General features: G+C 39.6%; 2 protein-coding genes across 10 annotated transcripts; both read left to right on the top strand.

The window, feature by feature from the left end:
• The first annotated feature begins 38415 nt into the window (after positions 1-38415).
• Positions 38416-51178, top strand: slc39a6 (solute carrier family 39 member 6). Of its 8 annotated transcripts, none has more exons than XM_061256122.1 (12): positions 38417-38571; positions 40847-40926; positions 41033-41974; positions 42138-42291; positions 42538-42660; positions 43047-43216; positions 44430-44618; positions 44725-44815; positions 45179-45562; positions 46153-46233; positions 46835-47025; positions 49810-51178. In XM_061256122.1, the coding sequence occupies exons 3-12, from the start codon at positions 41036-41038 to the stop codon at positions 49960-49962; spliced, it is 2475 nt and encodes an 824-aa protein (XP_061112106.1). In that variant the 5' UTR covers positions 38417-38571; positions 40847-40926; positions 41033-41035; the 3' UTR covers positions 49963-51178. The 8 variants fall into 8 exon arrangements, with proteins under 8 accessions (XP_061112105.1, XP_061112106.1, XP_061112103.1 ...); XM_061256119.1 differs by having other exon boundaries at positions 40847-40931; XM_061256124.1 differs by lacking the exon at positions 38417-38571 and adding an exon at positions 38738-38804.
• Positions 51179-71924: 20746 nt separating this feature from the next.
• Positions 71925-142089, top strand: egfra (epidermal growth factor receptor a (erythroblastic leukemia viral (v-erb-b) oncogene homolog, avian)). 2 transcript variants are annotated; one of them, XM_061253576.1, is made up of 28 exons: positions 71925-72210; positions 116641-116792; positions 117500-117707; positions 119003-119137; positions 119694-119762; positions 120039-120157; positions 120692-120833; positions 121584-121700; positions 122636-122762; positions 123015-123088; positions 123680-123767; positions 125158-125357; positions 126282-126414; positions 128005-128095; positions 128368-128525; positions 128745-128783; positions 129336-129471; positions 129642-129764; positions 129975-130073; positions 131086-131271; positions 133246-133401; positions 133803-133878; positions 135535-135681; positions 136617-136714; positions 136987-137154; positions 139097-139135; positions 139293-139386; positions 140470-142089. In XM_061253576.1, the coding sequence occupies exons 1-28, from the start codon at positions 72111-72113 to the stop codon at positions 140832-140834; spliced, it is 3639 nt and encodes a 1212-aa protein (XP_061109560.1). In that variant the 5' UTR covers positions 71925-72110; the 3' UTR covers positions 140835-142089. The 2 variants fall into 2 exon arrangements, with proteins under 2 accessions (XP_061109560.1, XP_061109559.1); XM_061253575.1 differs by having other exon boundaries at positions 123680-123782.
• The last annotated feature ends 2090 nt before the right edge of the window (positions 142090-144179 follow it).

Raw genomic sequence — 144179 nt, 5'->3', positions numbered from 1 at the left:
AGACACACGAGCATAAATCGGATGGCAGAGGATTAGACAGATTCATACTGGGCTTTGGCAATCTAATGGAAACACCACATGAAAGAATAACTAACCTTTGAACTAATTAGATCACAAGTCAGCTACATAGTCATATTAGTGAGTCATATTAAGTTGAATGCCTATTAGCAGTATGCGTGAGTGATAAGAGGTCAAAGGGAAAAGTAATTGGTGGCTTAATTTAATCTGTAGCTACTGCAAAAGCTAAAATATGCCAAATAAGAATACACTGCATGAGCAAAAGAGCAACAGTGGTCCCAAGTCGAAGCTCTCCAACAGGGACAGATGGACACTGTCTCTTTCTCTCATGACAATTAAATTATTACTGCAGGCCAGGTTAGTGCCAATCCGCACTGCCAAACAAATGAGCCAACCCACTTTTCACCCATACAATTAAAGTCACAAATAAAAGGATAAAACTCCAGCACCACAATTATTTTTCACTATATGTGTTAAAAATACCTACACTGCCACAGCTGTTTTATGCCCTCGTTATGGGAGCACTGAGAATATTGCAGCCACTGAATTTGGTCACAGGCACTAAACATAAACCAAGCCAAAGTCGAACCTTACTGATAAACTGAGAGGCTTCAAGAATAGAATGAAAAGCTGTTGAGCGGTTCACGTGATATTGGGTCGCAGTACGTGGAGTGGCTGGTATCAAATCCAGGCTGGCAGGTAATATGCCAGCCAGACTCCATGTAAAGCATCTCCCAGTAACAATGTGTATTATTTTAATGCAATCATATAGAAGATGTTCATTAACTGGAAAGTTACATAACTGGAAAAGTCAACAGCTATGAGCAAAAGAAACCCTGTACTTTTGCTATAGCTTTATGCAATTGAATTTCAAATGCATTGTAGATTTATATTTGGGAGGGTGTTGAATGGTTGAGTGAAGAAGGGTGATTGAGGGTTATAGTACTGAATGCAGCTACATATTGTACACTGCTGAACATCCCACCATAGCAATAAGGAGACTGGATGACCATCTCAGAACTTGGACAAACACTGCTGAAACTTTAATTTAATCTCTTTTATGGGGATGACACTTTCCAAATCGTATGAGGCCAGCGATGCTTGGTCATGTGTTAAAATAACAAGAAAAACAAAACTGCAAGCCTTGAAGTTGTGCTGTAATGCTGCAGAACAAACAGGATAATCTTGGCAGAGGGAGGGAGAGTGTCAATCTTTGGCTTCCTGCTGGGAGAGCAGTCTCTGCCATGACTTCAGGATCTTTTGAAGCTCTATGACTCAAGGCGCTCTCTCTCTCTCCCGCTCGCTCTCCTGCTCCCTCTCCATTTCTCTCCTTCTACCTCTCCCCCTCTCCCCTGTCCTGCTCCCTCTCTTCCCCCTCTCCCTCCCTGCTCACTCTCCCTTTCTTTCCCAGAGAGCCATGAGGATGATTCTAAATTCCTTTGAAGAAGAAATTTATTCATTTCTCTTCCCTGCAATGCGTAACTACAGTGAATTATTAGCGTCCTCCGTCTAAATGAGTAATATGCTGAAAATACTGTATATTTCTTAAAATGCTAGATAAACTAATGATAGATGTATATTTCTCTATGTATGTATGCTTATTTTGGGTAGCCTATTGTTTGGCCTAGGCTGTTTCTAATTTTTCAGCCTCATAATGGCTTCCATGACTTTCATTGGCACAGCCCTGGTCTTCATGTTAACAAACACAAATAAAAGCCTTCATTGCCAGAGTCAAGCCTAGATACTGAAAGCTTTCTTATACCTGCACTAAGGGGGTGATTAGTGTGCATTAGTGTTCCGCAGTGGGTTGGTTGCATTTTCTCCTGGATTAGTTAAGTATTATTTGTTTGCTTGCTGATTCTAAATTCAGTTTAGTTGTCATTATAGTGTTCTGTTGTGTACTTGTTTGTTTGTTAGCTATTACAAGTGGTGTTTATTTAGATTCAGTGAAACTGGGTTAGGTGTTTGTTTCTCTCAGGTAAGCTAGGCTATTAAGTTAGGCTATTGTTTTACTGGCTGGCAGGCCACAGCTTTTGTTGTAGGAGGAGCCAATACTTTGCACCCTGCTCAGGGTATAATTACTGGCACACCTGAACTCACTTCAGTGTGCATTAGTGTTCTGCAGTGGGTTGGTTGCATTTTCTGTATTCAGCGTCAGTGTTATTTAAGCAGTTGTGTAGCGCACCAGCGGCAGCTGTGTGCGGCAGCCTCGGCTACTTGCCTCGGCGTACGAAGTCGCAGGTGTACAAAGTCGAGGGTGTCTATCTACGGGTGTCCATCCAGGCTGTCCGAGAGCCTGATGTTTGATTTTGTTTTTGCTGCCTGTCCTCATTCCACTGTGTAGTATTCCTCTTGTCCTCCCTAGTTCCCTCCATGTGTTTCCTTCCCATCCCTGTCCTCTCTCCTCTCCCCAGGTCCCAGTCAGGTAGGAGGTTCGCCTCCCGCCAACATGGGCAGAATATCTCTAACCTCATCTTCCCTCCCAGATCCCCTGGTATTGATCTCTGTGTGGCTGGTGGCCTCTGGAACTGCCAGTCCGCCGTCCAGAAAGCAGACTTCATATCTGCCTATGCCTCCCACCTCAACCTTGACTTTCTTGCTTTAACTGAAACGTGGCTCTCACCTGAGAACACGGCCACCCCGGCTGCCCTTTCCTCTGCCTTCTCTTTTTCCCACACACCCAGATCCTCACTATCCTCCACTGCCAGAACCTGCAGGTTCTTTCTGTTTAATATACGCCGCATCCGTCATCTCCTGACGGAGAAAGCCACCCAGCTCCTAGTCCAGGCGCTCGTCATTTCCCGCCTGGATTACTGCAACTCCCTCCTAGCCGGTCTCCCAGCGTGCGCCATCAAGCCCCTCCAGCTGGTCCAGAATGCTGCAGCCCGCTTGATCACCAGTCAGCCCAGGTCGGCTCATGTCACCCCGCTTCTCATTGGCCTCCACTGGCTTCCTATTGCCGCACGCATCCGATTCAAGGCCCTAGTGTTGGCATTTCAGGCTGCTAAGGGGACTGCCCCACATTACATACAATCCCTGATCACTCCCTACTCCCCAGCTAGACCACTCCGGTCTGCCAGCTCTGGTCGCCTTACGATTCCCTCTCTACGGGCACCTGGCGGTCGAGCTGCACGTTCACGCCTGTTTTCCGTTCTGGTTCCTCAGTGGTGGAATGACTTGCCTACCACTGTCAGGACAGCAGAATCCCTCCCCCTATTTCGACGCAGACTCAAAACACACCTCTTCAAACTCTACCTTAGTCCCCCCTCCTGATTTACCCCGCCCCCCCCTTCTGATACCCCTATCCCTGTCTAACCCCCCCCCCCCCCCCAAACAAAAAAAAAAAAAAAATATTGCACTTATGATGACGACTATATGTTTAGAACAGCAGTCCAGGTGTATTTTTCTAGTTCTGGATGTGATGCTTTGACTTGTGGTAGAACCTATGCACTTGTAAGTCGCTTTGGATTAAAAGCGTCTGCCAAATGACTAAAATGTAAATGTAAATGTAAATTGAACGTACCTGACTAATCAGTAACAATGAGAATCAATTTTTCCCAAATGGTATGGTGCCCTGAAATGGGGTGATCTGTGTAATTCCTACATACTGTAGATCACAAAAAAATACCTTCAAATTAAAGCTGACAGCCTACAATAACCTCATATTCATTATTTAATTTCAAATCCAATGTGCTGGAGTTTTCAATGCGTTGAATTTTCAGATGAGTTGATGAGAATTTCTAAGATTCGTTAGAAATTGCTAATACAACCTGGGCAATACGCATGGATATTAATGGTAATGAAAACAGTTCATTTGATTGGATATGAAGGAATCAAGGTGCACCACCACACTCACTGATAATATAGTGAGCATAATCCAGCCCATTTCCACCTGCCCACACATCAACTTCGCACGGCGCATTGGTGAAGTCACTGGTTGCGCCTCTCGCTTGACTTCAGCAAGTTCAGTAGCCACGCCTGGTAGACTACGCCACGGAGCTAGCCAAGTGAATGAGCCAATGCACTGTGCAAAGTTGATTCTGGAAAATATGGCCCCTACTGTCTGATTTCATATGAAAATATGATGTGATATGAAGAGGCTACATGAGGTTATAGTTATCAGTGCATAATGTTTGTAAGGCTTGAGAGCCTGTGGCCCTAATTATTTCTGTGGAAAACACTGAAACTTGAACATACCTTCAATATAAAATGCATTCTCTCTGATAGACTTGCTCACTGACCTCTATATAGCTTTCTCCAGCTTCCCCCATGTCTGCAGCTGCTCATTTATTTATAGTTCCCTCAAATGTCCTGAAGTTTGCTGACGGCCTGAGATAATGGTGAGTGGGATCAAAGGCAGAACACCTTTCATGTGTCTGGAACAGCAGGTTTAGACATCTTTGCTGTGGGAAGCTACTTCTGCCTTTGTTCTTTTTGGATACCAACTAAAAGCGCTGTTTAGCGCATGTGTGCACGTGCAGATAAACAGTATGCCACTGGTTAAGTCAGGCAATATAGGGGCGACCGGGGAACAACCAAACACTTTTAGGTTTTAACCAAATTAAAAAATAATAGATGGAAAGAAAGATGTCTTTGCTGTGACTATGGACCATCAGTGCAGTTCTAGGACATTCTTGGCGATTACAGCTCAGTCGAAAGCAGTGGGAGTGAAACTGATCAAACATTTAAACAGTTCCGGGGCAAGTTGAAACTGCATCCAAAATGTCGGATTGTTTTCATTCAAGTCAAGCTTGTGAATCCAACATTTCTTTCCATTTACATTTTTCATGTAAATTGTCTTGCAGAAATTATGTCTATAATGTTTTCTGTACTAACCGCATATGACACCATTTATATGAAATTTATGTCTTGGAAGAAATTGATAAGAGCGAGTGCTCAGTCAGAATGAATAAGTGCAACATGGAATATACAACGTTACATTAAAAGTTATTGTGGCTGATGCATTTATAACAGATGGGTGCCCCGGCTGTGCTAGTTGTACTCCAGCAAAGCTCACAGTTTCTGCTTGCTTATGACGTGTCAAATCTATAGATTCTCATAACCCACAAGACAGTGATTTAAATTACGTATCTATTTGGAGTCTGTGGCGGGTACATATCATCATTTTTTCAAAAAATACTTTGTTGAAAAAACATTACTTTCATGGTGCTGAAACACAGAATTGAATGAAGTTTTAAAATACCCATGTTTCAACATGCCCCATGTTTGTTTGTGCCCCGGTCTCCCCTGAAACACAGAAGTCATGAATAACTAAAACCTTGGCCACCCCTCCCTGCTGCCCCCAGCCTCCTTCCACCCATGCTCACAAAGATCTTTGAGCACTTACAATTATTCCACACTGAGTGACTGCTTGTCGATACCGAGGGATTGCTTAAAATTGTACAGCCATTGTAAAATCACTGCTCATACACTTTGTTGGCAGGTGAAAATGGGGCAGTAAGCAGAAGCTCAGTGGTTTTAGTCCCAGGCAGGGCTCGGCTGTCTTTGAAATGGATGACATGTCAAATAAAACACAAGCAAGTTATCTGGGGTACTGGCATCTGGTAAATAAATAAATAATGTAATGTTCCCTCAGATATTATGCCTGCTGCTATGAGGGATTCAAAACAATTGATGACTTCACAAAGTTTATTGATTGTTGTAAGTACATATCAAACAGGATCTAACAGACAGTCTGTCTGGCTCTTCAGTTAGTGTGCACTGACCAACTTTAAACTCTTTGTCTCCTATACCACTTCATCAAATTTGTCTGCTCTATCACTATCAGTGTGTTCTCACTGCTGCTGGATTATCACACAGTTTACAAGTCCATTAACTGTATTTCTGGGTTCCATATATTTTAAATATGAATTTATCAAGTAATATGTAATGCAGTTCAATGATTTGCAGTGCATTGTTTACACAGAATTGTATAAATGTGACAAGTTGTTTCACAATTCCAAGGAAACAGCATTATTGCACCTGCCCTTTCGTATCCAAAGTATAAGTAACTTAGTAACACAGCCTTCATAACACATAGAATCCATTTATGCAGCTATATACTTCCTGAAACAGTTAACTACCTAGCTCAAGGGTACACCAGCAGTGCCCCAACCTGGGAATCAAACCTACAGCCTCGGTGTTGCAAGCCCAGTTTCCTAACCTTTATGCTACATTTCCCCCTGTTCATTGCTGAGCACGAGCAGCAATTGTAACCGTGAACTTCAGATCAATTCACAATTGCAAGATGCACTTATGTCTAAAAATATTCAATGTTTTGCAAGTTGGAGAGTGAGTAATCACCATATTCTACAGCTAGTTAATGTACTGTAGTTTAGTCATGAAACTATGAACTGATAACTCTTATAAACAATTCATATACTTATTTGTTTTTACCAAAAAAAGTCTCCTGAATTGACAACCCTGAGATTACAAACACAAGCTTACAAATACAATTACCTTCAGAAACAGCTACCGCCTAAGGACACGGGCAGCAAGCAGCTGACTTGCGATTGAGACACGGCCATAGTAACCTTTATAATGTGCTGCCCTGAAACTTGCATCAAGCAGTGGAATACAATGGCCCTCCATATAATTGGTTGTATTTTGATACAGGTAGCAATGCCTTCTTTGTGGATGTTGGGCTGTGGTGAACCCTGGTTCAATTCCAACCAATCTTTCACAGTAAACATTACAGCAGACATATTGTTGGAAATTCTGGTTCACATTAAAGGCAAAGTGAGGCCTTAGCATGTGGACAATGGCCACTCAGTGACGATCTGTTTTGTGACTGGCATCCTTTCAGTTGTGACTGGCATCATTATAACCATTTTGTTATAATCTGATTCATATGGTACACTAGATGTTAGTCTTGATTTTGTGCATTTGGTTGTTCAGATACTTTTTGTTTTGATGCCTCATTGTAAGCAATTCAGGTGAAGTATCTTGCTCAAGAATACAATGGCAGCACTCCAGCTGGGAATCGAATACACTGACTTTGAGTTGCGAGCCCAGTTCTAAAACCATTGAACCTCCATTGCCACCCCAGTTGCATTGATCTCTGTTTCTCTCTTGACTGATTTTGGCCCCATGAACATTCTATCTAGTTCAGTGAACAAATGTCACAGCAGACGCAGAGAAGTGATCATGCACTCTCCAATTTGGTGAAAGCCAAAAAGGCCCACAGTTCCAGCTGTCCTGCATCTAAATGTTTCTTTGTGTGACTTTTACTTTGCAGTTTTCTTTGTTGTCTGAAATATACACAAAGAAAGAAGTGCTGCTTTCACAGGTTTTGTGAGGCAGTCTGGACAATTTGTATTTTTTCTTTTTTTTGTTGCGCACAATAAGAGCACACATTTTCGTGTTTAGGAATGACATGACTGAACTGGTGCTCGCACCCAGTCTGTCTCACTCCATAGTCATAATGTTCATGATGTCTATGCTGGTTCAGGTAATTACACTGCTCTAGCAAGGATACACAATGTGTTCGTTTGACAGATTGACTCCTCCAAAAACTCTAATTTATTGAAAATGTTATGATTCCTGTGTTCCTCAGTCTCTGTTGTAGAGGGCGACTAGAGAGGCAATTAACATCCATCTATGCAACCACTACCTCCAGAGAAATTCATATTTTCATAGAACGGCATCATGTAATTGAGTTGTGCTGCTGCCTCGGGGAACCGCGTGTAGTTTTCTTTCAGCTCACATAGAATCACAGACTTTAAGGACTGTTTTATAAAATGGCTGCTTCATTTACTGCAGCCAAATCTCCAGTTGCACAGGGAAGAGTTCCAGATAGCCAAAACATTGATCAACACTTGATGTGATCGACACTTTGTAGAGCTGTGTCCTTCTACAGCAGCCATGGAAAAGCATAGGATCAATCAGTGATGCTACCTCAGCTACATTTTTGTATGTATGGACATGGTCATGCAAACTAATCAAAGTTGTTCATTGGGTTGCTTCTGTATTGTGACTGGACTATGTGAAGCCCATTGGTTATTGTGATATTGTTTAAATAATCCATTGTCCTCCATCCATTTCCAGTATAATGGGGATATATAATTGATCTGAAGCTAAATCAAGTCTTTTTTAGGTTTAATTCATAGCCACAGCTTTAGTTCTTTATGGAAGGCAGATTTTTTAAATCACAATTATTCAAATTCCAAAACTAGGTTACACCACATTTAAAAGTGATATTTTATCCAGGACTAGGTTCAATCTGTATCCGGACCACTGCACCAGAAAGAACAGCAGAAAATATTAGTGGGTTGCAAAATCATCATATTTTATGACATAACAAAGATAACGATACTATTTCAGATATCATTTTCACTCATTGTAAGGCAGGAGTCCGATAATGAATGAACTTATATTTTAACCAGGTAATTCAATTTCTCGCAATTCCTCTCAATGTTGGCCTCAATATTAACCTCCCAAGGCCTATGTGATCATAAGGCTTTTATCACATTGTGTTTAAAACAAGGAAGCAGTGCACAGCTGTTTTATAGTGCTCAATGTACAATAACCTGTGGCAGCACATTTGGCATAGAATTAAAAGAGTGCCTGGTTGCTGATGCATTATGTTAATATATGCTGGCATCTGAATTTAGCTATTCAACTCCACAGTAAACACCCTTCTATTTCATTAAGTATGAAGTGGTATGAAAAGCACCCTTTTCTCTCTGTTAAGATTCTGGAATTCTATGCCAGATGAATGTGCCTGAATAATGCTGATACTGAACCAAACCATACCATGTAGTGAGCAAAAATATGTTATGGATGCTTGGAAAAAATATAACGGGTAATTTGAAAATTACCTTTTTAACAGACCCTGTTTTTTTCCTTCCCAATATGGAATCATATACAGTATTACTCTTTGACCCACTGCTGTGTCACTCCAAGGCACCAGTGACAACTGTACACATGACAGGCCACGTAGTACTACAGGAGAACTAGCCATTTGGAGAAGTGTCAATCAAGAAGCTCCTCCTTATAAGGCCATGTTTCAGCTTTTAGTCCCCATCCTCTGAGAATAGTTACTCAGTCACGGTTGCCTTGTTTTCTCCAGCACTTGATTATGATTCTGCAGGTTTCATGAACCCAGATCAAGCGTAAAGGAATTGCTTTAATGTCTGGGTGCATTGGCTCACTTGTGAAAGTTAGTGCGGCTGTCTGCACATTAAACCGTAGTTTAGTGAAATCTCTCAGCTCTTATTACGGATAGAGAGTGGATCTGCCCCAAGGCACATGGCACTGTAACTTTCTAAGTGTGTAACTAGTTTGGCACACATTAAAATCCACACCATTGTTTGACTTTGTCAGTGCCAGAAATGTGTGAACACTCAACAGAAAAAATAGTCTAAATTAAAGTAGCTGTCAAAAATGTAAAGGCTCATTTTCAGAGCTCAGAGATCATTTAGCTTAAACAAAGAATGCATTTCTGTTCAGTTTTAAGCAATTCTGGGGCCAGGAGAGGAATGCATTATTTCCCTAATGATTACAATAATGAAATGAGACATGTCCCGTTTATCCATGTCTTCAAAATTAAATGAATGAAGTCTAATCATTCTTGCCCCAGTTAATTATGAAGGATTTCTCCTGGCATCAGCTGGAGGTAAATTATTTATATATAGATACACAGACTTTACACTACCCTCGCAATGGAAGACCAATACAAAATAAATTACATAACCCAACAGTAGATTCCTGTTTGGCCACTAGTTTTGCAACAGGAAATAAAAATATTTTACCAATTAAAGAATTGTGCATTAAAGATATTGTGGCTTTTCTCGGAACTCCACCCAGTAATCAGGAATCAATTTTGCCTCCTAGGGGATGAGCACACCCAGGAAAATCCTCCACCATTACAGAACCACCAGAAACCATCCAAGTATAATTAAGTTTCTATTTTTCATCAACAATTATCCATCTACTCATACATTGATGTTATTACTGTTTATTAGTGTTGTATTGCTCCAATACACACATCTCCACCCTCTGCCAGGCCATTGGTTCACTCATTTAAATGTTACAGTAGCATATTTCTACTCTTTATCAGTGAATCTATTTAATATAATTACATTATATGATGCGCGACAGCTGTTTTTCGATTCCAAATAGCAATACGTTTCTCAGTTCACTCACTAACTTGCTGTTGCTTACAGTATGTAACTGCAACCAGAGTGACTGTGCATCTGATCATACTGAATTAGACAGCATGTAATTGTAAAAAATTCAGTTAATCAAGATGGCGCCTAGTGTTTTCCATCTGTAGCCCAGATATTCACAATAATGATTTTCTTACACTTTTTTTATACAGAATTGTTACCAAGAAGCACACAGCATGTCTGCATGTTCTCCGAAGTGTGACCTTCATGTTATTATTATTACTATTACTATTACTATATATACACTTTCCATAAACTCAGTCACACAATAAAGGGCCTATGAACACATACCATTTGTTTTCAATTATTTGTGGCAAAAGAGGTTTTCTTTGAAAAGGTACACGGGAAAGAAAAGGTCACTTCTCCATGCTCTGCCATTATTGATCCAGCCGTAGCGTGGGGGTTCATTCACTTTCTGTGCTGTGTCAGCGCCTAGCCTGCAGATAGTCACAGTTTCAATCTGATTCAATGCACAATAAATATGCATTTCTGTTGCAGTCTATTTGACAGATGCTTCACACAGAAACCTGCTCTAGCTGCTCCAGCTTTCGACTTTGTAGTTAATTGCTGTGTCACTGCCAAACAGAGTGCTGACTTATGTTGAGTATGTATGTTCATCATACAGTATATACATATATTTCTTAACATCTTCATTGTTCTGGCTGTCTGAAAAGACTCTATTCAAAGCATATTTCAAAGCATATAATGGCCTAATTGTAATACAACTCTTAAGAAATCAAAATAGTTTATGACTTTATGTGATACAAGATAAAAGCTTAAATGGGAAGTGAGCATGTGCACATTGAAATAAATAAATAAAGCTGAAAAAAAAAATTCACGAGTTAAACAAGAAGCCACTCCCATGGTGGTTCACGGACAAGGTTCAAGGTGAATGCTTCCTCGATGCCCTTCCTTATTAGATTATGTTCCTGGTTTTTTGTATCCCATGTTTCTTTTTGCTTTTTGTGTCGCTGCATTTGTTTCTGTCTCCCCAACAGGTGAAGATTACATCACATTACATTATTGGCATTTGGCAGACGCTCTTATCCAGAGCGACATACAGTTCATTAGACTAAGCAGGAGACAATCCTCCCCTGGAGCAATGCAGGGTTAAGGGCCTTGCTCAGGGGCCGGCTGAGCACACCAGCTACACTAGGGATCGAACCACCGACCTTGCGTGTCCCAATCATGTACCTTAATCACTACGCTACAGGCCGCCCCCACAATAAATGACAAGATAATGACGTCATGGTGCCATCCTGGTCAGAAAATGCACCGGGAGAGGAGATGCACACCATTGCCTGAAAACCTTATTCAGGAGGCACGCACAGTTGAGCGTCACCTGCCAATCAATCTGAGGGACATCTGTTGCTGAGGATGCAGAGGAACGTTGCAGAGCAGCATTATTAAAAAGATGCAGGATTATAAATACTTAATGTACTTCTTTTTGCATTAGTCTGCAGTCCGCTATCTGTCGATAGTCCGCTGTCTGCAATCTGCTGTCTGCTGATCTTGACAACACTGTCAAAAAAAGTGATTATATATCAAGCACTTGTTTTATTGGCAGCTGTAGCCTAGTGTTACTCCTCGGTATAGAAAAATATTTTGGACAAGAGCGCAGGTTGTGAGGACAGTCAAAGATTTCCCCAATTCCTACTTTGGAGCATCTACGAGGGAGTGGAGGATGGACAAAAGAAGACTATTATCAAGTCTGATTTGGGTTCTGTCTATGCACTGGCTGCTCAGTGAGACCCTGTAACCTACACTGAGCTTGGACATATGCTTATAGCATAAACCTGGTTATTGTAATGCAGGTGGACTTCTGGACATAACAGATTAGAAATTCACATATGAAATAATGATTTACATAATCCCATAAGTGAAGTCCACTTCTGTATCTGTTGTTTTTTGACATAATAATGGTAGATTTATGGAACTAGAACAAAGTTGCACACAGTCACCTAACTCTTCATTTTCAATACATTTGAAATTTACTTTAGTTTCCTATGGTTGTTCTGACAACCCAGGACAACATGTAATTCCGGTACTCCCAAAGCGTAGTCTTTGAAGAAATATTTAAAGTCTCTGCCTATTTTAAGACCTTCCTCAGGAGGCACAGTGATGGTTGATGTTATCTTCAATGCAAAATATAAAGTCTGTCTTGTGACTGAACTTGTGCTTATATGTGAGCTCAGGGGAAGACAACTCCATTCTTAAAGAAGTTTAACTATTATGAGGTAAACAATCTGAAGGATGCTCTTGCACAACACTTTTTTCTACATAGCCCTATATTAGGACATGCGTGTGTGTGTAGTAATAAGAAAGCTCGGTGAAAGAGAGTGCTGTTCGTGTTTAATGAAAAACAGATTAAAGGTTTTGTATGGAGATGACAGCTGGACTGAGAGGTTTGTACTTTAGGTGTTACAGACAAGCAAGTGATGCTTGTCTGATCATCAACCAATAGTTTCTCCAGGAAAGAAAATGTTGGAGAAACAGGGCGTCTGTCCTTTTAAAACAAGCCAGTTTGGGACATTGTGAGGATACAAAATTCTCTCTGGAATGCTGATGGGATTAACACTAGTCAGACAGCATAAAAAACCTTGGGTCCATCTCTTAGAGTGCGTTTATATAACAGTGCACTGTGAGTCACCTCGTTACTCAGCATCTGTCAAATGACAGAAAGTAAAACACAAAAAGTAAGCACCTTTGTTAGAAGCTGAGACTGAATTTTGTTACATGTCTCTTACATTATTCTGTTGTCTTCCTTAACATGTTCCTTTGCTTTGAGGATTTAATGTTTGCCTAATTTGCAAAAAAAAAAAAAAACATAAAAACATGACAACACTTTAAGAAATGCACAGGAATAAACCAAATGCAAACAGGGTTGTTAGGTATACTCACCAGCAGTCAGTTGTAACATCCATCCTCTGAACAAGGGCGGACTGGGGCAAAACTAAGCTTCAGCTTCAAAACCTAGTACAGCCACTTTATTATCAAATCAGCATCGTACACCACCTGCTTGCTCATGCTATGCTGATGTTTGCAGTTATGGTACACATTCTTATTAACAGCAGGTGCATGTATTCCAGTATCTTATTAGACACTACAATTAATCTCCCAACGCCTATCCCCCCTGCCTCCCACTCCCTTGCCCAACCAACCAACCCACTGTATTTGGGGGTAACATAATTGATGATACACGTGCGTGCATTGCGTTGCACACTTGCAGAAACCACTATATGGTCATTCCCCTAGTTGTGTGTACGTGCGGTTGTCTGTGTAAGGAACTTCTGTATAGACACATTAGGTAAGGGGTGGCTCCCACTTGCGTATTTTTAGTCAGAGTAGTCAGATAGACAATCTTTTGTTTGGTTGAATATTTAGTCAGTTAGTCAACCTATCTTTTGTTCTAGCTCTGTTTGGTTTTGTTTATTTCATGCCTTTGGCAACATCCATGTCCCTTGGCTTTGTGACCTAGCCGCATCTTTGTTTTTGTGCAAATACTTGTAAATATGTAAATAGCACTTCACTTGCTGACTTCAAGGTCTTCAAGGGCTGAACAACGCACCTTAGCTGTGATAAAATTTCTATGTACCACTGCCTTTGGTCAGTTATTTCTTGAAGATAATTCCTGTTAGAACATTATTTAATGGATAAGTTACTGATTAATACAATATATATACATGTGAATCACTGGATACCTTGTATTCTGTTCCAGTGGATTTCAGTAATACGTTTTTGCAGCTGTCATAAACCTAGCTACTGTTACAGCTTTGTCATTTGCTGCAGTATTTGCTTTGGCTAAATACTTTTGTCATGATTTGGAGGCAACGTGCCTTTTTTTGGAGATTTTTCTTCAGAGAGTCCAAGCAAAACGGAGCAGGAGTGTGCAGCGTTAATATCAATGGCAGATTTATACAGCTATGGTGTTCATTATGGTTTCCTAGCCAAAACAATCCATCATTGTTCTCCATGCAGCTTATTTGAAATTCCACTCTCTAAAACATCCTCATATAAATATTTTACATTTAATAATACTGTGGCTCTGCCTGTGGCATCCACGTCCCCAAATTCAGAAGAGAAATAAAAATAATTTCCTTACAATTCTGAATTTGGCAAATTACAATCTGTAACAATCAGTGTTTTGGAATTTTTGAAATAAAAGAGGCTGTTGTGTGGTCATTTGCATTACTGTCACCAGTCTAGCCCTTCTCCATTCACCTCTCATCAACAAGATGTTTCCGTCTGCAGAAATGCCGCTCACTGGATGCCTTTTGTTTTTCGCACCATTCTGAGTCAACTCTAGAGACTGTTGTGTGTGAAAATCCCAGGAGATCAGCAGTTACAGAAATACTCAAACCAGCTTGTCTGGCTCCCACAATCATGCCACAGTCGAAATCACTGAGATCACATTTTTTCCACATTCTGATGGTTGAAAATTAACTGAAGCTCCTGACTTGTACCTGCATGATTTTATACATTGCACTGCTGCCACATGATTGGCTAATTAGATAATCGCATGAATAAGTAGATGTACAGGTGTTCCTAATAAAGTGCTCGGTGAGTGTAGGTGTTTGATAACTTTCATTAAATACAATAATGTGTTTTGTATTTACTCTAATGTCTAATATTACATTTTGTTGTATGATCTGAAACCATTCAGCATGACAAATATGCATTAATAGTGGAAATCAGGAATGGGAGAAATAATTTTTCATGGCATTGCATTTGCCAGAAAACTAACTACCCTCCATTTTCAAAGGCTGGGAATGGGTGTAATGGGTGTATATTCTGTATGTAGGGGAGCTACCATAGAAGGAGAAGTATTTTCTCTTCACCATGGAGTTATAATGGAGTTCTGAATCAAACAAAGGCAGAAGAATTTTCAGGATAAGTTGGCACATACATTTTAACAATTCTTTGGATGCATGTGAAAGAGAGATAACGCCCTTTTCTCAAATTCTGATTTAGGGAAATAATCTACTGCTGTAGAACAGTGTTTTTGTTCCAAAGGTTAATTAAAAGAAAAACCATATTCACATACTTTGCATCTAGAGTCATCTCCTGGAACCCATTTTTCAAACCAAGATGAAATTCGGACAAATAGCTTTTGTAGTCGGTCTGTATTACTGCATGTTGTCTCTGATATGCCATAAGCTTTTAAAGACTTTGAAGATTGGGTTTTAAAAAATTTTGCACCTCAGGCAGGGCTGGTCTGTGGTGATATTTACATTTAGCATCACATTCAAGCCTCATGCTCTTTCCCTCCTTGAGTTTAAGTTACAGTAGGAAAACTCTTAGCAATTGCTGAAACATGTTTGAATAAATGTACTGGATGTGGACGAATATGAAAAAGGAGGAGGGAAGCAATTAGGAGGCCATGTTTTTCGGGGAAATCATAAAGCATGCACACAGGTAAGCACTTGTACATCCTATAATCGGACACAAAGACAACTACACAGTGGGGTTACAGAAATTAATAGAAGAACCCTGATAATTAATAATAATTAATGGAAGACAAAGTAGTAATGATGACGGTGACTATAGCAATGACAATAACATTTCTGGTGTGAGAGTGTGTGTGTGTGTGTGTGTGTGTGTGTGTGTGTGGGGAACACACTTTAGATAGCTGATCGGGTAAGGTGTGCTGAGGCATGCCTTTTTTATCATTTTATATGTCCCTGCCAACTACAATGCTTATGCACCCACCTACCCATAAGCACACAAATTTGGCTTACAAATTGTGTTTGAAATGTAGCCTTGACTGACAATTATGGAACCTCAGTTTGAGGTTCTAGTATAATGTACGGTCAGACAGCGAAGTGACAGAATGATTACTTCAGCTTCACGGTGAGACATTTGATGTGACGATTTACCACAGCACACAAGGAAGTTCTGATATGTGTCAGGGGCTGTACTTTACCATTTCAAAGCATTCTGCACACTGCTGAACACATTTGTGTTTTTCATCTGTTCCTGCACACTGGCTACAGTACTGCAATATGCTATATATTCTATGTCCAGTTTCCAATTACCATGACCTGACAACAGACTGAAAATCTGCCACATTGCAAAATTGTTTCCATTCAAGCACAATTTCAGGCTTAGAAATGATTTGATGTCTAACAACCACTTTTCTACATAGTATGTAATTGCACATCATGAATACATTGTGTATTGTCAATTCCATAAAGTCAAGTTAAGCATAAAAAAGCCCAAAACCCCAGGAGTGGCATAAGACTGAGCGAGCTTCACAAATGTAAGGTATTAAAGATATTTCCCATATGCATTCTGGATGCAGAGTTTGTATATGACTCATTACCCTCTCTCATGACAGGGCCTGCACGTCTCCCCAGCGTTTTGTGCAGGAAGGACCGTAAAGATTTAGAGCACCTCCAGGTCTCTCTGGGAGGTTTGCCGCTGATTTTCGCATTAGAACTTAAGTGCTTCAAAGTGACATTTTATGACTCGGCTGCACAGCCTGCAGGGGTAATTACACATCCCTGTCACTCAATGGAGATGTAAAGTAGTGTTTTCAATCCCCCAAATTGCCAGCGCTGCAAGACTGAAGCCCCCAGGCCCTCCAATGCTCCTTCACACCTGGCCTGGCGCGGGATCTGGCTGTCTGGAGGGCCACGGTAAGTCATTACCAAGGAAGTGCACTTCCATTGAACCCCTCGCTGGTACAGTCATTAGAGTGACTGATGCACTTGTTGACCAAGGACGGGCGTGGTCTGGCGTCGTAAGGGGCTCCCACAGCACCCTCTTTAATCAGAACCACCTTGCTCCTCCCTTCAGACTACTACTTGAAGGCTTTGTTTTCACGCTCACCCCCTCCCAACCCACACCCCCACCCACCCCGTAATGACGGTCCACCCAGTTGGGGCCTGAATGGTAATCGGATGCCATACTCCGGAAACTCGAGCAAGGGGTCAGGGGTCGCACAGCCCCCAAGGGAGAGATCCGTCAGCGCAATGGATGAAATGTGAAGCATGGTGGCCATTAAAAGCCAGTGGTGTGTTTAAAGCTGTGGCTTCTTCTTGGGTGTGGAGTGGCAATTTGGGGGCTGTCCTGAGCAGAGGAATGATTAATTATGTAACATGTGAGAGGCACAGGGCATTAACCTGCCCTGTTGCCGGGCAGAATGCAAGATTGCCAATCAAAACTCACATTCCAGTCCATGGCCTGAACATGGGTGGCCCACAAGTGCCTTCAACTGCAAGAGCTGTGCAGTGTAACTGCAGGTTCTAGCAGGGATTTGATTTGCTCAGCCCTTTTGGACATGTAACAATTAATAATGGCTGATTTAGTTTCTGCTTGACATACAGTAGAGAAGATTTGCTTATTAAATTGGTAATTATGGTGCCATTCCAAAGAAAAATGTACAGTGCGGTTTTTGCACAGTGACACATCTTTTCACATCTTTTCACTCTGTGCTCCAGCAAACAAACAGTTGAAATAAAACAGTCATTATGTGGTTAAAGTGCAGACTTTCTGCTTTAATTTTGTGGTCCCTCCTTTTTATACATAGTGCCCCCAATTTTAGAGGACCAAAGGTAATTGGAGAATTTAAAAACTCCACTTTTTGGCAGAAAAAAAACTCCTTGGCTGTTTTGGCTCATTGTTCTGCTGCACAATGAAGCCTCATCCAATCAATTTTGAGGCATTTGCTTGGATCCTTTTTTTCTCCACACTTTCCTCTTTCTATGACTGGTACGGGTTGATCTTTGTCTCATCTGTCCATAATACTTTGTTCTAGAATTAGGTTTTTAAATGTACGTGTTTGCAAACTGCGTCTTGAACTGTGTAGACAGTCAAGGACATTGGGCAGAGCAAGATGTCTGATATGCCTGTACAGCTGGTTTCTCCAAAACTCTTAATGATTCATGCCAGAAGTGTATCTATATGTAAGTGGCTTATAATCAATATATCACATGTACGCTGCTTGTTATCCAATCAAATGAACCTAGAACATTAATTACAGCTGAGCTTATGAAAACCCAAGAAACCACAGTGAAAACTGTTGAAATGAGAGCAAAGAATGCAACGTACATTTACTCACTTAGAAGAGAATATGAATCAAATGTTTAGTATGTATATTAGAAAAGAATATTAGAAGAGAATATTAATCCAATGTTTAGTATGTCTGTATATTTTTCAGTGATTTACTGCTGATAAGTTCGTGTTAGAAGTGCATAAGTGACCCATGTGTAATCTAAAGTTGAGTAAAAGAATTAATATGAAGTGGAAAGTACCAAAAATTATTATTATGCTGCGGAAAGTACCAGAAATGATCTATAGGTCGTAGGAAGTTCCGGAAAGCACCATATAATGAATAGCACCGTGTTTTACATGATTCCTATGTTAATGATTCCATTTTGTTAAAAAAAACAGCTTACAAAGCAAGATGTATTGTGTATAAAATGGGTGTAAAAATGACAGTCCAGGTACATGTCTTTGAAAAAACTGGTCCAGCTTTATGCACTTGTGCTAAATAAAGTCTGATTTTCCTGAAGAGCTTGCTGCCGTGGTGTCCTTTCCCTCGTGAAGATGTTTTTCGACAAATTGGAGATTTGGACTCTGTCGTTTCCTAGACACGACAACATCCTGGAGAGTGTTCTTGATCTGTCGAACAGTTACCATTTGAATGATTTTTCTGTCATCCACTACACTGGTCTTCTGTGGTCTACCAGGTTGTTTGCCATTGCTGAGCTCACCAGTGCGTTATTGCGTCTTAACAATGTACCAGTTGATTTTAACACACCGATTCTTTTGCCTATGTCTCCGATTTATTCTGATGGTATGATTTACTGCCATTGACACTTCTGTGCTCTTCGTGTTGAGAAACAACAACAACAGACTCTAAATGCAGATGGCACTCCTAGAATCAACTCTAGACCTTTTGCTAGCTCTTTTACGCATGAACTAACAATAAAACTAAAACAAACCTGTCCAAGAATCATTTGAGCGGCCAATTGTCCAAATACTTTTTGTCCCCTAAAATGAAGGGGACTTTGTATAAAAATGGATACAATTCCTACACTGCTCACCAAATATGGTTTTCAAAAAGTAAAGCTGAAAGCCTGCACTTTAACTTCATCATCATCATTTATTTAAAATTCAATGTGTCAGTGTCCAAATACTTAAAAACCGCACTGTATACACACATCATGCACATCGTGCACATCTACAATCACAATTAAAGGCAAGGATATGATCTATTCAGCAAATTTTGTGCTGGTCAACATTGATTCAACCTGTATATGTGAATAGAATGCAGTTGATACACATGGCAATAATTAGTCATCACTATGGCAGAGAAGGGGATTTAACCATGATCACTCTTTATCCAAGACAGTCCCCATAGAATGGATTTGATTTTAAAAAGTGCATTTTGAACCAAAGGTTCAGATTTACTGTTACACCGCAGAGATTCAGCAGCCAGCCACACAGCCCTGCTTCCCTTGACCCCTTTGTCTGGGTGTCGGCACCGACCCCCATCTCCTCCATTGGTCTTACCTTGACACTCGATCAAGTCCAGCTATCTGCATGCTAATGTCTGACCAGGTTTTCAAGAGGGTTGTTTGTTCAATTTACCTACATTTATTGCGTAGGCTGTTTTATCCATCATTACCCATGCTTTTACATCAGAGTAAGTACTTGTGAGAGAACACTGGGACCAAACTAAATGGAGCATGATTGGTGACAGATAATATACAATTATTTCCTACAGACTTTACTGTTAAATTGAGTAGATAATTATGAAATTGTATTTGTCGTCAGTGTGAAGCCAGCCATGACAAACTCATTTACTGTACTGTTCTTTATGCAATGTTTATTCATAGAATGCCAACAGCAAAGCTCTTAAGGCTTAAACATTTCCATCTATTTTTTTTTCAATTTCAGTATACCTAATATGTCATATACAGTAATATTATTCATCACCCAGTCAATTACAGAACATAGACAATTATGTGACAATAATAATGCATTTCCTGATGTGCATATCGACGCAGTTATGGGAAGGGAGTATTGTCACCCAGTAGTAGCTGTCTTTTTGGAATTATGCAGTCACATGGGTTTAATTGTAATAGTAGTAACTAGCTGCTCTATCAAGGAAAATAAAGTTTGAATTCTCAATGATTAATTATTATTTTCAGATTAAATTGGAAATACAATTAAGAAAGACATAAAATCTCTTCTCATATTCTAATTATCCCTGAATTACACTAAGTGTAAAAAAAAACTACTTGGTCTCATGCAACTGCTGGCCTCAGATGCTAAAGAGGAGAGGAGGGGTATGCCAGGCTAATCAAAATATCATATTTCTCCAGCTCTCTCCATGGTTGCCATAATCCCTTTCCCCACTGTACTTGGCACCTTGACAGAGAGCATTTCCCTAGTCTGTCTCGTGGCAAGCATCCATAAAAGTTTCATCCAACACAACAGCAACATTTCTGTTGTAAACCATATTTCTTTTCATGGGTTTGTATTTAAAAATGAATGCCTGAAACCTATTAATACCCAAGCCTATGAAGACAATATGCAAAATTTTATAGGATGTTAAAGTTTTAAGGACGTTTATTTTTTGAAATGTCATTCGTAAGGTACATGATCAAGAGTTGACCATCAGATCTACTGTATATAGTGTGCATTAGTGTGACAGATGAGTCACGTCTTGTAAACGCCTGCCCTCATGTGGTGTAATGGCACCATTGCATTCAGATTGTAGTTCAATATTCAACTTGTGACTGCAAATTTAAGGTTTATTTTATGATCATTGTAAAAGATGTCATGTTGCAATATGGGGCGGGCAGGATCAGCTGTTTTGGCGCAGTAGTCTTCAGCTCTAATACCTGGGGAAGTACACTCAAATTTAAATAGCACAACACCAAACTCCCTCATCAATGTTATTGATACTGCTCTGAAATTCAGCAGCCCATTAAATCTGAATGATTAAGCCTACCTGCCAATAAATATACATTACATTACCTGGCCTGGCATTAGCATTGTCAGGTCCAGGGACCATTCTTTACTGGCTACATTTATGGGTACTAATTAATGCACCTGCTGAGAGATTCTTACACCAATATTAATTAATTTGAATGTAAATTGCTCTTTTCCTTTTTCACTCTGTTTAACTTAAACTGACAAGGTGAAGACAAAGAGCATGTGAATTATGTCTGAGGACCCAAAAGTACATTACATTACATTATTGGCATTTGGCTGAAAGACCCTAGAGGTAAGTACAATTTCAACTGCTACCTGTACAACAAAGAAAAGGACAAGGGCCTTTTTTTTCTTTTTCTTTTTTTTTTTTTAACAAACAAACAAACAGAGCAAAAGTCACCAAAGTTAACTATCCAAACACTGCTTACCTAGCCAACTAAAAATACCGATACACAAAGCAAGTCACAGAGACAACAATTAAGGTTCACAGGGAGGTAGGGAGGGATGGGGAGAGGTGCTGCTTGAAGAGGTGCGTCTTCAGCTTGCGCTTGAAGGTGGGGAGAGATTCTATAGTTCTGACCTCAACGGGGAGTTCGTTCCACCACCGTGGAGCCAGAACAGACAGTAGTCGTGAGCGTGAGGTGGAGTTTCTGAGAGGGGGAGGTGCCAAGCGGCCTGTGGAGGCTGAACGAAGAGGTCTGGCAGGGGTGTAGGGTCTGATGATTTTTTGCAGATAAGCTGGTGAAGACCCTTTAACTGCTTGGAAGGCTAGCACCAATGTTTTGAATTTGATGCGAGCCATGACAGGCAGCCAGTGGAGGGAAGTAAGCAAAGTAAGCAAAAGTACCAATCAGTGCCATGATTTATAATATGCAGGTGAAAATGCAGTGTGGCATGCAGTGTGTTCATGCTGAAGAGTCTACTTCCACACCGTTTGTTTGCATGCATGCCACTCAAAGAGTAGGCTTTCTCTTCCAATTAATTTCACATCAATAGAGGCATTCATTTTTTTATTTTAGCATGTCTTCCTGAAAGATTCATCAACATCTAAAGGCCCAGACAGTCTTGATTACTTACTTTGGTAGCCAGGAATGAATGACTGTTAAGTTGCTCTCCTGGAAGAGTGAGGTGTGTTTTTAAATTGTGTTGTATTCAAGCTAGGGTTTCCTTTTAAAAATATTATGCTGAAATATTGATCCAAAATAAATAGCAGGAAAGAGCTGTATTTAAATAATCCATTTAGTTCTCATATGTGAAGGTCTCACTTGACATGACAATGAAGGCATGATGATGATGGCATTGTATGGGGAGATCACCAACGGCTGAGAAATGTTTATTATTCCTCTCGCTATTTCCTTACACCATCAGGTGGATTTCATGTGTTTATGAGTCATACAGCCAACCACTTCCTTTTTTTTTTCCATTAAAGGACCTCATTCTTTCTGCGAGATCAGGTCAAATGTCAGACATAAATGCAGAAGAATCATTTGGAGTGGCCAAAGATTGCACAAAAGAAGAAAAAGCTGAGGACTAATGGAGCAACGAGGTTTGTTGTTACGTGAGGTGATTATAGATCCATATGGACTTCAACCGCAACAGAAATGTGCACATAAGAATATTGACAACAAGCTCACTCTTTCCTTAAACAGTATTTTCATTGAAATAAAATGGTTCAAACCAACATCGAGTATATTTAATATTGTATCTGGGGTGAGAAGTTTTGAATTTTTCAAAACAGAGTACCTGAATATACATTTGAAAACCAGTTAATCATTATGTTATGACTAAAAACATGCGGTGCAGGGACATTATTATTATTAGTTATTTACTGTTATTTTACTGTATTATCACTTGACATAAGCATTTATGATGCATGTAACAAATGCCATCATGCATGGCAGGTCTATTTTCTTTGATAAGCTTTGGTTGTAGAATATACTGTATTTATAATGTTTCAGTTACTTTTCATTCTTGTGTTCTGGAATTGATCATTTAACACCTGCACAATACAAAAATATACTTGCAAAGTTACATTTAAGTGCCAATAACTGATAAATCTTTTGAAATTATATTTTTAAATATTTAATCTTTTAGCATTATATATTGATATTAATTATTCATCATTAAGGTAATAGGAATAGTCCTTAAAACATGCAGTTTTCATGACATGCAAATTCATGTACTGTAATGCAAACAATGACACTCCATATTAAATGGAAGAAAGCACCCATGTGTACTACCAACCATAATTCATCTACACAGCTTAGCTAATGGTTTGCCCCAGGGGTGTAACAGAACACTCTAATTATGATTATTAATTTCCATTTCATTAGATATGAATTATTGCAACTAATGTGTATGCATAGACCCTAGAGCATTTTGCAGCTCCAAATATTTCTCTGCAAACCATCCAGTCTAATGTTCTTCTGTAATCCTAGGCTTTCTGAAGGAAATATGCATGAGCTAGTATGAGAAAGGAAGCATGTTCAGTGGTCCAGACCACATCCATCAATTTAGTTGTAGTTTTCTTTGTCAGTTCATTATTGAAAGTGCATTGACAGATCAGGAGATGAGATGGCTACTAAACTCAATATTTGATTTCAAATATTCCAATTGGGGTTTTTTTCTGCCCAATGGGGAATAAGAAATTAGCCCTCTCAAGTCACTGTTTCCCACCCAAACCATGCCGTACGTACGTCTCACTGCTCACTGATAAACCTGATGTGTCTTTAGGAGCTTATGCAGTGGTAGCCTGAGGAATCCTAACCAATTTAAACCCACCCTGTCCCTATAAGAGGTCAAACATCTTACCAGTGTTTTAGATTTGGCTATAACTGGCTAATGAAATATCCCAGCAAGTTTGCTTCACTGAGCCCCTCAGAAGCCCATACACTATACCAACATTATGACAAGTTATACATACAGGGCATTATATTCTTAAATAATGATTACTGGGCTCACCTGTGCCTAACTTCATCTTTCCAAAGAGTAAGCATAAGGTATGGCCTACAGTATGTCTTTGAGAAAGCTGTTTCTTTTTGACCATTTTCAAATGAAAACTGAACTTTAGAAATGCCACTACTAGATAGTGTAGCAACTGAGGCATGTTTTAGCTTCAATAAACAGCACAATTGTTTTGCTGCTCTTAATAAAATTACTGTGCTTTCTCTAGTACCAAATTAGCATGATTATTTAAGGATGAGATACACAACACAAGCTTTGGACATCATCAATCACGTGGTAATGGCAAGTTGGGCAGATGAAGCACCCTCCTCGGGGAATGAGTTCAAACGTAAATTTGGAAATTAAAAGGTTTGGTGCGGTCATTGCCATTTTAGTATTTGTTTGCTGGTATAATTAACTGTTTATATTGTGGGGAACCTGATCTGCAACTGCACCATGCAGTGAGGAAAAGGTAAAAAACATGTGGACAAAGGAACAATAGGTAAGATTTTTGTGTTAAAACATTGTTACAAGACCATTGTAAATCCTATCCTATCTTGAAAAAGGCTCATGTTGACTCACCCTCTGCCTGTGTTTATAGTTAAATTCAGGTTTCAAAATATACAGTTGACGGCCCGACACTCTGTACCAAAACATTGTATAACTGTACAATAATTCAAGCTCATTGGTTGAAAATTGGTTCCAATTGCCACAGCCAATGGTGTTTCAACATCAGCGTGTTCACAGAGAAGGGGGTGGGATAAACAGTGTTGTGGTTTGAAGCTGTTTGTTGCTGCTATTCCTGTCTTGACCGTTAGAAGTCCAAAATTACCTATTGTACCTTTAAAACAAATGGTAATTTCACTGTACTTTATTACAGTCAAATATGAAGCTACAGAGTAAGAACAGCAAATTAATCATTAAATAGGCTACAAAATCAACTAAATCTCCCTGAAATTATGTGTAGGCTTCTCACCTGTTTCTCGTTGTCTCGTCATTGTATTTAAACCTACCTGTTTATTTGTCCTGTGCCAGATCGTCTTGTGCCCTGCATTTGTGCTTGTGTCCAGTACTTTCGAGCATTTATTCCTACCTGTTTCCCAGGTTCCTGTTTCCGAGTACAATGTCGTCTCGTCCTGCTCCAGTTTGTCTGCCTGCCTTATCTGTCTCCATCCAGCCCTGCTCCAGTCCTCCTGCCCGCCTTACACATCTCCGTCCAAGCCCTGCTCCAGCCTTTCACCCTCCTGTTATCCAGCCCCGCTTATTAATCATCTGGTTCTGACCTCTGCCTGTTCTTGTACATTGCCCTGCCTTCTCCACATTGCTCTGGTTGCTTGGACCTGACCACGTTTCTGCCTACCCTGTATTGTCCTGGACATTGTACATTGACCTGTTTCTGTGTACTTTGATTGCAGCCTGCTATTTACAACGTCTTGGTGTCAGTGTGTGGTCCCGATCGGTTTCCTAACAACGAATATGGAATGATCGTAATGAGACAGTTTCCACAACTACAACTACTAGAATATCTACACCTAGTTTGAAGCTTCAGACATCATCAATCACGTGGTAATGGAAAGTTGATACAAGCTTCAACATGCCATATTGATTCAGTATGCTTCGCAAGGGTGAAGCAAGCATCAAGGCTTCAAACATCCCATCTCTACCTGCATTAATCCATTAAAATTGTCTGAATTGTATAATGTGGTACACATTTTTTTCTTAATTACACTTTTAGTTAGTAACAGGTGAAATCACTGTGGCTTTAATACTTTAAACTGTGGAAATCTGGTCACTGTCATTAAAAACTCCACTGTAATGTAACTCCATTTACTACATTAAAAATTTTATATTTTATACTAGGTGACAAACACTATTAAAGACAAACAAACCCCTGGATGACATATATGTGATAAGATTAGCATGTATGCTACCACTGCGCTATTGGTTTCTCTGAGACCACAAAAATAAAAGTAGGCTCCCATAGTTTTTATTGTAAATGCAAAAACCACCAGGAACTCATTTGATAGTTTCAAGTCACATGTCTGGATGACCAATACGCTTCCTGGTAAAAATGAATGCATTAGTGCACAAACAAGTGGAGAGACCTCACCAGAGTATATCGCACACTAAACCATGAGTATTCTTAAGGTTATATGTGTCTGACTCATAAGACTGGCTGACAAAGGTTGGAAAGAACCAACATTTCCACCAAAATTTCTAAAAGAATAGCATTTACAGGCTGTTGAAATCCAATTATCATTAGGGCCCTTGCAGTGCATAAGAAGGATTAAATTGTCCTGAACAAATGCCCCCATCAGATGAACCCTGTTCTCTATCCAAGTTGAGAACAAAGGGAGTAACGTGCTCATCTGAAAGCTAATTCCAATGACATTGGCAGATCTTAAAAGGGATTACAGGACATTAAAGGTAATGGCTTTAAACTCTGTGAAATATTAAGTGATCAAATTACCATATTCTCAGCCATTGAGTGCCTACCTCTGTGATACAAGAATGACATCATTGAATTGAACCAACATGAGCTAACTCTGGTCCTATGGGAGCAAGATCCATGACCCATAACAGAAATTCACATGAGCTTCAAAATGTCATACATTATTCATATACTGCCACAGATCTTGCGATCATAGATCAGAAACTGTAAAAGAGGAGCTCATAGTCTGTGTCAGACCAATGATTTCTTTACGAGAAAAAAACTATTAAAAGCAATCAGACTTTAGGAAAATATGAGACTGTCTTTATTTATTTATTAGGCTCATAACCTGAGCACTATACCAGCCGTCAAGACATTTGTGATTTATTATGCTTATTACTGAGGGAAGTGGAAATTGAGGAAGAGGATCTTTTATTTCACTTTTGTCCTTATTGGATGCATAATATATATATATATATATATATATATATATATATATATATATATATATATATATATATATATATTTATTATGCCTGAATGCTAAACTTCCAGACAGTGTCTGTGCACCTGCCAGCCTCACTGACCTCCATCACTCCATGGCAGTTTTAGACATTGTACTTCATTTTACATTTTACACCTCATCTGACCCATAATATAATTTGAAGTCACCAAATGGCCTTTTAGAATCCTGCCTAGACATTGAATATTCTAAAATGAAATCCGGCTTTTTATTAGAACTAAACCTCATTCAAACCTCATTCAAATCTAGGCCAAATGTTTTAATGATTGGTTAAATAATAGGCTACTCAGTTGCATTCTTTTTAACCCTTGCTACCAGCAACTAGCGGCTCATAGTGGCAATAAAAACGTGTTGATTAAGCACGTCATATTGTTCGGTTTTGATTAGACTAACAAAAAAAGCAAATAAATGCTACAATGGCTATAGTCTACTGTTTATAGGGTATTCCTTGGCTACATTCTTTTATTTATTTTTAATTTTTAATTTTTAATTGTTTAATTCTTAACAATTACTGGCAATTAGGCTAGCAGGCCATATAACTGTTAATAAGAATAAGAACAATTTATGTACACATCACATTGCTTTTGATAAGACTAAAAAAAGGATATGTATATATCTTCAACAGTCTGCCAAGATTGTAAACACAGTCTATGGCTATATGGTTTCATCCACAACATACAAAGATTAAGAGACCAATCAGCAAATCTGCCTACAGCATAGCTAGAATACAGGACTGTGTCATGCCTGGTCAACCTGGTCTGAAGTGTCTGCTTCATTACATTACATTACATTACATTATTGGCATTTGGCAGACCCTCTTATCCAGAGCGACGTACAACAAAGTGCATACCCATAACCAGGGATAAGTTCGCTGAAAGACCCTAGAGGTAAGTACAATTTCAACTGCTACCTGTACAACAAAGATAAGGACAAGGGCCATTTTTTTTTTTTTTTTTTTTGAACAAACAAACAAACAGAGCAAAAGTCACCAAAGTTAACTATCCAAACACTATTTCAAATTATATTTGCTATAATGTCAAAACAATGCTGGGGGAAGAAGAAAGAGGATGCTATGGTAACAAGAACTACCGGAATGATGAAGAATGTTGGGTATAGATTTTGCATTTTTCACATTAGTGTTGGATTATGCAGGCTGACGCAGAGATTGACTCTAGGAATTCATTATCCCTATTGAAAATGGGAGATAGAATGGGGATTGTTGTTAAATCCATTTGAGGGCCTGTTCTGTTAAAAACTAATATACCTTAGTCAATTTGAGGTTTTCAGAAATGTTTCTAATACAACACCTTTCTAGGATTGGATAAGGTTATAGATTTGAATGTTACACATATGAAGTCGATGCAATGGCCATTCTGTAGGTCAGTGCAACTCCACTCCACTCCACTCCACTCCACGTCCCGCGGGCTGCAGTGTCTGCAGGTGTTTGCTTCAACCGTGCGCAACACCAGCTGATTTGACTAATTAGCTTATTATCTGAAGCAAGCAGGTAAAATAATTAGTGAAATCAGGTTGTGTTGCGCATGGTATGAGCCATTACCTGCAGACATGAGTTGAGTAGCACTGCTGCAGGGGCTAAGCCACATTGATCAACAGTCAAGACTTCGCTCTCTCTGGTGTTGGTTTTGGGCAATTATCAAGAACATCAATCCGAAACACCCAAATATTCCAGCCTCTCTCTTCACTCAAAGCTACTTGCTTTTGTTGGAGGCTAGTGTGGGAAACATTATAATGGTAACATTTTCCTGGAAGAAGAAAAAAGCTAGGAAAAGAAGAGCCAATAAGTTGGGGATGCAGGAGTTATGTTCCACTATGTTTGGAGTCCTGCAGGTGCAGCTAATTGACCTGATTGCTGCTGATAATTCACACCTGTGTTCGCCTTTTATTGTTTCCATTTTAAGTCTGTACTTTTAGCTTATTGAGCTACCATGTGCTGCTGCTTGTCGTTAGGTGGTTATTTACCTTTGTGTTTAAACTATTTTTCTGTTGTCCTGATGCAAGTGGTCAGGCATTTTTATTTTCTTTGCTTCTTTTGAACACTGTTTTCAGGATGGAAGCCAGTCTAATTCTGGCCTGTTTCCCTGGATGCCTATTTTGTGTAATGTTGTGTGTCTTATTTGAAATACATTTTGACCTCTGTTTTCATTCTGACTTTATTTTCTGTTTGATTGTTGTGTTACTGTCCATTGCGTTTCCTATGTTTAAACCTGGGTGGATTTCAGTTCATTTAAGACCCTGCTGAAGGCACAGGACTTACCTATGTTTAAGCATGCCAGAAAGTGAATTTCCCAAAAAGTTGCACCATCTGTTTAAACAAATGAGCCTTCCAGCAGCCCAGTCAAGCTCTGTTGTTCATGACTCTGTGGAGTCATGAAGCTCACAGGCTGGATGTACTGCTAATCACTAAAGCCACAATATGAAAGGCAATTTGGTGTCCTGGAATCAGATGCCTATAAATGCAAGCTTACAGAGAGCAATATTCAGTGTGATGGAAGAGAATCCACATGACTTCTGTCATTATTCCCCCTGGATGAAAAATGTTGGTTGTGCACAACCTATAATTGATCAGCCACCATTACATTATTATTTTTTATTTTTTTACTTTCTTAGAATGAAGGTAAATCATCAGAAAATAAATATTTTTGTATTTACCTTTATTTACATGGCAAATGTAAAAGGAATGATCCTCTTTCGCAATGACCCATTCCTTAGTTCTCAGTAATAAGCACAATAAATCACAAATGTATGACCTCTGTCACAGTGCTTGGGTTATGAGCCAAATAAATGAAGTCGTTAAGTAGTACAAAGCTCAAAGGGAAAGTTCTGGTCTCCAACTTGTGATTGACATCATTGCATATTTACCTTTATGAGGTAAAGAGAAGAAATAATTTTAATAGTTCTTGCTGGTAAAGCAGACACCTGTTCATAAACAAATACATAGAGTATACCCATTTACATCCACCCACAACATAGTCATTGGTCTAGCACAGACTCTGAAAGTTTTCTATTTATGATCACAATATCTGTGGTGTATACTATATGTAATATTGAAATTGTGTTATGAATCATTTATCTGGATCGCATAGGGCTTATATCATGTTGGTTCAATTCAATGATACCATTTTTATATCACATAGGCAGGCACTCAATGGCTGGGAATATGGTAATTTATTCAGCAAGCCCTTAATATTTTGCAGAGCTTAAACCCATTACCTATAATGTCCGGTAATCCCTTTTAAGATCTGCCAGGGTCATTGGAATTAGCTTTCAGATGAACAAGTTACTCCCTTTATTCTCCACTTTGAAGGAGAACTGGGTTCATCTGATGGGAGTGTTTGTTCAGGCCAATTTAATCCTTCACCCACTGTGCTCGATGGTGAACAACTCCTCTGCAAGGACCCTAATGATGATTGGATTTCAACAGCCTGTAATTGCACTTCAACCCTTTTCATTCTTAGCCAGCCAGTCTTATGAAATGCAAGACGCATATGGCAGTCACAATACAAATAGCTCAGTGTGTTTTCACACCGATGCATTACTTTTACCAAAAAAGTTATTGTTCACACAGAAATGTTCAACTGTCAGAATAATATACTAACTATAAACAGAGTGTCTGCCTGGTGGTTTTCCATGAACAGCAATATAAAACTTCAGAAGCCAAAGGTGATGGCAGCATTCATGCTTCCCAAAGTGTAACAAAGCATAACAGTAATTAATGTCTTTACTTACAGTCAGCAGAGTTTTTCTGACTTCCTACCAGAGTTGTCGGAGGATCATCTAGGACAGGGGTGTCCAATCTTATCCTAAAAGGGTGGGTGCAGGTTTTTGTTTTAACCCAGCAGTAACACACCTGATTATTCTAATGAACTAATCGTGGTCTTTAATCAAGACCTTGATGAGTAGAATCAGCTGTCTTAGTCCTGTGCTAAAACAACAACCTGCACACACACCAGCCCTTTCTGGATAAGATTGGACACCCCTGATCTAGGATCATATGATCTCGTGCTCGGACCAAGTTTGTCTTGGTCTCAAATTTCTCAACTTTGTTGGAGTATTTGGGAGAACCTGTGGCCAGTGCTCTTAGAGTTTAAGAAAGGCTTGTCTCCAGTTTTACGGAGCAAGCAACAAACATCCCTTTTATTGGTTTTGCTTTGAGTTTGGGCAATACAGCACTGCGTCACCATACTTTTCACACATCCACTCAACGACACTACTGATGAGACTGACTCTCACACCACATTTGTCTTGTCGTCGTGTTAATTTAGCAGAATTAACTTGGTCCGGGCAGATATCAGCCGGCTTGTCTGAACGTTCATTTACCTTCGAGACTTGGTGTCTTGAACGCTCTCAGGACCCCCTAGTGTGCCCTGTATCCGTAGTGCTCACCTTTGTGCAGAGCTTACGTGATAAGGGGTTATCATTGTCCACATTAAATGGGTATGTCTTCGCAATTTCTGCGTGCCATACTGGCTATAGTGGCTCTACGGTGGCTGCCCACCCCCTGGTAAAGCGTTTTATCCAGGGCATCCGGCATCTGAAACCCGTGGCCCCACCCCGAGTTCCGCAGTGGGACTTAACGGTGGTACTAAAAGCCTTGTGTAGCCCTCCTTTCGAACCGCTGGAGAGCGTTGAGTGGAGAGCTTTGTCCCTTAAGGTGGCGCTGCTTACTGCGCTAATTTCTGCTAAGCAAGGAAGCGATTTATGCGCCTTGTCTGTGCACCCGGACTGTCTCTTTTTTTCAGGATCTGACAGAGTTGTGCTGAGACCGATCCCTGCGTTTACCCTGAAGGTTATCACCACATCCTTTCGCTCATGGGTATTGGACCTGGTGGCTTTTAAGCCCCCTCCTCATGGTGATGAGGAGGATGCTATGCTTCACAAACTTTGCCCAGTGTGTGCTCTTTCGATGTACGTACAATGTTTGCAGCCTATTCGACAATCAGATCAGCTGTCTGTTATGGCGCTGCTGCCAGAGGAAAACCTGTTACGGCACAGAGAACCTGTTATGGCTTACTGATGCAATCAACTGGGTGTACGAGTGCATGGGCTTGCCCCCTCTGGCGGGGGTTCGCGCCCACTCTACTCGAGGCATGGCAGCTTCTTGGGCACGTTTTCAAGGGGTGAGAGTGCAGGACATTTGTACAGTGGCGTCATGGAGTTTGCTGTGCGCCTTTGTCCGTTTCTATCTGCTAGCTTGTGCAGGCTAACTGGAGATGCCTGATTAGATGCTGTTGGATGATGAGATCATTTTGCAAGTGCTTCCCTGTGCTGCTTGATTTTCACAACTAAATAAAACTGATAAAAGGGTATTCAAGCACATCATTTCTATAAACTTCCCACCAGCTTGTCTCATTTTGTTTTTTGATATTTTTCTCAAGTTTCTTCTGAGCCTTTTCCTCTGCTTTCTCTGCCTTCATCCTCTTTTTCTCCTTCTTTTTCTCAGCCTTATTCACTGTTTTCTCAGCTTTCTTCTGAATTTCCCCCAATTTTTTCTGGGCTTTTTCCTCCTCTTTCTCATTCCACTTCCTCCATTTCTCCAGTCTTGCCTGGCCCTTTTCCCCCTCTGCCATAATCTTTTTCTCTTTGCTTTCGTCCAGTCGACTCCAATTATTCAGAGGAAAAAACATTTTCTTAGTTAACGTTTTTTCATCTGCTTCTTCTGTCATCTCCTTCATCCATACGTATTCCTCGTCTGTATCTCTCTCCCATATTTCCTGCTCCATGACCTCTTCACTTGGTCCCTGTCTGCTCGGTCCTGCCTCCTCACTCTCTCTCTCCCATATTTCCTCCTCCATGTCCTCCTCTTCACTTTTTCCCTGTCTGCTCGGTCCTGCCTCCTCACTCTCTTTCTCCACTGGCTCATTATTCCCTGCCATCATAGTCTTTACTTCTTTAATGATGGTCTGCCATTCACAGAATAGCCTCCCCTCCATCATTTCTCTTTCCCTGTGGATGCCCATTTGAAACTCGCTCCTTATGTTTGCGAGCACAACTTCTGACCAGTCAGTCCAGTTGCTAAGCATTTCTTTTTCAAGGGAATCTTTGCATGGGTCCATTTTTGCCTGCATCTCAAACGACTCTGTTTTCTGGCCCTGAAAAAGAATAAATACAGCTGAAAACAAACATTATTTACAGATTATAAGACTATGCCCTGGACTCTCACTGCCTTGCATACAAAAACACTTTCATTTACATACACTGTAAATAAATATATACATTGTATAGTATTTACCGCAATATTCTCTTTTACACTTCTCTCTTCTTGTTGCTGTTCAATCATTTTATTATCCATCTCTTTTCTCTCATCCTCAATTTCTTTTGGTTTTCTCTCCTCTAATCTTTTCCTCCACATCCTTTCATCCTCACTCTTCCTTGCCATCATTTGCGACACCTCTCTCATGATGGATTGCTTTTCAAAGAGCACCCTTTTCTCCATCTCTGCTCTCTCTCGTGCGAAACTGATTTTCAATTCACACATCATAGTAGCGTAAATATTCTTACACCACTCATTCCAGTTTCTTCTCATTTCTACCTCCATGTACTCCCTCCACTCCTCCAGTTGTGCTTCAGAATGAAACTCCATGTTCCTGTTTAAAATGATTCAGAAGCATTAAAATAGTTCTACTTGCCAACAAAATCTGCTTGGTTCAGAATTATTTCACAAGAATTGTGATAAAGTATTTCTGCATACCAAATGTTTGTCTTGAAGCTATTGAGAAGCGACCAAAATGTGGTTTAACCCCTTACGTATGGCTCCTTTTTTATATAAGCTTAAAAATGACATACCCAAAATAAAATGGTTACTATAGGAGCCCTTTTGACTGCAGGCATAATCCTGGTCTCTACTGAAAGGTAACCCCTTTGGGGTTTGTTGTACTGCATTTTGCTGACGAAATTATAGAACACTTTTTATACTGAAGAAAGTGTTTGCACTTCCCCCCGCCTGTCCCCCTTCCCTACCACTCGGTCCCAAACGCAACAAGTCGAGAAGATAATAAAAAATAAGTTAAATAATCTGAATAATACTATCGTGTATACTAATATATTCAATGAAGTTCATTGATATACGTTTTTGTCAAATACCCAGCCCCCATCAACAAGTCAAACACATTCCATAATTTCACATGCTTTATTATTCAAGAGCAGGCTGGCTCCTTATTTATAAGCATACTGAATAATAATAAAATATTTGGGGAATGTATTTATTGTGCTGTCAACCTTGTTTCCACTGTCTTCCTCAGAAATATTTACTCAGATGAGAGATTCCTTGGAACACCTCAAAAGGAAGTCCTCTATTTGGATATAGGCATCATAAAATAAATTTTTTATTATAAAATCTCAATAACTGTTTTTGCCGATGCGCAACAGACATATTAAAAATGCTACAGATTTGTTACACAAATACTGGTCAGAGATGGTTGTACTTGGGCGCATCGTGTTCAAGAGAGCCTATACAAAATGCAGATAATAGCATTTCTATGTGCAAGTACTTTTGTATACAAAGTATACAAAGGCGAAACGGTCAACAATGACAATTGCTCCAGAGAAATTCTAAGTAAACAATGGACATTCTATCAACTTTTCAGAATGAGGAACTATTATGCAGAACACTTGTCGTGAAAAGGACAGAGACATTACCTTATTTCTAGTAGAAATGTGGATCTCTAAGGTGAGGTCTCCCCACACTTGTTTTACCACCCACAAGTTACAAAATGAGGAACTGTTGTTGCGAAAGCAACACCGTTAATAGGTTATACAGATAGAACCATGAGTTTTAACGCCTTCAAACGGTATATCCTGTTACCATAGTGATTGAAAATTGCACCCTGAAAAAAATGAATGAATGCACAAAAACCGTCGGTGAGACTTATCGGGGTTAATATAGCAATCGAATTATCTACGGCATTGTGACGTCACATCAGAACTCTCATGCCTCATTATAACATGTGCCAATATCAGTCACTGCAAAAAATCTCTCTTGACGGATGCAGTTGCAGTTGCAGTTGCAGACTTTCAAATAAGTTGGATGCCACAACAAAATTACGTGCTCAACTATGCGTTTTCATTGCAGAGGGTATTTTCTTCGGCGAACTGAATTAGTGTTAGTGTTAGTGGATGCTATTATTTCGAGAAACTTTCGCCGATTAAATTTCACACACAATCCCTTTATTCAGACGGATATTTTTTTCTAATGCAATTCAGTGATTTGCTAAGAAGTAGGTCTACAACAGCAGCACCCAAACTGGGAATAAAAAACAAAAACGTTCAGTTACAACTGAAATCACATAACCCAGTATGCTGCGACGTCTGCGTAATCACACTAATCGGGAATCGATTTGCTCACTGGGCCTACATCGCCGCGATGTCACTTTTAGAATGTATAGCATTTAGAGCCGCTGCTCGTTGGTTTTACGTCGCTGGGATGTCAGCGCTCCGTGCATTCCACAGCGGTAACCATTATACTACACTGACACTAAGCGCTAATGTTTCAGTTTAAACTCTTAATGCCTAACAGTTATCTGTGACTGTATAGAAATAAGTTAAATACTATTAGTACTGCTGTGATACGTTGCATGTGATCGAGGAAATTATAGCACTTTTGTCACGATATATTATCATATAGAATCCCGTATAATCTGACATAATAGTAAATACAAATAGTATTCGAATATGGTATTATATTTATAACATATTCGAATATTTATTTTATTTAATAAGGAGATGATGTAGTGACCTAACCAGGTAGGGAATGAACACAAAAGGCTTGAAGCTACAAAATACCATTACTCATTCAGATGACAGTTTAAATAGAAGACCTACAGAATTAAACATATACTAGCCTTGCTTTTTTATGAAGCCAAACAAAAAATAATAAAGAGGGTTAATGATTTGGGAGTATTTAGGAGTGACTGTGAAGTAGTTAAACTGGCACAGATAAAATAATGTTGATTTCTAGCTGTGATGTGACATGAAGAACTACAGATGGCAGCCTCACAAAGGCCACATGCTGAAGAAAATGTTACATATTCTGCACATGTATTATAGATTATGTCCCGATTCACAAAATATTATTTTCTTTTCTTGAAAAAAATATATAAAGTAAACTATAGGTCCATTGTGCATCATATGAAAAGGCAGACCTTACTCCCAGAACAAGATTTCTTTGTGCTGTGTATCTTTTAACTGTCAGAATTGTATTAAAAATATGAAAAAATAGTTAAATACGCTGCAATCATTTATCAAATATATTAATTTAATAAATCTACATTAATATGTAATTATATATCATTCACATTTTTCACAAACATGCATAAAGATGAGATACACACATTAATACATATAGAATAATGTAATACAGGTAGAAATTAAGCCTTGATACAGTTGTAAATCTATATGGCACAGAACTACTCACATACTATTGTTTTGTCTCTGTCCTGTTGTAGATTTATGACTCAGCATGAATATTATTCAGTTTCAGTGTTGTTATTACTCCTTCATTTGGCAGACAGCCTTCTCCAGAACACTTGGTCAGACCATCATGGCAAACATTAATAATGAATAAACATGATTAAATACACTGAAGAATGAGTTGGGGATGCTTCAGTTGATGGAGGAAGCAAACAGAGGAACAGAATAAAGAATATGTCCAAGAATATAAATGGAGAAATAACTGATATTTGAAAAACAAAATGCTGATATTTGTGAGGGAAAAGGAGATTCCATTTTCCCCCTACAAACACGTATATTTTCTAGGTCGCCCCAGTGTAAAATTCTTAATTGAATTTGGTCATTTTTGTTTTCTATTTGGATTAATAAAAAGTAGTTCATAAAATTACATTTTACAAGACCCATTAGTCTTGTTATCTGAAATGCACAATATGGGTTAATTCCATTTTTTTATGGTTGCTGTGCCAACATAGAAGGCTTGTCATCAGAGCTTAGAATTTGTAATCCACAGAACATTGAACCTTGAAGGTTGAGGAAAAAATGGCAGACACAGAAGCTGATTGGTTTTTGTATTGTATTGTTTTTTATTTTTTAAAGCATCAGTCAATGCTATCCTCTGTGTTTACATCTATGTGATGAGTAGAATAATGTTGCTGGAAATTAGGCAGCCATGTTGAAGTTTTATACATAGACAAACTGTACATATCTGACTGATTGACCAAAAGGAATTATCTGGGCCCAGTTTTACATAATTTTTAATCTAGATCAGGACTATCCAGATTTTGAAATCCTTTTTTTTTTTTTGCTATCCCAGATCAAATCGATCTTGTTGGTTTTGTCCAGGTTTTTCAAATAATTTTCAGATTGGATCAGAATGATCCAGATACCAAAAGATCAGGATTACCGAATTTAGATTTGCAGTCTTTGGATCTGTCTCTGTTGGTCAGAATAATGCAACATTTCATTAAGACAAACATTTTTCCAAACATGTTGGAAAATGTGTAATTGAGTTTGAATATTAAGTCATATTCATCTGCAGCAGTACATAATATACAGGTATGGGCCAAAGTTGGTCTAATTTCAAAATTAAATGTCTCACTGAACAATACAGATAATTAAAAATACCTAACTTTAAAAACAAATAAAAAAATTACTTCCAAACACAACTGTTTTGGGAGCATACTGTTTTTTTACTGATCAATCGACCCTAGTCAAACTAATGGTTCACTACAGTGTGTCTCTTTGACTGTCCAACTGGTTCATCTAGATTCTAGATCTAGAGGAAGAATTATGATATTGTTTTTGCGCCTACCCACTAGGCAATTATTTTAGAATTGATAGCAATATATTTTCAAATAATATCCCAAAGAATTTACCTTTTTTAAGGCTTTCTTTAGACGACTTTTAGTGTTGTGGGGTCTGGAAATATGTTATTGTCCATTTAGAATAGATATTGTTTTGGAATGCGTTAATGTGCTCACTGAATCACTAAAATCATAAAACTTGAAAAATGTATTAAAGATGTGCCATGTGTCCCACATGTCCTTACATCAACCTTGAATCTATCATTTCAGTGGAATCAATATTATTCTGATTTTCAGTATCAATCCTATCCAAAAACGTTTTGAAATACTGGGCCCTGTTGATACCCAACTGTATCCCATAGCCGCTTTAAAGTTTCAATCAGTGGCTACGCATCAGTCAGTAAATATTACATAATGTCAGTTATTCCTCACCCACGGTTAAAGGAAGGTGCATAGCAAATTGCCATTTTCATGCGCAGGTATTGCTGTAATCATACTATGTATAAACTAACACCTCCCCACGGTTTCCCTCTTTAAGTGTTCAGTTTTCAACTGTAACTGCATTTGCCGTTATTTCCACGGGATACTTCAGAAACGACGGTCACATGCCCTGCTCCCCCCAATCAGTATAGCTAGCATCTAGCTACATGTCTTCCTACATGTTAGGAACCTGAAGCCGCGTGAAAATCTTCGGAACGACGAGCTGGTGTTTCTAGCAATAATTTGACACTACCACGCCATATAAACGTCTATTGCGACAACAGCTACGTACGTATTAATTGTTGTTTATCAATATTTGACTTCGGTACTGAAACGTTCGAATTTGTTTGTAATAAAAATGATCTAGCGCATATCTTAATGATGCCGCCAGCCTTAACGCGCGTTGTCCTTTGTTGAAGGCGTTTGTGAGCTTCCGGAGCTTGACGTATTCTCTGCACACGGCACTAGTACGAGTGCGGAGCGCATAAAATCAACTTGTGGCGCTTTCTTTCGACAGCTTGGTGTGTATTCGAGCATTGCACACCATGGGAGCTTTACGGATGCAGCCACATGTGTTTTAAATTTTGGTGTTTATCTTGGTAAAAAAAATACGTTATTCTGCGTTTGTCAGCAAGGCCGCGTTTGGGCCTTAACGTTAGATGACATCCATTTTGTTCTTTGTTCATATCTTGCCAGCTAGCTATATTGGCGAAATAAAACGTATTTCTAAGCTTGCTTGCTAGCTAGATAATTGGTGTTAGCGAATGTTAGCCATATTACTTGACATATGCAAACGTACATATAGTTTACAAATATATAATTTATGTTCATTTGTATGTGCAGTAACATACCATTTTGCGGCTAGCAAGTAAAGCTACCAGCTATTGTTTTGCCACCGTGTATCAATTCGTAGTTAGCGGTCATGAACCAGCAATGTCGCCGTTTGTTTGAAGCTAGCGTTAATATAGATTTGTTCAATGACACAAAACTGACAGTATGTTCTGATCGCCGTGTTGATTTGTTTTAATCTAAACAATATTTACTGGCTTCACACAAACTACTAACATGCATTGCTCCATCTTAACGCTAGGCTAACACTAATGTAGCTAACGTTATAACTTGGTGATTTGGAGTACACAGACTTAATGCATGGTCATGCTTTAGCTAGCTTTTCTGGTGTCTGGTCTGCTGTCATTTTTTTTCACATTTCCTTACAATGAACTATTGTGCAAACAAAGTAGGAAGCATCTTGTGCATTAGTTATATTGACACTCGCTTTTGGGCGGCAGCGGTGGCTATTTTTACTATTAACTCATTTCACACTGCGAACGAAGTTAGTTGGCAAGAATAGTTATTACTCTTATCTTTATATCGCCGTGTTATCCACTTGGATTATCCAATCGCTGGCTTGCTACTCCTAAAATCATTTATCACAGCACGGGCATTCAAATATAAGCGAACAAAAACATGTTAGTTAAGTTGCATTCTTAATTTGCATTCCCCTTCTATGAATTTTGCAACAATAAAGATTTACTCAATTAAATGTTCATACTGGTAATACTATAATATATTATAAATTAAGTTAAAAGTTGCTAACGGCAAATATTTCCACTATTACTTGACACGAGTTCATTAAGAATAGGCTCCCTGTCTCCTTGTTGGATGGAGTCAACTTCATAACCGTGATCATAACAGATTGGACTCCCTTTTACAAATGGTGCATGTCTTGATATCTTTGGATAAAAAATGATTAATAAAGATATTAAAATATATGGGCTGGTTGGTTCCAACTAATAATGGCCTGCTCAGATTCATAATCGTTGATGGACAGTTGGGCACTGGACAGGGTATTCTCTGCATTCATATGGAATTCCATATAAAGCTATTGTGGTCAAAGTCTTATATTTGTCCATAATTTTGATTAGATTGGAGACACGACCAAGACGTATGCCTCTGTAAATACACATGTTGAATGCAAATTGGTGATCTATAAAATCTTTTTACAAAATCTCTGGCATTCTGTGTGCCTGCTACACTTGCCTTTAAATAAGGTATTTTCCTTTCCTCAGTTAAAAGTAAGTGAAAAATAAAGGTCTTGAATAGAGCATCGATTGCATCTGTATTGCATCTTTATTGCACCTGTCAGTCAAAGCCAATATTTATGAAGGTGCGATTCTCCACACTCACACGTACTGTATCATTGATTTTGTGCTGTGTAATTGTCACTGAATAGATTTTTAGGCTGTACGTGTTTGTGTTGTCTTCTGGAAAATACATTTCGAGAATACATTTTAAAAGCTAAAAAAAATGTAAAAGCTTTTTTAAGCAAATTTCATTAACTGCATATTTTTCTTTGGCTTGGTTGTACATATTTATATTACCTGATTGTACAAATGTATACAGTTAATATTATTTTTGAATATTTTCCTGCCAAATTGTGTTATCAAATCTAAGATTGCTCCTCTCAAGGAAGTAAATACTTGCATGATGTAATAAAGCTATGCAAGCTCTTTTATTTTTATTTTTGTATTTACTTTTTTAAAGGTGTATTTTCTTGCTTTAGGAAACCCCAAAGTGCCCTATTCCTGGCATTGTAAAGCTGGAACCTGCACATGAAAACTATATGGACCAATCAAAAACACAGTAAAGTAAAATGATAGGTTTAAAAAGACAGAAAGTGAACTAACCCTTTAAAGTTGCAAGATTGGTACAAATAATATATTTTTTAACTTGATTCATTGTATTCCAGAATATGGGAGAGGAGAGGTCGGTGAATCCTCTGGCAATGGTGTGTTTTGTCCTGTGCTGGGTACACACTCATGGGGAAGCAAGTACTGACTGCAGCCCGGTGGGAGAGACCGGGTCCCCAGATCTGGCTGAAGACCTGCGCACAGCTGAGCATGCTCAGAGGCGCCACCTGGAGGTGCTGTTCAGCAAATATGGGGAGAATGGAACCATATCCCTCGAGGGACTGAAGAGACTGCTTGAAAGTGTGGGACTGGACCGCATCCGGAAAGTGATGGTACAGCATCAGGAGGAGGCTGGCCACCCAGGGGAAGGGCATGTGGATGGAGGCACCCACCACCACACCCACCAGCACCACCACCATGTGCAACATCAGGGCCATCCCCATTGGCAAGACCTTCCTGCCACTAAGAAAACTGCTGAAGCCCCAAAGGTCCAGAGGAGCGAAGGGGCCCCGGCAAAGAAAATCGAGGATTCGAACGCCCACCACAACCTCTACGATAAGAGGGTGCAGCAGGAGATTAGCACCACCCCAGTATACACCACCAATGTCCTGCTGAAGTCTCAGGAGTTTCGCAGCCGGAGGAGTGCTGACTATAACCCGTCCCAGGACAGTGCCTCCACCTCCCAAGGTGACAACTCCACTCACGTTGATGTCCTGGGCACCACCACCAAGCTCATTGACAACCTGCTTGTTTCAGAGGAACAAACCATATCCCCTGACCCCCAACACCTGGATGACCAAGACCATGTGGGTAGAAACTCTCATGACCATGACCATGATCACGGCCACTCCCACAATGACGATCACACCCACAATCCAGACACAGCCCATGAGCCTATCCCTGATCCCAGTCACAATCAAGATCAAGATCCAGATCACAGTCATGACCCTGACAACCATGACCATGACCACAGCCATGATCACATAGATCACAAAGAAGAGGTAAATAGGACAGAGAAATCTTATAAAATGGTGTGATTCAAACAGAACTTTTCTTACGTTGTCTGTAAAGATGGTATGCTGTCGAAGCAAACCATTTGAAAATTCTCTAACTCAAACCTCATGCCCCTTAGTCCTTATAATGTTTTTCCTTGTCCTGTTTCAGTGTTTAAATGCCTCAAGCATCTTGTCTGCACATGGAATGACAAAGGTGGTCCTCTCTGTCAGTGACTTCAGCTATCTGTGTCCAGCTCTTCTCAATCAGATGGACACTAAGTCCTGCATCCTACATGCTGAGGATCGCCTCCAAATCAATACTGGTATTTACCCTCCTTTTTTAACAGCTATACCTCATATTGAGGTATACCTCAAGGTGAAGGAATCCATTTGAACAGGATAACGGCTATATATAAATGATTTATGTGCTGATTTTAAAAAAGGCTTAATCTCAGGTCTAAGTTACACATTTTGGTGGCATTTCAAACCGGGTCTTTAAATTAAGTTTAAACTTTGTGAACTGTTTGCCAGTTTTTAAATTCCTGCTTAAATAGGCTCCTTCTTTTCAGACCGAGATCATCACAGTCATCATGGTCACGGTCATCATGATCATGATCATGATCATGACAATGAGCATGATCATGATCACCAGCTTAATGACAACAACCAGAATGGTTCTTCAATCAAAGCAGGTAAATACAGTCTCTTCATATTTTGTTGCCGTATTGCTGATGCCCCTTGGTGCATTTTTGTCTTTGAAAGTGTAGATTAAAAGCAGAGCTTTGTTAAAGCCTTCCTGTCCACATCTCTTCATACTGAACAATAATGACACATCTGCACACGTCGTAGCTCCTGAAGCCATTTTTCGCCCCTTCACTGGTTTAGTACATTAGGCCAAATTAATTTTATTTATTGATCAGGTTTGGTGTCAGGAAATGTTCTGCATTGCTTTATATTATGCTATGGATATTCATGGTAGAACTTGCAGAAGGAATGCAGATGGCACCAGAGCCTCTCCTAAGCAAAATAATCTAGTCTGTAAAAATGCTCTCTAACTTCTGATGGCCTCATCCTCCAGCTTGGATTGGGGGATTTGTCTCTATCACCATCATCAGCTTGCTGTCCCTCTTGGGCGTGGTCCTGATCCCGCTGATGAACCGCGTCTTCTTCAAGTTTCTGCTCAGCTTCCTCGTAGCCCTGGCAGTAGGAACCCTCAGTGGAGATGCCTTCCTACACCTCATTCCACATGTGAGTCAATGCTGTGTAACAGACAGAGGCCTTGATGCCACCCCCTCTGAATGTTTGATAATGGAATGTAAGGGAAAAAAAGGATTGCTTGCCTGGGGTAATTTTTTTTGTGTCTGAACAGAAAGAATTCTAGAAGTACAAAACTGGACTTCAACCAGTAAGGATTATTTTAAATAGATTTAAGAGGTATTTCAGTGTTATTCACAGATTACTTTTATGTTTCTCATGAACAGAGCAGGTTGATAAATATGGTCAAAGAGATTTTGTGGTGGGAATTTTAATTTATTCCTGTAAGAAAACACTCAGAGACAGTAAATAAAATCCAATCTTTACTATGCGCATAGGGTCCAAGTTACATGCAAAAACAAGGACAAAGGTTCCAGGACCTATGTCTGGATATATGTATGCGCAGAGCGCAACAAATGTACGCCCCTTCATTAGTATTCATTAGTATTTCCAATAATCAATATTCAAAGACAATCCACCCCTCTTCTCCTTGCAACAGATATTTCTTAACTTTCTCCTCCCTTAAGGTATCTGTCCACGTGAATGTATGTTTTGGGAACATTCCGAAAGGCCCTCGCTTATGTTGTTTAAGCCCCCTGCCTCCAGGGAGAGATACTCCCAGTCTCCAGGGAGAGATACTCCCTAGATCAACATTCTGTCAACGCTGAATGTTGATGATCTGTGAGATTCACAGGCACCCGCTCCTTCTCAAATAAACAGATACCATGCTGTTTCTATGCCTCGCGGTGCCTTGTGGCCTTCAAAGCCCCGCAGGGCAGAGAAGGAAAAGAGACATCTCAACTCACACAGTTTACAGAAAATAGTTTCCATTAATACAAAGCAAGTTATGATACTTTAATAAGTGTGTATGCTCTGGATCACTTCAGCATAAGCAACCAATAATAGTATAAGCAATTAGTAAAGGATAAGCAATTAATAATATGATATATTAATAATGAAATAATCACATGAATATATAATTTCAACAACAGATTTCTCCTTTAGTTACTCTGAAAGCAAAAGTAAAATGCTCAAAATTCAAGGTTTGTGCAACTTGCAATTTTGTACTGAAGCCCAGAAATTAGAACTTAATTTACCTGCTGAAGGTAGGCTCACAAGACAAGCAGTTCTTACATAGGCACCGATTAAATCTGTTTTTCCCCTTTATTTTTATTTATTTATTTATTTATTTATTTGCATCAAAAAGTCCCAGGGGGGTCATAATCATCACTACCACTCAGCCAATGTGAGTGAGGGACAGCTTCACCATGGTGACGAGGAAGATAACTTGGATCCGGTGTGGAAAGGTCTGACGGCTTTAAGCGGCGTCTATTTCATGTTCTTGATTGAGCACTTCCTTACCCTGGGCAAGATGTACAAGGACAAGAAACAGAAGGTGAGGGTCTTTTTCTCTATTCAATTCATTTGATTTTTCACTATTTTTGCCACGGTGTTATAACCCCTTTAGCTCATCTACTGTAACTCGTCCGTGTCTCATACAGAATCAAAAGAAATGGGGCCAAAATGAAGATGGCGTCGAAGCTGACAAGCAGCCCGTGACAGAAGAAAATGACAATCTCAAACCATCTGAAGGTACAAAAATGTCCGTTCCAGTACACTTCCATCAAGCGATTGCCCAGAATGTACTACGCAATCACATTGGGTTCCTCTTTTTTTTCATTCCACTCAAGCTTCCTGTTCATTTTCTCTTCAGTTTAATTCAGATCTGGCTTGCATAGTTATTGTGCATTGAGTTATGCAGCTGTAACACTAGGAGTTCTGGTGTGAGACTAAATTGTAGCAAAGTGATGAGCCTGCATGGATTTGAAGGCCTATTTTCATCTCTTTAGTGAAAACAGATTGGCATGATTCACAGATTTGCATCACCCGGGGAGCAATAATACTAAATTTAGGTACAGTAAGGAACTTACAGAACGACCCGTTTGCTTGTTTAAGACGTTGAGACGAACGGGGCCGGGGTCTTCAAGGACCAGTCCACCTTCACATCGGAGCTGGCCAGACAGGGCCCGGCTGAGGAGGAGGAGGTGATGCTGGCGCCTGCAGCCGCCTCGGCCGGCTACGAGGGCTACATGGCCCAGGACTGCGAGAACAAGTGCCACTCGCACTTCCACGACACCGTGGGCCAGCCCGACGACCTCCACCACCACCACCACGACTACCACCACATCCTGCACCACCACCACTCCCAGAACCACCACCCCCACAGCCACTCACACTCCTACTCCCAGCAGCATTTCCAGGAGGCAGGCGTGGCCACTCTGGCCTGGATGGTCATCATGGGCGACGGGCTACACAACTTTAGCGACGGGCTGGCCATTGGTATGGGGCTGTCACTTTTGGGGTTTTGTGTAAATAATGTTGAGAAGAAGTGCATAACCCTTGCTGGGGAAAAAAACGACTGTTTAAAGAAAACTACAAAGCATTTACAGTACACATCTTGAAGTTACCATAAGAACTTTGACCCATATGATTCAGTCGCCCCAGCTAAAGCACAGTTCCAACACAGTGCTACCCCAACCCATCTCCATTTTTTTTACCTTGCTATTGTGAGGTTTCAAACAGTATGAATTGCATCAAACGGGAATGGTCTGCCTGGGACAGATACCCATTGGACTCCACATTCAGTATTCTTAGATTGTTCTTACACATTTTCTGTGCTCAGAATACATACTTGCAGCTTTTACACCGGTTTGTAGCTAATGCTGTTCCCTTTAGGAGCAAGGTAGCCCTTAGCTGTAGTTCTCGCCTTTCAGTCATAAACTTTGGTTGGTTTTGCAGTGGATGTTCACACTATTGTCGATTTATATAACAGCCATCGTAGTAGATTAAACTTTTAGCTAAATATTAACCTGAGTGCCTGAGTGTGTCTACGTAGTCATGTGACAGTTCCGTTCTCCTCTCCTCAACAGGGGCAGCTTTCACAGAAGGGCTGTCCAGTGGACTCAGCACTTCAGTAGCCGTGTTCTGTCACGAGCTGCCCCACGAGCTGGGTAAGACCACAACGTACTTCAAGGTCGCACATGGTCATGCCACGTGCAGCACATATTAAGATTTTTGACTTCAAGACCATCATTTCAGTTTCTCTTTATTGTGGATAGATTTGTCAGATAAATGCATCACCTGGTTGCTGAAGGAACAGGTTACAGAAAAAACTATTACTGACAACATCCAGATCGATTTATACATAATTTCTCAAAATTTTTTATCTGATATTGCTCTTGTAGTGTTCTTATGTCAAGCTAATATTATGCTGCTAAGGTTTGTTCACGGACAATATTGTGTAATCTAATTAGTCCCACACCCTACCCAGGTATGATGGTTGGTCTGACTTGCATGACTGGTATTAAATGTTGTAGAGCCAGTTAAAGGCTCACATGTAGTTTCACTGCATTGCTAAAGGATGTACCAAGATCCAAGATGGATATCCAGGGAAGGGTAATGAAGACTGGGGTATAAAAACAGCGCCATGTATATGGGCGTGTGTATATTTGAGTGTTTTCCCCATCAGTCATTCACAGTTTCAGCCTTAATTGGCATCTGAATGTGTCCCAGTTGTGTAATGGCGGAGGGTGACGTGTGACTCTTGTGCAGGGGACTTTGCAGTCCTGCTGAAGGCAGGCATGACGGTGAAGCAGGCCATCCTCTACAATGTGCTGTCAGCCATGATGGCGTACCTGGGCATGATCACAGGCATCCTCATTGGGCACTACGCCGAGAACATCGCCATGTGGATATTCGCCCTCACTGCCGGGCTGTTCATGTATGTGGCCCTGGTAGACATGGTAAGTCCTGTTTCCAGCTATACCAAATATGTTCACCTAAATCTAATTTTACGCATATATTTTCCCTATCCCTGGACTCTTTGGTTCTGTGTCAAAAAACGGAAATGAAGTGCTTTTTCATTTTAAGGTTTATTTGCATGCACTACTTATGTTTGTCCATCTATATATACACAATATATATATCTATATAGGGCCACAGTTTTTGTTATTTTAGCACTGTACTCCAGCACATTGGTTTTGAAATGAAACTGAGTATTAATTTAAAGTGCAGTGTGTCAGCTTTGATTCAAGGGTACTTGCATTCATATACTGCATGATGATCCTTGTTGGAAGCCCCTTTTATTACATAGTCTCTCCATTTTAGGTGTTTCTTTGGCAGCTGTGTGTCTTTGTATCATTAATTATTGTGCAGGAAAGCAAACCAAAGTTCTTGAGTTTGTTATTGTTTCTCGGCATGAAGTCCTGTAAGTGTCAATGGCAGTAGTGCAGGCCATACTGAGGCTGACAAATCCATCAGACATGGCAAAAAAAATTGGGCATACCAGAACCAACTAATACAGTGTTTGGAAGCAGGAATGCACTGGTGAGCTCAGTAATGGCACGACCTGGCAAACCACAGAAGACCACTGTAGTGGCTAACCACTGAATGCTTTACATTTCTTTTAAAGAAAACCCCCTTTATTCTGAAGTACATGTAAAATAATTAAGTTTTGAAAAAAGGTCATCCCAGACAGTCTGCCATCTGAACGTGGTCTGTTGAATGTGTCATTTTATATAATTATTTATAAACACTTCTTTGTCACATTTGATTTTAGGGAAAAAGTGTTTGGAAATCTCTCATTTTCTTTGATTTGAGAGTGGCTACTGAAGGCATTAGCATGATGAGCACATCATGTTGAGGCTGGAAAGGTAAACAGTGACATTGGCAGTGTTGCCAGAGAGCAAACCGCTATAAGATTTAATTTAAATAAATATGACTATGTGTCCTGATACAGTTCCATCCATGTATGTTGTATGGATCAGATCGTTCACCCTTGCAACCGATATATGGATCCAGTTTGATGTAGCCTAATGTTTGGTTACACCCAGCTATTAACCGATATCAAAATGTGGAGAAAGAACCAGACTGCTCATGCTCCAAAGCCCCCTTCTGTGAAACATGGTGGAGATATTGTTATGGCTGTTAAGACCACTGGAACTGGCTCACTTTTATTCATTGATTATGTGACTGCTCACTGCAGCAGCAGAATGAAATTTGATATGTGCAGAAACGTCTTACCCAGATCCATCCAAATGGCGCAACGCTCGGGACTCCATCTTGCAGCAGGACAAAATGGCCATGAGCATAGCAACCAATGGGTTTCTCAGGACTAAACATGGTGTGTTCTTCACTGGCCAAGTCGATCACACCTCCTGAGTCGAGTTGAGCATGTCTCACTTGCTTAAGGCAACACTGCAGGCAAACCAAAAGGAAGTTAACTAGTTACTGTGGGTGATGTAGTTATCTCAGAATACTCTGCGGTTTCTGTTGACTTGTCAGCGACACGCCTAAAAATATCAGAACCGGTGACTTACACTACCCCCTGGTGGCCATGCTCTGAAGTCAGTAAGACCATATTCGTATTTGGTATAGCTGGATTTAAAAAAATAAAAAATAATTTAAGATCTGGGAATATCAAAGTCTTTCACATGAAGAGGCATTATCGCGTTCCCTATTGCTCCTTTTTGAATGCAGGTATAACTTCAACATAGTCGTTACTTGTAACTGAGAGAATTAAGTCTACCTTACCTTGTATATGGTTGTAGCTGAGAGAATTAAGTCTACCTCAGCTTGTAGACAATAATGGCACTTATATAGTTATATGTATATATATTTTGTTTTTGTTTTAGCTATTGTATTGTTATACTCTGGGTATTCTAGCTGCCAACTGTGGTATGCTGGTTTGTAATTCGATGTATTCTTCAAGGGTTCCAATTGTATCTGTATGGTCACGCTAGGACTCGGAACCGTACTGTCCTCTCGGGTCCTCTTCACCCTTGTTCCTGTGTTTGATCTGCACTTCATTGTTCGTCGCTCTGGATAAGAATGCCTTGTAATGTAATGTAATGTATGTGGTTGAAACTGAGAGAATGAAGTGTTCCTCAGCTTGTATGTGATTGTCACTGAGAGAATGAAGTGTTCCTCAGCTTGTATGTGGTTGTCACAGAAAATTAAGTGTTCCTCAGCTTGTATGTGATTGTCACTGAGAGAATGAAGTGTTCCTCAGCTTGTATGTGGTTGTCACTGAGAGAATGAAGTCTACCTCAGCTTGTATGTGGTTGAAACTGAGAGAATGAAGTCTACCTCAGCTTGTATGTGGTTGAAACTGAGAGAATGAAGTGTTCCTCAGCTTGTATGTGGTTGAAACTGAGAGAATGAAGTGTTCCTCAGCTTGTATGTGGTTGTCACTGAGAGAATTAAGTGTTCCTCAGCTTGTATGTGGTTGTCACAGAAAATTAAGTGTTCCTCAGCTTGTATGTGATTGTCACTGAGAGAATGAAGTGTTCCTCAGCTTGTATGTGGTTGTCACTGAGAGAATGAAGTCTACCTCAGCTTGTATGTGGTTGAAACTGAGAGAATGAAGTCTACCTCAGCTTGTATGTGGTTGAAACTGAGAGAATGAAGTGTTCCTCAGCTTGTATGTGGTTGAAACTGAGAGAATGAAGTCTACCTCAGCTTGTATGTGGTTGTCACTGAGAGAATTAAGTGTTCCTCAGCTTGTATGTGGTCGTCACTGCACGCAGGTGCCTGAGATGCTGCACAACGACGCCGGGGATCAGGGCTTCAGCCACTGCGGCTACTTCCTCCTGCAGAACGCCGGCATCCTGATGGGCTTTGGGATCATGCTGCTCATTGCCATCTTCGAGCACAAAATCCAGCTGGACATCGGCCTCTAACAGTCCCGACCACTGCACCAGGATACAGCCATCTTCCGCAAGGGAGATTCATTTAAAGAAACGATTATTTATTTTTCCCCCAGAAAGACATTTTTTAGGCAGTGCTCCAATCGTGTCATTTGTCCCGATTGCATTTGTTTTGGAATGTGGCTTAACATAAATGGCTGTTACAAGGTTTGCTTCATGCAGAAATGACCCATTGACTTAAATAAGGAACAGTGTTCCTTCACATTTTAGTTGTACGCTTCATTGCTGCAATTGACTGTTGTGAAAGTACCACTTAATATTACATGAAAAATAAAAGACATGTAATTTTCTCACTGTGCTCAACGGATGAGAATTAACACGTGTCATCTGTTACTAGTAACGACAGTATTGTGATACATGGGTTACAATAGGATATCCCTGTCTATTTATTCGATTAGCCATTATTGTAAACCTATGTTCAAACCTATAATAAATGCCAAACCAAGGTCAACTCTAGTGTTCCACTGAAACTTCACAGCAATGACTTGTGTATATGCTGTGCTTAAATGGGGTAATTATGACTGATTATGATGTGTGACCAAAGTGGCGTAGCCGGCTAACCCAGTCTGAATGGGTTGGCATCCACCGTGTTGGAAGGGCTGCGTATTATTTTGAAGACCAAGCTGCATGTAGGCAGTTGAAATGAAGGTAACCCGTTTCTTTGTTTACCCTCTCCATGTAATGTGCAATCCATAACAAAAGCACTTTGTTAACATGACTTTGATTTACACAGATGCCCGTCTCTTAGACACAGATGTAGAAGGCCATATGGCACAAGGACAAGGTAGTCAAACGGTGCCACTTCAGTTCGCATTTGTTATCATAGCTGCTGTTTTTCCTGGTGCGGTTCCAGAGTGGCTTTGCCGGGACTCTCTACACGGCTGGATTTAAAGTATACTAACCAAGTCATTCCATGATGTGTGTCTGTAATGTTAGTCGAACCACCATTCATAAAACTAACGTCAGTGTCTTGCCAATGTCTTATCATTATGTGCCGAATAACACAAATGCCTTGGCCGCAATTTTAGTATGTTTTAGTTGCACTAAGTTTGTTAGAGCTAAATGAAGGGAACTACTGAAATGAATCAGTATGTGTGTTGTCTGTTGTTCATTGTGTATGTCAGGCAGCTTTAGATATACCTGTGTGCTCCCACATTCCAGGAAAATAAAGTACATTTAGAGATTACAACGCTTTCCTTTGTGCTTCTCTCATTTCTGCATTTACCTCGTACGCTACTGTCGTCAGCATCCACTCCATATTACATTGTGCTGTTGCTCAAATCATCTGTTCACAACTGCATCATGACTATCATCTTTATTTTAAAGAAACTATCGCTTTATGATCAAACCCATACATCAAACCCATTTAATGTAGTCCCGTTACCAAATTTCATTGGACCAATGTTTTCGTTGATTACTCCATTTACTGTAATTAATATAACCCTAGTAGAAATATATCAATACATAAATTTTACATATGGATAACTTCAATTAATTAACTTTCTAACATAGGTGCGATGTTGAATGACAAGCAGTAAATGCATCCATATAGGCTGAGCAGCCTAGTCTTTTTTGCCCTTGAGGGAGGGCCTCACCATGCAACGCTTGACAGCATGTCCCTGTGTAAATGGAACGCATGATCCCCAGCACAAGGATCTCTGTTAAACAGATGTGCAATGTACCTTCAACACATAAAAACATCCCTAATTAACAGCTAAAAAGGCAGAAGCTAAAATAGCAGTCAATGGTGAATGAATATAAGGTATCTTGAATATTTCATGAAGCATTAATACATTCATGAGCATCACAAAGGCATTCAATTGCAGTTACATAGTGTGGTGAGAATGTTTAATGTTTTTAATCGTTTAATGGTTTTAATAGTTCAAAGTGGCATGTTGCCAGATTGCATTGAATGCACTGAAGCATTAACTATTTATTATTCAGAAAGCCCATTGATATTCCCAGATCTTTATTTCTTCAAGGAATACTGTAGAAGACTGCAATATTTGTCTACCAACACCATTACGAGTCCTTTTAGCTTTTTTGACACTTATCCAAAGTGACGAGCAGAGCTGAGAACATTCCTGTCACATTGGCCCTGTTGCATTGTTGTTGGAGTCATTCAAAACAAGTGTACAGCGGGGTGCAAAGATTTGGGCACCCCTGGTTTAATCGTCTGTTACAATGAATGTGATCAAAGCAAATCTGGACTCTAAATGGTGCAGAGTTTCTGCAAATTCTAAAGCAAGATTTATTTTCATAGGCCCAGACCCAGGTTATTTACTTGATAGGGTGAGTATAATTCCAGGGCTGAACTTTTTATTTCCAAGAAGGAGAAGACTACAAAAACTGTTTGAAGTCAAGGCAAGGTCTGGAAGACTAAAAGGTTTTTGGCCACCATCAAAGGAGGTATACTTGGACAAAAAAGGGTGAAGCCTTTTTAGAGAAGAACACCTTGTCAACTGTTAAGCATGGAGGTGGATCCATTAAGCTTTGGGGTTTGTGTGGCAGCTGGGGGCACAGGAAATATTATGCGAGTGGAAGGAAGAATGGATTCCACCAAATATCAAGAAATTCTAGAGGGTAATGTTCAAAGGTAAGTCCAGACATTGAAGTTGAAAAGAGGTTGCATATTCCAGCAAGACAATGATCCAAAACACACCTTGAAATCAATCATGAAGTACCTCCAGGAAAGACGGATGAAGGTTTTTGAATGACCACCAGGCTTGAATATTATTGAAAATCCATGGAGAGATCTCAAACATGCTGTACATGCAAGGAGGCTGAATAATATTTCTGGGCTCAAGGTGTTCTGCCAGGAAGAATGGGGAAAATTCCAAAAGCGAGAATTGAAAGACTCTTCACTGGCTACAGGAAGCGTTTACAAGCTGTTATAGTTGCCCGAGGAGGAGTTACAAAGTAAGTTTTGTTAAAATAAAATAGTAATCTTGCTTTAAAATTTTAAGAAATATATTTAATGTTTAGGTCAGGCTCGCTTCTGTTCACTAAGATATCAATTGTAAAAGGCTTTTTGGCCAGAGGTGCCCACGTTTTTGTGCACTACTGTAGTGCAGGTATAAGCATACAACAATTCACAAACATTTTGAACACTACATCAAGCAATGGATCATGTGATATTTGTGTGCTCACTGTGCTGATTTATGACAAGAAACAGTGCACACTCCAAAACATCAGGCACTCCCTTTTTCCTCTTTAGGATCATATGATTCACCTTCATTAGGTGGACACCTAATACAAAACCTGCCTTGCATTAATCCAATGAACACTGTGGGCTGTAGAACATCTCTGGGTAGAAAGCAGTTTGGCTGGCAGGCCCATAGATCCACACAACTGTTGCTGGTGGACAAAACCCCAAGACTGCTGCTGGGATTGTGGGAAACGGCTGGGAGAAGGGTATTGCCGGGTATTGCGCCTGCGTACAGTATGAATGGTTGCTTATAACAGAGAGAGGTGTCATATCAAATGTGTTCAGTCTTTTCCAGTGCCCAGACAAGTACAGATAGTTGTCTGAATGACACTGCTACCCCTTATCTTATTAGGGTTACAGTTTCTGTAATTTTATATTGTTTAAACTTGGTTTTCAATCGCTTGGGAATGAAGTGGGTACTTTTAAGAGGTCAGATTTTTAACTGGTGGAACAAGTTTTTGCCATGAAATACTGTATTTCCTGGTAGAAACATGGCGCCCTACAGTCCTTTCTTGGTGATAATACCATAGTTCTATTTAAATATGGCTGCTATTTTGATAACAAGCAACTAGTGATAACCACACTCTTGGTGACCTTTACCTTGACAAGCCCAATCAAGACCACAGAGATGATAAGGCTTGTGAATTTCATTTTCATAGTTACCATTAGCCAAACCATTTCTTTCTATTCACTTCTATGTATCAGTTACAGTAACCTTTTGCAATTCTCTATTGTATGTTCAGATGGAATTCATTTCAAAATGAGACATATTCAATAAAAATGAATGACAAATGAAAAAGTCACAGGGGATATATTTTGTGGAGTTCTGAAGTTTTACATTTTTAAAAGGAAAAGATAAAGAAAATGGATTCCAGTAACTTTTGTTTTGAACTGCCAGGAAAGGGTGGGTATGGATGTAAATTAGTTACGGTAACGGACATTGACACAGCAGTATTTTAATCCATGAAATACCAATCACAACTTTCCACAGAAGGACCTCAGAGGCTTGGCTTGACACATTTTGAGACTTAAAGATAAAATTATTTATCTTGAAGAACTTGCCAGGTCTTGCAATTTCAGCGAAGACTGTATGAATCAAACCGAAAGTGTAGGGAGCAGGTAGCAGGTTAATGACTTCCGCTGGTGACAAGCAAAATATGTGGCCAAACCTTCCTGTCATTCAGACAAGCGTGACACTTCATCACCCTATGCTACCACATGCTCTCAAGCTCCACCCACTTTGAGATTAAGAAGCCTCATACTCTAGAAAAACACTCCGCAGAAAATAGACACTAATGGGTGGAAATCCAACACCAGAGGGAGCCCTTAACAAGAACATGAAAGCAAAGAATGAAAATAAAAAACTGTGATGTTCATTGACTAGTGTGAGCCAAAGACACAAAAATGAAAATCAGTAAATGACATACAATGCAGAAGGTGAGAAATTCTGCACAGAGATCAGTAGTTCCCAAACCTGTTCCTGTTTGAACCATTTTAACCAGTTTAATTTGCCATACCTGATTCTTCTAATTAGCAGCTCTCTAAATATCTTGCTGTTGAATGAGATGTGCTTTGACAGGGTTGGACTGAAAACCAACTGAACCAAAACCAAACCAAATCACTGTCAGACAATGCATAATAACCAAGAATGTTTATGTCATATGGGAAAATAACAATGACTTCTCAAACTTCAGACATATTGCTGTCCTGCTGATAGCATAATTCCATGTATTATTCATGTCATATTGCCTTGCAATCAAAATTGAGGAGAGAAGGATAAAAACGAAAATGCTAAAAATGTGAGTCAGCTTCAAACAGAACATTTTCATTTATCTTATTGCCTCATTGAGACCTATCATTTTATCTTTTCCAAACTTCATACTTACTGATAGTGCTATGATCATCCATCCATCCATCCATCCATTATCTTAACCCGCTTATCCTGAACAGGGTCATGGGGGGCTGGAGCCTATCCCAGCATACATTGGGCGAAAGGCAGGAATACACCCTGGACAGGTCGCCAGTCCATCGCAGGGCACACACACCATTCACTCACACACTCATACCTACGGCAATTTAGACTCTCCAATCAGCCTAACCTGCATGTCTTTGGACTGTGGGAGGAAACCAGAGTACCCGGAGGAAACCCACGCAGACACGGGGAGAACATGCAAACTCCGCACAGAGAGGCCCTGTCCGACGGGGATTCGAACCCAGGACCTCCTTGCTGTGAGGCGGCAGTGCTAAACTAACTAAACTAACTAAATTAGGTAAACTAGTGTTACATCACAAATAAGATTCAAATAGTCAGTCCAACTTAGTGTTAATTCTGAATGTCACTGTTCAGTAGATATCTTGGGTCATTTTTCAAATAGATGACATTAATATGCCCATTTATTTCCAAGTATGCTGTATATGCATGCTTACAAATGTATGCTTGAATTATTAATGGCTGCCTCACCTTGTGCTCATAAAAGCAAAAAAACTGCATCTTAGAAATATCTTCAAGAACACCATACCTGACAACTTCCAACCTCATTTCCATTTTGGTCCACAAAAAAGAGCTTATTTGTGTTCTGTCAATTTAACTTTGTATTTTGCTCTAGTGTTCATCTGGCTGTCAGACTCCATTATGTGGTCGTGAATGCTCTCATGAATGATTTACTTGCTCTGACTAATGCTGATGCCCACTAATGTAATTACACGCTTTGTACCAAAGTGCTGCTGTTTAAATATTCTTCTTTTGATAAGTGAAGAGGACTGAGGCCTTTTATAAGAATCCTTTCATGTTGCTAAACATGAATACGGTCTTGTGTAATTGGTATGTTCAGTGAAAAGTTGAAAGAATGGGGTTGCATCAAAAAAAACTGTTGTTTTTTTTTAAATGCATGCACATCTACACTTTTTTCTTTCTTTTACATTTTTCACAGGTGGTCCCCCCCTTTTGAAATATGAAAGTAAAAAATATAGCCAATACATGTATTCATTTTAAACAGCATTCAGTACCTCCCTGATATCTAAGAAATTGTTTTGTATTTATTTATATACTCTGAAATATATCTGAACAATATTAGCAGATTCTGTTTCAAATAATTCAATTGGTACGATTCCATATATGAAAATTAATATCTTTTGAAATTATATTATGAAATAATCATTTTAATAATTTGTATTTTTGCAATATATATGGAGACTGATACAGAAATAGACTAATTCCTTGCATTTCATATCCCTTTACTCCATATTCAAACATACAGTATTTCTGTACTAAGGCTAGTTTTGTACAACCTCTTAAGTCAGTTAATGAATCGTATGGTGGTTTTATACTGATTTGCAAGCAATGAGCTGTCCCATCAAGCCATGAGTATGGCATTTCCAGGAACCCCATGGTGAATGAAATGGACATTCAGAGATAAACTCGGTGTATCATCGGAGATAAGATGCAGAGCTATGCATGGAAAACAGATAGCTTGAAAGGAAAATTTTTGTTCAGTGAAGTTGTGTAACACTTTGAATCTATGTCTTTGACAAACAGCAGATTACAGCTAGAGTCATACCACACTGAGTAGAAATAATGGAATTTTTTTAAAGGGAGTATTTTCTCAAATGAATTGCTTGGGGTGAAATGGAACAATCCTCAATTACAGTTCACATTTGAACATTTCCAAATGTAGGAGTGGCACGCGACGCAAGAACATTTTTGTGAAAGAGGGGTTTGTGTGTGAGGGATATACAGTATGGTGTTCATCTGGACCTATAGGGCACATATTATTTTAAGGCAAACCCGTTACAGAAATATATTATGTAAAATGCTCTGCTTTCATTGTATTTTAACTTTCCCACTTCTAAAGCATTGCTATATGTGTACTGCTCAGTTCCTGGTTCCTGGACCATGTTACCCCTGCAGGGTGGGGCAGGATTTACTGTAGAGATGACCAGGGAGAAAGGGATTTCAGTGGGCAGGATATTCACAGCTCACTGAAGTCTCTCCTTCTAAGTAATTTTGTAATTGTTGCACTGCACTGTGGAATGAAAAGACTAGGGGCTGAAATGTTGTCTTTGCGCACACACACACTCACACACACGCATACACTCCGTGATCATGCAAATTGTTAATGCAAATATTTATTCAGCCAATCATGTGGCAGCAACTAAATACATAAAAGCATGCAGACATGGTCAAGAGGTTCAGCTGTTTTTCAGACCAAATGTCAGAATGAGGAAGAAATTAGATCTAAGTAACTTTGATCGTGGAATGATTGTTGGCTCCAGACAGGGTGGTATGCGATATCAGACTGCTGATCTCCTGGGATTTTCACACACAACAGTCTTCAGAGTTGGTGAGAATAATAAAAAAACATCCAGTGAGCAGCGGTTCTGCAGGCAAAAACGGCTTATATCAGAGGAGAACAGCCAGAGTGGTCAAAGTTGACAGGAAGGTGACAGTAATACAAATAAGCACACATTACAACAGTGGTACAGAAGAATAATAAGTCTAAAAAATAAGTCTAATAAATACATAATAAATACCTAATCTTATCACTTGCATGTAATCATAGTATTTTGCTGATATATTGTAGTTTGGAAGTGAGTGCAACACCTCCACCAACTAAACAACCTCTGTTTCTTACATATACACATTTCTTAGTTTGGATGAATGACTACTTGGGCTGACCCAATTCTTCAAGCCAAGTACACTAATCTGCCTGGGTGAGGCTAGCACTTCAGGTGATGTTCATAACCACACCTATTTTAATGCCACCCCTCCTATGCTAGCTCAATTGCAACAGTAAGTGTGCTTTTGGACATTGCTTTGCTTCGGTCTGGAAATAGCAATGGTAAAGATTTGAATTAAGTTGGCTATGTTACCCGTATCTGCATTAGAAACAGGATGTGACTAGCTTGGTTGCTCTTTTCTCTGTCGCAGATGCCCATTCATTTCTACTGAAACTGGGGAATTTTCATTTCAAGCTTGATCGGACCACACGTTCTGACAAGGCCTTCCTGAGAAATATCCCTCTGGCTCTTCAGAAAACTAAGCCACTGAGATTGGAGCCAAAATAAACATGACAGAGATGCAAATTCTGTTTTTCCAGTGTAACTTTACCATAAATGTAATATTGACTTTGTTCGCTCTTCAATAATTTACCTCACAATGTATTCCAGTGACACAACCATAGTGCTGTACCTAAATACGAAACAAAATTATGATGACTGTTCTGATTAAAATTTTTCCTTAAATGTACAAATATGTTTTATACATCAACAATTGTATATTCTGAAAGCCATACTACCTACAAGAGTATACTTTTGGTTTTGCCTTTATCTTAACCACATGAAGATAAGGGACAGTCTGTCATTTTGTGTCCAGTATTCACAGCCTAATAAAGATGTCTTCAGGCCTCTTAGGCCATTGCTATCCTGACATCCACCCATCTAACCTGTTTATTCCTGGTCATGGTCACGGGTCACATGGTCACAGCATTCTTTGGAAAAAATGCAGGAATACACCCTGGACAGGGTGCCAATCTCTACCCTAGCATAAATTTACTTATTGAGCGAAGCACTACTAATACCTGACCAATCAAAATAAATTAACTGCTGAGAGCTGGCATGTACAGTATATATGCAAGCTTGGCTCACAAAATCATTTATTTACATGCAGGGGTTTTTTGTGCTTTGCAGTGCATGTTAATAAAGCCAGTCATTAGCGATAACTGCCAGCAGGAAAACAGCTGTTCCTCTAGGCCATAATCTGCCCAGCTCCCTTGCTTACTGCTAATTAATTTACTGTCCATGTTGTTGCTGTTCAAGCATGAGATATGTTTTTTTTCCCCAGTAACTGGTTATGGCCTTTAAAGATTTATGTATGAAGAAGACATACAATATTCAGATTTTACCATAATCCCGTTTCCCCCTAAGTGAAAATTTAAGTCATATTCCTTTTTATCAGGAATCCTTTGCAATTCAAAACAAATAAACTTGGGAATTATCCATCAGTACTAGCCAGGCACCAATGTCTTGTGTCTCTGCCCCAACCATCTTTCTAATCCATCAATTTAAATAATTACTTATAGACTCTCTCCAGAAATAAATGTTGTTTTTTTAACAGACCAACCACACAGGTTGCACAGGCCAGCTAACAAATCAAGTTCTCCCTGCTATCCAGTCATATTTAAGAAATATTGTCATGTCACCAGGGGTCTTGTTGGGATTTAGGAGGAGATTTAGGAGGAGATGTCTTTGACCTCACTGGAGTATTGTACTGTTTTACAGCAACCTGTGCTCAGCTGAAAAATATGTCAGTGCAGTACTTTTTCTCCTTCATCTACCTTTTTTGTTTGTTTTAGGACTGAATATTTGCAATTTTGTAACATTAGCCATTTTGTGATCGGCGCTGGTAGGTGATTCCTGCTGGTTTTATCAATATAAACACTCATGTACGTAGATGTTATGAAGGTATGGCTCGGGCTCTTTCACATATGAGTCAGGAGCAGCTCATTATGCAGGGGTCTTATCCAGCTGGACTCTGTCACACAGATCAAAGCAGTGTTATGATTAGGAACCCCCCTCGCATGAATGAATCCTGTACTCTGCACCAGTACACATTTTAATTGCTTAAGCGCTTTTGTTTGCATCCTAGCCAACCCAGCCCATCCTTGCTCTCACAAACCCCTCTTTCTCAGGTTTTAGCTGTATTTGTGACAGCCAGGTTATACTTTTTGTTTTATATAGATATAGATTTTCATTTCAGTGTTTGTTTTGCTTAATGTGAATGGGTGAATTCTGACCCTGAAGGTTCAGGCATGGACGTGACTTTGTGGTAGGTATTAAACACACAATGAGAAGTAATAATTCAGTGCATACCAGTAATAATAGTTTGATGCTTCGTATTACCATTGGTTGCTAACATTCAACCAAGTGCGTTAGCAACAGTATCCACCTATCCCAGCCATGTGAGTTTTACTCTCTGCCCAGATACCACTTAGTGTAAAATCATCAAATCCAGATGGTACTTAACTTGTAACTCACCTCTATCTGCGAGGGAAAATAAATGTTTTCTTTGGCTCTAATTAGTGTGTCTCTTACATTTGTGTTGCGGACAGCTACTGTTTTTTAAGAACCCCTTTTACCTCGGTATACCTACTTCATGTAAATTATTGTGGTCCTGGTAAAATGGGTAGTAGTAGGCAGGAGGCAGAGCGTGATTTAATATATCCTTGTGGAAGTAAGGCCCTGACAGAAGTGAAGTGAGAGAAAGGTGGAGAGGTGTGCATCACCAGAGCCTGCCATGTCCTTACCGTACTGCCGGTCCCGTAAGGCGAGGCCCGTTGTGCGTTGGTCCAGACGCACTGGTGAGGGACGGCAGCTGGGCTGGGTTGGGGAATGTGAGTGGGAGGGGGCAGGGGGTGCCGAGTTGATTAATAGAACTTGTCAGGACACCGGCCACACAGCGGTGTATTTGTCCTTAGTGGCAGCTGGGACCAGTGTGATAATGAATCCGCTCATTTCAGTCTTTCCCTAACAGTGAAATCAGCCCGACCAAATCTTTAAAATCCTCCAAGAGGTGTTAATTGGTCTGGGGTTATGATACTGAGTGTGATTAAGAGTTTTTGCATGTGATATTTTGTGCATGCATATGTGTGTGTGTGTGTGTGTGTGTGTGTGTGTGTGTGTGTGTGTGTAAATTTGAAGTGTGTCAATTAATGTGGATGTTTTTATGTGCATGTGTGCTGAAATGTTGCCATGCCCATCTCTTTGTGTGCCTGTATGAAAACTGAGTAGACAGGCTGTCACTGAACTTCATTATGGGTAATTAACCCTCCTAATCAGTATACAAACTAATTAGACAGGACCAGCCAAAATATACATATGGAGCGTGACCAGCCTGTCTTGATTCCCTCACTTAACTAGGTCAGTCTACTGACTGAAACCAAGATTAAAATATGCATTCATTGTAGAATAATCTCTTTCCTCCAAATAGATGAAATATGTTTCAGCAGTAATCCTATCAAATTCAGAACAGGGGGGAAATCTACTGCATTCTCTACAACAGTCTGTGGTTTATCTCTGTGAACTATAATTTATTATACAGTGCTATTGTCTATTTCTCTTTCATGGACTGCAGCTCACCCTGAACTTACCAGTGCCAACGTTTGTGGTGCTCAAAGCACCACAAATGTACAGAAAAACTAAAAATTGACATCTCTTTCCATCTCAACATCAACATCCACAGACCTTGTTCAAGGGTTCATCAAAAACGACTTTCTACAGAAGTACACCAACTGTGCGTATCCCCACAAAGCCTCCACTAAAACACACCTGTTCTCTGTGGCGCAGTGTCAACAGTGTTAAAACAAAACAACATGTCAAAACAATGTTGACACTGTGCCACGGAATACTGCAATGCATTGGTTGTGACTTTGTGTTTACTTATGAGTTATTTAACAGAAGAAACAAAGAAACACTTCTGACATTTTATTTTACCAGTTGGCAGCAATGTAACACAGCAATATTTCCCAGGGAAAACTTAAACATTAAGACCAAAAACGTTCTGGAGATCTTTGTGTGAAACTGAATCCACAGAAGGGAGAGTGTGCTGCACTATTGTCAGGTGTCCACTTTGTACTTCTCAGCTCAGTAACGACACCAAAACACTCTCAAGATGTTCCAGGGAACCCCTCAGATGCAGTCACACACAGACCTACACCAATGCACCAATCAAATTTGTCATTTTTGACAAATCACCAGGAAACATGATATCATGTTGCGGAACATGTAGACACTTGTGGAAACAGTGGAGTCAAATTTATATATATATATATATATATATATATATATATATATATATATATACAGTGCATCCGGAAAGTATTCACAGCGCTTCACTTTTCCCACATTGTGTTATGTTACAGCTTTATTCCAAAATAGAATAAATTATTTTTTTTTTCTCAAAATTCTACACATAACGCCCCATAATGACAACATGAAAGAAGTTTTTTGACATTTTTGCCAATTTTTTTAAAAAGAAAAAACTAAGAAATCACATGTACATAAGTATTCACAGCCTTTGCCATGAAGCTCAAAATTGAGCTCAGGTGCATCCTGTTTCCACTGATCAACTTTGAGATGTTTCTACAGCTTAATTGGAGTCCACCAGTGGTAAATTCAGTTGATTGGACATGATTTGGAAAGGCACACACCTGTGCACTAAGGTCCCACAGTTGACAGTGCATGTCGGAGCACAAACCAAGCATGAAGTCAAAGCAATTGTCTGTAGACCTCCGAGACAGGATTGTCTCGAGGCACAAATCTGGGAAAGGGTACAGAAAAATTTCTGCTGCTTTGAAGGTCCCAATCAGCATATTGGCCTCCATCATCCGTAAATGGAAGAAGTTTGGAACCACCAGGACTCTTCCTAGAGCTGGCCACCCGTCTAAACTGAGCAATCGGGGGAGAAGGGCCTTAGTCAGGGAGATGACCAAGAACCCAATGGTAGCCCTGTCAGAGCTCCAGCGTTCCTCTGTGGAGAGAGGAGAACCTTCCAGAAGGACAACCATCTCTGCAGCAATCCACCAATCAGGCCTGTATGGTACAGTGGCCAGACAGAAGCCACTCCTTAATAAAAGGCACATGGCAGCCCGCCTGAAGTTTGCCAAAAGGCACCTGAAGGACTCTCAGACCATGAGAAACAAAATTCTCTGGTCTGATGAGACAAAGATTGAACTCTTTGGCGGGATGCCAGGCGTCATGTTTGGAGGAAACCAGGCACCGCTCATCACCTGGCCAATACCATCCCTACAGTGAAGCATGGTGGTGGCAGCATCATGCTGTGGGGATGTTTTTCAGCGGCAGGAACTGGGAGACAAGTCAGGATTGAGGGAAAGATGAATGCAGCAATGTACAGAGACATCCTGGATGAAAACCTGCTCCAGAGTGCTCTTGACCTCAGACTGGGGCGACGGTTCATCTTTCAGCAGGACAACGACCCTAAGCACACAGCCAAGATATGAAAGGAGTGGCTTCAGGACAACTCTGTGAATGTCCTTGAGTGGCCCAGCCAGAGCCCAGACTTGAATTTGATTGAACATCTCCGGAGAGATCTGAAAATGGCTGTGCACCGACGCTCCCCATCCAACCTGATGGAGCTTGAGAGGTGCTGCAAAGAGGAATGGGCAAAACTGCCCAAAAATAGGTGTGCCAAGCTTGTGGCATCATATTCAAAAAGACTTGAGGCTGTAATTGCTGCCAAAGGTGCATCAACAAAGTATTGAGCAAAGGCTGTGAATACTTATGTACATGTGATTTCTTAGTTTTTTATTTTTAATAAATTTGCAAAAAAAAAAAAAAAAAAACTTCTTTCATGTTGTCATTATGGGGTGTTGTGTGTAGAATTTTGAGGAAAAAAATGAATTTATTCCATTTTGGAATAAGGCTGTAACATAACAAAATGTGGGAAAAGTGAAGCGCTGTGAATACTTTCCAGATGCACTGTATATATATATATATATATGCTTTGTACTGGCACCTTATACCCATCTTCTTTTGAAATGTGTCCATGCTGTTTTCCTAGGCATTGCCATACCCAGAGGACACAACTTGCCAATCCTGCCAGTGTAACTTTGTACTACTACAGTGTAGCATGTACATGGCTACAGTTGCAGACTCAGTATTTGAATGCTGTCTTATCTGGTCCTTGGCCATATGTTTGACTTGAAGCCAAAATATTGACACTCATTCTGCTCAGAGAATTCACTATCATTTACCTTTCCATTACCATTTTCCCACCTGCGTGTTTTGGCAATGTATTTTCAATCTGATTGGCAATCAGTTTCGGTGGAAAAAACAGCAAATCGTCTTATTCCAGAAACTGTCATAAATGGCATTGTAAGGATGCTCGCATGCTCTCAATGAAATGAGAATATTTCCATCTCTCTGCAGTCCTATCATGCTGTTCAACAACTATAAAACTGTTTTAAGAACAAAGATTTGCCCAGACTTTCATCTTTCCAACTGTAAAATGGCAGCAGATGTTTAGGCAATGTACTCCAAACAATGGCTCTTGCCTACTCTGGACTAATCTTTTTCTCATATAATACCATGGGTTAAAATGATACAGGTTTGATGGTTATCAACTTACCCACAGAAAACCTTTATGTTGATTTATGTTCTTCCTTGCGTAATTTGCACAATCCCAACTCGTACCCTTCACCTGACTGGCTGGACTATCCCTTGCATTCCGTACATTCATTTCCCAGATTATCACTGAAAAATAAAATTGATGACCTACCTAAATAGAATTGTTGTGTATTTCAGGTGTCCACATATTTTTGGCAATGTGAACTTTTCAGTAAAATGGTATAATAATATGGAAACCATTGTCTCAAATTTGATTTACCCCCTCTCCACCTTATGCTCTTGCATACAATCAGAAAAAAAGATCATGATTATACCTGTTGGGACCGTAATGGAAATTCCATTTGTTGCTGACAAATGGGTGGTCTCTCTAGCCAACATGGTATTAGATGACATGAAAAAGTACAAAATGTTTAAACTGTTTTTTATTCAGAGCTGTGAGTTGATGGACCCTGTATCTGTAATTTCCTGCAGTAAACTGGACAACAGGCCAATGTGAACAATGATTAAGGAGGTCATTAATTGAAAGTTGTCAATTAATCTCTAATGTCCTGAATGTTGCAGTGCTACTATTATTTACGCAGCATTGAAAATAGTTACATTATTAGGCAACACCCTCATGCTTGGTTCTTCCCAAATCAAATGACAACCCATATTCCGATCGATTTTTCAGATCAGTTCTATATGCTGGATGAAGATCTCCATTCATTCGTCATTGTGCCACTGATTTAAAAAAACCCTCCAGGCTCCAGGACTGCGAAAGGTGAAGTGCAATTGTAAGAAATACCTGTAGAGCATAAACGCATTTGAAATGAACCTGCATGTACTGTATATGAGTCACTCTGAGCAGACATAGTTTCAGACATAGTGGGTTGATCAAAGAGTCAGCAGTCACTGGAATACAAATACCCCTCTATTCACCAAACACGGCTCTACCACAACATACAATGAAGACTTGGTTCATGTCTTTTAAAGTTTTCAAGAGGCGTGCGACCACTGAAGGCAACCTGGAGGAGAATGTGTCGCAATAGCAGGAACGCCAAATTTGGCTGTGTATCTAGATATTCCACTCATGGGTTTGTCATCCTTATCTAGGAGGTTCTTGTTGGTACCATCTACTCCTTTAAGCATGATGAACTTATTCACAATTCTATGCACATCATTAATGAATTATTTAAGACTTGTCATCTTCCCGGTAATGTGTTGTAATGTCCTATGGAATATTTTGTCTTTGGCACACAAACTGTAACTGATGCAGTTGTTATTTGTGTGCAGTGCTCTTCCCTAAAGTACAGATGAGTTCTTAACTGTGTCAGTGTCAGCGGTGGGCAGGAATCCCATGAGGTGAGGTGTGATTTTCACAGGGCCGTTGCGCAGTGGCAGAGGGATTAAGCCACATGGTGTCGCCCCCACATTGTCACTGAGTGGTGACTCCTCTGGGGAAACTATAGCCTGCTTTTCTGTGCCAGTGAAAGGTGTCCGAAAGCACTGCTTCTTTTATGTTGCAGACTGTACAACTCCACCATGACTTGTAATTGTAATCATATTGACTAGCTCTCCAGATCATGCCCCCTGTACCTTGGCCATAATACTAAGTTTTACAGTGCCAAACCATAAGATTTATATTGTGTTTTTGAATGACTGCATGAGCTAATCAAGGGCTTCCAGGAAAGCTGAAGGATGGGACTTTTCCCACTTTCATGCGTTTGTAATTAATTTAATCTAATATGAAGGAAGATTAAACGAAATAATGATCCAGTTTTTCATAGTTTAAGACATTTACACATTTGGATGACTTGTTATGTGCCAGCCTGTTTTCAGTGAAATTAATACTAATATTCTCTCTTTCTGTCTATGTGCATAATTCTGGTGGGGTATTCAGATTTTAAATTATTTTTTAAAAGCTTTTTTAACACACTTCTCATACCTCCTGTTTATGCACAATGTTATCGCTTGAGAATGAAGATTAATGTAGAGATTAAAAATTGAATTCCTTTGTTTGGACAGACACAATTTTCAGCAAAGTCTTTTCAAAGTCCTTATTCTCATTTTAATTCTGTCCTCATGGGCTAAAATAGAAAGAATTTCCTGGTTATAGAAACCAGTTCTGAGGTGCAACTCCCCAATAGTGGTACATAGCTGGACTTTCGTCTGAAAAATTCAGATTTTAATCTTTAAATTAAAAAAATTAATTGTTCTCATGGCCCAAATACTCTTTTGTACCTCTCTAACTGGTTTAAATAAGTACTTTTCTTTACCTAAAACAAACATTTCAAATGTTCGATGTTTAAGCATGAAAAACACATTATAATATCTCTACAATTAGTGAACCATTGAAGCAATCTTTACCATCTGTTTGGATAAAACATTCTTTATTTAACATGGTTGTAAAAATAGATGCTACAGGGAAGCGTATGTCCAGCATGCATGTGCTGTAATTAGGGTTAACCAGTACAACTGATAAGGCATATGAAAGTTCCATAATGGAAAAAGGAAGCACTCTATCAAATGCAAATGAGCTTATACTCAATGCACGACTTTGGAGTTAATCGTTTCCCCAGAAGCAGATTGGATTTGGATTAATTAAGATAACCTGTGTTTTATGTTTCATGTTTTACAATGCTCAAAAGATTACGTTAAAATATGTCAAAATCATTGATAGGCTATATAATATTTCTTAATACAGCCTAATAAAAATGTGGCTCTATGATTATATTACATATATGTTTTTGCCCATTTTAAAATAGGACCACTCCACCACGGTTTGTGGATTTCTGTGTCAAAACATTTTCTCCTTGCATTAACCTCTGAAGCGCAAATGGAAGCTGTGGAAAGTGCAGAAGGGAGATTTTTCCAAGCTAAGGAAATGCAAACAGCAACCGGATATTCAGCAGGAATCTGTGGAAACAGTGGCTGCCGCAGGTTGGGAAACTACTCCAGAATTGTCAGGTGTCGGAGGTGTAAGGGGTCAGAGTTAATCTTTAAACCTCCCTCTCAAATAAGAAAACATGGTCTCTGCTAGTGATTCAGAGAAAATGGTGGTCATCCACCAAATGCAATTCATGACAATGCTCTTGCATTATTATTATTATTATTATTATTATTATTATTATTATTATTATTAAAATAGTCAAACTGTTATTGAGATCAACTGATAAGTCAACTGATACTGTAAATATTAATTTTTCTACATACGTGTTTTGATGCATTGCAAACAATGCTCTAGTTTATAGAGTGGCAAGTTCACAGATATAAAGCATGATGTATTACAGTATTAATTTATTTTATAAAAGAATTAGTGTTGCATATCCATTCTTTAAATTACCTGTATAATGAATTAATTATACTAAAAATATAATTGGAATATACTGTTTGTCATGGAATTTATTGAAGATTAAAACTAGTTACATCAAAGATAATACTATAATATCAAATATGCATTAAGAGCCGCCAATATTTGATTTGATCTGATCAGATCAGTGATTATTCAGTTGTCATTGTACTGAACCAATGTTTTTTAGTTTTTTAGTTTTTGGTTTTTTTACAATATAAATGAATCAATTCATTCCCATTGTCCCTAGGGAAATCCGATTATAATACATTCTTATTATAAAGGGATTATTATTTTTGAGACATTGTTCACAGTTATTTTAGTCATTGTTAATGTTGGTCCAACCAAATCCAAGCCTCAGTCTAAAGAAAAGGGAAATGAGAACACAGTTTATATGGATAACGCATGAAGAAGACATTGTGTCGTGTCCTGTTCAAATGAAAGCCCAGCTCACAGTAAAGCTTTTCAGGCCAGCTGTGGCCTATACATGGTGTGCATTCTGTATCACAGTGCCATTTCTGCCATGCGTTCACACAGCGCTTTCCTTGTGCCTCTCAATGGAGCTGCCATTCTAGCATTGGGCGAAGCACAAATTCAGCTCTTCCAATTGCTTGGAAACAAATCCATTTGTTTCAAATCTATTCCAATTACTTTCAAATCCTCAGATAAACCCATAACTGCAGCGGAGGAGTTTGGTTCCAAAACTAGATATCCACCTACTTTTCATAAAATGATTTCCCCCCCAAAATGGATATACCACATTTAGGAACCATGTGCATGCGTTTAGCACAACATATCTGAATAAACATTTTGAAACCTGTGTGAAAGTGGTGAGGAGAATATAAACGTACATGCTTCCCACACTACCATGGTTCCTGTAATGGGCAAAGTTATTGCTCTCAGAACAAAACAGGGCAATAAATATCTTCAGTGTCAAAACTTCATAATACAGTTGGTTAATGTACAACCATGTATGTGTATACAGAGCCAGTACTGTATGTAAGTCCTACAGCATTCCAACATGCAAAGAGAATGCCATGGTGATGGTGTCTTCTGGTGCAAGGCAGCAATGCAAGGACCAGTTTAGTGCAATTAACAGGCTCTGAGGTGAAATATTGAATCTTGTAAATGAACCCATGTTGTCTGCACAGTCTCCACAGTGGCCACTGTTATTTTTAACCACTTATTCTTTGAGTAAAATATAAAAAGATTTTAGGATTAAAGTAACTTAAAAATCAAGCAGTCAGAGGCGGTGTAAACTGTTGGAGCCGTAGTCGACTGAAGTTTTGACTCCTTCTAAATCTCCTCTGTTATACACAGCATCAGCTCAGTTTTAAATAACCCACATGCTGCTCTCTGGCTCAGGTATTATAACTGATTAAGCAGGCACAAAGCTCAGCCATCTCTTTGCAATTCTTTGTCTCTAAGGTACGCCGCCCACAGTACACCCCCCCCTCTTTTCCCCATCCTGTTTCTCATGCCATATGGTGCTCATAATGCAGTTGAAACCCAAGAACAGAACCCGTTTCAAATGTCAGAAGACAGGAAGAGTCATTTATAAAACGTTTTCATAAGCAATGATATTTGTGCTAGCTTTGTGCACTTCCCTTATTCTATAAGCTATGTACTTAATCACCTCATTAAAACATTTCAATATAAACATCTGAATATGTAGGTGTAGGTAAATTAACAGTAACTTACTGTCTAACTGAATAATAGTACTTTTTAAAAATGCATTCCGGGAGTTCTGATACTGCTGAAAGGTAAAGTTTTTTTTACAGTAAATCACTGTTTACTGAGATTAAATGTTAAACTTCAAACATCTAGGCAATGGCTGCTTGTAATGCTTAGTTAGAACTGAAATGTTTGCTTAGTCACACTGATCATGATTGTGACTTGTGGAAGTTGCATGCGTGCCTTCAATGTCATGCCTGACTAAAACTTACATCTTACTTGTGAAGATAGAGCCCTTTCTTTTGCATTGTCTGATATCCAGGAATCACCTTAATAATAAAAGTAAACTTACAGCATGTATCAGTAAGCTGGCACCATTCTGTTAATAGGATAGCTGTGAATGTCAATGATGCATATTTTTTCATTCACAAGCCTTATTTGGTTCCATTTCCTGAGCAGACTGGACTGAAATGGAATTTACAGCAACTGCTGGAAATGCTTTGAACAGTGATGAGATACCATTCACTGCCAAATATTGCATTCACACATTAAGGCCACTTGGTCCGGGCCCATACTGTATATGCTGGTTTTTGTTCCAATCACAATTGCAAATCTATAATTGTAACAAGCTGCTAATTTTTCTCATTTGGCAATTTTTAAGGTTTAGAGGGATGATTTACTCTCCGAGGCCAAATTATGTCAGAAAAAGATGTGTATACCACAAGGAATAAAATGCCATTGTTAATATTGTGCATGACACAATATTAGGCATGACATGCTACATTGCAAACAATTAGATAAAAAGAGATAACTTTTTAACTGTGGCAGCCTGTAGCCTTTTGGCTAAGGTACATGACTGGGACCCAGAAGGTTGGTGGTTCAAGCCCCGGTGTAGCCATGAGGAGAACCACACAGTTGTTGGGCCCTTGAGCAAAGCCCTTAACCCAACGTTGCTCCAGGGGACATTGTCTCCTGCTTAGTCTAATCAACTGTAAGTTGCTTTGAATAAAAGTGTCAGCGAAATAACAAATTATTAACTGATCAAATTAAAGACTGAGCTCAATCAGTAGGCTCAATAGGTGAAAGTCTGGGCCACTAAAACAAACCTGGAAAATAATAGAGAATTCAAAGACAAAGCAAATGATAATAAACCAAACCTTCATTGTGTTAACAATGTGTTCAGCAACCTAATTAGGAGTATATTGATCTGTCTTTAATTTAATTTAAAAATATGTTGCCTCTTTCATCCAATTGTTTGCAATATAGCACAATAGGCACAATATCAACATGGGGATTTTGGCTCGTCTGTGAGTGGTCATAAAGTTTTGCCTCATTTGTGAGTGATCATAATGTTATGGCTCATTATAATGAGTGGTCATAACTGAGAGAAACATAGGGGAATGGCACCACGGTTGTGCCAGAAATGGGTGTTGTTATTGTTACATGATTAACATGTGTCTTAAAAAAACCTTTATAGAATTTTAGCAGCAATATTGGACCCTGTGACCATCACCTTCAGGGTTTACTCTTTGAATCACTGTACCATACATTCTTACTCAATCGGTGACCAACTGCCATCAGTAAGATGGGAGCTTGCTTTCGGTAGTGCCACTGGCTTACTGATAACCTCATTGGAGGAGTCAGCTGCAATGAATTCACACTGCACGCTGCATACATTTCTGTCTAGGGTGACACCATAGTGACTTAAGAAGAAAATGGGCAATTCCTACTTGAGAAGAAAAGTGTGGGCTTTAAAATTACCTTCATAATTAGAAAGACATACAGTTACCCTTGTTTTCCACAGGGGGATTTTTGTATTCCACCAATGTTTGAATGGAAAGAGTGGTGCACTTCAACAACTGAACGCGGCTGTAGTCCATCTTCAGGAAACATGCTGTCACATGAGAAGACACTTAATTTTGTGGTTTGCTGGAAGGGTGACACCGCCCAGATAAGACCTCTTTCTGGATGCTATGGCAACCTGAGGGGCACTTTGAGAATGGGGGCCTTTGTCTTCATTTACAACCATCGTGTGATGTGGGATTCCATTACTTAATCCGGAACGAACATATTATTAAAACCCCTGGATAACAATGAAAGACTTTTCCACCCACAGAGAAAGCTTATAATAGTGAAATGATCTTTTTAATAATCTATTGCATGTTCAGGTTTTGTCTCCCCATGATATTCTATTACTCAAGCTGTGAGTGTATGTTATTGTACTCATATGTTTTGGTTTTTAATGTGATTCTATGTTGATACGTAGCTTTTTATTTCATACGGCAGCAAGATAATGGCAATTCGGCTAGAATAAACATTTTCAAAAAGAGGAACTGATCAATTTAATCAGGAGAAATGTCAAGCTAAGAAGCTAAGAAATTACTGCGTCGTTCATATATAGCATGTTTACAATTTGATACATTTACATCCAGCCTACAAATAATTTTACAACTTCTAATAGTGTCTGATACTAGTGTTCTCTTGCAGAACAATTCGTTACCTGTTATATCCCGCCCTCCGTCTGACGTCAGAGCAATCTATGGCTGTTTCCTCGGCGAACTCCTTTAACTACAGCAATTCAAGAGACCGAAGGAGGAGCTGTCAAAGTTTCAGCGCTAAGGAAAGCAAAAGTACAATTTCAGACGCTAGCTACATTAGGCTACATAGTTTACCCTTTTGACAACTGTAGACTAGTGAAAACAGCTTGGGTTCACCACAGGAACTTGGTCAGCACTATTATGGAATAAAACTCTTTCTGGCTGGATAGAAAGGATGAAAATCGTAGGAAAAACCATGGCAATACTGACCGAACCTGGAATCCTCTTTGCATGCTTGCTGACCCTGGGCTACTGTGCTTTGTCGGAAAAGAAAGGTAGGCTAAGTGAAGGAAAATATTACTTCTTACCGTTCATTCGAAATGGACTGTGTTTCAATAGTTGTCCTGACCTAAATGAGCCGATACTGCTTAGATGTAATGGACGCATGCAGCGTCCCATGAGATGTAGACTCTTGTTAAAACATGAGCGGCGTGGGAAAAAGTAGCCTGCGCCGGGAGCTTCCTGATTTGGGCTGCAATAGGCTATAGCCTCATATTGTCACACACGTCTTATTATTTGTAGCCTACAGTGAGGGTTTAATGTGAGAGCCGATGTCTTCGCAACAAAACGTTCAGCCGTAAGAAATGAGAAGTGCGTGTGTTTACTTGGAGTAGCTTATCATCGGAATCAGCGAAGAATGCCAATTAAATCCATTCATGCTATGGATTGCGACAAGAATGAGGCTGATCATAATCGATAAGTTATGTAATGACAACGATTATCATATAAACTAGGCTGTAGCCTAGTTGAATTGTAGATTGATTGATACGATTATTATTACATTTATCGAAATAGTCCTATTCATCTCTTCCATTTTGACGCAAATCGCTAGTTCTCGCTTAAGTAATCGCTTAATCATTTATAATTTGGGATTTCTCTCCATTCCGTTATCGTTCAGGCATGCGTTTTCTGTTTTTAACAATACAAGTTAAATTGTACTGGAGTAAAGTGAATGGTCATTCACCTATGTACACAACCAAAATAACCAATCGGCTACGACACAGGTAATTTATTGAGGCAAATAAATGCGCGATTAAAAAGAAAGAAAAAAGCAACAGCCGTTTTTCTATAGTTGCTTACATAATAATCGGCTGATTTGTAAATACTGTGCATCACCAGAAAGCTATGGTTTTAAAACGATACGTCATTGTATCGTAAATGCCAACTTGAATTTAATGGTAGACAAATAACTAATTTCGAGTGTGTTTCTTAACTCTTAGTTTCTGATTTGTAGTCTCTTAAACTGAGACATTTCCCAAGACCATGGGAAATGTTGTTCATTAACACCTTTGTTAGGGTGTTACAATAGCCTTGGAAGACAACAGGTCAAAGGTTGTCTTGACTCTTCCCCTAAGTGTATCACTCCGTGGAATAAAAACAAAGGCTACTGTAAAATCCAGTTTTGGGAGTAAATCTAAAAAAATACTAAATAAATAAATACATTCTAAAGAACGAAATCTAAACAAAATGTAGTTTTATGAAAAAATTACCACCTGTATAAGATTTTGATATAAATTAACTTTAAAATGTTAAAATAGTGTGAGATCACATTCTAAATATGGCTCTTTGTGAATAGTGAGCTAAACTGTCTTGTAGCAGATTGTCCTAAAAACAATTATTTCATGAATCTACTTAGTAGTGAATAGTGAAGATCTACCATCCAGCAGACTGATGGCAAAGCTTAGGGTAGCCAGTATGACCGAATCCCTCGTCCCTCATTGCTTTTAAGGTTTATAGAAGTTTTATATCCGCTTTGCTGATATTACATTGGATGCTGGGATTCATTATGAGACACTGCTAGCAGCCAGTGAAATGTGGCCATTCATCCATGTTACTGCATGAACCTAGCAGCTGTTTCATGTCATGTTGACTGCATCCAGTAGGACTGCAGCAATGAAGAAACAGTGATATGTTGGGGGAGAGGCATATTAAAGACATGAGTACCAGGCATTATCCAAAACACTTGGAACATGGTACAATCGTGTGTGGAATTTAAAAAAAATTATACAATAATAAACCAGCTTATATAAGGTGACCAGTCCCCTTACATGAGAACAGTGATTTTCTGATTTTATACAATTTGAAAAAAAGAAAAAAGTAAGAGTCTTTTAAAAGGCTTGAGGTGGAGAGAGAAATATTTAGCTATTTCATTTTGACTCTAGTGAATTTTTTGTTAATATCCTGTCAAACAATGGGCTTCCTGCAAGAACCACTCGTACGAACAGATATTTAACATTTTTTCTTAGGTCGGAACAACATTTGAGTGATCCTGACCTGTCGTACAAATCATGTAAACAATACATGACATTCATTTTCTATGGAGAGGCATGCAGTGCATGTCAGCACAGCCCGCCTGCCTCACAGAACTCAGATCAAACTTTCAAACTGGGCGTTACAGTCGTTGTCAAATATGAATAAAGATTAAGCAACTGCATTGATTATTTCTCTTATATCATCATCCCTTGTTCTTGTCTCTGTCTGACAAAATCCATCTACAGTACCGTATATAAATTATTTTAACCCACAACTTCATTTCAGACAGTTTTATGCTGTTGGAATGTTTGTTGAGTCACACATGGCACACTTGTACAAGCCCTATGTATGTAAACAATAAGATAAATTTACAATAAGAATACAAATATGTTCTTGCATGAGGCCCAGTGTGTAAGATTTTGCCACAGACACTGTCAATGTGTACTTTTGAGTGCTGCGCACACACAAAAGAGGTCAGCAATCAGCATACCATTGTAATCCAGAATTGTTATGGCTGAGAGTATTTTAAAACTCTAAACTATTTTATATACTCGCTATGTACGCACTCCGCTTGACCATGACTGAACTGGCAAAGAGTTTGCTCCATTATACTGTAGATGGGGGAGAGAAAGTCACAGTTTATCCTGAATTGCCCTTCTTTCTAGTTTGGACAGATGGGAGTCCCACTAAACAGAGCTCTTCCTGGCATGTCTGTGAGCAAGAGACAACATGCCTTGATGGTCGTTAATATCACAGTATGAATATTAAACATGTGGATACAGCTCAAATGATAGATAAAGAAGTTTTCTTTGGCTTCAGTATATGTGCATGCTCATGTGCAAGTGATTTGCTGACTTATTTTTAAATGTAAATAGACTGAGATAATGTTTTTTTAACATTAAATCTATCTGCAATAGGCTACAGCCTAGTTTATATGACCAGTGGTATTATAATCTTTGCGGAAAAAGAACAGTACTTGCTGTATAATTTGTCACATTCACACATTCGAGTAGATGTTTCGAGTTTGCCGTGTTCTGATGTGCATACAACATTTATATTTCCCCCTAGAATGCGTAAAACACCATAATACAGAATATCTGCGATTTTGGTAATATCTGGCCATAAATAACTATACAATCAAGGATTTTGTCTTTTGCCAGTACCAGTTATCAATCACCAAGCATTTTCTGAAAATAGTAGTCCTAAGAGAGTACACCAAAAGGAATCAAATTAACTCATTTGTTAGTAACTACCTGTTGGAACTATAAAGAAGTGCCACTCTTCTCTCTATAAACTGGGAATCTACTTGTAAACCCTTTCCCGCATAAGTTGCTTCACTTGTGCACATGTACATTATCTGTACCTGTGAAATATCTGAACGCTGTGCAGAGGACGTTCTCTACCTGTTCTTTCCATCAAGTTTTGTTAAGCAAATGATGCTTCCAGCTCTGATTCGGACTCCCACCAATTAGGATTTGCACACAGTAGGAGTTTGGTGAGTGGTGGGGGGTGGGGGCGGTCTCACAAGGCCGGGCGTGCACAGGTTTCAACCGCACTTCTGTGTACAGGGTATTGCGCTAGTGAGCAGCACTGCGCAGGTGAGTGGAGTTTACTGTCTGGGGTGGTTAGGGGCTCTCCACTCCCCTCCGTGCTCTAAGTCCTCAGGGCAGTTTCAGGCAGAAGAAGGCATTATTCTCACTAAACAGCCAGCGGAAGTATCAGTGCTTCTCATGACTCCAGACATTCTCCTCATTTCATGGCTTCTGTGCACTAATCACATTGGCCATTGGTCTGCACATCACATGCCATGTGGCACTCCTGAACATGACAAATTGCTAATATTATGCTTACTTTCTAAAATATATTAATTAGGCATAGCCCTTGCTCAGTAAATCTGCCTCTGATTTAACTGCAATATTTACCCTTTGAGAGATTTATTACTACAATTTCATTCTTGCGAGCAGTTATTATTATATTAGATCTATAGACCTGGGAAAGTTTTGTTAGCTAATGTTGGAACAAAGTGTTCCCCCATATAAACCTTATACCTTATAGTTTTACAATGAGCTTTTGTTCTTTGATAGATTATGATTCATGATTGTAGGCTAGAGCAAGTTAGAGTAGTCTGCAATGATGAACCGCTCTCTTTTCTTTATCTACTATTATAAATTGACCAGATATTTTAAATGCTAGACATATTTTGCAGATTTGACTGGATATTGAGCAATCTTTAAAGAAAAAAGCAGCATGGAGCCCACAGTTAATGGGAGCTTGTATCTGTCAAAAAGCTAAAACAACTGATAATTTCTTCATGACCCGTATGATATAATTTGTAATAATGAACTATATTAATGTCCACATATTTCCACTTATCCAACTGAAAATTTTACAACATGCAAGTTGTTGCCATTAGTAATTGTTATGTACGTATTTAGTGTAGTTCTGCTGAAATAGCTAGCTGTATTATACAGGTTACTGCTTTTTTCACCATGATCAAGGTGGTTCACCTCAATTGCTTCAATTGCTCTCAAGAAAGATTATGCAGAATATGTGGCTAACAGATTAATTGAGAATTGAGTTGCTAGCATTCTAGGCTCTAGATGTTTAAGCTAAATAACTGATCAATAATGTAAGTTACCAGAGAAATGCACTTATTCAATCATTGAGCGTTATCAGCTGGGGTCTGCTTTTAAATTATTCACTTCCTGAAGTTTGTATTTTATTACGTCAAAACCAACACATTTCTTGGGGAAAATTTGTTTGTGACTAGTTCAATATGTTTTTAATAGAGCACGTCTTACATGCAGGTAACACAGGGGATTTTAGGGAAATAAGCAATATTCAAAAGCTTTTTGTGTCAGAAAAAGGGGAATGTTGTCATCGTCTCTGTGTATGATGCTCAGACATTTTTGAGTCTGTGGAATTTCACAAGGGTATCTCCACTAATCTGAAGAGAGAACGTCCATTGTGTGCAACAGAGCATTTAAACCTAGCCAATAGTGTTATGAATGTATAGCCCTGGAGGCAAACAGAGAAACAACTGTAATAATAGTGTAATTCTATTGGCTGAAAAGACCCACAATGCACCCTCAATAACACCACAGCTTTGATACACATTTTTTGTGGTTGTTGAGAAAGGAACCATTATAAAAACAAAGAACACATGAAGCAAATCAAGAGGGTTTAATTTCTTAATATTATGTATTATCCGACATGACATATGATCTATTAGCATGCTTAATTAGCACTTGACATACACATTTTTTTATATTTGACAAGCCTACAGAAAGACCATTATCACCCATGAAATTACTCTGGAGTCTACATTAAATAGTACATTTCTGGCCTTTTATATGCTTAAATGTCTTGCATTCCAATGTATTTTTTTTTCTTCAAAATCTTTTTTTCTTTATTTGAGTTGAATCACAAGTGTTATATGGCTGCTTCTATCCATTAAGGAAATCTTTTTCTTTTCATATACCTTAATATGAGGGGGTAAAATGATCATCATTTCTACAGAATGTTTTCTTTTGATTGTTGCCATGCCACCATAAAAAGAATGTGAAGATGTTTTATGACTTGGTTTTTTCAGTTGTAATGTGTCATGGGACATACATATAAATACATATAAACAACCTGACACTTTCTTAAATGTCTTTTTCTAAGATACAGGTACATCATTTTTCAGCTTGGACCATTTAACACACTTCTTGTGATGAGCAAGTAAGAGGTCGGTACTTCCTGGATCACAGTTATCCAAAGGACCCTTAAGAGTGCAATGTCACTACTGTATCTGGGCAGTGATTCATTTTCTTGAAAGAAGCAATTCAATAATGACTCAACAAATCACATAGAATTGGGAAAGAAAATAAAAATGAACTGTAGACCTGGTAGTACTTTCACAGATGCTGAACACTTGTGCATTTGGAATGTAACTGTGTACGACTGGTATGCTGGTATACACAAAGCAGGGATTACATGGATACTGGATAGTTGGAATTTAAGCCTTCACATGAAATATTGATCAATTTAATCTTCAGCTTGTTTTGTATTCGCAATGAAGCTTCCAATTATTTTGAGATGTTGGTCCAATTTGCCCCTGGTTGAGGACAGCCCCTAGAAGCTGCTCCCTTACTTCTTTACTAGCGTCACAATGCCGATGACTGATATATGTTCAGCAATTGTTTGCAGTCGGTGACGTAATAGGTGGATTCTGAATAGTTTGGCCCTGCTCCGAGATCAGTTCTGGAAGGATCAGGAATTTGCCAGGTCTGCCAGAAGTACAATAGAGATCATTTCACATGACAGCAGAATTACAAGTCATGGGTGGTTATGTAATGGGGCACAAACAGCTTCGAGGTACGCCCTATTTTCCAGACTCAAGGTCCAGCTGAGGCCAAAATAAAGCACCTTCAGAGTGTTGTCAATCCTGCTTCTCCTGATGTGATAGGCTTTTGGGTATGCCTTTTTTCAATCAAGTTTTTCAATACTATTTTGACTAAACACTGTACCGCATGCTTAACAGTAACTTCCAGTGAAAGGTGTGCCATTGTTGATGTTTTTCTTGACTTGGGAGAATCAGATATAGTACTACTACTAATAGGGAAAGTATTGCCTTGCAATATTTAAAATGGCCATTTATTTTATTTAATGATGCATGCAGTAATTTGGTTTCTTGCAATATAGCTGTCCCTTTTAAAAAATGTCAATGCATGGATTGTATACACTCACTTTATTTGGAACACCTGTACACCTACTTATTCAGCAAATCATGTGGCAGCAGTGCAATGGATAAAATCATGCGGATACGGGTCCAGGGCTTCAGTTACTGTTCAACCATCAACCATCAGAATGTGAGAAAAAAAATGTGATCTCAGTGATTTCATCCGTGCCAGACAAATTTTTACTAGGTTGGATATTTCTGTAACTGCTGATCTACTGCGATTTCCACGCACAATAGTCTTTAAAGTTTACTCAGCATGGTGAGCAAAGCAAAAAACATCCAGTGTGCGGCAGTTCTGCGGGCGGAAGCGCCTTGCTGATGGGAGAGGTCAACAGAGAATGGCCAGAGTGGATTGAGCTAACAGAAAGGCTATGGTAACTCAGATAACCACTCTGTACAATTGTAGTGAGCAGAATGCACAACACGTCAAATCTTGAGGCAGAGGGGCAACAACAGCAGAAGGCCACGTCGGCTTCCACTTCTGTCAGCTAAGAACAGAATTCAGGCTGCAGTGGACACAGGCTGGAACAGTTGAAGACTGGAAAACGTAGCCTGGTCTGATCAATCTCGATTTCTGTTGAGGCATACAGATGGTAGGGTCAGAACTTGGCGCCAACAGCATGAATCCAGGGACCCAACCTGCCTTGTGTCAAAGGTCCAGGCTGGTGGCGGTGTTGTAATGGTGTGGAGAATGTTTTCTTGGGCTTGTTAATACCAATCAATCATTGCTTGAGTGCCACAGCCTATTTGAGTGTTGTTGCTGGCCATGTGCATCTCTTCATGGCCACAATGTACCCATCTTCTAATGGCTTCTAACTTCCAGCATGATAATGCACCATGTCACAAAGCAAAATCGCACAACAATCTCTAGAGTTTCCAGAAAATGGTGCAAAAATGAAAAACATCCAGTGAGCAACTGTTCTGTGAGGGGAAAAAATGTGTTGTTAATGAGAGAGGTCAGAGAAGGGCCATACTTGTCAGAGCTGACAGGAAGGTGACAGTAACACAAATAACCACACATTACAACGGTGGTATGCAGAAGAGCATCTCTGAACACACAATGCGTCAAAGACCAATAAGCGAAATAAAAGTCTAATAAATCCCAAATAAAGTGCTTAGCGAGTGTATATTGTATGCATATAAAATGAAGATACTGTAAGACTTCCCATGTATATGGTTGGCTAGGGGCTGGAAAGGAACTTTCCTTCCATGTGTTCTGAGGGTATTTGAGCAGTTGTAATGCCTGTAGTGATTTTTCTGGCAAAGCTCTAATCCTGCATGGGAAATTGATCATCCACGCCTGTTCACTATCTCTGCCTGCTTAGACTGTAAAGGATCTGATTCTGTCCTCAGGACACTAACTTCTCACCCCATAAATATGGGGTCACGTTTCACTTTAAGCTACCAACACAAAGGTGGACTGTAAGTGAAGTTTCTTTCTGAATGTCTTTGGGATTTTCTGCTGCATGCTGTAGGTGGAACAGGATTTGCTGGAATTGTGGCATTCCTTGATTCACAGAATGACCAATAATTGCAACAATTCTGGGAATTCAGTGTATTGTTTTAGGTGATTTCTAACAAGTTCCTGACTTTGATTCTTGCATTGAGCCAAATATATTTTGGTCTCGGGCTCTGAGATTGCGTAATAGCAGTTTTGTGATAGTGCTGTTGACTGTTTAGTGTTGCCAGATGACATGATTGCAAGGTGAGGGGCTGGGGTGGCCAGGTGACATGATTCAACCACAGGGGCTGGGGTGGCCAGCATTTAGAATGTCTTCATTCCCATCCCGTTATAGCTCATTTGAGCATCAGTCTGCATTTCAAAAACCTGCCCATGCCATGACAGAAGTGTTCCATTAATATGGGTAATAGGGCCTATAGGCTATGTGGTGTAGATGTTAAATAAAGGCCAGATCTATAACCTGGAGGTTATGGAATACTATTCATGAGCAGATGGGTTAAGGAATTCTTAACCTTCTTCGGTTAAGGCTCAGTTGTGTAAATACTGTATTTGGTATGGGGATAGCTGGGTGTATATGTGTGTGATCCATAGACTATACTATGACTCAATAATATTATTTTTCAAAAAAGAATAGCATAAAATACAATTTGAAACATGGTCAACAAGTAGTTCAGACAATATTTCAGAGACACAAATATTAATTGAATGAGTGAATACTGATCAGGCTTAAACTAGTTAGCCTAGTTCTCCCGCTATATGGCTCACCATGAAGTTGGCAAGCTGAGCACTGTTTTTCCAAAATCAGATTTTTCCTACTCCCACCCACTACCTTGGCTCTGTGAGGTCCCTGGTGTCATTCTACCCACAAGCCCCTCCCCCCCCCCGTGCTGCTTCCTCTGTCAGTGGCCTTCCCAGATCCACACTACGATGATGAGGAATCAAGATAGGGATCAAACTGGTCCCGGGGTGTACTCATTGAAAAGATAAGTGGTGAAAAGGTCCGCTTCTGGATTTGGCTATGTAGTGGAATCTGTGGGCGTATGAGGAACAGGACTTGGACTGAGGCTGCTCTTCGTAGAGAAAGGGGTTGCAGCTTGTACTGCCAAGAGGCCGGTAACCACACCTGTGTACTAGATTAGGTGGCTTCAAACAAGGAGTGCAAAGGCTGTTTTCTTTTCTGCTCTGATGCCTATGAAGTGTCTGCATTTTCAGACCATGTTTGGTTGTGAAGCGGTGCCGGCCCAGCTGACCCTACCTTCACCTTCATGACTTGCCAGAGGGCCAGCAGTTTATTACTGCAGTTGAGGTTGCCCGGTGTGGTCAGAACCATGAGTCAGTCTGCTGTTCTCTCTCAACCTCTACCAGCTGGAGTTGTCATTGACTTTGATGTTGCGCTAATGATTTTACACCTGGACGTCATTAACAGTGAGGAATCCCTTAATGATTTTAAGGGGGGGGTTACTGTTTATATATCCCTTGGAAATTCTATTTATAAAAAGCTCTACTGTGCAGTTGTTTTGAATACTAGAATTTCTTCTAGATAAGTTGTACTGCCACTGAGGGTCCTTCCAGGATGGAAACAAAGCTCCTCCAGCTTTTCAGTAATTCCTTTGTCATATTTATAGTCTTGGTCTTGGTTAACCACAAAGCACTGTCACCATTCATGCCTGTGGCTTGCTCAGCTGAGGCAAATCTTAGAGTTGAACAGTCTCTCCCTCTCAATAACCAGGCCTAATGATGCCTATGCTGTCACTACTTATTCTAGTTTAGTACCTACACTAGTGCCTAACCACTGAGTCAAGTACTCTCCAGTAGATTCCCCATTACCTCCTTATAATCATTTAGTTCATCTCCAACTATGGGCTATCTTTGACACTGGGCTGTCCAGTAAAGGTTGGGCTTCCTTTCTATAGCAGGATCCCACCAATACGTTTTTCTAGTCACTGAGTGTTTTATGTTTTCTTTTTTTTTTGGGTTAACATCACTTGTTGGTTTTTCTTGGGTTCAGGCTCTGTCTTTCCCCATGGTTCTATTTCCTGTTTTTTCTGTAAAACATCTTTGTGGCCGTGTCTCTGTGTTAGACAAATAACATTTAAATGAACTGATATCTAATTTATTTTGTAAATTACTTACTTTAAGGCGGCTCTGTTGAATAAATGTACAGAATATGGCAAATGTGCCGAATATTATGCACATTTAGACTGTCAGAAAAGCATGTTATAAATGAAGCTGCCCTCAGATGAAGAGACTGAGTTTGATAACAAACTGTTTTTAAGCTGCTTGTCACCAACACCAGCTTTCATGTACGACAGACACTTTACATTTGCTCAGGTACTCCAATTAATTACGATTAAAGGGGCAGTAAAGCACTCAGTAGTATGACTCTTTAATTGGCATTTTACCTTGGATATGGCCCCTGGCATAGTCAAATGAGTACCACTTTAAATACGATATGGCCCCAGGATGCTTAAATGAGTACTTAACAAGACCTAAACTTTCACTAACTGCCAAACTGGTTATGGCAGCAATTTTTGTTTGATATTACTCTTCCTTGGGTTCTCCGTTTTTTTTTTCCACACGATTCATTGTTGACCTCATTAAAAGTTAGCAGTCTGGTAATATGAATAGCTTGAGCAGCTGAGACAAACCAGCCTAGTGACGTCACAACCTGGCTTGTTCCAAGATGGCTGCACCCTAGTGCTAGTAGCTACAAAAAAGTTAACTTTTTCTCATTTTACGGGACAATTTCAGATTTGAATCCAGGGCAATATCTAATTTCAGGTAAAAAGCAAATGACCAAGTGCCATGCCCCCTTTAATAACATGGTCTGTATTTTCTTTCTGCCTGAAAATAAAAGGCCTGTCAGATCCTGGCCTTAAGCTCTATTTAGAATAAGTCTGAATATGCCCTTGCTTAGAAGCTTTTGGTAGAGGATATTTAAGGCTTTTCCATGACATTTTCCCAGAATGATTGGTGTTACTTTCCCAGGATCATCCATTACCACACTTCAGACAGCCTAAGAAAAGATTAGACACCAACTACTCAGTGATTAGTGCTAGACATACAAGAGCCAATAATCCAGTTTTGAAAATGGGAACTTGCCATTGCCTTCCTGTTGTCTCCTCATAGTGTTATATAATTGAGGTTATTTAACTGAAGTAGAACCAAGTTCTTGAGATGTTGAACTTTTATGGCTTTTTCAAGTATATTGATGCTATCAACATCTTACGTGGTGATTTCAATATAAAGCTAACAGGCAATATTAGAGAATGAGTGTGAGATTCTTTAATATAATTTCAAATTATTTCGGAATTTAGGAACCCACCGTATTAGCTTGAGATGTCCCTGTTCTTGTTATGATGACTGACCTTACAGTGCCCTGTAGAAGATGCATATATGCAGAAGCCCTTCAGGATTCCTAAGGGACATTCCAGGTGACTGAGGTTAAGATCTCAGTCATCCCATTACAAGATGATCTGTCTTTCCTTACAATCTACTATTCAGTCATTTTTCTGAAGCTTTTTGTCAAAGGGACTCACCAAAGTAATTAATATACTCCTACAAGAATATTTTTAGCATGACCTCAACAGCAAGACCTCAAAATACCTTTTCTCTTAAGGGAGCTTAGGGTTGTGCTTTTTGCAAATGACACATGATACACATAATTCCTAGTGTTTCCAATGTTCAGAAGTTAATTTCCTGAGTTCAGTAATCTCCATTGGTTTGCCTTGGGTTTATTTTTTCTATGCAACACTTTCACTCTTGCAAATAAACTGGGCAAATTGACACAAGCCAATAGTGGTTGTGTCATTGGCGTGACTGTGAAAGGTTAAACTGAAACCAACCTTATTTCCTGCTTTTATGGGAGGTAAATTAGATCAACCACCTGATGATGCTCAACAATCATTTACTTACATCTTGATACAGAACTTCCTGTGCACACTGCATGGCTCTGACTTCCTGGTATGTGGTCATATGATCATATATGGTCAAGGTGGTATGTAATCAAAGGAATTACTAGACCTCTTCCTCCATCAGAAGACTGTGCAGAAATTTTTCTAACCCTGAATCCCCCAAAAATCATATTGTATACTTGTCATAAATGTTTTCTTATAATGAAATCATTTGTTCATACAGTATGTTTGCATTTTTAATTAAGGCATAACGTGTGCAGTTGTGAGAGAAGTAAGCCCGAAGCACAATCATTCATAAATTAGGCTGATTAGATGTGTGCTTTGTACATTCAATATTATTTAAGTATTTAATATTAATTATTTAATATGAATACTTATATTAGGTATTTAAGCATATTATGATTTAATATAGTATTTTTACTCTTTGAATATCTAGAATATCTATTTACTGTTCTTGTTTTATTTGTATTGGTGTATTGGTGCCTCTTGGCCAGGCCAGGCTTGACAAAGATATATTTAATCTCACTGTGTTTTAGCTATTAAAATAGATCAAGGTACATTCTAAATAAAGCTACAGCCCCTAGCTTACAGCTGAGGCCATCTGTGTAGAGTAAACCATGTTTCAATTTTAAGATGAGCACTTGATGATAAAGGTACTTTTAAAGTGTTTTCATCACAAGTGTCTGGAATGTGATCAGGCAAATCTGTCAGTGTTGTTCCTACACAGGCTTTATCTCATTCAAGTGCTCTGTGCATTTATCCAAAGCTGCAGTTCTAGCTGTTAGCTCCACTTGTTCTTCAAAAGCAGGCACAGAAATGCATTGTATCAACATCAACCATTTACAGCCATCCGCCTGTTACAGTAGTTTCCTCATCTTCACTTTTCTGTGAATCCTTGGGAAAAATCAATAACCTGTGCTAATGTTTTTAATGAATTAAGTGTTTAGGGCAAAAGACTATGAGCAAACAGAGTAATCTAACTGTAATCAAATACAGGATTCAATGGGTGTTTTGAAAACAAAGACCCAATCCTAATGAGAAATAGTATTCCAGGGCAGACTTGACCAAATTATTTAGCTTAAATGCCTGGCGAGTAACAACATTCAAAACACTATGTTTTATTTAAATAACTAAAGCCTGATTTATGCTTCTGCGTTGAATCCACGCAGAGGCTACGGCAGAGCCTACGCGTAGCCGCGTTCCCTACACTGTAGGCTATGCAGAGGCTACGACGCATAGTTACATTTCTGGGGAGGTACGTGGCTCTGCTTAGATTCGATGCAGAAGTATAAATCAGGTTTAAGTTCGCTAGCTAATTTGAAATCTAAAGCAACTTTATGGCTCTCACTCTCCATTCAGTTCATTGGTGTGTCCACTCTTGATTTTTACTGAGGCAGTTCAGGTTGAAGAACCTTGCTGAAGGGCACACACTTAGCTGTTTGACAGTTGCCTCATTTGGAAATCATATGTTGTGTAAAACATTTGCCACATAGGGCGATGGATTTGTTATGTGAGGTTATTGCTACACTACAACCATTCATTTTATTTTCTACCGCATCATCGAGAAGCAACAATAAGCATGAGAGTGTCACATTGACAACAACCCTCCGTGCTGTGTCAATTTTGAAAACCTTTGCAAACATATCACTCATGGAGGGATAAATGAGGGAAATAAAATTAGGGAGACAAGGGACCTGTATTTTTCTCAAATTTCAAGTCAGTATATGCTAGTCCCGACACCTGATGCACAGAGGTCCCTCAAGCAAATAACACACACACACACCCACACATTCAAGATTAATCCATGTTGTTACTGGTGTGGTTGTAAGTGACGAAAGTGTTCTTATTTCCTTTAAGAACAACCAATTGCGAAATGCTGCCTGGGCAAATAGGGCCTCTCCCCTTCGAAGCGCATGAATAACTTCACAAACTGCTCCTCCTCCCAGACCAGGTCACGGAGGCATGTGCTCTCACTGAAGGAGCTCTGTTTTGCATACGTGGTTCCTGGGAGTGCGGCCCAATGAGTGTGCATCTGCAAATCAGAGCTGCAAGGTACAAGACGTGTACTGATAAGACACTCGAAAGTCTTGGCATTTCAAACCATAACCGAACAGTGGTGTTCTGTTTCCAGTAGGCTAAATCGCTTTTGCTGAGAATGAAAGGAATATCTGTGCTGTCCTTTACTATCCTTTGCTGAATGAACAACTGACATCATTCTGTCTTTATATCATTTTATTCGCAGCTGTGTGAATTAATTGTTTGAACTCTTTAACATTCTCCAGTTCATTGACTACAGTGACTCCCCCTCCACACACACGTGTCTCAATCCCAGTGCAGTAGAATCAATTACCTTGATGTCAACCATATACTGATTTGCTGTCAACGCACTCTCTCACCGAAGATGACATTTTTAGTGGAGAGAGCCTGTGAGAATACATTTTTCCCCGACATCAGTAAGTTCTCCTAAATAGCGCTTTATATGCTATTTTGTTAATGGTGTGTTCAGGCCCTATTGCACTTGCCACGTATGCTCACACACACACATCAATGGAGGCAGTTCAAGTGTGCACACTTCCCTTATGCAATTGGCTGTAAGCCAGTGACTGTTTTGTACTCAAAACGACAGTGGCACCAATCAAAGAAGGGATTATCTCCCCGTCAAGAACTGGTAGCGTAAGGGTATCTGGTGTTTCATCGCTAATGTAGTAATGCGGCAACCGGTTGAATCCTGGCTTTTACGGTCAAAACTGTATTTGTGCTGAGCCACGAAGTTCTAGTGTCAGTATGACACCTATTCTGGTTGATCCAGACTGAAGTGTATGCACTCAGTGACCACTTTATTAAGTACACCAGCTTGTTAATGCAAATATTGAATCAGCCAATCATGTAGAAGTAACTAAATGTATAAAAGCATGCTGAGGTGGTCAAGAGGTTCAGCTGTTTTTCAGACCAAATGTCAGAATGGGGAAGAAATGTGATCTATGTGATTTTGACTGTGAAATGATTGTTGGTACCAGACGGGGTCGTTTGAGTATGCTGATATCCTGGGATTTTCTCATGCAGCAGCCTCTAGAGTGTGCAGAGAATGTCGCGAAAAACATCCAGTGAACAGTAGTTCTACGGGACAAAACACATTGTTAATGAGAGAGGTGAGATTAGTCGAAGCTGACAGGTAGGTGACAGTAATGCAAATAAGCACGCATAACAACAGTGGTATGCAGAAGAGCATCTCTGAACACAAATTGTGTCAAACCTCTAAGTGGATACGCTACAGTAGCAGAGGACCAATAATAAATACTTAATAAAGTGCTCACTGAGTGTACATTCTCAAATTTCCAGTGTTCCCAGTTTTAGGATTACTTCTTGCAGTTTTTCTGTAGTTTTCTGCAGTTCATGGCTTTGAAGATTTTAAAAGAACCATACAGTATGATCAATCTTTTTGAAAGGAATCTTTTCCACTCAACTGACACACTATGATTACAGTAAAAGCCAAATATTTTCCTTCTGGTAAAATAAGTGAACAACAAGATCAGAACCCCTTTGGGACAACCAGCTGTGAAATGGTGTCTGGTGGGCCCATATTTCCTTCTTCCTACCTATACAGTATTATGCGCATTGTGTTTTAGACACCTGGAGGAATTCTCCTAGAATGGAGAGACAAGGCCCTCATTATCCTCTGATTTGCCTGTTGTGAAACTGATTTGTTTTTGCCTTCCAAAGGCAAAGCACTTATTTTACTGCCTTTGCAGGGGGAAAAAACAAAACAAAAAACAAAACAAAAGGGAAGCTGTTTGTTCTGTCTCATGAAGTGGTACTGGAACCATTTGAAAGAACGTCATCAAACTCTTTTGAGATGTCTTTGGTATTGTATTTTCTAGGATTTGCATACCATTTGCCTCAAGCCAGAGCAGAAGCTAATATTTGAAAAGTTATTTTCAATGATTCTAAAAAGTTCTGCATGGAGGAATAATCAAAAATACATCCACATGTGTTCTCTAACAAAGTATAGGAAAAGACTCATGGCTGTTATCTTTGCAGGGATGTTTGGACAACATATTAAACCAGAGTCCCTGTTGTTGGGGAAATACAGTTTTATTTGAAAAATGTAAAACTTTGGTTGATTCCATTGAATAATTAATAAAGTGTACTACTTTATACATGTTGGAAAATAAAGCTTATGTCAATAACTATATTATTTTTTTATTTACTTTTTGTGAATGGGATATCAAGGATGGCTATAATTCTGGAGTCCACTGGTGTCTTTTAAACTCTCCATTAGAGAATTAGAACTATCCATTTAGATCAGTCACTTACTTTGATGTGGAGTTGTTTTATTGTTTTTAAAAAATGACTGTCTAAATGAAAAGGGAAAGACTATAACACCATTTATACTTTTCAGGATTCATCAGCTTCTGCAGAGAAAGAGGGGAGAAAGATCTTATTTCAGAAAAGAGAAATGTAGAATCATGTAAAACAAAAACATAAATATATTTTATTCAATATTTTATGATGCATAATCTTCAAGGAAAGCAGTATGCACCAGCTATCTGTGAATTGATCCACATTGTGAGTGACTGTTGTCTACAGTACTGTCAGTTTCACAATCCTGTACATACAGTATGTAACCATAGACAGCAGTTTCTCTGATTGGTTCCAATCCTCTTGTTGCACCCCAACTGCCTAGGCATACTGTATATGGTCAGATGTGTCGCCTTCATTTCTGACTGTTTCGCAGTGATTATTTTTCTTCTTTCTTTTCTCGCTGCTGTTGAAAATTCAAATATTTATAGCATTATGTTTGTACATTTATGCCCCTTCACTTTATACCAAAAGGTTTTATTATGGCTTTAATATTTCACAGTGTGTTTATGTAAAAGCTGACATTTTGAGTACTGGTAGTTTAAGAAACTGATAAATAAAACAGGCACTTTGTTCATTTGAAGTTAGAATTGTCTCTATTGTCTCTATCCTTATCTTTGAACAATGTCAAAAATTTGACTTTAGCCGTAAGAAGATAATCTGAAAAACATTCAGATTTTATTCTGTATTGACTTCAGGCTAAGAAGTTCTGCATTTGGAACATTTGCTGATTTAATGTGTTGATGAAAGTCACCCATTTCCATCGCAGCTTCCCAGAAGTTGTTATCATGAATCATAAGAAACGTTTGTTATGGCATTGGTGCAATAAAACAATTTGCAGAATGCACTCATCAGGAACATTTTTCAGCAGAAGTTAATCCCTGCTTGTTCTCTTTTATGTTGTTTGTGACTTGAAGTTTTGCTTTTCAACACGGTATCCCATGATGCTCTTGTGCTTGCCACAAAGGGTAATTTTGATACCAGTTTATTGTAGATATTTATATCACTAGGCCTGATGTATGCCTTTGACAAGATGCTGCACAGGAAAAGAGCACTGAACAGCACTTAGAAAAGACTTGAAATTAGAATCTACATTTGTAGAAAGTTTTCTTGTGCATGTGTGCACATTCAGGCACTGCATGTATGTGTCTTAGTTGCAAAAACCTCACTCATACCCTCTAATATCTGTAGTTGTATTTAGGTATTTTATAGCATGGAAATGGCACCACCAGCTAGCTTTGAATTGATGCACGTAAGTGACCTTTTATTCAAAAACTTTAGCCTCTGTTCCATCCATTCTCTGTGGCAAAGTAATCAGCTCTTAAACACATGGGTCATGCTTTATTCATGGCTACTAAAAATAGACATGGAGACAGAGAGAGACAACACCTGAGAATAGATGGGTGGAAGACAGAAATGGTAATGTTGACCGAGTGATGATGAGGACGGTGAAGGGTGAGGGGATTATAGAAGAGCACAATCGAAACAGTGGGGGAAAAAGATGAGGGTAAACACAGTCAGAAGCATGGGGAATGCAATATCTTGTGGTACAGCATTGTGAAACTGCACACCGACATTGTGAAGCTGATTGGGCCGTCTTTCCCACTACCTCCCTGTACAGGGTTTCAACAACCCCACAAAAGCCAAAACTGTGGTTGGACAGAATCATATTTTCCTCTCAGAAATTCTCAATTGCAAGAACAAGCTTCAATGTCCACAACTGGGGCATAGGAGACTCCTATTAGGGCATGTGGAAATGACAGTAGGGCAATGTGGCATCGCATGTTAAAATGGAAGACTGAACAGAAGTGCAGCAGGTGATACCACAAGGTCTGGAGGTGATGTGCCTGCCTGAGCCAAAAATCAAAACTTTCTATAAAAACAGAGACAGTACAAATAGATTGTAATTTGCCTAGTGTGCAAGTAAAAGAGATTCAGAAAGCAACAAAGATTTAAAAACTAGAATGGCACATTTCTCTGTTTTGATCTTGAGCTCCTGAAATGAAAAGTAGGCTCATAACACAATGCTACTGTATGTTGTTATGAGCTATTAGTAAGTAAGGTTTTAATGAAATTCAATCCCTTGGGCTTGTTGGTAAGCCCTCTTAGCAGCTAAGCAGTCCTAATAGCTAATGCGAATTGATTTAGTAAATACAGGGAATTGACTATGCTCATTAAGACATAACCTTCATATGAACTCACAACATTAACTGCATTAACTTACAGTTTAGGTATTGTGCATATAGGAAATTGGCTAGATTTTACGGGATACATTTCTCCTTTCAATTTATTGTTACTGTTGCTAGAATCATTATGTCTTATGATAGGTGCCCTTAATGTAAATCTCTTTCATGTGTGATGTGCTGGACAGTATATACTGCACATGGATGCTGTGTTATTAACTAGTACTTCACTATGAGAATACTTTTAACTAGTGCTTCTAAATTAAATTAACAGCTGACACTGCAGACATTCCTGATTTTTTAAGAATCAATACCATATTTAATATAAAAAGAACACAGTAGATGTACCTGATTTGAATCCAACTCATGATTGTGAATCTCACCTGTGCTTTGAGAGATTGTGATATTCTGCAATAGCTGGTTGCTCAACAAATTAACAAACAGTCTTCTGTTTAAGGTGTACATTACGGATGCTATTTGAAACACAAGTTTTAGAATGCATGTATTTCGGTTGTCAGAACTTGAATGAGCTTTGCGCTGGAAATCCAATTTGTGATTTTAGTTTGCCCAGCAGCTCTGTAAACTGGAATAAACTCTGTAAACTGAGAATCCAAATGTAACATTCCAGCATGACTGTGCCATTGCAGCAATGGGGCGGATATGTTTTTGCATGTTAGGCGTTAAGCTGAGGAGTAGATGTCTCAAACAGTTGTCTCCTAAATCAAAGAAGGGTTTTCTGCCTGTACATTTACTTCTGTTGACATGTGTTAAGATGTTATTTGTCCATGAAGACTTGATGCTGAAATATTATTTATTTCCTTTAATCATTTATCTCTTTTTCTGGCAATCGGGTCTTTCTTTCATTCATTTTTTGCTGAGTCTCGGTTTGTCATCACACTGTTCATCTCCATGGTGAAGCGTTGGCTCTGTTGGTGTGGGCGATACCAGATGGGGTACGGCTAAGCCTGGCTGGTGCAGGCATCACTGCCCCTGTAACCTGCACAGGCACGCCATGGGTCCCGCCCTGGATCACTGCATCCAGAGACACGTGTGCACCGCATGCTGCTTCACCCACAAAACAGATCACAAGCCAAGATGTTATCAGACCTGAACAGCTGGGCTTATGTTAAGCGCTTTGGCCACCAAAAATGAATGAAAATTCAAATAATCATTTAAGTGATCTTCAGTCACTGTCGTCAGTGTTCAACTGAATGACATTTTTAGAAAAAAAAATACAACAGAATAAATTGAATAGGGTATGCCAAATTTTCCATTATAGATTTTTGCCAATATTTTATCAAATAGCATCTAATAAGCCAGTGTGAAACTATTAATAATATTACAGTGCTGATTTAACAAATTTCATGAGCTGATGTGCATTGTTCTTTATCAGTCTTACAATGAATGGCTTTTGCCTAATTCTGCTCATCCTTTTGTTCAGCTGGGAAGAAATAATTTCTGCACATTTTTCAGGGCTTCAACAAAGGCATCCGAGCTAATTCAAATGAATGCTGATATCATTTTTCTCTCTCTCTCTGAAGGCATGAACTCAAACTGTATTGTTTTGGTGTATGTGTTTCACTTACTTACTGTGGTACGTATTTGATTTATTATTTTGCACTGTTTCTGTCTGTGTCAAAAACCAAAAGGTGCCAGGCTTTTTCTGCAACTTTCTGAAGAATGTCACTTATCCATGCCCTTGGACGAGCAGTATAAAGCTTGTATACAAGTATACCCTTCTTTCATGAGCACGCTGCAGTGGCAAACGGCAATAAGAGATATTAATGTCAATTATTAGCAAGGCTTCCTGTAAATGATTGAGAGGGTCTGTGTTTTCACTGCATTACAGATATAAGTATAGGAATAGTCTAAACGTAAAAGAGATTCAAATTGCATCTTTGGCAAAGCAGATCATTATCTGTATTGTACTTGGAAACTGTATACTTTCAAAAAGTACAATGCATTTTTGAATTCACACATTCCAATGCATTTCTCCAGTATATTATGAAGGTTTTCCCTGTAAAATATGTGTAACCATGTGTAGCACAAATTTTCACAAAGATTTTCAATATATTTTCTAAGACTTCAGTGAATTCTACATTAATGGCCCACTCAGTAATTTCCACAGAATGTTTGGTTGCTTTTCAACAAAAATGATGCGGATAGCAACTAAGTACCTTGGTGGATCATGTTACTTGTAGAATGTAACGGCTTGCACTGGTGTCTTGGAAACCTGGGCAAGAACTTTGCTTAACCCACAGAATACCATGATTTGTTGCTGTCGCAGTTGGCAACTACTGTGACAATGTCAAGTAACCTACAGCTGAGGTAGTTAGGCATGGATTATTTGGCAAAACATTATCAAACTATTCTTTCCATATATTGTCTGACGAGTGAGTGATAGTTTGCCTCCATGGTGATGAGTTGAGCAAGGACTCCAAAATGTCCATTATGTAAAATGATGAAGAAGAATGAAATGCGGAAGATGGAAGGTGAACAAGGCAATAGTGTCAGAAATTGTAAAGGTTACACATAATAGTCACAATGGAAATGGATGAAAGAAAATACCAACCCCTAGCCTGTTTCCTCCCAAAATGGTCAAGACCTGAAGGCAGCCAACATTCCAAAAAGACCAGTGATGAAAATTAGAATGCCAGACCAAGGTGACTTAGATGTTAATTCCCAATTCTGGCCAAAAAGTAAAAAGCCAGGTCTTAAAGCAGGATGTCAGCATGAGGTCTGCCAGTCCACCCCGATTGAGAAAGACACACACAATACACACAGACACACGCAGAAACAAACTCACACACACACACGGCCAACCCCCCAGTTCTCTCTCTCCCCCAGTTTCTTATCTCTAGACCAGGCCTGGTCTTTTGAAGTTCCCTATGGCCCAATGTTGAATTACGAATTAGTGAACATACCATAGCTTTGTTTTTGCTCGTTAAGTAACGAATAATCCACAACAAAGTTGTCATTACACAGTTTTAACGTACGATGCAGGGGCCAAAAACCCTCTGCCTCTGTGGAGTGCATTAACCGTGTAATGACCACCTCAGAGTGGATTATTCTGTGTACCCCATGATCTTTTACCAAAGATAAAAATCGTCTTGGGCTACACAACTATATCACACAATTTAGCCGACATAGTCAGTTTCTCTGTTTTGTGCTGGTGATAGCTAGCCACAAAGGAAAAGATTACAGATAATTGAGAGTTATCTGTTTACAAACAACCATTTCAGAATGTCAAATAGTAACGTTGTTGGCTAAATGCAAGTCGCTTTATTGGCATGGCAAAATCGTGGTAAAAAAACCCTTTTAACTCGTATCCCACTGATGGCTTTGGGTCTCTCTTGCACCAAGTTGCAGGCAGCGTATGAATTAGGCTTGACCGGTACTACCTGCCTAATGTTGAATGATTATACAAAAATAATCACCACCTAGCATCCAATCAGAATCAAGTATTCACCCAGACCACAGTATGAAAGCCATTAGCATTATATTAGCAGCCAACGTAACTGAGTGGGCCTTTAATTGATATTGCTTATTAATTACACATGCTAACTATAAATCGGCAGCTCTGTTGTGAATAGTTCTGCTGTTAAACCTCTCTGTGAAGCAGTCTTAGCTTTTTAAGGAACATTTGTAAGAAGTTCCAAATGAAAGCTTTTGCATAGCTTGATAATGAACTGTGAATTCCATTTGATCTTTGCAAATGGCTCTGGGCCAGGTTTGTGCTTTGCAATGCTGATTTCATATCATGTGGCTGCAACATAATAGCTGAAAGGGTGAAATGGACAAAGAAACGACAGGCAGCTTGTGTTTCTCGCGTGAGGAAAACTGGAGAAACTTGAAATGCAGGGGCAAACGTCAGTTGCACTTCTCAGTGTTATAAGACCTGCACCCCCTACTGCAGACCTTCTCCAGATTTTGTCAGATATAGGGTATATTAGTTATATTTCATTAGAAGGTGACAGAGTAAAATATATTCTCAGTAATTGCTACCAAAATCTTGGCAAATGATAAGCTGTTGTGTTTGGCCCATAGCTGTTTCAGAATGTTTACCAGACTCCATTATCATACAGTAGGTTGACAGCGGCAACAAGACTCAGGTCCATGTAACCCCTTATCGACGATGTCAGTGTTGCAAATCGTCAGTTTTTTTGGTTTGTTACATTGTCAGAAATAAAAATACTTTGTATTTTCCCCACACTTTTCAGTGTATTTGAACAGTGTGACTATTCAGTTGAATAGTTCTTCTGTGGTCACTCAAATGGTGTTTCAGAAACACTGGACTTTTAAAGCATAACACTACACTTTTTTTTCTTTCAGGAGTCTGTAATTCAGGTTGTGCCTAATGGCAACGGAAACATGCCATTGCGCAACCCTTTCGTTTCATAGACTGTACATCCAATAGTGGAATGTATGTCATTTCCTCCTCAGTTACTTTGAGTGACAGAACATTTCAGTCATTGCTGTTTTCAACCAATTGTGGTGTAGGACATCCACTGAATGATTCACGACCGATGGGCGAGTTCATGCAGTAGTCCATGTGTAAATAAATCCACAGTCCTTTGTACAGTGTGCCACATCTGTTCTCCAGACAAACATTATTTTCCCTGTCAGCTTTTAACGAGTGAATTGCAAGCACAGCACAATAATATTTGTGGCCAAGGAAGATTCTTCCTTAAAAGACATGACAGTTCTACCCCACACAAGCCTTTTTTATTGTTGCCCCTGCAAACACAATAACAGCAGGAACAATTGCAGGAATGTTGTGTCATTCTGAACGCTACATCTATGAAGATGGGCTTCACCTGTTCTGTTGTACTGCATTCCCCAAGATGAGCACATGAAGTGCACAGGCTGATTCCACAAAAGTGATTCCACAGAAATAGAATAAAATATTTAATCCTCTCAGTTTCTAGAAGCCAAAGGAAAATACTGTAAATGTCAATGAATGAACTCCACTGTGCTAATGTTTGAATTAATCTGATCTGTCAGATTTATTTATCTTGATCCGTTCAGCCACACTGATAAGATTAATCTGTTTAGCCCTTGTGTTTTTAATATGGTTTCACTTGTTTTTTGGATTATCATTGATAATAATCTTCATTTCATTGAATGCCACGAAGCATTCATATAGGGATTTTGAAGTCTCAAGCTGTCTATTGGTCTCTACAGAGCACAGGTGGAAGTCATTTTTCAAAGGAATATTTGAAGAATGTGAATTTGTAATGTTGTGCAAGGCTCTTAAGTAGTACAAGCTTGTGTCTGTCAAATTTATTATAAGATTTGAGTGCTGTTGATTTATGAGCTTTTGCGTTGAATGTCCAGGAAATGCAGCGCAAGTCATCATACACTGAAAACAGAACCTACAGTTCTTAATAGAACCAGTGAAGAGGCAGCAGGTTTCATCATGCTGTTGGGAAATATTTCACATTTTTTGGTTGTTTCTTAATTCATTGTATTGGAATTTTTAGAACTTGAATGTTCCTGATTTAGCACTTGCTCTCCTCCAAAGCACATACAGTCGTCTGCAATTTATTTTCACCGGTTAAAATGTGTATTTAATTTTCCAGTGGAGAAGATTACATGTACTGTCGGTGCAGGCATACTGCAGCTGCCTGATCTTTGATCTCGGGCCCAAGGAAAAGCAGACAAATCCACCAACGACAACCCTTCCTCGCCAACTATGAGCCACTCTACAGCGCTGCCAGCCACAGTTGGCACCGTCAGTTTTTTAAATACCTGAGTGCATGGTGGGTCTCACACTGTAACCCAGTTTTAAAACATGATCTGCCAGACTTTAAGCATGCATTTGAACCGGTATCATTAAAGTTTGGTAGACCACCCCCAAATAACGGAGCAAAATTAAATGAAATATCAGTCAGACACTGTCTTTTTTTAACACATGACACTTCCCAGCCTGAGCGTCTTTACTTCCTGTGCAACGCAGGTGACCATGCACATCTTTTTGATGATGGTCAGAAACACAGCTCAGGAAGAACTCCTCCCTTGCTTTTTTCAGAAAATAGGTCTGTCGGGGTTCTTCTCATACAACGCCACAGCCTCCCTGAGCAACGGCTGCCCCATTGTCCATTGTGACATCTTGAAAGCTGCGGTCGTCCAAGCAAATAAACACAACGCTGAGTTTTGATTGTTGTGGTCCCTCCTCTGGTGTGTTCTTTCCTCCCTCTCCATGAGGTCGTTCAGAACCCTCCCCTCCTCATGTTGTTCAGCAGTAATAACAGCGGATTTCTCATTCGCCCCCGTATTACCCTCTGAATCGAATTAAGAAACAAATGTAATCAATCCCATGAGAATTGCCGTAGTTATGGCAGTCAGGGGGTGTGCTGTTCTGTCGCAAATTGAAAGCTGCTCACTGTTGCATTGTGTGATATCTGATGCCAACTGACAACTTTGGTTACCTTGAAAATGCATACAGGCCCAGGCCTTTCGTGAATGGGTCCAAAGCAGTTAAATGCGCCTCCATCGTATATTTGAAAAACTATTTAGGAATGAATTTTAGTACTTCTCTGTAAACACAGAATGGACAAAAAGTGTTTTCTACCAGATTTTTATGTCTTCTGTAATGTTTATTTAGCATGTTACTGTTTGCTTTTATACGCTTTTTTGCACTTTATTGCTACAGCAAATTGTCACCTCTTTTCACCCCACAGCCTGGCTGAACATTACATTTTTGTCATCCAGCCCAGCTTGGGTCAGGTAGCCAGCTGTTCAAGCAAGAGTAGACCTGATTGCCAGTGTTATGCTTACTCTAAAAAGCTCTCTTGAAAGGAAGTAGGCTGCAATGTGCAATTAAAATATATTGCCTATCTATTGAAAAATACAGTATTTTAATGCACAATACAATTTGAATATAGTGTGGGGGGTAGCAGATTTTACGAACCTCCAGAATGAATACCCTCTGGCAATAAGGGAGGGAGATTTGGGTTCTGTCCAGAAGGAGGCAGCACTCAAGTTGGGCCACGGCTGGGATTCATTGTAATCACTATGGCTGTAGCCCATTTTATTTTTGGTTTGGTTTTTTCATAGTCGACGACTGTGAAAAACGAACAAAAACTGATTATTCAATGTTTTTCAAGCCAAAAATGTCTGTTGTGTGTTTATTTTAAATACCTAATAAGTAGCTAGCAAGTAAATATATCTAATTTAAAGACTGCTTTCTTTTTTTGTTATGCAGCGGAGACTTGCGACTCTCAAATACATCAGAAACAACCGACAATAAAGAGTTGCGTTTGACAACCATGCATACCTTTAGCTAAATTTTGGCAGTTTCGTCACCAGTAGTACACGTGAACATTGGAGTCAAAGTTTTCACAAATCTGCATATAACCCATGTTTTATTCTATTAATGAAGATGATGTTTCAGGAAGTGAAAATACAGATGAGGATTTATATTTCCATGCACTCAATGCAATTGCAGGATGACATGAATGCGAGAAGAATATCGAGCCTCAAATAGGTTTGGAGTCTTACATTTCAATTGTAATTGGTTTGCTGCATAATTTACCTTATGTACAAGGCAGTGCTTTTCTGTTATCTGATTTTAAACCTGTGTGCTGCGGGCCTCAACATATTTGTGCTTGTTTGTCAGTACTCTTGTTTTGCAAAGCCACCAGTTCAACTCTCTGTAGAATTGTCTTGATAGAATGCAGGCTGCAGTAATCAATTAACATTTTTATCATACAAGACCAATCTAATACATAAAATTCATAAAATATAAAACTTGGAGAAATGCCATTTTATTTCCTGAGACATACATCATGGTTGCAGACAGGTTTAAATTCCAAAATGGCAGCTGGAAAAAAATAGATTTAATTTATTGCCTTGTGTTGTGTTTTGTTCTGTGAGTGCAAACTTGTGTTGAATCTGCAGAAATTAAGGTATACTGGTTACCCACTGTCCAGAAGATGTTGTATTACCTTGTGCATATTAATTTGTGAAACAAAGCAGCCATAGAGTAGTGGCAGCATTGCTGCTTGCCTGAGTCTCCACAGGACGTGTAGCGCTGTCCTGAATTCATAATGTTTCAGAACACGCAGATAAGATTGCGAGTTAAAGCTACTGTGTAAAATTGCTGGTCACACATTGCAAAATGCTGATCGATGTTAAGGATGTTTTATGCTATGAAAAACCATGCGTTTCAATAGTCTGGTGCACCTGCTGATGGTCTCCATGGTGCGTGTGTTACAGCTGGAAATGGAGGTCTGTGCTGCATCATATCCCCTGGGAGATTCATCTGGTAATCCCTGTCTGGCTGGAATCCCTCTTTCTTCCAGCATGTTTACCACATTTTTAATATGATGCCCTGGGTTTTTACGCCATTAGATTAACCTTCACCACGCAGTTTCAATGGCTCCCTTGAGTCTCTATTGCTATAACTTTATGGAGCTTGACTGTCTGCATGGAATTCCAGCCTCATATTAGAGTAATAGGCTCCGTATTGTCTCTTTTAAAAGTTGCGGCTCCCTGCCTGGGCAGTGATGCTGGCAGTGGAAATGGGGTCAATTTAAAGTGGGAATGTGGATTGAAAGTGTTCTTTGTCCGTCTCAAAACAGCATGTTGATTTCATCTAGCTATTTGCTTGTTTTTAGCCAGTTTCAGTTTGTGGACCTGGCATTTGTGCCCTGTAAGGGCAGGTCCTCACAGGGATGCTGTTATTGTGATCACAGTAGAGAAAACCATTCGTTTTTCAATGCCTTTTAAGATGCCATGGTAGGTTTTTTTGGGCGGTTTTAGTATTTTAGTATACCCCCACCCAGTTATGCCAGTCTAATGCCAGTCTTATTGTAATGGGGCTTTATTGTAATGTAATGATACTTTGTATTAGCTTATCACATTACCAATGTGAAAGGATGGAGGAATTGTTTATATCTGCATCAGTTTGGCATTATTATAGTAAATATGAGCCATGGTGTTTTTCATCCCCCCCCCCCCCCCCCCCCCCCTCTCCTTTAGGCTTTTCTGGAAAGCTCAATCATACTTTCTGGCCAGTCTTACTATTGCAGCATCCATTTATTCAGGAGAGCACAGGCTAGCACATGCATCCTCTGAAATGTGTTTAGCCATCTCCCACCTGAGGGGAACACTGAGCATTTTGGGTGTGGGCATTTCCAGTCAGTCTAAACTATGTCAGCATAACTGTCAATGTTTCACCGCTTCAGGCATGATCTTGGGATCAGGAAAAACATAATTCAGTACAAGAAATAAGCCATAATATATCTCTTTCCGCAAGAGAAAGGTTCCAGATCGTACATTGCATATTACATTCATATAATTTTGTCTTTTGTGACTCTTTTTCCTAACATTAAGATTTTGTAACCAAAAAAGTGGGTTCTCAGGTAAACAATTCTCATGGTACGAAATTTTAGGACAGAACGAGCATGATGAGCCTCCAGCTCAAAGTGTTTGTTTTTATTTTTATGCATGGCAGGTTTGATCAATTCAGTGACCACATATTCTTCATTTTTAATACACGTTACAAATTATGTGACCTTGACTCATCCGCTAAGCTGGAGGACAACCTGTCCGTACAAATGCATGTGTTTTTCCACCACAGAGTGTTTTTCCACCTCAGGTCGGCTACAGTGCTTATAAATACAGCGCTAATACAGATTCATTATACTTAAGTTCATGGTTGCTCAAATCAAGCTGATCGGGAGAGAGACAAGTCATTTCATTACTCATTAGTACATTCTCACCGGATTGATTGACAGACAGACAGACAGACAGACAGACAGTAGTGGATAAATGGATAAATCGATCTGGTGAGAATGTGTTGAAGTGATTTAACGTAATACATGTAGTGAATTTAGTGATACCTCATACACACATACATGTAGTGAATTAATGATACCCCATACACACAGCTTGTGGCAGGCTGTTTAGCCTATTAACTAAGACAGAGCTGACAGTATGCCTAGACTTGTTTTCAGGTTCTTGGAAATCCATTGACCATATCCTCAGTGTTCCCATTCCTCGTGCCAAAATTAATTTCCCGGCACAGGCTGGAACTCCGTTTTATGGTGTGATGTGTAATCCATACACGGCTCTGACGCTGGGGCTCAGAGGTGATGCGGTGCATGGATTATCCATGACCCTGTCCTTCCTGTTTCAGCCTGCCCTTGACCTCTGCACAGTCCTGGGTCTTCACTTTGCTGTTCAACCTGCTCTGACTCCTTCATCACTGCGTCACATAAGTGGAAGTCGTTTTGCTTGGTCAGCCCTAAGCAGCCATGCTGCAGATATTCTGTACTGATCAGGCATTCATGTACTTTGATCTCCACCCAACGATACGAACTCAATGTTGAGGTGTTTTAGGATTCAGGGCTGACAGGCATTGGTCCATACAAAGTATATCTTTATTGAAACCTAGAATAGTGTCAGTTGGGTCCATTTCTGTGTTGAAATGGGCTGGGAATATTATATAGGGGTTTGTGAAGTTTCAGTTTACGGCAAGCCTCTGAAGAATGAAGATTGTCAGATCAACAGTTGGCATGGACCTAAAGTTGAATGCTCTTTGTTTGATGTCACTTGAACACTTTTCTCAGCTGATTTGTAAAAGTGGACTAAAACGCTGAGATTGTGTGCTCCCATGCTGTACAGTGAGTTTTTGATGGCGTGCCAATAAAATGCAAGGGTTTCTGTGATGATTGTGCAGACCATGCTAACACACGCACACCCCCAAGTCCTCTCCAATGAGCTTTCGGCTAAAGTTCGCATTTTTGGGCGCCCAACCCACAGCCCTCCCACTCACATGGGACATTCAGGCTGCCAAGTTTGCATGTCTTTGGTGAGTGATGCAAGGCAGGCGACAGAGATTTTCTGCCAAATCTCATTTTGTATCTCTTGAGGGGGCAGCTTTACAACAGCAGTTTCTCCAGCCTGAGGAGTGCCTCAAACAACCAGCGCCATTGTTTCACACTTCCTGTACGTGTGCTGCCTATCTCTTTATGTACAAAGTCTGTGGAGAGGATAACCCCCCCACACACCATTCTCAACACGGATGTAATAGGAATATTTATAGTAGAAAAGTAAATTTCTTAAAGACATAAAATTTCACCCAGATGAATGCATGAATAGCACAAATTTAATAGCCAGCATGTTTCTGGTCACTGGGGAAGGAAAACTCTTGCCGCCAAATTGCATTTTAGGCATTGCAATGTGTCATATAGTAGTCATGGCCAACTCCTGAAATACTTAAGGGCCAAAATAATTGGTCACAGTACAGACAGAGAGGAGACTGAACCAGAATTCTTGCCCCAATTCTGGATTAAAACTCATGTGTAAACTAGTTTTCTTCTCCCCAAACCTAGCATTCCCCAAAGCTAGCATAGCCTGTACATTTGTGACTGTACAGAGGAGGAGAAAATAGTCTCTTGGTAAATCTAGCAGCATCTGCCTCATGACAAAGTGCAGCACAAAACGGCTGTCCCACTGAGTTACTCTGAAGCACCCGCAGAGAGGAACCTCTGTGCTCCCAAACACAGGCAGAAAAGTAGGACTTTTAAGGGCAAAAACATCCCTGTGAATCATCTAATTGGTTCTTTTCCTCTCCTTGCCATCTGTCCTGAAATAGAAACTACCCTTCCGAATGTGTCTGCTTCAGGAATGCCTGCTGGTTTATGTGCTTTATATTTTCTTGTTCAGCAGGGGGTTGAGTCACATGCATCGGTGCAAATACAGAGGGAGGTGAGGGTTATCGGTCACCAGGTAGCAGGGCAGGAAATGGTGTGGGAACAAGCCCGCTGGCGGGGAAGGGGGGAGGGGGGATTCCTGAGGCCCAGCTGCCTCCTCTAAGGGGAACAATGTGTGAAATGAGTGGGCTGCTCCCTTCGTAGTTGGCTTTGTCTGTGCCGGCAGCCGTCAGTGGTGGTAAGACCGCTTTTGTGAGGGGAAAAGAAAACAGGCCTGGGTTAGCGGCCCACTCAGTCTTTACTCATCCTTTTCCTGTCCACAGATTAAAATAGGCCCTGGGGAGGAGTTTTGAGGAGCAAACGGGGGCATTCATTTTAGTGTGTCGGCAGTTTTACCTGCTCATTTCGAGAAGTACAGCCGGACTACGCTGCGTCATTCCCAAATTCCAGCCAGCTTTGTCAGCAGCTGCAAAGTCGATTCACCCCGTATGCAAATTAAATTGTGTCGCAGAGAAGGGTTGTCTTGTGTAGGGGAGGGAGTCGAGCTTATTGTCAAAATGAGCCTGGCACGCTGCAGTTTTTTAGTGAAATCTATGTCATTGCCTTAAGAGATAGGGAGCGTTTCTACTTGGAGGCTGTTAAACATGAATAGGTAGCGTACAAATTTATTGTGAAACATACCTTGTCAGTTGGTTTGAAAGTGTCTAGTCTTGTTTTGAGTGGTCACCATGGTGCCAAGCGATAAACAAAAGGCTGTGGGTTTCTGAAGCTTCAGGGCCAGGTGACTACAATTTGGATTTCACTTCACTGGTGACTGGTGGAAGAAGTGGAAAAAAACTGGGGTTGAGACCAACTCCCAGCACCTCACTCTTCAAAGTTTAATTTGAACAGAGGCAGACTTATTCATTAGATCCAGCTGTGTTCATCTGTAGGAATTCTATACTAGCTCATATGGCATTGTGATGGATACTACTGACAGATTGTTATGATAAGTGACAGCTCACAGCAATTCTAAATTGGAGTTATTATACGAGCTCATTGAGTATTGCTTTATATCATACAGAAACCTATTTTTATAATGTTCCTCAAAATTATGGTATACACATTTCCAAATCGATGGTGGTCATATATGGCAGGTAAAAATCCTGCCAATAGTTATCTTAAGCCTATTTATAGTTGCTTTGCATAATTAACAAGGATGTCAATGTAAGTAAAGATCAATTGCAAAGCTGATTTATTTTCACTTAATTTCTCTTATGTTAGAATAACCATCATTGGATTACATTTAATGATTTAAAGAATCAAAAAAAATAATACTCCCCTGGTGTAAAATCCAGCTATGACCAGCTCGAAATACCAGTTACCAGCTGTTTCAAATCCCAGCTTTCAGCAGGGTCTCCAATCACAGTTACCATATGGTCTTATTATAATATGCAATGTGAGCCAAACTTGGCTACTACTTGTATGTTTACATTAGCTTGTCTGCACCCATTCTAGTAAACTGACACTAAGGTGTGCAGTTCAGTAATCTGCAATCATATAAAAGCAAAACATCCTACCATCGCCAGCAGGAACATGGAGCGATTGTCATTTCAGCAGTCATCTCTCTGATCTTGTTTGTTCAGAGGATGAAATGTGATCCCAAGCATTCAGGGTCTGCATGATTGGCAAATATTCTAAAGTTTCATAGTAGTACAGTCCAAATTTGATAAACATTTAATTAGTATTGATCAGATGTTTAGCCTACTATCATTAGTGCTTGGTTAAAAAAAGACCCACAAAAAATTGTACAGAGACAAAGACTATCCAGTTACCAAATTATTTTTTATTTGTAGTAGTTATAATATCATATATTATATATGTTACTAATATTGACAACATATGACAGGATGTTGGGCTATTGAGCCATCTCTGATGCCGTCCATGTGCGTGGACAGTGGAGCGTTTTGGGATCTGCTCTTGATTCATACGTTTTGGAAGAGAAGTACAATGCTGCACTGTCTTGCGCTGCGCCTTGTAGTCCCAGAGCTGCCGTGCTCTTCAAAGGCTGGGGAAAGTCCTGTGTGTTTGCTAAGGGAAGTTTAACAGCATCCTGCCTCGGACCTGGATCATTGCTCTTTTCCCATAAATCTGCACATATGGTAGATTAGAGCAGTGCATGACTGCTAAGAGTGGGGTGATACCACCTTGGATGCTCACAAGTGCTTTTGACGCTATTTATGCAGTGGCATTTGCAAGGCTGTCAGATCCTGTTGCGCTGGTCAGACTCAAATGCTGATGCCTTCCCCCTGCTGCCTGTTTCCGTTAAATGGGTCATATGGCAGCACCTGGCATATGTCCTAGAAGGACTAGGTATCTCTCTGGCTGCCCAGTTCTAGTTTGATGTTTCAGTTTTGGGGACCAAGTCTATAGGAGGGGGAATGTGGCCAGATTGTGTTCAGTGGTCTTGGTAGTTTTGGGTTTCGCTGTGAGATCATTGTGGTTTGCAACATGGCCCTTAGGTCTTACACCACACTGTGGTGCATACTCATAGAATGCATATTAATAGAGGCATAGGAGTCTGATATAGCATGATATGCCATGATATATTATGATTTAATATGACTAATTCAATGTCCAGTTGAATAAGATAAATCTTGGGGTCTGGGACAGTTAAAAGCACTATAAACTAGACACATACGACCATACTAGTCCACAGAGCATCGCTGCATCCTAGTGCATCATACCAGACTCTGGTTACAGAGGTCTCTCAGAAATGATGCAGTACTTACAGTATTTAATTTCACAAAGCTTTATTGTCCATGAAGTTAGTATGAAGGAAAATGAGTCTAATGCGGTTTACTACAAAGATGGGTTGTGTGACATTACAGTTAATGACAATAACAGGATTAGGACTTTTGTCCTTGTTTTAAAATGAATGTTGCCATCTTGACTAGATTTGTGCTATCTTTTAGTTGTAAGAAATACACAACCGATATGGGAAAAGATGGAATAAAAGCAGGGATTGTAGATAGGTACGTGTCAGTTAAATGCTTTGACAAACATTGGATTGGAAATATTTTTGTAAGAGTTTCATTTCTTTGTTCCCCTACGCAAAGATGAATATGTTTATCACCACAGCTAGTAGTAATTGACCTTTATATTTAGTTCTTGGCTTCCATACATGTTTCTTTATCGATGACACAGAACATCCTCAGTTGGAGCAATGAATAGACCATTGATTTTAGTTGCCTCCCCCAAAATAATACATAAATAGCAAGGCTGTTAAAAGGGATGAACCGTTGCAGTAGCCGATCAAACTTCTCTGAAAGCCATGAAAGGCACTTTGGATATCTGTATATCTGTATTAATCCACACCGATACACACTATAGCAGAATTGCATCCTCTCCGTGGTCATCACACACACTAGGCTCAGGGAATTCCTGCAAACGGCATTAATTCAGCGTCATCACAGAATTCAGAAGTGATGATGAAAGGGCTGTGCCGCTGTGAAAACGATTGGTTTTCGTAAGACAGACGGTGGCTAGGAGCATCTGGAATATATCAGAGGCCATTTGAGGAATAGTCTCTTTAAGAAGAATAAACACTTGCCTATTTTTGCCTTTATTTGGTCTATGTCCTGAGCCTTCACTTTAAACATGAACTGTTCCAAAACTTGCAGTATTGACCAGAACAGTTCTGGATTTTATGCTGGCTCTGTTGTCAAACGGGTGTCAGTAATAGACCTGCTACCTCAGGTTATTTCTGCAAATAGCACACAGATGATCACAAATTGCAAAGAACCCCATCAACAGTAAGCATTCTGACATAATACAGGGCTCAGTTCTGCATTCGCCATTTCAAACCTGCACCCCGCTTCTTCTCCTTGCCTCCACACCTCATTAGTCTGGGCCTGCACTGTCAGAACACTTTTCTCAGGGCCTCACAGGGTCGTTTCTGTTGTGTAAAGCTGTGTACTCATTGTATGAACAATAAAAATCCTGAAACTGTAAGACCTGGGAGCGTTCATCACCAGCTACAGCAATGGACTATAGATTGTTGTATGAGTACTGCTTTAGTTTGTAATGCGATGAGTAGGCCGCAGTGTCATTTGTATGTAAAAAGGGACCCACTGCACTTACTATACAGATTCTTTTTTCCCTGTTCTTCTTGGGAAGCCTCATGATCTTTCACTTTTCTTCAGTCTGTTTTTCTTTGTCTTGTAGTTAATCTATATAAAGCTCAGGCAGTTTTGGGCTGTACTCCAGCCCCTCGTTCCTGGTATTCAGTTGCTTTTTTGTTGGGATCAGTACTTCCTGTGTGGTTGTCCCCCTCACAGGAACTACTGAGGAAATTCTTGAGTTTTCCCTTCTGATTATAATTTCAGATGCCTTTGAGATTAATATTGTCTTTTCAAGACACTGCACAGGCTAATATGTCATACAGTGTCCTCCATAACGTTTGGGACATAGACCCATCATTTATTTATGTGCCTCTGTACTCCACAATTTGAGATTTGTAATAAAGAAATCACGTGGTTGCAGTGCACGTCGTCAGATTTTAATAAAGGGCATTTTTATACATTTTGGTTTCACAATGTAGAAATAACAGCAGCGTTTATACATTGTTCCCCCATTGGGACACCGCAATGTTATGTAAAAAAAAAAAAAAAAAAAAAAAAAAGTTTAGTATTTTGTTGCATATCCTTTGCATGCCATGACTTCTTGATGTCTGTGACCTGTCAACATCATCAGAGTCTAGATATCTTATTTTCAGGTTGTCCTACAAGCAAAGCTCAAACTCTTTGCATTTGATTGGATCTCTATGGGAATTGGGAGGTGGGACTAGATGTCTCTCTACGTCTTGTGCTTATATTGTCTTTTTCAGTGATTATACTGTAGGTGCAGGCTACTATACTTAAGTCACGCTACTGTGCTGCTTGCTTGAATGGTGGAACATAGCTGTTTGTAAAAACACATAGAGTGGGCTCCAGAATTATTGGCATCCTTAATAAAAATCTGAGAAAAAAAGGCTGCATATAATAAACAACTTGGATAATGATAATGATAATAATATTTTTTGTTGAAAGATGACTGGCACAATGAATTCAATGAAGTACTAGGAAATCTTGGCAGAAAATCTTGTTGTCTCTGCTTAGGAGCTTGGTCTTAGGTAGATTATCCAGCATGACAACCTTTTATTTGGGGAAATACATTTTACATCTATATTCTGCATAACTGCATGTCCTTCATTTTGGGCTACCTCCCTCATTGTACAGAGCAAGTTGTGACTGTAAACCTGACCTTGGAAAAAAAAAAGCACCATTTAAATGTTCCGTGGGATTCATATTTCAATGGAATATCCAAGGCCTGGTTTAATAATGGAAAATGGTTTATTGATATGTAATTAAGGATGGAAATCACTTTGACTCGCATGAGGTTTTCTGGTAGGTAATTGAACAAAAAAAAAAGCAAGAATATCAATTAACACAGCTGTGCCTCTGTAATCATGATGTATTTTCCAATTATGCCATTAGTACCCTCTGGTGCAAGCGTAATTGCATTGCAGGTAGTGCCTGAGGAGGAAGCAGTCTTCCTTGGTCATTTCTGTTCAGTGAAATATTACTGAAAGGAATCAGGCCGCTAACTTCAGCTGCATTGGAGGCATATCACAGCATAAGCACCGATGGCAAAAAAAAGAGCAAATTAATCAATGTGTCCAAACCAAGCTTCAAAGACGTAGAGCAAGCATGCCGTTTTTTACATTTGTGTTCTGTGTTCTGTGAGCTACGCCTTCAGACATACTGTGTGGCTAGTGGGTTGTTGGCAGGTTACTCTTTTGAAGGTATAAAGTTTTGCCTGTATGTTTTTGTGTCAGGACTGTCATATCAACAGAGGCTCGCATTGCCTGTCCTCACTGTACTATGATTTTTGGTCTTGGCCTTGTCAATGTGCCATCTATTTTGTTGTTTCTGCCTAACTCCTTTGTATGTAAGAAGTGTCATTAATTGTTGCAACAATTATTTGCATTATGTGTTCTGAACCGGCTACTCCTGAAATTGTTTAATTAGATATGACATATAACAGATCTCTGTACCTGTATTATATACAGTTGTACTTTATATATTATTATATTCAGTACAACTATGTATTTGGAGCTCAGGTTTGGATTGCCTTTGTGATACCACATTTATGTACTCCTGAAAGTAACAGTGATGTTCTCCACTACTCTACATCACTCAGGTTAACTGTGTCTGTCAAGTGATTGTAATGTAATGTAATGATTGTAATGTCCAGAAACAAATGCCACTATCATAACTCCTTTGGTCTTTGTCAGAATTGACTGGGTCCAATGTGCTGAAGCAATCTAGCTAAGCATCTGTAATAGTGTCTTCAAAACTATTATTGCCAAATTCTGTGTCCACAGTACATGTATATAATGGACAGTTTGTTCTTTTTGTTAGGAGGGGTTGTGTGGAAGAATTATAACATTTTTTTTCCTCTGGTACCACACCTTCTGAAAAAGATTACTCATATTGCAAAATCAATACTCGAGTCCCTGGGCTAAGTTTTTTTCTATTAATCTTACCAAAGACATTAGTGTCAATGTTTCCCATTATCCTCCGAAACCACAGAGGATACAGTGGGGTTTAAAGTTATGAACAATTGAGGCTTGTGGTTCTTTCAGCATACAACAGGAAATAGCAAAAAAAGACCCAAACACAATACAACATTGCATACTTAGAAGGCATTGATTTGTTTATTTAGTAAGCATAATTTAAACATCTGCTGTTAACGTGGTATTTTAACACCTAAAAATGTGTGTGTAGGAAAATGCATATGTAGTACTGTATGTGTTGAAGTATGGTCTTTTCTTGAACAAAGAAAAGCACACGCATTAGGGCGTGATCACTGAGTCTGAGTACAGTTCAACAGTAAGGGAAGTCATACCTTTAGCTGTTGTTTTAATTAGTTATGCAGAGATTGGGTTCTTACGATGGTTAGGAAATTTAAATAATGGGTAAAAAGAAAACTGTTGACTTAATTCCATGTGATGAAGAGCACTTATTTGCTCATATCCAACAAGATTCCTTAAAGTTCCCATATTTTGAGTTGAATGTGCTATCTGTTTGAATTAAATGTGCATTTAAACAAGCCATTTGGACAAGCCGTTTGACATCACAACAATACTCTACTTTGCTTCAGCACAACCCACCGTTTAGCCAGAACAAATCCAGGCACTTGGTACAGACACCATTCGGTTCACTGGAGCTCGCCAGCCAATCAGAACAACAGTTCATTGATATCAATGAGCCTTAAAGACACAGTCACAAAAACAGCCTGTTCCTGGTAAAGCTCATGGGAGGCACTGCGGAATGGACATTTAGAATTGGATAGAGTTTTTTTTTTTGGTGCTTAAAACAATATATACTTATGGATATCAGGACCTAAAATACAACACTAGAAAAGTGTACAATATGAGTCCTTTGAACTGGAGAGCTATACAACATATTCAATACATACAATTAGGGCTTAGAAAAACAGAAAAGGGTGGACTTTGCTTTGGAAGCTGTATATAATTTGACTTCTGCTGTATTTCAGTGCTCTATAAAGAAAGTTACTGCCAGCGTGTATCCACTCATCTACAGTAAATTAAATTATTAATGGCCAAAAGTGCTTTGGGCAGTGTTTTTAGCACCTGGAGCCACAACAGAAGATGAATGACTACTGACTGCACTACCTGCATTTCCTGTGGCATGTTCTGTTCATCACAGTAATAGCTCTGCCACTCCGATGATTTCGTAACACATTATGACTAGCAGAGCCAAGCCTACTCAGCCACTCCCTGCCTACATCCTGCTTCCAGCCATAGCTGAAGCTGCAGCATCATGTGAAAATGAGAAAGGTGGTTTGAGCCTTTAACATCCGCCGATGCTGTTCACCTGAGTCAACTGCCGCCTGAAAATCCCATTGACCTTCTCCACTGCATATGCCATTATAAAAGTACACTGCTTCATGTCTTATTCAAGAATTTTGAATAGACACAAAATTGAGAATGCATAAATTGCATAATGTGTCATTTAAGCATAATTTTGACAAAAATTTAACAAGATGGTTTAATCTTTTCTTTTATTTATGTCTGCTCATTTCTGTTAAACCCAAACCCACTGCAACAACATTAGTAGAAGAGTGCCTCATTACAGAGAACCAACAAATCCTTCTGTAAAGATCTGAGCAAGTGGAAGAAACAAATTGCTCCAGTTTGCCTTGTTATGGGAAATATTTCTGACAAAATTATTCTGATTGACCCGGCAGCCTACCTGCCAATGGCCGACATCTCAGTTTGATCATTTTTTTATTTTTTGTTCCTTTTTTATTTTTTTACATTTTCTTTATTTAACCAAGAACCCCCTTTGAAATAGACCTCTCTTCAAACAGGGACTTGTCAAAGTATTTGTTTAATGTCAGTGTAAATATTTGTTTTTGATTGCTTCCCATACAGTTCTTGCTGCTATGACTTTGCCCTGTTTTAAGATAAACCTCAAATGGCTTAAACTGTGCTTTGGAAATGGAGGTGTTGTCACGTCTGGAGAACCTGTTGGAATTTTAGTCAGATTTTCAACCAGTGTTTGTCATTGTTGTATTCATCAGTACAGCTTCAAACTGCATGTTGAAACTTGGCTGACCATGTATTTACTGCATGTCTCGTGAAGTGTAATCACAAATTATTCCTTTTTTTCCCTCCAGTGTTGGCCAAATCAGAATGAAGTCACATTAGGGTGATGTAATGTGAAATGATAACCCACCGTGGGTCTTCTAATTAAAAGGCAGGGACTAGAGCTGCTGTTATTAGCCTCTCCTGGCTTACTCTGATGTCTCCAGATGCAGAGCTGTCATAGCTTTTCAAGAGCAGGTTGAGTTTTTGGCCAGTTCTATTGTACTATTCCAGAGCTAACACAAGTGAACTTAACAGGAAATGAACAACTTCTCAGCAGTATCCACCCAGTATAATGAAACTAGTCACAATTGTGCAATGAAAACTTTCTATGTTACCTGCGTCACCAAGTTGGTGAAATGAATGAATTGTCATCTCAAACAGGTTTATTAATCTGTGTCAGCACCAGTGATGGCACAGCCTCTATGATCTTAAAATCTTGCTATTGCCAGTTTATTCCTGGTCTATTACCAGGCTGCATAATGTTGATATAATGTAGAAAATGGTTATTATATATCTATTTTATAGGTAAGGATTTGTTTGGTCCTTATCATTGTTTGGTCTCTTATCTGTGTGCGATCTGTAACATTCTTTCATCTTCACCTTCCTGCTGCAATTACAACAGAATATTGAGTGTCTGACCAACTGCTGTTTTTGTGGTGTGCAGGTGCTGGGTTGCTGGACCATGCAGATTAATTTCAAAGACTGTTAGTTTTGAACACACAATGGCGATTGGCTGGGAGTTGGCTGCACCCATCTTAGATTCACTGAACCATCACTTTCAGAGCTGACAGTGCTGCTTGGTTGTAGCATTCCTATAGCATTCCTTGATTGCATACATTTTCTAGGGAAATCGGTTTTGTTTCCACAAGGGGAAAATGATTAGTCTTCATCGATACCTCATCTGTACAGTGACGCATAATCCCCGATTCTGTAGTCCAAGTCATTCTGTTAATCATGGCACATTCTCAAAAGTATTGGTGATCCTGTTGTTGTGACCACTGGAGCTCCAGCTACATAAAGTGTAAATGTAGTTTTATTTAACAAGAGTCATTAAATACGTGACTCATGATTTGCTCTGTGTTTGTTTTAAGTGATATTGCTGTATGTCCTTCTGAATTGAACAAAGAAAACCGCATACTTCATCGCCTGGTCATTGAGTCTGTAGGGTGCAACAGCAAAGAGAAGTCATGATTTAAACACGTTTAACACTTACATTGTGTTGTCTATAGAACATAAAGAATTTCTATGTGGTGAAGGGCAATTTTCTTTTCCTTGAACCAAATCAAAAATGCATAGTTTAGAGGGGCATTCATGTCATAAACGCATATCCTATACAATACATATTAGTAGGCCTTGTATGAAGATGCGTAAATTGAAAGATTTGGCACATTGTAGTTACATAAAGCACATCAAGCTACTGTAAGTCTGAATGCAAACTTGGAACGCAGGCATGGGACAATGATTCCTTCGATCTGTTGTAAAAACGGTCTCTTCCACAGTTAATTCATAGCATTCATGTAGCATCTACCCATTTCCAGGGAATGTTGTTCGCAAAGTCTCATTATAGCCGGGTGAATGTACTTATGTTTCTCTTTTTTTTCTCCTGTAAGTCACTCTGGATATGAACATCTGCTAAATGATTGTGATGTAATGGCTTTGTAGTTAGACAATGCTCATCACACTCTTCCATATGGAACACAGTGTACTCCTCTGGGAAGATGGTCCTAAGCAACTAAAATGTAAAGCTATTAATTTCCATTTGACCTTCTGAATTATGAGGGTCAAATTGGTATGCATAATTTATTTATATATATATTTATAGTTAATATATGAATATTAATCACTCATTGGGTATTTATTAGACTTTTTAGGCTTATTGGTCTTCTGCTGCTGTAGCCTATCCACTTAAGAGGTTTGACACGTTGTGTGTTCAGAGATGCTTTTCTGTATACCACTGTTGCAATGTCTGGCTATTTGCATTACTGCCGCCTTCCTGTCAGCTTTGACCAGCCTGGACCTTCTCCTCTGACCTTTCTCATTAAAAAGGCATTTTTGCATGCAGAACTGCTGCTCACTGGATGTTTTTGTTTTTCGCACCAATCTCTGCAAACTCTGTTGTGTTTGCAGAGAGGAGAGATCAGCAGTTTCTGAGACTCTCAAACCACCTTGTCTGTCACCAACAATCATTCCACGGTTAAAGTGACTTAAATCACATTTCTTCCCCAATCTGACATTTGGTCTGAAAAACTGCTGAACCTCTTGACCATGTCTACATGCTTGTATGCATTTAGTTGCTGCCACATGATTGGCTGATTAAATGTTTTCATTATTTCATTCATTATTTCATTGTATAGGTCTACCTAATAAAGTGCTCAGTGTATGTATATTATATATTTTTTGCTGTACTGTGCCAGACCATATCATGTAAATAATGTGGCCAAGTGTACATCAAAACATGTTTTCTTTTTTTATTTAAATAAAATATATATTTTTGCAATCTCTTCTCATAATGAACTTCTCATGTAGGATAATGTATTCTGAATCAGAGCACAGGGAACATGCCTTGGGCCACTTGCTGAAAGCGACTTTACAAACGTCTTATCCTCCAGAGAGAATGGCCGGCTGGGACAGGTGATACGGCTCTGTTTAAATTCCTGCACCTTGTGAAATCTAAGAGCACTCAACACAGCGTAAACTGTCCCTGACCCCTCACACATATTTCTCTCTTCCCATGGAGAATGCAGTGGGTGTGTGAAATATTTTCTCATTGCAATGGCATCTTTAAGCCTATCCAAAGTGGCACACATATAAATGGTTGGAAAGATCAATTACAGGCATATGTATAAGAAGGAGACCAATTATTGCCTGGGAAGACTTATTTTGATGTCTTTTGCTTTGTGTCTCCAATCTGTGGATTGTGGTCGACTATGTTGGTTTGGCTGCGTTGTTAGAATTTGTCTGACCGCCCTCAGCTCTCTTGATATGGTATAGTGGCATATCCTTTTAAATGAGCATTTGTCCTTTCTTCATTGAAGTGAAGTCCTTAACATTTAATATATTCCTTGCTATTTATTTTCAAGATTTTGCTACATAACCTGGTCATTTGTAATATGATAGAAATTGAACTATTTGTGAACTGAATTATAATTGAAATAATTTCTCATGGAATTGAACTGAATGGCAATTGCATAGTAGTGATACTTTACAGCACAGGGTAAACGGGGTAATAATACGTATGTGTAGAAAATATAGCAATGAGTGTGACTTGTTATTTGGGAACAAGGAGCAAAATTGCGCTGTAGTTGCAGTAACACGGCATAGTATTCTGAATACTGTCACATAAGGGTTGTTTCGCTGTTCACAAACACCAAAGACATGAAATATACCCCTAACAAGTATGTTGGGGAAATGATCCGTTTTATAATTTATACAGTCAGTAAAAAAAATTTTTTTAAGAAATGTTTGAGGTGTCCGGTGTTTGGTGCTGAGACCTAAATGCCCAAATATGATTACTTTTTAGCATTCTCTGCAGGAGCAGACATGCTCAGGAATGTGCCCTGATAAACTTCCCAGCTGCACTGCACAACTTGTTTACAAGAAGGAAGTTCTTTGTTACGTGGAGTAGCACTGTGACTTCTGACAACTGGACGTGATAGTGTGATGGGTGTCACAAAGAACCAATATGACAGCAAAGATAAACTGCTGAAATGGAGCAATTGAGAAAGCGTCTTTCTTTAATCTGCCCACTAATCTGTGCGGGGGTTCACCATGCAGCCTCCAGCAATGCAAAGGTGTTCGCAGGCACCTCTGACTTTCTGCTCGACGGAACATTCTGATCTCTATCGCTCAGAAGCCGTCAGGCCTGCTGGCAGTACTGCAGGAGGTCGCTCTGCGTCCCTAGGGATTGGCTGTTATTCCGCTCCTTAAATGCCCTCACGTTTTGTGTCGGCTTATCTTGGGGTTGCGCAATCCCTTGAGCTTTGTCTTGTGTGACTTTGCTGTTGTGCTATGCAAGTGTGACCAAATATTTCAAGTGCGTACACTGGTGATTACGCTTGCCAAATTCTAAAATCTGCTCAAGATATGCTGATCTGCTTAAGTATCAAGTATAGTATCGTGTTTCTTCAGTAATGTCCGAAGCACTGATTGCAGGTTGTTGATGATCTTAACCACAAAAACTAGGGGCAGGTTTGACTGCAGTTTTCAAAAGGCCTGAAGGGACTTGTTTGCTAAGTGTTTTCCTTCCCTTTCTTGGTGAATGGCAGGAATGGCACTTTTTGTTCTCCTGATGGACACATTTTCCCCTTCGTATGCCAAAAGAGTTCCAGTGAAGCTCCTAACCATCACTACATCATTTCACTTTCAGTAAAGATTCTTAAACCGAAACCTACCTGTATTAATGGTGTGGGAAGCCATATTATCAGTCTGTGGCATAAATAGGGAAAGCAGAAAACCTGCAAAACTATGTTGCATAGAATGTGATTGGATTTTTTATTTGGGTATAAAAAGTGCAGGCAAGAGTACAATACAAAAAAAGTTCAATAAAATAATAAGTACATATAGGTACTTCCACAATATAAGAAAGTTCCAGAAAATAAAGGAAAATAATTTGTGTACAAGTTAGTATGTGAATTTGAGTATGTACAAAATATGCATGTATGTAGAGTCAGTACGGATTAATTAAATGTATGAAACGACCTGTGTTAAGAATTGTGTGCAGAATATATATGTGTGTGTGTGTGTGTGTGTATCTACATGTGAGTGAGTTTTTATCAGCAAGTGAACATTGTGTGTATTTACCCATTCCTAGCCTAATGCCCATGAAGGCATAATGTAGTGATATGTCAATGACATTTTACGTTACAGTCTACATAATCATTCATCTATGTCACAAAGACAACCTGATTGCAGTTTAATGAAAGTGGACTCATTGTGCTTTGCCCACAGCAAGGTTGTATTCATCCAGCACCAAGCATAGGTAGTTTCCAGTTTTACATTCTAATCAGTAAACATTGCTGGGTCTTGTCCATATGGTGTTCATTTATGGTTCTGGAGTGTGGAGTGATACGCTTATCAGAAATACACCATGTTAAAATTTGATCACTTTGTTTCTAACAAATACTGAGGAGAAATGACATTTTTAGCAATAAAACTAAGTGACCTCCATGGCAGGTCATTCTGTAACATTATTGCCAGACCAACTGAAAGACCAACGGCTCCCCGTCCTTTGGGAGCCTTTATCCTACAATGCCCCACATTACAAAAATGACATCAGGCCATATCTATTAAAAACTCTTACAGTACAAGTGCATACCTCCAAAATTAAGGCTGTAGGGCTCACAGTCCTTGACAGCTCAATTCCTCTGTTCCTCTCCCTGATCATACAGGCAGACGAAACTACCTTGGAGGCTACGAGGCCCACATTCATAACTTTCCTCTTCCTCTAACAGTGTGCCAAGGAATCAACAATCGGCTGACACTCCTGGAGTCACGAGACGACCACTACAGGAACCTTGTGAAAGTCTACAGCAACTGCACAGTGGTTCTGGAGAACTTGGAAATCACCTACACTGCGCCTCACCATGACCTGTCCTTCCTCAAGGTAACACCAGTGCATCAGTCTTATTATAACACCAGTGTGTCAGTCTCATTCTCTGACCAGTCAGATTGGTCTGGGCCACTGCTTCATTGCTCATGAACACACCTGCAGCATTGCCAGAGGATTTTTCACAGCCAGTGTCAATGATAGATAAGATAATGTGCCTATCTCTGAATTCTGGAATTCAGCACCTGAAAGGACGCCAGAATATGAAACATGTAAAGAATACAGCATGCGTGGCCGTGCTGTGTCATGGAGGCAGTAATAGCTATGGAGGTGTTGTTAAACATGACGCAATGTGAGTGCTACAACCTCCTATAGCTGTGACTATTCACAATACAGCGTGTTCCGTATTGCTTGTAAACGGTTACAACATACAGAAACAATTCATTAATGACACAATATTGATGCAATATTATTCGTAAGTAACGGTTTGTGCATGGAGTAATACTGTTTACAAACAGGCTGTTGGTTTAACTGTTACTGCAGTCTCGGCCAAAAGCATCCAAGATTGAAATGATACAGTACGTTATACAGTATTGGTTTAAATCATGGTTATATCTCAGTAATATTTGATTTGACCTTGCCTGACTTTTCCGAGGGAGACTGTTACACCCATGGGGTTCCATGTATTATTCAATTAATAAATGGTCTGATGATTAAAATGTAATGATGTGATGGGAACAAAATGGCCTCTCATTGCCCTACAGAACATCCAGGAGGTGGGGGGCTATGTGCTGATTGCCCTCAATATGGTGGAGACCATCCCCCTGGACAATCTGCGCATCATCCGAGGCCATGCCCTCTATGACAACGAGTACGCCCTTGCCGTCCTGTCCAACTATGACAGCGACAGTCCTTCCAGGAATGTGAATGTGACTAAGGGGGTCAGATACCTGCGACTGAAGAGCATGACAGGTTTGCACTATTTGCTATTTGCTTTTATTCTGTGCTTTTAATCACCAGTTTTGTGTTTAAATCACCCATGCTCAAGGGCGGTTTTAAGCCTGTCCTGTTACTGCAGAGTCCTTGATCAGTTCAGTCGGGTTCAGACGAGAACAAGCTCTGGTGTCCACAATTTACACAGGAAAACCTGCCAACTGTGAAACCATGCCTCTTTGGGGAATGCAACACAGATGTTCAGTATTAATTCAACTCTAAAAGGATTTTCTTTATCTTTCTGCCTGGGATGAAATGTCATCTATACTAAAATATATGCATTGCGTCGTGTGACATCGAATGTCAGTCACATGGTCACAGCATTCTTGTGATAATGCAATGTTTGTTCTACACATTTTTTACAGTGTTTGGAGGAGTACTGTGCAGTATTTCTGTTATTCAACAAACGACAAGTCTTATGACGTCTTATTGGTCCATACAGTCCAAAATATTTACATCATGGTGAAAAACTTTCATGACTTGTTTACAGACATGTATATGCAGGTCTGAGAGAACAGCCACATCATCCAAGAGGCTAAATGTATACATTTGTTATGCACATATTATGCCAAAGCCTCTGTGGTAAGCATTGAAATAAAGAAAGCTGTTATTCAACAACTTTTCCTGAGACAAATTTGAGTAATTATTTTTTTATTTTTTTATTTTACTCTGTATTCCACAATCGTGTAAAATGATTGCTGGGCAATCTTAATTTAGATTTTTTTTTAGATCACAGAATAAATATAGTTGGGAAATGTTAAATATGCTTTCATTTGCCAACTATATTTATTCTGTAATGTACAAGGTTGCATGCGGGCTGCTTGCTATAGTTTAAAAGAGCCATTGTTATCAACAATTGAAGAGCAATGGGGCGACATTGGCTCAGGCTTGGCTCAACCTTGTACATTACAGACAGTCTTCTGGCAGTCGGTTGGTGGTTCGATCCCCCGCCTGGGATGTGTCAAAGCAAGAGCAAGACACCTATGCTCCTGACGAGCTCGTTGGTGCCTTGCATGTTAGCCAATCGTCGTGTGAGTGTGTGTGTGTGTGTGAGTGTGTGTGTGAATGGGTGAATGTGAAGCATCAATTGTACAGCGCTTTGGATAAAGGAGCTATATAACTTTTACCATTTAGAGGTCAGGTGCGCTTCTGTTCACTTAGATATTAATTGTAAAAGGCTTTTTGACCAACCAGATTTTTACACACTACTGTACTATATTTACACATAGTATTTTGCACACGACTGTACTATATATACTGTATTTTTTCTGCAGAAATCCTTAGAGGAGGTGTGAAATTTTTAAACAACCATTTCCTGTGCAATGTGGAGACTATACAGTGGTTTGACATTGTGGATAAGAACACTAAGAGCTCTATGGTCTATCCACCATCCATTCCTGGAAAGCACTGTGAGTATTGAGCATCATCATATCTACTGTTACTACCTTTACCCAATGGCACAGAACAGCCATGGTCCTCATTAATACAAAACATTTTTCATTTACATCCACAGAGAAGCACTGTGGGTTAGTGAAGTGGCGTACAGTATAGATAGATGTTGTGTTTTTTTCTGAAGAATTGTCAGATAAAGTAATTAGGATTTCCACTAACCCAGCCAGCAAAGTTATGTTAGAGTAGTATTAGACTAGTTGAAAATCTCACTAATGTATATTGTTGATTCATGCGACTTGTGAAAGGCATTTCTTGGATTTTCTTGGAAAATGAGTTTTATTGGATTACATTTCAGCCTAATAACATTGAAGGAATTCCATTTATTTATTATGTCTTATGTACATTTGCTGAACATATGCAAATTCCTGTTTGACAAATGTATGCCTGAGAAAAAAGTGGCCAAAGGGGTTGTTCATGTTTTCCTGGCTTGCTGGTTTTGTGAAAAGCCACAATATAAAAATGCAACTGCTACTATTGTCTGTTTTCTTTTCTTTTTTTTTTTGCACGGAGCAGGTATGAAATGTGACCAAAGTTGTTTCAACGGATCCTGTTGGGCTCCAGGCCCAGAAAACTGCCAAACCTGTAAGTGTGCATTCGCTTAGCAACTGCCTCTAATGTTTGTTTGTTTTTTCCTGAGGAGAGAACACGTAAACTAATGCTGAACTCCAAAAACAGCGATATGAAACAAGCTTTCAGAAGTCAAAGAAAATCTGTCTTGGTGTCTGCCAAAGTCTAAGAAGCAGAAGGAAAGGGCAAACGCAGCCACAGATAAATGAAATATCTTCCTTTGGTGAATGTTTAAAATAAATCCCAGTTAGTCTGGCTGCAATATTAATGTAGTTGTGTCCCCCTCCCCAGTGACCAAGCTGAACTGTGCTGATCAGTGCTCCCGAAGGTGCAAGGGGCTCCACCCTGTCGATTGCTGCAACGATCACTGCGCTGGGGGCTGCACTGGACCCCGCCCAACTGACTGCCTGGTAAATTACATCACCATGTGACATCACAATGTGCCATGCTGGTCAGTGCTTAGGGGCATCGCGTTGCTCAGCGGCCTTTCAGAACCCTCGTGCAGTGCATGTTGGAGAAATTGCCGTGGTTGCCATCACATTGCGATTCTTGTTCTTTTTTGTTGTGGATTGGTGGTATTGGTCCCTGTAATCTGGTGTTACAGTTGTTATGGCTTCTGTTTGTTCGTATCATTTTGTTTTTATTATTGGTGTTAGAATTGTTGCCTGCTTGCTGCCATTATTTGATAAAATTCTAATTGTTGCTGTTATTGTTTTCATGGGTATTCATAGTACTTTAATATGCCATTTTTGGTCCATCACAGCCAGTGAAACATTCTGGTAATCATTAGACTGTGATCAGAACCATTTCCTCTTGAACTCTGACTGAGATATACTGCTCAAGAATGCATTGTTATCATCTAAGCCTGTGTGAGTCTTAGGCAGGGAGGGTTTACCGTAGGCAGCCTGATGGGGCTGTTTTTCATCCACACTGTGGTTCCCTAGGCATGCCGCGCCTTCCAGGACGAGGGGACATGTAAGGACGCCTGTCCCAGCCTCATGCTGTACGACTCCAGCAAACACCAGCTGGCCCCCAACCCAGATGGGAAGTATAGCTTTGGGGCCACCTGCGTCAAAAATTGCCCACGTAAGGACTTCCTTGACCAGACACCTTTTGTCACCACAAATGCTGCATCAAGCCATAAGCCCGAAAATTAGAGTTGGCTATCTTTCCTCTGGGCCTGGTTCAGGGGGAATTTAGTGAGGAAGTATAAAAAAAGCAATATCTTTTCTTATCTCTATATGTAGAGTGCCATAAATATTCAAATATATCGTGTGCTTATGACAGGTAAGGCCAGGTTACAGCCTCAGGTATCTACTAAGATCTGATAAGATGTAGATATGAAGGAGTATTATTGGAGGAAGTGAGACAGTTGCAATATTATGACCCACTTTGCCAGTAGTAGGATCCTCTTAAGGATTAGTCATTTAGGAGAAAGCTCTGCTGGTTAAATCTTAAACTACAGCTGGAGATAAAGAGATGAGTAAACCAGCAGTAGAGCTTTGGCCACTGCTTTTCTTGGGAACATTTCCCATTGGTGATTTACAGAATCTTTTTTGTAATCCTGTGCTGAAATTAACAGATTTATTTTAGGATTCCCTAAAGGCTCTCCCTGTCAGCATGGGAAAAACATAAAACGTAAAAAATTATGCTACCGAAGAATAGTGTCAGTATTTGAACTGACAAGTACTTTTCAGTTGGGGACCAGACCACAAAAAGGGAGGCTCAGTGATTGCATGGAGTCAGTATGCAGCAAAATATTAACCAATGAGTTAAGCAGCATAGTAACATTAAACAGAATGCATTTCCCCTCAAATGTCTTTCCCTGCCTTTCAGATAACTATGTGGTGACAGACCATGGAGCGTGCGTTAGGACCTGCAGTGCAGACACCTACGAGTTAGACGAGAACGGGGTCAGAAAGTGCAAGAGTTGTCAGGGGCCTTGCCCAAAAGGTAGTGCCAATCCTGAAACCAAACGATCTACCACTGACTAACTCAATGCGCTTTCATTAAGGGTTCCAGTCTTTGTATGTTTTATTAACCAGTAGATCACCTGGAAATGATAGTAATAGTTTTGTTTCTTGTAATATGGGATTCGTAATAATGCCTTCCTCAGATTATGTATCTCCAAGTACTGTGGGGAAAATGTATATTAATGTATATTAATTATTAATCAGTGTCATCTCCCTTTCCCTTTAAAATACACAATTTAATGAACTTTAAACTTGGTATATTGGCTTGAAAACTGTATGGATTAGCAGTGCACATGGATCTGAGCAAAACAACATTTGTACTGTATGGTGTTGATCTGTATGGGGTTGGCCATATCTGTTTCTGCATTTAATACCAACTTCTGCTCCTAATAGTTTAATTCCCCCAGTCCTTTATCTAGTAAATAATATCGTAGCTGTTTCTTAAGTTCACAACAGAACAGTTGAACTGTTCTTGTGTCCCAAATGAAATCTTATTGTGGTCTAATCTATAGTTAAAGGAGAATTCAATTCTATTCATTAAATTCAATGTGGTCGCAATTGCTTTCAGCTACCTCAAAATAGTGACATGCATACAGTGCTCCTAACCACCCCTCCTCTCAAGAGCAGCACGCCAGATGGGCACATGTTGATTTGCTATTTAAGCAACGCGAGCACATGACAGGAAAATTACAAATGCATTGGTCTGAAACTAGCAAATATTATGACCGGACATTCCGACCAGAAAGGGAATGCAATTAATACAGATCTAATTTCGGAGACACAAAACCTTTATCGCTGATAAAGACCATATCCCTTAATTAATATTTGTTTCATGATGGTTGTGAAATGCTTATTATTGAATATTGATTATGCTTATTATTGACAATTAATAATTTAACATTTATTCTTTTAAAGTTTGCAATGGACTAGGAATGGGAGAACTTACACATGTCCTGTCAGTCAATGCCTCTAATATTGACTCCTTCAAGAACTGCACCAAAATCAGTGGGCATTTGTCTATCTTCAGCATGGCGTTTAAAGGGTAAGCCAGCAGAAAATTTGAGCCTAAAGATTTGGGACACTGATTGTCCATATCTTTGTCCATAGTATATACATATGTGCTACTTCATTGTATCCAAATATTTGAATTTAGATTTCATATAATGCTTTATTAGGAAATTGAATATGGAATTGAATCTAAATATCTTTACCTCTAGCACCACTCTTTAAATGATAGTGATAATTTGTTATGTTTCACAAATTCATACTATATGTTTATATTTTATTTTTTAAGTGACAAACACACAAAGACCCCTCCAATGGATCCTTCCAAGTTGGATGTTTTCAAAACGGTTAAGGAAATTTCTGGTAGGTTGCCCAGCCTTACTTTCATCAAATATTGTTGGCCGATATTTATCTCTCAAAAGGTAACTTTCAAGGCTGTTTGCACTTTGGTTGCACACTGCAATGGAGCACTCTTTAAATAAATTAACTCCTTAGTCTTAAACCTTACTGAAGCATTTACAACACCATCATCAACGTGTCACAACATAACAATAGATCATTAATGGACATTCCTAAGCAAGTCTGTGTTTATCGTGTAAAATGTTCAGTCTTCAACATGATGTGGCTTCACGTAACATAACTATGCTACACTATATTAATTAAGAAATATTGCATGCATCTTGAATGGTTCGGAAATTTGTTATAAACAGTATGTTGATGCAAGTGACAACTATGATTGCAAAGTCATTTAGCTTCCATTATTTACATATTAGACATTCTTATACCATTTAAATTTTATTCATTTACATTTATTTTACTTATATATATTTTTATTCTTAATCAAGAGTGCAATCAAAGTGTCATGATTTCAGAATCCAGTTCAGAGCAACTAATGTGCCTTGGTGCTGTTGAAATGTGTAATCCATCCTGTCATTTCTTCTGCTCTTTCTAAAGGGTATCTGCTGATTCAGGATTGGCCGGAAAACCTGTCATCCCTCAGTCCCTTTGAAAACCTGGATATCATCCGTGGAAGAACAAAGTGGTACAGACCAAAAGGGTGGAGCATTTTCTCAGTCAAACAAAGCTTCAGCTAATGCATAGCATGCTCATAAAATTGTGCTTTTGCTGTATTTGGCTGGATTCAAATAAGCCCCTGTGGCTTACAATATGTAGGGAAGACCAATCACCAATTTTGGGTTCCTATGAACAAAAATTCTGTTCAGAACAGACATGAAATCTTCTCTGGCCAGACATTTTCATGAAGCACAACACTTAGCTTTTTCTTAGCTTTGCCTGTTACTTTGTGTTTTTGTGGCACTAAGACCCACCATGCCCCTGTAGAAATTACACTCCGGGCCCCCTCCCCTTCAATAACATTACCTACAAGCACACTTGCAGCGCACATGTATCAGCCATTCAGAACCACCGATAGTCGACAAAACTCAGGGATAAGCGCTAGCCAGTCCTCCAAGCAGATAGCAGTAATGTTATTAACAGATAGGAGACACCATCACAATATTACATTACTCTTTCTGGCTAACAATGGCCTAACGGTAAAAAAAAAATGCTGCTCACTCATTTAAAAGGACATCCAGTGCAACTTGATCAATTGAAAGTGTTGATAACCCACTTAGTCTTGTCCCATTCTGCTCATTAAGCAGTTCTTGATAACCTTTTAGTTTTGAGAATGAGCGTTTGGCTGTGGTGGCAGTTGTAGGTGAAATTGAGAATCAAGGTAGTACACACATCGCCAAAGGCAGTTGCTAGTTAAAAAAACGCATCTAACTTTTGTAGTTTTGTTGCATTTTACAGTTCCTCCTTTGTACTTTTTTGGGCAGCTATCTTTTATTTAAAGACCATTCACCCACGTGGACTGAATGAAGAACTCAATCTTGCATGCTACTTTGAGTTAAAGTATTATCATTATTCTGTCTTTTCTCCCCTATATATACTCATTATTTTCTTGACATTTTCACTTACAGTTTTACAGTTATGTATCTGCATGCACCTATGCTCACGGACAGAAAATCATTTGTTAATTTGCTCTATACATCCCGATACATACAGTATATAGGCTATACATAAATCTTGGGAAAAGACTGATAATGGTACTAATATTTCTTGCATATTGCTGTCCTTTGTTGAAATATTTCTTGATTATATGCTGTATATATGATCTTTGTTCTCCTTATCTTACTGCCATGTCATATTCTCATTACACAGCTTAGGCATCTTATGTGATTTACTCTACCTGCACAGGTGTATGTCTTGAATGATTAAAAGTGTTATGCTTCAGTACAACCTTGATTATGTAATCACTAATGAACTTTTTTTTTTTTTTACATTGTGCTTGAATAAAATAACATGTATTTTGTGCTAACTCTGCTTTGACAACTGGAGAAAACGCCTAAACGCCAAAACTGTCCCAACAGGGGTAGTGTGACCTTGGCAGTACAGAACATTCTCATCAGCCACCTGGGCCTGCACTCCTTGAAGGAGATCAGCGACGGGGACGTGGTCATCAAGGCCAACCGCAACCTGTGCTACTCCAACCGGAAGCACTGGAAGAAGCTTTTTAAATCCAAGGAGCAGCGCGCAGAGGTGGAGAATAACAAGAAAAATGATGTCTGTGGTAAGCAGAAAAATTATTCTCTTTATTTAGTCAGTATTATTTCTGTATTTATTTTTTCCTTTTTCAAACCCCAGTTTTTCCTTCTTGCTTTGGAATTACCCGTTGCCCCTCTCAAATCACCCTTGCACCAGAGTGGATGAAGTGTAACTTCTGAAGTTACACAGTGAAGTGTAAGCCCACAAGTACCTTTTCATCTGCTGACACTGAGGGTATATTTCTGTTTTGCAGAGGAGTAATCCAAATTCACATTGTCCCATCCAACAAGTAACATTAGATTCCTATTATCCAGCGACACCATGGGAGCCTTGATGGTGCAACAGGCTAAGATGCAGCGGACTTGATCTGCTCATTATTGCCTGATAGTGTATGGCCCCATACGCATCAAAATTAATTGTGGGTGTGTCGCATTACTATTATGTGCCTGCAGATAAACTATAATGATACCACCTTAGGGAACGTGTAAGAGCGAGAGCATTAATAAGCAAAATTTTCCCTTACGGTACGTTCGAAAGACTACTGTAAATTGAGAATCACCTGAACCATATGTGGTATAAATCATCCAGAGATAAAGTACATGGAATTGACTTGTCATAGCAATCTAGTATAATCAATGTGTACTAGACAGCTTAATTTCCGTAGGTGACCTAACGTTCTTATTTGGAGTAATGGTGAGGTTTGCGGCAGCATGGTCGCTCTATGCACTGCCACATACAGGTCTACATACACTTCAACAACTAACAACATTTGTTCATCGTAGCCAATTGCAGGATACACAGGTTATTATTACCCAAGAGAATAGAATACATGCAGTGCAAATTAAACCTGCATCCCTTAGTTAGATTTGTTGGCTCTGGCAATTGCCAAATTGCCGGTTTGGTACTTGCTCTTTGAAAATTTGGTGATCCCCTGTCTCCATCCTTGCAGTCGCCCAGAACCACACCTGCAATGAAATGTGCACAGGGGACGGCTGCTGGGGTCCGGGCCCCACAATGTGCTTTTCCTGCCTGCACTTCAAGCGTAAGGGAGACTGCGTGGGCTCCTGTAATTTGCTGGAGGGGTGAGTGTGGACCTGTCCCACATAATGGGATTTCTTCTCCTTGGCTCCAGGTATCACATACTGTAGCAGAGGGAAGTAATAGACTAATTGTTGTTTTTTCAAAAATTCTGGATGTACAGTAAATGCATGTGTCTCTGTAGGATTGTCTGTGTGAGAATATGTGCTTCTTTAGGGTTGGTTGTAGATTTGTATGTGCGCAAGCGTCCATGTGTTTGTGTGTTGGTGTACAGTATGTGCATATGCCTGTGTGTATGTGTGTGTGTGTACATGTGTGTGAGTGGTCACGGTAAGACCACCGGCTTCAGCCTGACCATTGGAGAGAGATGGGGAGAGGATTTATCCGTACTGTATTTGAAAGAGAAGAGGACTGGGCCAGTATGGAAAAAGCTGCTCAGAGTAAATCTTAGGTCTAAGTGCATTAGTATTCTGAGAATCACACCATTTGCTTGTATCTGTCGGAGTAAGAATAAGCACATTACATATAAAATGATTATGTGTGAAGAATGGTCTTAGCTCCTAAATTAACTCGGTTTAGGAGTTGCTGGTAGACGGCTCTTGTTGGAGTTATTGACAGCAAGGGTGGGGATGAAAAGGTGTGTGGTCTCCACCTCTGTGCACCACAGCCATCTGCTGGCAGCTCCTAACTGACTTAAGACACTGCCTGTGCTCCCTTAAATAATTTAGGACCTGAGACTTTTCTTGACATATATATTTTTTTACACAATGCAGTTTTTACTCCTACAGTCAAGTTAAGTTTTACTCTGAGCCACTTTATACATACCGGCCTTGGTTTCACTTTAACCAGTTTATTTATTGAAGTTTGGAGGATTAGCTTGACCTAGCCGTGTGACCACTTTAAGTTTGTGTTGTTGCTATGTGTGTGTGTGCTCTCCCACCCAAAGATTAGCCATTAAGAGGCTCATTGTCTTCAAATGCAGTTGGGACAAGGAACTGAACTGAATAAATAGGACATGGAGAACCTTGCTTGCCAGAAGTGTATTTGCCAGAGCAGTTATAATTTAAGGGAGACAGGCTTAACTGTGTGTTATTTGTTCAGCTCCCTAAATTAATCTGTGAACAGTACATTTGGACACCAGTCATCGCAAGCTAGTAGCTCATAGCTGTTTAACTTTGGATTGCCTTCGTCGAACATTGAACACCAAGGCCTTGTGTTCATCTGCAAGTTTTGCTTTTACTGAAGAAGCTGCAAAATACCATTAACAGAATCCATTTAAATGCCATGTTTGAAGGGAGTGGTTGGTTCACCCATCTGTTGATATATTCTCTCCTGATGTTTCAATCATCTAGCACCTGGCAAGAGATCAACAAAGCCAGGTCAAGCCCTGTACAGTATATATGGGCCTATGCAGAAAAGTATCCCACTTCCCCTATCACTGTTTTATGCATTGATGGAGATTTTGCCTATTCTCTTTTATGAATGAAATAAACACTCTTGGGCAAAAGTTGCTCAAATTTGTATCATATCAACGTGTTGCAGGACAATGGCAAATGCCCACATTGTGTAGGGTTCTGTATGAAAGCAGAGGGAAGGTTGTATCTGATCGTACTTTCTATTGTTTTCTTCTGCAGTGAGCCACGGGAGTTTGAAGTGAATAAGACGTGTGTTGAATGTGACTCAGAATGCCTTCGCCAGAATGGAACCCAAGCCTGCCATGGACCAGTATGGACCTTTTTTCTGATGGCTGGGTCATTACACAAATGATATACTCATGACAAGTGCTTACAATGTCAGGAGAATACATTAATACTCATTAATAATGAATATCTACAGCTTTTTAGCCTATCTCATCCTGCAGTAATGTCATGTTTGCCTCATGCCAATGTGATTAGCCTGGCCTTGCCAATTGGTAGATGAAAATTAGCCGTTGGTTGCGGGAGCAGCTGTTTCCATGGATTCAGAATTGTGAAGTTTGAGCTCTGTTTCTTTTCCAGAGTCCTGGTGAGTGTGTGGAGTGTGCACACTTCAAAGATGGCAACTACTGCATCTCCAGGTGCCCTCAAGGCATCCCCGGGGGGGGCAACACTCTTATCTGGAAGTACGCCGACCACATGAAGGTGTGCCAGCCATGCCACAATAACTGCACCAAAGGGTGAGCACAACTGATCGCAATACGTGTTTGAGAAATGCATCACTCTTATCTTACAGTCTAAATTCAGAGATACAGATGATTCATTTATTTTGACTGTGGCCAGGATGACGCATCATTGTGTAGTAAATTTGGGAATTGCAAAAAAAAATAAAAATAAATAAATAAAGATTTATAATCTTTGGTTGCTCAGTAATGACTGTGTTGTTTCCATCTTTCAAGATGCACTGGCCCTGGTCTGCATGGTTGTGAAACTGAAGGGTAAGGGTTGTTGTATCAGTTAACAGTTTCAAAATAAATGTCATTTAAAAACTGTAATTTTTCTCTTATACTGTAGGCTATTCTTAGCCCATGTTTTCACTTATGTGAGATGTATTGTGTGAGTCTGATGCTATCAGTATGTTACAGTATGTTTTTAGCAGTGCTCTTCAGCCTTAAGCCTCTTTACCTGAACTAGCTGTTTTTTCCCCGATGCTCATGTGGCTTGTATGTAATGCTTTAAAATGACCTTCTGTATGTCTATGTAAAATTGGATTTTAACTGATTGTTATGAACAAATGACATATTGAAATGTATAATAACAATATTTTAACACTTTACATGCAGTTTTGTGAAACTGAAACTGAAAAATATTTACACAGATATACAGTAAAAGAAAAGCATTTATAATAATTAATTTAGTTAATAAATAATTTGCTTTGCAGTCCAGATGGTATTATAGAGACAGAAGTGTAGAGCCCTATGTAATTTTAAGTGGCAACTTTATCGGAAAACAAAAAAAAGTTCATATATTGGCCGGTGATTGACCCTCAGGAACACGTTGATCCCGGCGGCCGTGGTGGGTGGCCTGCTGGCCTTGGTCATTCTGACCCTGGCCATCGTGGTGCTAATGCGGAGACGCCACATCAAGAGGAAGAGGACCCTGCGCAGGCTGCTGCAGGAGAGAGAGGTAAGCACCCAGCACACCGACATCTTCAGCCACTGACCACCTCACTGAACAAAGCCGGGAGTTCCGCATTCAAATGTGAAGCATGCCCAGAAGACTTTCTAAAGTTTCAGAGGTTCTATATCACGTCATTAGTGTTTGTTGCTGACACTTTTTTGTCTTTATCTCCACAGTTAGTTCAGCCCCTTACCCCAAGCGGGGAGGCTCCCAACCAGGCTCTTCTCCGTATACTGAAGGAGACCGAGTTCAAGAAGATCAAAGTCCTGGGATCCGGTGCCTTCGGCACTGTCTATAAGGTGGGAAATGCTCTGCCAAGTGTGTGAAAATTAAGAAGCTTTTATCTGTTATCTCGCTGATGTGCTGTGGTATTGCCCTTGCGCTAGTTTGTTGCTAGGTATTTGTGGTTCACTCTTCGATGTTCAGTTGCACCCTGTTGATAAATAAATGTGAGGTATTACTGTATCACATCATATATTAATAATTATAGGACATTTATGTTCTTTCAGGGTTTATGGGTTCCAGAAGGGGAGGATGTGAAGATTCCTGTGGCGATCAAGGTTTTGAGAGAGGCCACATCTCCTAAAGCCAACAAGGAAATTTTGGATGTAAGTTCCCCAGGTCTCTGTGCATAGAAATTAAACTGGCACACAAAGGATTTTTGCAGCCTTTTTATTTTTCCTTATTTCAGCATGCATGGACCTATGGGCTTTTGACATCTCAAGTTTTGACTATGTTGCTTTGGTCCCTGGTAATTGTTTTGGCACACTGATTCAGGGCATGTTTACTGACAATATAGCATTTTAGCAGCAGACATACATTCGATTGTTTTGAATCGGTCAATCATTAATTAAACACTGTAGTCAGTTCTGATGGTCATGCCCTTGTCAAGATCTACCTTAGCCACCCATCAATGATATCCTACAATGACAATTGGCTAGATTTGAGATTTATTGTACTCCTGACATGCTTCTTCTTTAAAACCTTGAGGCTGTTTAAAGACAAGCTGAAATCAAAATGCACTTCTTCCACAATTTAGTCAATTCTTAACCATGAAGAACATGCCTTGAAGTATGTATTCCAAAGAAATTTAAAAAAATTAATACTTGCGTAATTTCACACCAAAGTTTTATTCATCCACTTCCCTGAAATGAAGATTTGTACAATAACAAAGTGAACATGTCCATAAACTTGTCATCAGAAGTCTTTCATTGAGAAAAACGGCAGTGCGTGGGTCATACTGACCTGGGTCCTGGTCTGAGTGGGCGGCACATGGCAACTTGGACAGGAAGTTCTGGAAATGGAGGATTCAATAGCCTCAGTCTGCACACAACTCGTTGAAATATGTCAAGGATGGAAAAACGCTTCCCATCTCTGCTGGAGACTGATCTCCGGTTGTTTATCCAGCATTTAGGGAAACAAAATATGTGCCCAGCTGCAACCATTCACCTAATGGAGGAAGTGTTGCTTAGGTTTCCTGAGGCACATGTCAGTGTCTTAAAACAATTTAAATATTTAGGCTCGAGTCAGAGAGTGCTGTATGGCTGATATAACAAATGATCACGGAAATGTGGGGATAGAAACCTAACCCCAAGGCCTGCCTCTCCCTGTCCATATCAGGAGGCCTACGTGATGGCCAGCGTAGAGCACCCGCACGTGTGTCGTCTCCTGGGCATCTGCCTGACCTCCACGGTCCAGCTCATTACCCAGCTCATGCCCCACGGCTGCCTGCTGGACTACGTCAAGGAGAACAAGGACAACATCGGCTCCCAGTACCTGCTAAACTGGTGTGTGCAGATCGCCAAGGTAAGTTAATGACCTGCCTGTGGATGCTGTCAGACAACATGACAAAGATACCAGGGCCAACTGTTGAAAAACTCATGAAGGACACCTTGGCCAGCTGTCCTGAAAACATTTGTAAAATTATGCAACAAAAATTATGTCAGATTATATGAACTTCAGGAAATGTGTTTAGTTGAATGCTCAAGACACACACAAGTGACGTGACTGTGGCTCTTAACATGTTTATTTTGATATTCCTAACTAAATGTTGGGAATGTAAAAATATACTTTCTCTGCATTTTATTTTCACACAGACACCTAGGCACATTTTTAACCATATCTCCAATCGTGGATGTACAGAATGCAATACATACAATATTGTACATGCTGTTCTTCTTACTTATATATACTTAATAGGATAACCTAAGGCTGAACCACTCTACTGTTCTCCTGCAACAAAGTAGATTAGGAAATCTCCCATCACATACAGTATATTATGTAGCAGAGCTTCAGATGGTTAAAGACCTGATTACACTATCTGCCGAAAGTAAAAATGATGGGCTAATTCATACAGCTTGTTTAGGCTAATTCATGCACCATGGCTTGATCTTTAAGTGATGCCTGCACTGAAACATTTCCTCCGTCCTTGGCCTTATGCCAGGGCACCTCTCATTAACTTAACCTAAGGTATATTTGGAGCATAGCCTTGATTAATACAACTGTCTGAATACCGAATGAATGCTTTGGATGGGTTTAAGCTGAGTCAAAGTGTGGATGGTGTAGTAATATACTTCTTTAGGAGGTGAGTGGAGATACTGGATATTTGCTGTTTTACAAGTCAGCTTTACACATGTGTGGCTTCCTTTCATGAGGTCCTGCTGACTTGCTTAAACTGAGATTCCGAACACTGACATCTGTTCCACATTATAACTACAGATCTAAGAAATGCAGGAAATAACAAACTCTGGTTTATGCATTGAATCTAATCCAAAACCTGATGCTGATTTTAATATTGACCCGGATTGATAAACCTATATCTTTATTCAATTCATTGTGTGGTCATAGCTTCTCATAAATGTCATCACTAACCAAGCTGAGGTTTTCACTGGTTGAAAGGCCTATTTGCCTTTTCAGTCACTGGCTTAGTTCCAATGAGTGAGAGAAGCATAGTAATAGCCTGCTCTGTTCCTCCATCAGATAGAATTGTGCTGTTTTTAATTACAGCTTGTTTACAGAGGGTGTGGGTTGTGTGCACATGCTGACCTGCACAAACATAACTGCAAATACTTTTATTGTATGTGCACTTGCAGTACGCCCTTTCATATCACGCTCATAAGTTTTTGCCTGTTTATTCAGTGTATTGCTTTCCTTCATTGCTTGATCTAATTAGATAAAGTCACTGTCTGGAGTCCTTTATGTAATGGCGTATGCGTGCGTGTGGAATATGACTTTGATTCATAAATGTTGAATTGATTCTGTTTTGAACACAAATATAGATGTATGTTTGTCGAGCCCTGGAGTTGCATTTGACATTCATTAATTTATAATATCATTCATTACTGTGATGCAGCACTAGCTTATGCTTAGCCCAGCATTTGCCCATTGCTCTTGGGTTCAAGAAATAATTTAATAAAAAATCTAAATTCATACTGTCATGATTAAATTATTTTTCTAGTTTTAGGAACTGGAGTACTGTTCCACATGACCCCCCCAAAAAGAATTTCATAAAAGCAAAAATGATCCCTGTAAAATGATCCCCCAAAAAGGCAGTGCAATAGAAACAACAGCATCAATGTCACGTTTGATGGCAAATTTGGAAAAAAACATCATAATATATTTTTTCTATCTACGTATAATCTGCTCAGGTTTTCAACTGTAAATTGATGTCCAAACGCAAAATTATTTTTTCAAATGAATAACTAAATAAGTATATTAATAAATGAACGCATATCCAGGGACTGCTTAATTTTGAAATTGTCATCTCCCTCTCGACTCCAGGGAATGAACTACCTTGAGGAGCGCCACTTAGTTCATCGTGACTTGGCAGCTAGGAATGTGCTGGTCAAGACCCCCCAGCACGTCAAGATCACAGACTTTGGGTTGGCAAAGCTCCTCAACGCTGACGAGAAGGAGTACCACGCTGATGGAGGGAAGGTGAGGCCATCCTCAGTCTTTTATGAAACTATAAGACCCAATGGTGTAAGAATAAACTCATTTACTCTTACAATAGGAATTACTGAAAGTCATTGAAGGTGTGAGATGGTGTATCTTTCTGGAAGAGCCCCTTTCTCTGTTCCGAACCTTCTTCTGGGGAAAGAATGACTAGGAAGTTGTCAGGGCACAATAATTACTCTTGGAAAACATATTGATGCGAAAGCCATTTTTTGGGAAATGAGTGGATAAAACCCATGTGTTTTCAACTTGTAGCTACCGCAAATTTCAGTTTCGTTTCAGTAGTATGCAACATCAGTTTCCCCCTCTAACTATAACATATGGTTTTGGTCTGTGACGCTTAACAGATGTATGCGCAATGACTCACAGCCCTCTCTTCCCAGGTGCCGATCAAATGGATGGCCCTGGAGTCAATCCTGCATCGGACGTACACTCACCAGAGCGATGTGTGGAGTTACGGTGAGTCAGGGACAGCCAGGGCAGCCTGGGTGACAGTAGCACTGTGAGGCCAGGCCTCTGAAAGCAGCAGCCAGCAGCTAGTGGGCCTGCCTGGGGAGATGGGGAGGCTTCCAGCCTGGGATTCATCAAGAGGCCTTCAACTCCTAGCTCTGTTCAGCACTGCTCTCTCTCTCTCTCTCTCTCTCTCACATACACACACATACACGCACACACATATATATAATAGTATATATGACACCTCTTAAGTCAACTCCGATTCCACCTCTACCCCAGTGTTTCCTGCTGAGCAGGCAAAGAGATTAGGCAAACTCTGCTAGAAAACCACGGCCCCATTTTCATCCATTTCCATTGTAACACGTCCAGCTCCAAAAAATCTGCCTGCTCTCATTCCGGAACATGCTGACCCCACCATGACTGGATTAGTTTCACTGCGCTGGGGAAAAGCTTCTGTGAAGGTCATTTTCTATGACGGTCACTGTGATTCAGAATAATAGCAATATCTCTTAAACCAGCAGCAGTCAGCTGTACTATTCTGCAACACGGCAAGCAGGTAATCTCCATTATGGAAATACAAACTGTACAATTCAAAGATTGCAGGCAGAACTGGTTCTATACTGCTCTGATTGGGGGGGGGGGCACTCACAGGGTGCCAATAATTGTGAAACCTGTTTTTTGGAGAAACCACTGAATCATTAATCATTACACATTTACACATGTTGGAAAATACATTTTATGTTAATAACGGTATTATTTTTTAGTTTACCTGGACCTGACTATATATGCTATAATGGAGAGAATACAAGCTATACTGATTTAAGTAATTTGATTTCTAGGCCTGTTTAATGTGAGTCTGGCTAAAGTGCTTAACCCAGAACTGATTGAACAGGCTGAAAGGATGACACCAATGAGTCCCTGGAGAGAGTGAGGGTTCCTCTTTCACTCACTCATCTTCGCTTACTCTGTCACATCTGGAGACAACTTCCTGCTCCCAAAAGGGAAAACAGATCTATATGGAAGTTATTCCAACTTGCTGCAGAAAAAGCATTCCAAAGTGCTTTAGAAAATGGATGGCAAAAGACCTTTTTTGCACTGTACCAAAAAATAACTTTATATCATATGCTAACCTTTCACTGTGCCACATTGTTGAAATCCAAGAAAATCCTTGTCTCCAAATTCTTGATTACAAAGTGAGTGTTTGTTTTATTCCAGTTTTAGTGTGCATTTTAATGCAAGTTTCCGATGTGTCCTGTGTGCTTTCCCCAACAGTGAAATATTTACGATAATATAGAGGGCTTTGGAGTTGAAACATATAGAACAAAGAGGAGACACCAACCACCTTGCACTTTGACAATTCGCACAAAGTGTTCAGGTGCTGCTAGAATTGAAATGAGCAGGACACACCAACTGTGACACCAGCAGCTCATCTTGCCTACTGTGTGTGACAAGTGCTTTCGAGGCCAGGCACGGTCCAGACAGCAACAAGTTTTCTCGTGACTCATGCATGGCACATTCTCAAGGAGCAGAAGCAGGCCATGGAAAGTTAGTTGTGGGACAATCACCTGTCATTTGATAGTCCCCCGCAGGCTGCCCGTCTGTTAGATATGTACTTTTTGTAAGTGGTGAGTGGTGTCAGGCAGTATGGTTTTCTCCCTGCAGGCGTAACGGTATGGGAACTGATGACATTTGGGACAAAGCCGTACGATGGTATCCCGGCCAGCGAGATCGCAGGGGTCCTGGAGAAGGGGGAGAGGCTGCCTCAGCCACCGATCTGCACCATCGACGTCTATATGATCATGGTCAAATGTGAGTCCCCTTGCGCTTTAAACATCTCCGTCTATTCAAATCTACAGTAAGGTGATATTTAAGGTTACTTCCGATTCAGATGAGGTGTGCTTCTCTCTTCTCTCTGTATGTGAAGCACTAATCTTAAGCCTGGTACTAAATCCTAACATTTAACATCTAACACATTTAACATTTAACTGCCGACATTTAATCAATGAACTCCCGTAATAGGCTTTACAAGCACACTTCAATAGGCTGGACCACAGCCAAAGAATTAAAGTCAGTATAAGCACATTTAAATACCTACCTAAGTTTGATGTGACATGCACTTATTGAGCACTTATTATTGCGATCATACTAATCGGCCAATTGTGTGGCAGCAATGCAATGCATAAAATCATGCAGATTCAGGTCAGGAGCTTCAGTTAATGTTCACATCAACCATCAGAATGGGGAAATATGATCTTAGTGACTTCGACCGTGGAATTATTGTTGATGCCAGACAGGGTGGTTTGAGTATTCAGAAACTGCTGATCTCCTAGGATTTTCACACACAACAGTTTGACAAGACTGTAAGCTGACAGGAAGGTGACAGTAATGCAAATAACTGCACATTACAACAGTGGTATGCAGAAGAGCATCTCTGAACACACAATGCATCAAACCTTTAAGTGGATAGGCTGCAGCAGCTTACTGAATGTATATACACTGGAAATGATCTACCCTTTTCAAAGTTGCCATGTATTATTCATCTGTGTAGCACTGATGCAGTATCCTTGGACTGCAGTCCACAGTCAAGCAGTCCATTCCATAAGGGTTGCAAGTTCTGCATTTAATTTAGGATGGAACTGTATGCAGGGCCTTAATACAGTACAGGTTGCTGATCTGATCTTCAGTCTGTCTCATCCCTGTGGATGTGACTTTGACTCCATCTCTCCGGTCCTCCATTCGCTCAGGTTGGATGATTGACGCAGATAGCAGGCCACGTTTCCGGGAGCTTGTCGCTGAATTCACCAAGATGGCCCGAGATCCACCACGCTACCTTGTCATTCAGGTAACAAAAAACCCGGGCACTGAAGTGCATTCCTCCAGTAGGCCATTTTATTTTGTATTTAGATAAATAAATAAAGAGAGAAATTTAAATAAATAAATATGTATTATTATACTTATTACTATCTGGTTAGATAATGTCTGATACCCCACAATGTGCTTTCTGTTGAATGCACACTCCATGAATGTGTTCCATATCTGGGGTATTCGTACATACAGTAAAGGGTGTTCCCGGTGAGCAGGCCCCGCTCAGATCTGTGGGTTTCTGAACCATAGGGTGATGAGAGGATGCACCTTCCCAGCCCTACGGACTCCAAGTTCTACCGCACCCTAATCAGCGACGGGGACATGGCGGATGTGGTCGATGCAGATGAGTACCTGGTCCCCTATCACGGTTTCTTCAGCAGTCCCAGCACCTCCCGAACTCAGCTTCTCCACTCCATGGTAACCAACTCTCTACAAATCCTTGCCTGTGTCATTTTAAAACACCGATCATCAATGTTAAAATGGCTTGGCTGTTCCTCTGAGCATGTACTGTAGCAATCTTTTTAGGGGTGCTGTTTACAGTTTTGGTCTCATTGGATATCTACCTTGTAGTCTTCTCGTTCTTTTCCCGATGTTTTAATAATCAAGTTGAACCCTACTTTATGACCTGATATCCATGTGTCTTATCTTTACTTGAACTTGCTTTGCTTATACATCATAACCTAGCTGGAATCAAGTTGTTGCTGAGGTTATTTGTTATTCCCGCAATTACAACACAGCTTATCTTTACAGCAGGCATACACATGTCTAACTGGAACCTCAAATGTCATGAAAATGTTTTGTGCTGTAAAGGCATACAGTAATACATGCAATGCATATTGCTAGACTTCATTTATATACACGTTGTTCGGTAGACCTGTACGCCAGCTTGTTAATGCAAATATTTAATCAGCCAATCATGTGGCAGCAACTAATTGTATACAAGCTTGCAGAAATGGTCAAGAGGTTCAGCTGTTATTCAGACCAAATAACAGATTTTTTTCTTTTTGTGTTAGAAAGTGTGATCAAGTGTGACCACACAATGCATGGCAAATTGTTCCCTTCTCCCTTCAACTACACCAGCCTGTGATCAAAGTTTCGCATTTGCCTAATGTAAAACCGAGTACTCGTTTTCTGAGCACTGATCAGCATTGCTGCAAGGGAGCTGAGAGTGAGAACACAGTACAGCTTTGCCTGCCTTAAAAGGGGCGAGGGGGTGGGGTGTTGAGTTCAGGTGAAAATAAAGAAGGTGGTTTCAATAACCAGTATCACAATGAGGTACAGTGTTCCTCAGAATGCATCACTGGCACAGATTTGAGTCAGTCTACTGTTTCCAAAGCAAACTTGATAAGACAGGAGGGAGTGTGCAGGCAACTTCAAATGCTCTTCATTACTCAGACGTCTGTGATGCAATATATTATCTCTGAGGTGACCCAGTATCTCACTATTTCCTGCTCCCTGTGTGAGGAGTCTGTGTTACAACAGAAATATCCAGACGCTCCACTGACTATGTCAACCCCTGCCTTCTTGGCCTGGTATTCTTTTCAGGAAGTTTCGGTTTATTTCAATTCGGCTGATTACCGAAGTCTGAGGTGCTCCTTATCTAGGGATGAGAAAACACTCCTGTGGGCGGGTGGAAGAGTTAAAAAGTACAGAAAGGCAGATTAAAGGAAGCAGAGAAAAAAAAACATATTCTCAGGAAATTATATCTGGCGGTACTCATTCCTGGGCTGCCCCTCAAAGAGTTCAGCAATACGCACGTGGGAAGAGGATGCTGACTTCCTGTTTGGCTCCCAGAGGCCGCGGTCCCCCAGCACGGCTGCTCCCTGATTAGTTTCCATTTTGTCATGGTACTGCAGCCTCGCCTGCAAAAAGACTCAGAAGGCCCACTCGCTCTTCCTTTCATAGCTCACCAGCGAAATGCACTATAATTTCAAATCCTGTCAAGCCTAGATGACCTTTACAGGTTTGGATAGTTCTGCTTGTAAATGTTCTTTGGCTGGAAAATAGCTTTGCTTCAATGAAGAGCCCTTTAATGGTCTGATGTTTTTCTGCATGTTGGCAGTCAAAGCCTAAGATATTACCCATTTGACTATTGCACCTGTACATTATTATGTATTATTGTATTAATTACATTTTTGAATTATGAATAACATTTGCTGTTGGAGGAAAACAAGTGTCCATTCCTTTAATAAAATGCCAATGAAAACAATCAGACACAGTATATACTTATGAAGATCAATGACCTTCTCATTAAATCATTTTTTGTTGCAAATTACCAAGTCCTGGTATGAAAGCAAGGGAAACCCAATGTAGCTGTGGGTCCTAACACAAGCTGTCTTGTTTGTCCCTTGTACTACAGAGTCTGAACAGCAGCATAGGAGCCTGCAACAGGAACGGCGTAAGTTATAGACGACTACTCAAGACCATTTCTTCACTTAATATCTTTAGGCAAAGCATGAAAAGCATACTCTAGCAGTTAAGCCATAAAGTTAAATACTGTGAGAAGTTGTGGTTTTGTGATTTGCAGCACTTTTCTTGTGTATTTTCTTTTGTAGAATGGCATCCCAATGAGAGAGAACAGTGTTATTCTCCGCTACATCCCTGACCCAACAGAGAGATTTCTAGAAGCAGATTTCCAGCCTGCTCCAGGTGAGTACCCCCTCATTCTGACCCTGACAGTGGTTTTCTTCCAACAATTTGTATTTTCTGCCATAGGGAACCAAGGACCGTGTTTTGCAAACTCTTGCCCAACAAAAACAACAACAAAAAAGCATTCATGCGCACAGTTTCAGGAAACGGTGTTATGTTGCATTGGCTTTATTCCATCAGCTAAATTATTAAACCTTTCCTGTGGTGTTTTCGGTTACACTCCATAGTATTTCAATAGTATTTGTTTAGGCATGTCAATATTAAAGAGATTTGTAGTTTTGACAAGTGGTAAAGTCCACATTTACAAGGTATAGACACACTTTTGGACTTTGCACATGTATAAGGGTTTGATAACAGCTATTGATTCTTATCAGGCACTTGCTGATGAATCATCGTAAAGCTTTAGTTGGGACTCAGCTGTCTAGTAAATTCAGTTCAGAGGGTGACATCTACTGGACAGTGACTGTAGCTCATTTGAGAGAAGTTTTAGCAGTTTTTTGATTCAATAAAGTAAATCTTCGATATGTTGCTAGGATAGGGAAAATTGTGGGTTTGTGGTCTGAAGCAAGAAAATACACTTCACACTCCAAAGACGTTTGTTCACCAATGTTATGTTTCTGTGCATATGAACGCAGCAGTTTCAGGTTGTGTTCCCCAGAGGAAATGGTTCCAAGCAGAAATAATATTATTATTCTATTATTATTAGAAAACATATTTTTTTATGTTTAACCAGGTAATCTACAAATATACATACAACTGTGCCAATCAAAAGCATACAGCAACTGTAATATAAAAATCTCCAGATTTCATCTGCATTTCACTCTAAGAACATGTGAAAAACATGCTCATTGGTTTAAATAACCAATGAATGAGAACACAAAGTTGTGTCTTTCTTTATGTGGTTCAAATATGTCATATGTCATTTTGCATCATCATAAAAGAGGTTATTGGTAACTGCATCTCTGAAATAAAATGAAGGGATGAATGAATCTTTGCTCTTTGTACAGTACTCAAATGGAAAATGCCTGAATGTAGACATCTCTACCTTTCCATTGAGTTGGTGCTGGATCTCTGTCATTTCAGATTACGTGAACCAGAATGGCGGCTCTGCACTGGCCCCGGTGGGATCCCCTTATCAGCGGCCCACGCCCTCTCGCTGCGCCCTCCCATCCATGCCGTCTGATGAGGCGGAGGCAGAGTACCTCAACTGCTTCAAGAACTCGAATGAGGGGCCCGAGTACCTGAACACGCCCCTGAGCCCCGTCCCCGAGCTCGACTTCAACGGCCCCCGGCACTGCAGCCAGGGGCTCAGCCTCCAGACCAGCCTGGACAACCCTGACTACCAGCAGGAATTCACCCCCCCAGTCAAGTCCAGGACCAATGGCCATCTCCCAGCCACTGAGAACGTGGAGTACTTGGGCTTGGCTGTGCAGGCCGAGGTCCACTAGGGGCTTGCCTTCCTTTTTGGACCCCAGAACAGGAGACACACTGCGTTTTGGAGGGGCACTCTAAACGGCTTGCATTTGACCCTTGGGGCAGTGGACAGGGCAGTTGCCATGGCAGTAGTTTAGATGCCACCTCGAACCATTGACTTTTGTATCCCGTTTCTTAGTTTGTATTTGTAAAACAACCCAAGTCCTGTTCCTTACTCTTTGATTAAAGTGTCAGAGGTAGTCCCAAAAAGAACTTGGCAATTTACTTGATTTCAGGTGTTGGCGAATGTCCTCCAATGAACACTTGTGGATGGCCAGGGTGTGTTTAACCCACTGACTCAATATGAAACAGGGACTCAACCCTTTTTCTCCATTAATGCCCTATGGTGTAGACCCGGTTCGTTAATTTCAGGTAAGACCTTGGTTTCGATGATTCTGCATCAGCCATCACCCATAGGCAAAAACGTGGAGCTGTTTTGACATTATAGACTTCTTGCCACTGGCTTGGACACCCGAAAAATGAAAGGAGAGGCTGCCCAGAAAATGGTTTGAACTTGGAGGTTTGCTGTGGGAGAATAGCTCTTGCACTTCTAAACCTTGAACTTTGTTGCAGAATCCTACTCTTAAGTAACCCTGCAGTGACACTGTTTAAGTGAATGGAGAAAACTGAAGGGATCCTTCCTCATTGACAACACACATACTAGTATACTAGTAAAGGACTATATCAATGACATATCTGGTATTATATCAAATGGTACAATGGTATATATATTGGGAAGCTTCTATGTGCTGTGATGCTTAATGGTTATGTACAGGGTCACTTGATTAATATTTATGTTTTTTGTTTGAGGCCAAACATATCGGTACAGTTGGGAGTAATTAGCATTGGAATTTTCTGGTTGATCTGGTTTCTGGTTGATCCAGATCCATCCTTTCCTCCTTATAAGGGACATATCAACCTTGCTTACTTAAAGCAGGAAAGAACTGTTTCTAAGCAGGTGCAAACAGAATCAAAGCAAAGTTGGAGGAGAAATGTATCATGGGTATAGTGTATCAGTATGACAAAGTATATTATACTGATGTTTGTATCTGAAAAATGTTCCATTTGTGAATTCTCTTTTAATTCTTAAAAATATTTTGTCTGCTTTGCCCTTCAAGTGTAACTAGGTGAATTAGAAAACTTTTTCCATCTAGTGCACATTTAGTTTCAATAAATAGTAATTATGGCTGTTTTGGTGTTAAACTGAATAAAATGTTTTTTTTATTGACATCTCTCTTGTCCTCAGCCTCTTTCACTATTGCAGATTCAAGAAAAACAAAAAATGATAAATATCAATACAAATAATATATATATATAATGATGTTTTTCAATAGACTACAAAGGGTATGTAACATATCACTCTATTTTCAAGAATCACCCATGGAAAATCGGCTAGATTATGCTGAATGTAATATCAATGGGTGTGTTTAAGTATTCATTTATAGCCAATCAAATTACATGATTTCATTCCCTTTAAAGAGTTGTGCTGTGGCGCAGGGCATGCTTCCAATTTCCGTAGTCTGTCACTGCAATGCCATAGGAAATGGATATACTAATCAGATGTTTCTCCCAAGATGCTCATTTTGCAGGAGGTGCAGAGTTGGATTTTCACTTTTTCTGTGAGTTCTATTGAATGTCATAAATAAGAGAAATCCTTTTGAATTTGTACATATTTTTTTCTGTCCAAATTTAAATGAAATAACACTGCCAAACATTTATTAAGTTTTAATTTCCTATTAAACCTGTTAGTGAAAAAATTAAACACGCTATTCCATAACTAAGGGATATGGACAACAAGCCGATCTGTTTTACTAAACAAAATAAAACCAGGGAAGATTGTGTAGCAATGCCATCATCCCATTTACAACATTAAAAACTGTTGCTCATTCGAAAGAAAATATATATACACACATTTAAAAGTGCATTAATCTACCAGTATTTCCCCTAAGAAAAATATGAAATTAACACCGTAATGTGCACATTCAGAACCAGATTTTGCTGTAAAACCAGCCTCGATCCAGAGGAAGGCAGCAATAGAGAAATAGAGATACTGTAAGGATGCAAATACTTAAAAAAGCAGTCATAGTCACATAGATTTTAAAATAACAGGATCATTTAAGTTCTCCACTATTGATGAGCATGTGTATTTTTATATGTGGTGGGCCTATTCAGTGTTTTTACATCTGGCAGGTCTTGTATTAGATGGAAAGTTAAAAAATTAAATTACTTGACTTAAGTTTCTAACTGACAGTGTCCATTAATGATTATGCCCTCAAACTTTCCACTTGTCTCCCATGTATACACTGTTGGTGCATTCAAAATGCAGAGCTTTACTAAACATCACACAGTGTAGGGTCTGTTTCATTAGAAGTTCATTCAATTCACAAAATTAGTTGAAATGCAGCATTTTGTAAAAGGATTACATTGAAAATGGAATTGACAGCAATTTTCACAGCCCTATCACAGCCTGAGAGGTGATGAAACAGTTATATCAGAGATATAACAATTTACTCATGGGAATATTTGATTTCCAGTAACAAACTCATTAGGTTTGCAATAAACTGAAGTTTTAATTTCATTAAAATCATCCTTGAAATTTTTAAAGTGGAAAAAAAGGGAGTCTTATGTCATGTTCACGGACCACTCCAGCCATGTGAGAATACTATCCTCCTGCCTCCTACTATGCCTTCCAGTTTCCAACCACATAATTTGAATAATTTGGAGCTTGCCCATTGCTGTATCCTGAGTCTAGTTGTCATCCTGAAATAAAGTCTTTGTTAGGACTAAAACAAAATTACATACAGTGCTGTGCAAAAGTCTTAGGCACCTGTATAACATTCTGTACAGATAAGATTATTTCAAAAATAATTCAATGAAAGGTCCTAAATAAACAAACTATACATTTTACATTACATTTTAGTAATTTGGCAGAATAGTTAAAAACTGAATCAAATCAATATTTTTTTTTTTACCACCCGTCGGTGTTAAAACTACATCACTTCTGAGTCCTGCAGTTCTATAACACAATCAGCAGGGAGGTTGTTCCAAGCATGTTGGAGAACTTGCCACAGTTCTTCTGCAGACTTTGGTTGGGTCCTTGCTTCTGATCTCAGTCAGCCTTGATCAAGTTTTTATGTAAAAGTAGTCAATTGCTTAGAGTAATATGTTACTTTTTAAATTAAATAGAAAAATGTCTCTGTAAAATTTAATCTTTTGGAAAATTAATATTTGGAAATCTCAAATGTGTTCTTTTATACTAACACACACACAAAATAAACATATATATAATAAAGTCTAGGGTGCCTAAAACTTCTGCACAC

The sequence above is a fragment of the Conger conger genome, chromosome 9, assembly GCF_963514075.1.
Source record: "Conger conger chromosome 9, fConCon1.1, whole genome shotgun sequence".
NCBI lineage: Eukaryota > Metazoa > Chordata > Actinopteri > Anguilliformes > Congridae > Conger > Conger conger.
The sequence above is the reverse complement of the archived record's forward strand: the minus strand, read 5'-3'. Positions and strand labels throughout refer to the sequence as shown.

What these genes read in the sequence shown, in the direction of transcription:
- egfra (XM_061253575.1), top strand. Translation starts at nt 72,111, where the DNA reads ATGAAAATCGTAGGAAAAACCATGGCAATACTGACCGAACCTGGAATC. An exon ending in CCAACAAGGAAATTTTGGAT is followed by an intron (nt 130,074 to 131,085) that starts GTAAGTTCCCCA and finishes TGTCCATATCAG; the next exon opens with GAGGCCTACGTGATGGCCAG. An exon ending in CTATATGATCATGGTCAAAT is followed by an intron (nt 135,682 to 136,616) that starts GTGAGTCCCCTT and finishes CCATTCGCTCAG; the next exon opens with GTTGGATGATTGACGCAGAT.
- slc39a6 (XM_061256119.1), top strand. Translation starts at nt 40,896, where the DNA reads ATGAAAACTATATGGACCAATCAAAAACACAGTAAA. An exon ending in TCCTACACCTCATTCCACAT is followed by an intron (nt 43,217 to 44,429) that starts GTGAGTCAATGC and finishes TGCATCAAAAAG; the next exon opens with TCCCAGGGGGGTCATAATCA. An exon ending in ACAAGGACAAGAAACAGAAG is followed by an intron (nt 44,619 to 44,724) that starts GTGAGGGTCTTT and finishes TGTCTCATACAG; the next exon opens with AATCAAAAGAAATGGGGCCA.